The following is a 128,672-nucleotide window of genomic DNA, read 5'->3' on the forward strand; positions in this document are numbered from 1 at the left end:
AAAATAAAGGAAAATGGGTTGAAACTGACAAGGTTGTAATGGGGGTTCTGATCCTAAAAAGTATCATGCTGAGTTCTGCCAAAATAAAAAATAATAAATTGATAAAAAACTATGAAGATGTGGATTATTTTGACTGAAGGGAGAAGCTACTTTGATCTTTCATGCAATGAATAATTGTATAGAAAGATGATCATATTACTTTATTTAGGAGGTCATGCAACTGAAACTATTTCTCTCTACATTCATGAGGAAAAAGAAAAATGTCTAGATAGCAACCAGATGGTAAGGAAAATAGATTTAACAAGTTTCAGGTTTGCACTTAACTTAGAATATAGGTTCAGTTGTTCTGACAGACCTAAAAGAATATGCTTTCAATTATATAAATCAAGAGTCAGAAAACCATGGCCTTGGGGCCAAATCTGGCCCATTACCTGTCTTTATAAATAAAGTTTTATTAGAACATACCCACATTCATTTACTTATGAATCATCTATGGCTGCTTTTGTGCTATGACAGCAGCATTAGTAGAAATGACACCAATCATGTGGTTTGCAAAGCCAAAATATTTACTGCATGATCCTTTACAAAAAAACTTTACCAACACTGGGTATAGTCATTTTTTTGGTGTGTAAGCATATAAACAGTTTGTTGGCTCTGCTCTGTGAAGTTTTCTAGGGCTCAGACTCTTTCTATCTTGTCGCTTGAGCTTCACTAAGTTGTTGATCCTGCCCGGAACAGTACAAAATGACCGACCATGGGGTCTACCTCATAGCCATGGGGAGGCAGTCATGTGAGTTCTAGTCAACCTATACCTATGCATAAGTGAACTAGTCCTTCATTTATATAATAATCTTTTATTTTTTTAAAAAAGCTAATCTCCCTTCAGCATGTCCTGATTTTTAAGGTAGAAAAGCAATGTATTCTAGAATTATTTCCATTTAAGATTTTCTGTGCCTAAAGGGAAAACTTCAGTTATCTTGATACCTCTTTTCCCAAGCATGAGGGATAAATGAGCTATTTCAGTGTATAAGCTGTATGGTGAAGTGGATGTTCTTTGTCAGATAGATCAGACAGACTCTGTCCCTAACTAACTTGGCTAAGTTCTCTATCCCTCAGACTCTCAGTTTCTTCACTGCAAAACTAGTTTGTGAACAAGTAGTTGTGAAGAGTAAATAGATATATATACTATGCTGACAACTAGTAGGTGCTCTATAGCTGTTGGCTTTCTGTGGATTTTCCAGCTGTGTCAATAAAAGCTTGATTTTGAGAAGTGTTAAGGAGACTGGAAGCTCATCGGTTCCCTTCCTTAGAAATGTACCAGGCCCTACACCCATTATTTATCTCTTATAACAACTTTGTGAAGTTAAGTCCCATTTATGTTGAAATAATTTGTGAAGAGCCTAGTAGGAACCACATATTCTTTCTCCAGATACTGGTATTCAAGAGTCCTATGACCGTTCTTGGGTAGTGGGGTATTTGAAGAACATCCCTTATATAGTCTGCTTCTGAAGCCTACAGTTGAAGCCTTAAATTACAGTTCATAATTTAGCGTGACAGAATTCTTTTGTGTTAATAAGTTACTCAATAATTTCCTAGTTTTCTCATTGTAACTCATGATAAATGAATGCAGTTATAACGAGGCTGTAATATGTTTTTCCAAGAGAGTCCTGCAGTGTTTTAACCATGTACCAAGCTTTTAAGGCACCATTGTCTCAAGAGTGAGTGCAGCTCAACAACAAAAAAATGTCACTTTCAAGGTCCAGTGACAGGAAGTTCACCAAAACACTTTATCTATACAGTTGCGGTAGAATCTGGAGATTAAATTGATCAACACTTGGAACAAAACAAATCTGAGGTTCTGGCATGAGATGAAATAATAGATTGGTTCCCTTCCCTGAAAACTACCGTCCACTATGGACAAATTAAACAAAGAAAAAAGAATCAGTGATGCTTTCAGCACTAATGGTCTTAAATGCAGAAACTAACCCATTCCAGGTGTTTGATAATATTCATCTACTTTTTGAATTCCTTTGTTCATTTTAATGATTTTGTTTTGATGTTCATGGTCCTTTAACGTTTTGTTTAATCATACAAGATGCTTCATACATTTTTAGAAGGTGGGAGAGCATTAATTCTAAACAGAAAGCCAAATAAACAAATGCATAAGACTTGTTTTCTCTAGAAACATCTGAGAACTGTTGTGTATACTACTTAGACTTACCTTCCGGTGCTCTAGGTGTTACATTATAAAATTTAGCAACAAGGAAGATAAGTGACCACCAACACTGATTCAATTAAATAATCATTATTATGCATCTGCCTAGTCAATATAGAACAAGATGCAACACATTATGAGGGCATAAAGATGGATAAATGCTTCTAGGATCTCACAGTAAAGACAAATGTATACACAAATAACATTGATATATAGAATTGCTTGAAAAGCGTTATTAGGACTCTGGGAGTTGGTGATGGACAAGGAGGCCTGGCGTGCTGCAGTTCTTGGGGTCGCAAAGAGTCAGACACGACTGAGCGACTAAAATGAACTGATAACAACTTTAATTTGAATAATATTACCTCTTATAAAAGGCCTTTATGTACATTATTGTTCATTTGGATCTCGCAAAAATTCCATGAAGTATATGAATATTATTATCCCAGTTTTACAGATGAGGAAATTGTGGTTCAGAGTTGTTAACTAGCGCAAGTTCATATGGAAAACAGAAGAGGAATGAGGCTTCGAGTCCTTTACTTGATTTACAGCATTATTTTGCTTTTCTTATATAATATGAAAGGGCAGGACATCTTTAAATAATGTTAAGTCCAATAATATGTAACTTTGTCCTGTAGGTGAAGGCTGACCTGCCCACATCACAGGTAAATCCTTCATTGGAATCCTAAGCCCTGGATGAAGTCCAAGCTCTTGGATCTAGACAGGAGGCCTCCATCACTGGTGGTTCTTGCTGGAGTCCTCAGCCCATGGCTTGCCATTTTTGGCCTTGAACTCGAGCAACATCATCGCATGTATAGTTCTGCATGTACTCTCTGTTGTTTCTTACCTCTACCCAAATTGTCTCCTCTACCAGCAACGGACTTTCTCCCCATTTATCCAGACAATCTCCTCTCATCTTTATGACTTGGCTATTTCACTTCCACTGGAAGCGTTCCAAACTCTATCAGAATCAATTAGGTTTTCATTCTCTGTTTTTCTATAGTATTATAAATTGCATTTTCCTCATTTTATTATCATTATGTTTATAAGCTTGTCTCCTTTATTGAACTATGACCCCAGTGAGGACAGGGAACTAGGTCTTATTTTCCTCTGGTTCCTGACACATAAGAATGTGCTTAATCAAGGAGGGATGTGTGAAGATGGATTCATCTAAAATGTAACTATCCCTGACATAAGGTTCAGGACAATATATGGCACGACTATAAGCACCTTCTCTTATAGTTTACAGGATGAAATTGGTGGATGAGTGGAGAAGCCAGTCCCTGGTCAGCATCAGCCTATCCCCTCTACTTTTCAGCCTAGATTAGAGGCTGTATTAAAAGCAGAGTAGAGTAAATTTTTCCTGGTAAATAGAAAATAAGTAAAGACAATCCCCAAATAGTAACATAAAAAGTTTAATTCAAAGATGTCTAATTCTCATACATACAATACTATGTATAAAAGAGATAATTAATGAGAACCTACTGAAGAGCACAGGGAACTCTACTCAATTCTCTGTGGTGACCGAAACAGGAAGGAAATCCAATAATGAAGGGATGCTTGTACATATAGAGCTGATTCATTTTGCTGCACAGCAGAAACACAACACTGTAAAGCAACTATATTCCAATAAAAATTAGAAAACAACCAAAAAAAGATGTCTTATTCATAGATGCAGAGGTCCATGGAGCCCAAGAACATCTAGGCCAGTCCTAATGTGTGATGGACATACACACACACACGTAGCTGAACTTGGCTACTAAAACAAATAATGCATGTGACCAAGAGAGCTTTCCTACTACTACATTTCTCTTCTCCTGTTGCTCTTCCACTCTCCCAGATGGCAGTCATACTGACAGTATCTGGAGCCCTGAGCTTCTTCAAGGGGCACTGGGAACCACCCATCCCAGCTAGCTCATCACCAGGCAACTCAGAGGGAACTTCTGGGGGTCATCTGGCTGGCTGGCTTGTTAGTCTCTTCACAGACTCACCATGACCAAAACTAAACTCTCGATTTCCCACCAACCCCAAACCTGTTCCTCTGGCAATTGCCCCTATCTTAGGAAATGGCAATGATGTTCTGTTGTTCAGCCCCCTAATCCTGGGGGCATTCCTGATATACCTGGTTTTCTCATATCCTATATTCAAAGCATCAGCAAATCCTGTAAGCTCAACATTCAAAATTATCTGATCATTCTGCTTGCCTTCCCTGTTACTACCCTGGGCTAAGCTACCACCTCACTTCCCTTCAATTTTTGCATTGTCTCCTCACTCATCTCTTAGCCACAGCCCACCTTTGCCCCGCCTTGCCTGGACGGTCTATTCACCACCCAGGAGCCAGGGCAATCCTTTAAAATATGCCTTGCCTTGGCTTGAAACACTCCAAAGATTTTCTTTTCATTTGGAGTTAAAACCAAAGGCTTGTACATGACACCTCTCCACCCCCTCCCCGACCTGCTCACTTGAGTGCAGCCATAGCTCCTTTTCACTGCTCTCAAAGAGACCAGGTGGGCTCCTGTCCTAGGGCTTTTGGTAGCACTTTCTCTGCTCTGAACCAGGAAGATTCTTCCCTTAGCAAAGGCTTGACTCAGTCCCTTATTTCATTCAGATGTCTGCTCAAGTATCCCTGATGAACAGAGCTTCTCTGTGCACACTGTACTAAATTCTAACCCTCCTTCCCTCACTCCTTATTACCATCATAGTTATTTTTCTCCACAACACTTATTGCCACCTGACCTATCATATATCCAGTATATATTTGTTATTACATATATTACCCTTTCTATCTCTAAAATAGTTAATCTTTGTATGGACAGAGCCTCTGTGTTTTACACTGAAGTATCTCCAGGAACTAAAATTGCTTCTGTCACACATAGGCATTTGTGTTGATTGAATGAACGAAGAGTCAATGAACGAACACCTCGCTTATCACACTAGAAAAATTTAAAAGATTAGTAATACTTGGTGGTGGTGAGATTATGGGGGGAATCGTATTGTATTCTGTTGGTGGAATAATAAATTGAGACAAACACTTTAGAGAGCTATTCAACACTTGGAAATATCCATAAAAATAAAAGACAAATATTCCTTTTGATCCAGCAACTCAATTTCTAGGAATATCCCCCATAATAGTACTAGCTCAAAAAGATACATGGCCAACAATAGTTAAAGAAGTATTTTTTTTCACAGAATAAAATAAATCACAAAGCACAGTACTAACTGCAAATCTAAAAAGAAAAGATACAAATGAACTTATGTACAAAACAGAAACAGACTCACAGACATAGCAAACAAACTTATAGTTATTCAAGGGCAAGGGGGGATAAATCAGGAGTTTGGGATTAATATATACACTACTATTTATAAAATATATAATCAACAAGGATCTACTATATGGCTCAGAGGACTAAATATTTTATAAGAATCTATAAGGGAAAAGAATTTTAAAATATATATATATATCCATGTGTGTTTACATAACTGAATCACTGTGCTAAACATGAAACTAATATGATGTTGTAAATCAACTATACTTTAATAAAAAAGAATAAGGTAAATCAAAACAACTTAAATGCTCATTAATAAGGAATTGGTTAAATACGTTTCTGTGCCTTGGAAAATAAATTTGAAGGTCAGCAGGCTGATCTATATGTAAAACTCCCTGGGATGCATTGTTTAGGGGAAATACGGTAGGTTACAGAACTGTATGAATAGAAGGAGACTTACTTTCTCAAAGAAGACATGATGCAGATTTACATGTGCACATGCTTACCTGCACCAGACAGCGCCCAACAGGATGTTATCAAACTGGAGCAGTGATTTTCTCTGAGAGGAAGTGGGAAGGTAACTTTGCTTCCTGATTCAAGCACTTCTGTGCTGTTTGAGAGTTTCCATCAATACCTACTTTATTTAAAAATTACTTTCAAATGCCATTATTTCCCAGAAAGCTTAAAAGGGCAATGAAGATAGATATGAAGACTGGTTTGAATACTGACTCTGCAACTTACTAGCTTTGTGACCTTCAGCCATCAATGTGACATCTCCAGAAATCAAACCCATTTCTTGACAAGGAAGCAGGGGTGGTATGACTCCCACCTGGCTGTGGATGGGGGACCGTTTGGGACACTGAACCACAGTAAGAAGCAGTAGATAATGCAGTAGATGGGATTCGGGGAGAGGGTTAGCATAATGCTGCCTCATGTCATTGAATATGGCATTAATAGACTCCATAAAGCTCTTCTCCTTTTACCCAGGGTGCAAGCCAGAAGTCTTCAAGTTTGCAGCAGTTAATTTTATCCATCCGGGCTTCCAATCAATGCTTTTACTTGGAAGATATTTATGTTTAGGATGCTGAAAAGCTTCCCTGACCCTCAGTCACATCCCCAAGGCATTCTAATACCACTTTCTTGAGTTAAGTGCTGAGACCTTGGACCCTTGATGTGAGAAACAATAAATAATAATGACTGCAGCACTTGGCAAATATAAAGTTTTGTGTAAAGTTGTAGAAAAATGCTCAAACACTCAGAATAAACAGGAGAAACAGAATGTAATGCCCCTAGCTTTTGATCCTAGCAATTAGAAGTGAAAACAGCCACTGTGATTTTTGAATGTTGGACCATCCCCTTTCAAGCATTTTGTGCATCAACTCTCATTGCTTACTAGGGTGTGTCTCCTTTTCTTTTCAGCCCTTGTTTCCCTACTCTTCCTTTCCTCACCAAACTCATAGTACTTACGGTTCTGTTTATTCCTCAAATACTGTAGTTAGCTCTCTCCCCCTAGACCCGCAGTGGTGTTCATTTTCCATCTAATCCAGAATATTCAACTTTTCACAATGTAATTTTAACATGTCCATCTTCTGCTTGAATTCTTCCTACTATGGGCAGAATTAAGTCTTTCTTTTTTTAAATTAATTTTTATTGGAGTATAATTGATTTACAATGTTCTGTTAGTTTCTGCTATACAGCAAAGTAAATCAGTTATACCCACTCTTTTTTAGGTTCTATTTCCAGGTAGGCCATTACACAGTATTGAGTAGAGTTCCCTGTACTATATAGTAGGTTCTTATTAGTTGCTGCTGCTGCTGCTAAGTTGCGTCAGTCGTGTCCGACTCCGTGCAACCCCACAGACAGCAGCCCACCAGGCTCTGCTGTCCCTGGGATTCTCCAGGCAAAAACACTGGAGTGGGTTGCCATTTCCTTCTCCAGTGCATGAAAGTGAAAAGTAAAAGTGAAGTCGCTCAGTCGTGTCTGAATCTTCATGACCCCACGGACTGAAGCCTACCAGGCTCCTCCGTCCATGGGATTTTCCAGGCAAGAGTACTGTATAAATAGTAGTTTGTATATATCAGTCTCAATCTCCCAGTATATCCCTCCCCTCTTTTCTCCTTTGGTAACGGTTTGTTTCTACATCTGGGACTCTATTTTTCTTTTGTACATGGGTTCATTTGTACCATGTTTTTAGATTCCACATATAAGTGATATCATACAACATTTGTCTTTCTCTGTATGTCTAACTTTCTTAAATTAGCACTCAAGAACTGCTCTATAATCAGAATACCTTACTTTGGCCTAAGAATAGATTATGTGATATTAAGAGACTTGGGTTCAAGTTAAAGCCAAGTAGCTTGTTTAGATTTCCTGACCTCTTTTAGCTTCAATTTTCTCACTTGTAAAAAGGGATTAATAATAATATCTACCTCTCAAGATTGTTGTGAGGAGCAAATGAATTCGTGCCAGCGAAAGCGCTCTGTAAGCAGTAAACATTGTAAAATATAATAACATTTATGGAGTACTTGTATGAATGCTAGGTAGCATGCTGCTGCTACCGCTAAGTCACTTCAGTCGTGTCCGACTCTGTGCGACCCCATAGACGGCAGCCCACCAGGCTCCCCCGTCCCTGGGATTCTCCAGGCAAGAACACTGGAGTGGGTTGCCATTTCCCTCTCCAATGCATGAAAGTGAAAAGTGAAAAGTGAAAGTGAAGTCGCTCAGTCATGCCCGACTCTTAGCGACCCCATGGACTGTAGCCCACCAGGCTCCCCCGTCCATGGGATTTTCCAGGCAAGAGTACTGGAGCGGGGTGCCATTGCTGCTACCTATAGTTGTATGCTATGTACCTATGCTATAGTTGCTTAGTCATGGCTGATCTTTTGTGACCCCCATGGACTATAGCCCACCAAGCTCTTCTGTCCTTGAGATTTCCCAGACAAGGATACTGGAGTGGGTTGCCATTTCCTCCTCCAGGGGATCTTCCTGACTCAGGGATTGAACCTGTGTCTCCTGCATTGACAGGCAGATTCTTTACCACTGAGCTGGTAGGTAGCATGCTGCTGCTGATGCTAAGTTGGTTCAGTCATGTCCGACTCTGTGCGACCCCATAGAAGGCAGCCCACTAGGCTCCCCCGTCCCTGGGATTCTCCAGGCAAGAGTACTGGAGTGGGTTGCCATTTCCTTCTCCAATGCATGAGTTGTGCATGAGTTGATGCACAAAATGCTTGAAAGGGGATGGTCCAAAATTCAAAAATCACAGTGGCTGTTTTCACTTCTAATTGCTAGGATCAAAAGCTAGGGGCATTACATTCTGTTTCTCGTGTTTATTCTGAGTGAGCATTTTTTCTACAACTAAATTAATTTTTGCCTTTGCCTTCTCTGGGTAGGTAGCATACTTGCTCACTGAATGTCACTAATAGGTTACCTAATGCTATTTCCATTTTACAGTAAGATAACCGGGTACATGTGGGTTCTAGCATCTTAGGGACACAGCAGACAATTCAACACAGGCTCTAATCCTCGAGCCCATACTTTGACCATCCTTCGGTTCTCCTATTAAATATGATGACTGCCCGTTCCTGACAAAGAGGCAGCCATGCCAGTGCTCACCTCTCCAAGTTTCAGAACAAGCCACACTCACCCCATCTTTGTCCATCTGACATCTTCCTTCTTTTCTGTAGAACCAAATGCTTCACAGTCCAGTTCAACTCTCAACCTTTTCAACAAATCTCCTTTGACCACAGTCCTGTTAAAACCTCTGTTCACCCCTCACCCAGCCCTTCATTGCACCTCCCTTGTATTTGCCTTCTCTGTGGGCTTCGGCAGGCTGGAAGGATAGAATTCCTCCGTTTTCTTGGCATTCAGCACAATAGAAGGTGCTCAATGAGTAGTTCTTGAAGAAGGACGTATTAGCTAACTTGGTATTCTTCAAATTTACCTGTTTATATGAATTACTTGGAGTAGTTGTTAGAAACACGTATTTCTGTGCCCTGCACCAAGGGCTTCTGAATTAGCAATTCCGGAGGTGGGTGGAACCAGGGAATCTAAACCCAAGAAGCAATTCAGGTGATTCTCATGATCAGGTACTATTAGAAGGGCTGGTCTAATTCAGCGGCTCATAACCAGGGTACACACCTGAACGTCCTTGGGGAGCTTTTCACGCCAGGGAAGCCCATTTTCATCTCAGCCCATCTCAGAGATTCTGAGTCATGAAGGCTAGAATATGTTTTTGAAAAGTTTCTTACCTGCTTCCTATGTTTTCGTTTCCGGCTCCTGCCTCAGTTAACAATCCGTTTCTAACTGGGTTATGCACTGGATTGTGCAACCTTCGCCCTCCCACCCCCAAAGAGACTAAAATATTGATGGTAAGTTTCAAGACCTATAATTTTGAATCTAGCACAATACCAAGGACATAATGGTGTTCAATAGGAAATTGGTTAGTAGAATTAAAATTTCTATTCCATTTCCTTACCCATACTCCACTTTCCGCCTAACTAGCTTTTGACCCTACCATGCATCCAAACCTATTCCTGGTTTAATTTACTTGTGTTTTTTCACTTGCCTGCCTAGTTATCTCTTGACACTGGAATCCATAATGAGTAAGTGACTTAAAAATCTACCCTCGTTAGAATTCTACATCCTTTCAGTCGGTACATTCTGATTTTTTCAGGCCGTTGTCATTAACCCTGCATCACATTCAAAGCATGCCCTGGCTGCCAGTAAGCCTCTGCCTTGCCCTTAGTAATGACACATACACAACAAGATTGATTCTACTGTAAATGAATCCTAGGTCTCCCTGTGATAGGCCTGATTGGACACAGCTGAACTGTTCACAGCTAACTTCTCCCTAGCAGAACTGCCTGGGTGCCTAGAATTTCAATAGAACAATTATATTTTCTTTCCTTCAGAACAATGCAAACACAACATGGGGTATATTAACATCTATAAACGCTCCCTAGTTTCTCTGGTTATTTCAGGTACAGGCTTTGAGGACAGAGCATGGAGCTAGTAAGCGTGATAAATGGGAGAAGGGGAGGGTTAGTCTGTCTAGCAGTTGAGGGCAGGGACTTGAACAGGATGCCCTGCAACACTTGTCTTTGTGACCACCCACAACAGGTGTAGAAAAGGGTAGAGATATTTGATAAAGCTGGGAAAGGGAGGCCGAAACCATAGCTTACAGGTAGCACTTTTTCTGAGCACATAGGAATGAAGTAGGACACTTTCTAACCATTCAATTCACATAATGTCTAATTTCATGTTCTCCCTCAACCCAATAATTTTAATGTGCTGATACTTGTTACTCATTTGGTTTTTTCATCCTCTCCTTGGCCCTCTCAGACCCACTATCATTTCTATTCCTTGTCTCTAATATGCTTTAAACATGCTATTTTCCTTCGGGATTTATCACCCTTTCAGAAGACTCTTGAGAGTTCCTTGGACAACAAGGAGATCAAACCAGTCAATCCTAAAGGAGATCAACCCTGAATATTCATTGGAAGGACTGGTGCTGAAGCTGAAGCTTCAATACTTTGGTCACTTGAGACAAAGAGTTGCCTCATCAGAAAAGACCCTGATACTGGGAAAGACTGAAGTCAAGGCGGTGGCGGGGGGGGGGATGACAAAGGATGAGATGGTTGGATGGCATCACTGACTCAATAGACAAGAGTTTGAACAAACTCCGGGAGATGGTAAAGGAGAGGGAAGACTGACTTCCTGCAGACTGAAGTGCTGTAGTCCATGGGGTCACAAAGAGTCGGACATGAGTTAGTGACAGAACATCAACTCTCCTTGGATATGAGATGTGTTGCAAAGAAGAAGAAGAAAAGGGAAAAGGCATCAACTTAGAATTCATCATTTGTCCCTTTCATAGTTGATATGTGTATGAGAGAGAGAATAATTGATTCTATATTTTCCTTAAAGAGAATTGTGACTTCACTGTATTATGTAATTATATATGAGATTTGGACTTTTTTTTCTTTCACTTTCTTCTTTGTTTGCTTTCCTTCCCTCCCTTTGCCTTCAGTTGCTCTGGATCATAATAAATGCTAAACAATCTGCCATTGTATACAATTTGCACACAAGCTGCCAAGCTGACTGCCAGTTTTAAGTCCTGATGTGATCAAGAATGGTTGAGTTAAAAAGGCACTGAAAAACCGGTTTGCTACAGGAAATAGGAATTTATTAAAATCAGGCCTCCTCAAATGCCCTGGCTGTTAGGCTGGCGGCCTTCCAGATCAGCCCAGCTGGGAGAGGAGGAGGCGGCTGGCGGATTCGATCCCCCTGCCAGGCTGGGGCACTGCAGGGGCAGGAGAGGCAGCTGTCATTGTACAGATAAGAGAATCTCCCTGCAGCTTCTCCCAGGACAGCAGAACGATGGTTTCCTACTCTCTTTAATTCCCAGGTTTTCTAGGGAGTGCTGTTTGTGGATTCTGGATATCCATGGGCTCCCAACCTACATTTTAACTTATCTCTGATCTACCAATAGTTTTTCCCCAATAGACTAAAATGTTACTAAGAACCTCATGAAGTCTTGGGTTCTAATCCCAACAGGGTTCTTTAACTTCAAATACCCACCCCATGAATTGTGAGCTGAAATGAAATAACACCCAGTAACTGAGAAGTATTGCTGTGTCTATCATCCCAGCAGGGGGCACCCAGGACAACTGTCCTCTCTTATTACCCATTGGTTTGGACACCACTTCTGTTCAGGTGGCTCAGATAGTAAAGCGTCTTCCTGCAATGCGGGAGACCGGGGTTTGGTCCGTGGGTCAGCAATATCCCCTGGAGAAGGAAAAGGCAACCCACTCCAGTACTCTTGCCTGGAAAACTCCATGGATGGAGGAGCCTGGTGAGCTACAGTCCATGGGGTCGCAAAGAGCTGGACACAACTGAGCGACTTCACTTCACTTTCCTTTCAGGACCTAAAGAGCTTGAGAAGGCACCATCGTGGCTCACTATTCTTTCTGCTGATACTGTAATAATGGCTAACATTTTCTAAAAGTGTACTTGGACAAGCAATTGTTCTATCCGTTTTAAAAATACTGACTCATTGAATCCTCACTGACGCCTCTGAAATTGAGGTCACAACAGGATTAAGTCACTTGACCAAAACCAGTGGTCAGATGGGAATCTGGGAGGTTTGGTTTCAGAGCAGGCACCTAAGGGCAGTGCCATAGGGCCTGCACTCTTTCTTATTGAAGGAAGGAAGTTGTTAATATATATATGTTCAGAATGCAGTGCTGGGAATTTGAGAAACAGATGAAAAGACAAATACTGAGGAACAATTAGGGGCAGACAGAAGTAGGTCAGAATGTGTCTCTGGGGGCAGGGAGCAAATGCATCTCTGGCCAGCCTCTCACTGGGAAGAAGCATCTCAGGAGAGATGGGACAATGGTCTAGGGGCCCTAGCCTACTACATTGCCTCAGACCCTGTGTCTTCTCTACCTCCCTAAGCTCCTGTCTAGTTTTAACTCCTGAATGTTCTGAACAGCATCTGGGTCTAATGCGCTTCCTTTCTCTTTCCACCACTTTCAACACAGTAATTGTAGTTAGCATTTACTGAGTGCAACACTGTGTGAAGCACTTTATGTACAGTTTAGTATTTGACTCCAGCAGCAACTCTGTGAAATACGATGCGGGAGACGAGGCTCAAAGAGGTTAAGTGATTTTCCCAAGGTCACATCTCATAGCCCGTAGGTGGTAGAGCAGTTTTGAGTCAAGTCTGTCTACCTCTAGAACCCAGATTAATTCATTTGCGATCAAGTTAAAATGGATATTAAGTCTGCCACTAAAAACTGAGACAAACTGTGGGGGTTAGTAGCAACATACCATCCCAAATTTCTTACCCCTCACCTCAGTAAATGCCCCCGTATCCCTCAGGCCATCCAGACTCCGACCCCTCTCTCCTAAATGGGTGTAATTCATCATCCACTTGCATCAGTTCAGCCTCCTATGTAACCCTTGAATCCATCCAGATCTGTCTTCTCCGTTTTTGTCTGGCCGCTATCACTTCTCCCCTAGCCTGCAATTTTGTGATGGCCCAACCCCTGTCTCTTTCTCTTGCCTCACTTTTGTTGCCTCTTGCCCATCTACTCTAAGAAATAGTTATAATTAAGTACTTTGAGGTCTTCTCAGGTGTTGTGTCCTGTTACCTGTCTCATGCAGGTTACTAGACAAACTGTTCTATCTGCCCATGCCATTTCCTACAATTCTCCTCATTGCCTGGCTAACTCCACTAATTTTTCAGGGCTCAGCTTAGATGTTATTTCCTCTGAGAAGTTTTAGCTTAGTTCCCAAAGTCTCAGTTAAGGGTCCTTGTAACACCAACCCAGCTTGAACTTCACTCATCACACCATGTCCATTTATTCATTTATACTCTCAATTATAAGCTCAGTGAGGGTAGAGTTCATCACTATCCCCAGCACTTAACTCAATATATATTTGTTGAATGAATGAATATGCACATGAGTTTGAACATTTACATGTATTCGGGTTCTCTAGAGAAATAACCAATAGGATATACATAGAGAGAAATGCAGAGAAGGCAATGGCACCCCACTCCAGTACTCTTGCCTGGAAAATCCCATGGATGGAGGAGCCTGGAAAGCTGCAGTCCATGGGGTTGCTGAGGGTCGGGTCGGACACAACTGAGGGACTTCACTTTCACTTTTCACTTTCCTGCATTGGAGAAGGAAATGGCAACCCACTCCAGTGTTCTTGCCTGGAGAATCCCACGGACGGGGGAGCCTGGTGGGCTGCCGTCTATGGGGTCGCACAGAGTCAGACACGACTGAAGCGACAGCAGCAGCAGCAGCAGAGAGAAATGCATTTATTATGAGCAATTGACTCACATGATTATGGAGGCTGTCCTGTCCCAAGATCTACAGGGTGAGTGAGCAAGCAGAAAATCCAAGAGAGCTGATGGTTTTGTTCCAGTTGAAGGCCAACAGGCTCAAGACCCAGGAAGAGCTGATATCTCAATTCAAGTCCATATGTGTGGGAGCACTCAGTGGCTTCAGTTATGTCCAACTCTTTGCAGCCCCATGGACTATAGCCTGCCAGGGTCCTCTGTCCATGGAATTTTCCAGGCAAGAGTACTGGAGTGGGGTGCCATTTCCTTCTCCAGGGGATCTTCCCAACCCAGGGACCAAACCAGAGTCAGTTGCATCTCCTTCATTGGCAAGTGGATGCTTTACCATTAGCACCCCCTGGGAAGTCCATAAGCTAGGAATGATTCTCTTACTCATGGGGTGGTCAGCCCTTTTGACCTATTCAGGTCTTCAACTGGTTGGATAAGGCCCACCACACTGGGGCCCAAATGAATAATCAGACAGACCTCAACTAAGCTGGATGCTGTTGCAGGAACACATGACTGAGCCCCAGTGCTACCAGGAGAAATGAAAAGCTACGTTCAACTCAAACTGCTAAAATAAAGAATTGTGAACGGAGAAAAACGGCTGCTGGTTTAAACCACATCGTTCTAAGGTAGTTTCTCACATAGTACAAGCTAATACACTATTTGATTCCTTTCTTTTGTGAGCAACAAATCAACTGTCACACCCTTGCAGATGTCAGGATAGAAATAATGGGATACCATCTGTATGCAAAAGTAGATAACTCTGGTCCATAGAAAGATTGTACTGATGATTCAATTTTAGGACAAATGGAATTAATTTTGGCAAAATTACGAGCTGCTGTTTTAAAGTGCAGAAATTCTTATTTTTCTTTAAATTCACTTTTCTCTTTTTAAATTGGAATTGGGAGACAAATTGAATTTGAAAGACTGTATCTATTTTGATCTAAATTTCCTAAGATTTTCGATGAAATTCAAGCTTTTTTCCCATTCTCAAATCCTTTATTTTAAAAGTTGTTATGTTTATTTACTTATTTATTTTTGCCAGTGATAAGATAACTTTTAGATGCTCTGTCAAAACAAGACAGTACATCCCTTGAGTTTACTTCTGTGTAAGTAAAAGTTCACGTCCATTTAGCTGTCTTGAGAGTCTGAACATTCTTTAGATTTTCTATGATAAGATTCTCTTTTAATTTTTGGCCAAATTATATTCAATTCCAAATTAAAGATAAGAAGAATTCTTGAGCTCTTCTGGTTCTCCCTTGTACAAATCAGATTTTTTAAAAATACAGAACAATGGCATAGGACTTACTTGCTCACTGAAGCAATCAACTGAAGGCCTAAAGGCTGGAGAGGTTGGATACTGAAGTCTCAGGATGCTTTTATTTATAGAATGAAATCAGTTCTGCATGTCAAAGTCTTAAATGCTGAATCCTACCCTCCCCTACTCCTCCATCAATCCCCCATCCCCAGGACACTGTAGTTTATACTGTTATTAGAAAATTATCTAAGTTTCTCTTGATCTTGAGTACATTGTTCTCCCTGGGCGGATCAAAGTCTCTTCGACTCTAGACTGCAGTTTATACTGGATGCTGACATTAAGCTGTCTCTTTCTGGGGCCACGCTGGGTCTGCCCATCCCTGACTGCTGCTGTGTGTGTTGGAGTGCGCCAAGTTCTAAGTATACCCTAGTTTATGAGACTTTGGTGGACTGTCAACATCACTGAAGCCTACAAATTCTGAAATACAGAGTGGGCCTAATCATCCTATGATCCCTTCTTTCCAAGCTATTTGATGACTGAGAATAAATTACTTCAAGGAAGATCTAATATTAGGACTCTTTTTATATCCTTGCTTTTATATGAAATGTTAAAAGTCTTTGTCCTAGGCCACCCAGGATATTTGGTTACCTAACCAAGATATAAATGCCTAGAATTTCTGCAAGCTCAATTGCCTGTCTCTTATTTGCTTCAAAGGGAGTCAACGCTTTTGTAAGAACAAAAATATAAAAATAAAAAATACAACTTGAAATATAGAACCAACCATTTCCTTCCTTATCATTTTAAGCACTTTAAAATGTGGCAAAGGATATTATAAACTACCTACTGAACCAACCATGAATGAAAAAGTGAAGGCATGGATATATTGTATCACTAACAGAACTGATGTTAAATTTGCCAGCAGTTTTATTTTCTAGCATTGAAGACACTAAGTCATCTTGAGGTAGTCCTTTGCTCTGGAACAGAGGTAGCAGCCAGCATCACTCCTTCTTTCCCCCCTCCCTTCGTTCTCTGTTAAAGCCAGAGGAGAAGTCTGAGCTGCAGCAGCCATCTTCTAATCATGAAACAGAAAGTATGAAGACAAATTCCAAAACTGTAAAAACGACACTGTGGAAATATAGAAAAAGCTTGGTCTTAGATGGCATCATTTCACAACTAGCTGGACCACTGGCTTCAACTTTGAACCTTAGAATTCCTTGTTCTGTGAGAAAAGTGAGCTCTATTTCTTTAATTCTCTGTTATGTTTTCTGTTATTTGCATCTGAACAAAGGGAAACTTACTTCTGGTGGTAAAACAGTGTGAGAAATCAGTTATAATTTGAACATTTTTGGACATTAGAGTGGTACTGTCTTATTAATACCACTCGAGGTGCTTCCCTGGCAACTCAGACAGTAAAGTATCTGCTTGTAATGCAGGAGACATATTTTCGATCCCTGGGATGGGAAGATCCCCTGGAGGAGGAAATGGCAACCCACTCTAGTATTCTTGCCTGGAGAATTCCAGGAACAGAGGAGCCTGGAAGGCCACAGTCTATGGGGTCGCAAAAGAGTCGGACACGACTGAGTGATTAACACACACACACACACACACACACACACACACATCTTATTAATAGCTCTCAGTGATGACATAGACTAAGATTTTAGACATTAATTATTATACATACACGTAAGCAGAACAATACCTTAATTACGTAGTTTGACCTCAACATGTATAACAACTTGTGAACACATCTATTATATATGATTTTCTTCTCTACAGGAAACATTTTTCTCTATCAATAATGCATTGTTACTGAAGTTACTTAGCACCACAATGCATTGTTAACATGAGCTAGTTGTTGAGACATGCAAAAAAGTCTCAGGAGATCAGATTGGATGTTGTCATTATATTTGCTGAAACAGAATTCAACTCATAAATATTATCCTTGGTCATTAGAGCGAATACTTTTCATATGAATTCTGGTCTGCTCTCTAGAACTTAAGAGGGAAATGAGGGGTATGAGGCAGGATTTGGACATTCAGGTCATGACAAAAAACAAAAGGGGCTGGAGTTGGTTAGTACAGATAGTAGACGAGTATGGAGAATGGAACACTTAAAATTAGCCTTCACATCTATTAAAAGATATTGTTCAGAAAACGAGAGCCAGCTGTTTTCTAATTTTATGATGAAAACCCACTACAGAGTGGGCTTATATTTTTGCATCTGGAATTCAGAGAAGCCAAAAAGAACTCCCTTCTGAAAGGTGAATATTGACTATTTCTCTTGGAACTGAATATTTAGGTAAGATTTAGATCTTATTCTTTGGAGATAGTGGGTTAAATTTAATTGAGTCTCAAACAAACAAACAACTAAACGCTGAGTCTCCTTATCCTTTTTGTTAAGAAACAAAAAATGGAGATGCATAAGACAGGGTCTCCCATGACACCTCCACAGGCAAAGCTGCTGACCATTTATTCTTTAGGGACACCCAGGATCTATAAGTAAGAAACAAGGAGACAGAGCCCATCTAGATGGGGGATAGGCCCTGAACTCTCTGCCAGCCTTTAGAGAACTCCTCCTTCCCTCAGGTAGGAAGTAAAGCAGCTCTCAGTGAATGCACTGGTGTCTGGAAGTCATTACACAAAACCCTGAGCTTTCTAGTTCTCTTTGTACTCATTCTCATCTGTGTGGTACTGCCTGAAGGCATTGGTCAGAACTGACTGATTTCTCCAGGATGGTTCTATGATTTTATCAGTGTACATGATTTGTAAGCTCTGGATTTCTTTCTTCTTAGTAAACCCTTCCGAGTACTGAGTAAACATCTTTCTAGGGAGGAAAAGCAAAATATTCTCACTCTTAAATTATGTTTGCCTGCTTTCCATACCTTTGAAATGGGAAGAAGATTGTATACCTGGCTTCCGGAAAAATGTCAGTGCACCTTCACTCCAGTACATAAACTAGCAGCTAACTGGCGCCATCTGGAGGGCAAGAGGAGTCTGAACACTAAAGCAAATTTGAAAAACAATATGACATACAGGCATATTTCAGAGACATGGCAGGTTCCAGATCACTGCTATAAAGCAAATAATGCAATGCAGTGACTCATATGAATTTTTTGGTTTCTCAGTGCATATAAAAGTTATGTTTATACTGTGGTCTCTTAAGTGTGCAATGTTTTAAAACATTATTATGTTTTAAAAATCATTATACATAACTTATTTAAAAATATATTATCATGGTAACTGAACTTATGATAATTATTTTGAAATGTATAGAAATACTGAACCACTATATTGGGTACCAGGAACTAATACAGTGGTATAAATCAGTTATACTAAATAAACACTCTCAGAAGAGACCAGATTTGTGGCCACCAGAGAAAGGGCATGAGGGGAGGAGGAACTGGATGAAGACAGCCCAAAGGTACAAATTTCCAGTTATAAATAAATACTGAGGATGTAACGTACAACATGATAAAGATAACACTATGTTACGTATGCAAGTTGTTAAGAGAGTAAATCCTAAGAGTTCTCATCACAGGGAAAAGTTTTTACCTATTTCTTTAATTTTGTATCTGTATGATATGATGGATGTTCACTAAACTTATTATGTGAATCATTTCATGACCTATGTAAGTCAAGTCACTATGCTGTACACCTTAAACAATATGACAATTATAATAAAACTAGAATAAGAAAAATTTTAATAAAGAAAGAGTACCTAGAGATTAAAAAAATACTGTTACTAAAATATACTAACCCTGACAAAGCAGAGTTGCCACAAACCTTCAATTTGTTTAAAAAAAAAATTGCAAAGTGTAATAAAGCAAAGTACAATAAAATGAGGTATGCTTGGGCTTCCCTGGTGGCTCAGAGGTTAAAGCGTCTGCCTGCAATGCAGGAGACCTGGGTTCCATCCCTGGATCAGGAAGATCCCCTGGAGAAGGAAATGGCACCCCACTCCAGTATTCTTGCCTGGAAAATCCCATGGATGGAGGAACCTGGTGGGCTACAGTCTACAGGGTCGCAAAGAGTCGGGCATGACTGAGTGACTTCACTTTCACTTTATGAATCCAAACATTATAGAATTAATAGAATTTCTTGCTCATTTTCTCCTCCCTTTCCTGAATGTGCCTGGGCCATTCACAAGGGAGGCTGGGGGAATCCATTCAGTTCAGTTCAGTCACTCAGTCATGTCCGACTATTTGCGACCCCATGGACCGCAGCACGCCAGGCCGCCCTGCCTGTCATCAACTTCTGGAGTTTACTCAAACCCATGTCCATTGAGTTGGTGATGCCATCCAATCATCTCATCCTCTGTCGTTCCTTTCTCCTGCCCTCATTCTTTCCCAGCATCAGGGTCTTTTCAAATGAGTCAGCTCTTCAGGTGGCCAGAGTATTGGAATTTCAGCTTCAAAATCAGTCCTTCCAATGAACACTCAGGACTGATCTCCTTTAGGATGGACTGGTTGGGTTTTCTTGCAGTCCAAGGGACTCTCAAGAGTCTTCTCCAACACCACAGTTCAAAAGCATCAATTCTTCAGCACTCAGCTTTCTTCACAGTCCAACTCTCACATCCACACATGACTACTGGGAAAACCATAGCCTTGACTAGATGGACCTTTGTTGGCAAAGTAATGTCTCTCCTTTTTAATATGCTGTCTAGGTTGGCCATAACTTTCCTTCCAAGGAATAAGCGTCTTTAAATTTCGTGGCTGCAATCACCATCTGCATTGATTTTGGAGCCCCCCAAATAAAGTCAGCCACTGTTTCCACTGTTTCCTCATCTGCTGTGAAGTGAAGGGACTGGATGCCATGATCTTCGTTTTCTGAATGTTGAGCTTTAAGCCAACTTTTTCACTCTCAAGAGGACACCAGATTTCCCTCTCCACTTTATCACATACTGTGACATTACCAGCTGATACCACTTGTCATGCCCTGTTACTCATGTTTGAAATGAATCGTGGAATTATATGGTCTCAAGGTGTCATCCTGTGATCACTTCCATCAGAATCACCTGGAGTATTTAATATAACTACAGATTTATGGGCTTCAGTTTAGGCTTTCTGGATTTGATTTCTTTCATACTTTATTAGATGTCCCTGGTGGCTCAGACGGTAAAGCGTCTGTCTACAATGCGGGAGACCCGGGTTCGATCCCTGGGTTGGGAAGATCCCCCGGAGAAGGAAATGGCAATCCACTCCAGGACTATTGCCTGGAAAATCCCATGGACAGAGGAGCCTGGTAGGCTACAGTCCATGGGGTCACAAAGAGTCGGACACGACTGAGCGACTTCACTTTCACTTTCATACTTTATTAGAACAATCAGTGGAAGCAAGTAAAGTTTATGTTTTCTTATTTATATGGTGGTCTAGTCACTAAGTTGTGTTCAACTCTTTGTAAGCCCAGCTACAGCCCACCAGACTCCTCTGTGGGAGGAGATTTCCCAGGCAAGAATACTTCAGTGGGTTGCCAGAGCACTTATTATAGGTTGGCACTGTTCTGAGCACTCTACAAATATTAATGTATTAATGCATGAGGACTTCTCAACAACTGTAGGAACCTAGATGCCATTATTATCCATCCCTGGCTGATGAGAAAACCAAGATACTTGCCCACAGTCCCAAGGCTAGCTAGCACAGGATGATCCACCAGGCATTCTGGCTCCGGAATCTGAGCTCCTAAGTACTATCCCATGCTGCACTGTTTAGGTTAAATAATAGGAAATATTCTCCTTCAGATTTTTTAAAAACATTTCTACTTTGGCCTTGATATATTTTTAGTGTATTTTTCTATTTGTATCTAAAAGTAGAAAATATAAATAGAATTGTAGCTAAGTAATGAAAACATTCTGATATGTTAAGGAATGTTCTCACTGCCTTGGATATAGTGATAAGAAAGGCGGGGGTGGGGGGAAGAGTGGGGTCGGGATAATCTGGGCAATTGGGATCGACATATACACTATATATACTATGTGTAAAATAGGTAAATAATGAGAACATACTATATAGTGCAGGGAACTCTGTTCAATGCTCTGTGGTGACCTCAAGTGAAAGTGAAAGTGAAATTGAAGTCGCTCAGTCCTGTCCTCGACTCTCTGCGACCCCATGGATGGTAGCCTACCAGGCTTCTCTGTCCATTGGATTTTCCAGGTAAGAATACTGGAGTGGGTTGCCATTTCCTTAAGGGAAGGAAATTCAAAAACGATGGGACACATGTAAACATGTAACTGATTCACTCTGCTGAACAGCAGAAACTAACACAACATTGTAGAGAATCTACACTCCAATAAAAATGTTTTTAAAAAGAATTACCTTATGATCCAAAAAAAAGTTAGAAAATAGTAGGTACCATAATACCCTCTTACTAGAACTGCTGTGAAATAAAGTTATTTATTATTATGGATTATTATGAGATAATCCATGTAGCAAACTACTTAGCACCATTAAAAAAGAGAAGATATAAGTCATATAACCAGAGAATTTACAGATATTAAATGAGTCATGTCCGACTCTCTGCAACCCCATAGACGGCTGCCCACCAGGCTCCCCTGTCCCTGGGATTCTCCAGGCAAGAACACTGGAGTGGGTTGCCATTTTCTTCTCCAAAAGGAAAATAAGGAAATATTATTAATTACTTCATACTAAAAAATTAGGCCCCTTTGATGGAATGGATAAGCTACATGAAAGATGCAAACTAACAAAGGTCACTCAAAAAAATGGATAATCTAAATAGCCATAAAGCTATTTTTTAAAATTAATTGTAATTAATGACATCCCAGAAAGAAAACTCCAAGCCAAAATGGCTATGCTGGTGAATTATACAAAACATAAAGAAGAAATAACATGAATTCTGCAAAAACTCTTCTAGAAAATTAAAAAGAAGGGAATTCTTCCCAATTCATTCTATGAGACTAGCACTACTCTGATATCAAACCTAGACAAAGACATTTGAGGAAAACTATAGTTGATTTTCTTTGAGCCTCTCTTTTGCGGGGCAGAGGGGGAAGGCAAGAATACTGGAGTGGGTTGCCATTCCCTTCTCTAGGAGATCTTCCTGACCCAGGGATTGAACCCAGGTCTCCCTCATTGTAGGCAGATGCTTTACCATCTGAGCCACCAGGAATGCCACCAGGGACGTGAGGAGTAACCCCAGTCCAAGGAGTGGTGGCTGCATAGGTGTAGAAGGGCCGAGAGGAGCTACTCCACATTCAAGGTCAGGAGGGGCGGCTGTGAGGAGATACCCCTCATCCAAGGTAAGGAGGAGGGGCTGCGTTTTGCTGGCGCAGACGTGAAGAGATACCCCACGTCCAAGGTAAGAGAAACCCAAGTAAGACGGTAGGTGTTGCGAGAGGCGTCAGAGAGAGAGCAGACACACTGAAACCATAATTACAGAAAAATAGCCAATCTGATCACACTGACCACAGCCTTGTCTAACTCAATGAAACTAAGCCATGCCCTGTGGGGCCACCCAAGATGGGCAGGTCATGGTGGAGAGGTCTGACACAATGTGGTACACTGGAGAAGGGAATGGCAAACCACTTCAGTATTCTTACCTTGAGAACCCCATGAACAGTATGAAAAGGCAAAATGATAGGATACTGAAAGAGGAACTCCCCAGGTCAGTAGGTACCAAATATGCTACTGGAGATCAGTGGAGAAATAACTCCAGAAAGAATGAAGGGATGGAAAAAGGCAAAACAATACCCAGCTGTGAATGTGACTGGTGATAGAAGCAAGGTGCGATACTGTAAAGAGCAATATTGCATAGGAAAATGGAATGTTATGTCCATGAATCAAGGCAAATTGGAAGTAGTCAAACAGGAGCTGGCAAGAGTGAATGTCAACATTCTAGGAATCAGCGAACTGGACTGGAATGGGTGAATGTAACTCAGATGACCATTATATCTACTACTGTGGGCAGGAATCCCTTAGAAGAAATGGAATAGCCATCATGGTCAACAAGAGTCCGAAATGCAGTACTTGGATGCAATCTCAAAAATGACAGAATGATCTCTGTTCATTTCCAAGGCAAACCATTCAATATCGCAGTAATCAAAGCCTATGCCCCAACCAGTAATGCTGAAGAAGCTGAACTTGAATGGTTCTATGAAGATCTACAAGACCTTTTAGAACTAACACCCCCAAAAGATGTCCTTTTCATGATAGGGGGCTGGAATGCAAAAGCAGGAAGTCAAGAAACACCTGGAGTAACAGGCAAATTTGGCCTTGGTATACAGAATGAAGCAGGGCAAAGGCTAATAGAGTTTTTCCAAGAGAACACACTGGTCATTGCAAATATCCTCTTCCAACAACACAAGAGAAGACTCTACACATGGACATCACCAGATAGTCAACACTGAAATCAGATTGATTATATTCTTTGCAGCCAAAGATGGAGAAGCTCTATACAGTCAGCAAAAACAAGACCAGTAGCTGACTGTGGCTCAGATCATGAACTCCTTCTTGCCAAATTCAGACTGAAATTGAAGAAAGTAGGGAAAACCACTAGACCATTCAGGTATGACCTAAATCAAATTCCTTATGATTACACACTAGAAGTGAGAAATAGATTTAAGGGACTAGATCTGATAGATAGATAGATAGAGTGCCTGATGAACTATAGACAGAGGTTTGTGACATTGTACAGGAGACAGGGATCAAGACCATCCCCATTGAAAAGAAATGCAAAAAAGCAAAATGGCTGTCTGGGAGGCCTTATAAATAGCTGTGAAAAGAAGGGAAGCAAAAAGCAAAGGAGAAAAGGAAAGATATAAGCATCTGGATTCAGAGTTCCAAAGAATAGCAAGGAGAGATAAGAAAGCCTTCCTCAGCGATCAATGCAAAGAAATAGAGGAAAACAACAGAATGGGAAAGACTAGAGACAGAGTCGGACAGGACTGAAGCGACTTAACAGCAGCAGCAGCAGCAGAGATCTCTTTAAGAAAATTAGAGATACCAAGGGAACATTTCATGCAAAGATGGGCTCGATAAAGGACAGAAATGATATGGACCTAACAGAAGCACAAGATATTAAGAAGAGGCGCCAAGAGTACACAGAAGAACTGTACAAAAAAAAAAAAAGATCTTCACGACCAAGATAATAACGATGGTGTGTTCACTCACCTAGAGCCAAACATCCTGGAATGTGAAGTCAAATGGGCCTTAGGAAGCATCACTACGAACAAAGCTAGTGGAGGTGATGGAATATCAGTTGAGCTATTTCAAATCCTGGAAGATGATGTTGTGAAAGTGTTGCACTCAATATGCCAGCAAATCTGGAAAACTCAGCAGTAGCCACAGGACTGGAAAAGGTCAATTTCCATTCCAATCCGAAAGAAAAGCAATGCCAAAGAAAGCTCAAACTACCACACATTTCCACTCATCTCACACGCTAGTAAAGTGAAGTGAAGTGAAGTGAAGTTGCTCAGTCGTGTCTGACTCTTTGTGATCCCATGGACTGTAGCTTACCAGGCTTCTCCCTCCATGGGATTCTCCAGGCAAGATTACTGGAGTGGGTTGCCATTTCCTTCTCCAGGGGATCTTCCCAACCCAGGGATCGAACCCAAGTCTCCCACATTCCAGGCAGATGCTTTAACCTCTGAGCCACGCTAGTAAAGTAATGCTCAAAATTCTCCAAGCCAGCCTTCAGGAATACTTGAACCGTGAACTTCCAGATGTTCAAGCTGGTTATAGAAAAGGCAAAGGAACCAGAGATCAAATTGCCAACATTCGCTGGATCATGGAAAAAGCAAGAGAGTTCCAGAAAAACATCTATTTCTGCTTTATGGACTATGCCAAAGCCTTTGACTGTGTGGATCACAATAAACTGTGGAAAATTCTGAAAGAGATGGGAATACCAGACCACCTGCCTCTTGAGAAGCCTATGTGCAGGTCAGGAAGCAACAGTTAGAACTGGTCATGGAACAACAGACTGGTTCCAAATAGGAAAAGGAGTACGTCAAGGCTGTATACTGTCACTCTGCTTATTTAACTTATATGCAGAGGACATCATGAGAAATGCTGGGCTGGAAGAAGCACAAGCTGGAATCAAGATTGCCGGGAGAAATACCAATAACTTCAGATATGCAGATGACACCACCCTTATGGCAGAAAGTGAAGAGGAACTAAAAAGCCTCTTGATGAAAGTGAAAGTGGAGAGTGAAAAATTTGGCTTAAGGCTCAACATTCAGAAAACGAAGATCATGGCGTCTGGTCCCATCACTTCATGGGAAATAGATGGGGAAACAGTGGAAACAGTGTCAGACTTTATTTTTGGGGCTCCAAAATCACTGCAGATGGTGACTGCAGCCATGAAATTAAAAGACGCTTACTCCTTGGAAGGAAAGTTATGACCAACCTAGATAGCATATTCAAAAGTAGAGACATTACTTTGCCAACAAAGGCCTGTCTAGTCAAGGCTATGGTTTTTCCAGTGGTCATGTGTGGATTGAAAGTTAGACTGTGAAGAAGGCTGAGTGCTGAAGAATTGATGCTTTTGAACTGTGGTGTTGGAGAAGACTCTTGAGAGTCCCTTGGACTGCAAGGAGATCCAACCAATCCATCCTAAAGGAGATCAGTCCTGGGTGTTCATTGGAAGGACTGATGCTGAAGCTGAAACTCCAGTACTTTGGCCACCTCATGCGAAGTGTTGACTCATTGGAAAAGACTCTGATGCTGGGAGGGATTGGGGGCAGGAGGAGAAGGGGACGACAGAGGATGAGATGGCTGGATGGCATCACTGACTCGATGGACATGAGTCTGAGTGAACTCCAGGAGCTGATGATGGACAGGGAGGCCTGGCGTGCTGCAATTCATGGGGTCGCAAAGTGTCAGACATGACCGAGTGACTAAACTGAACTGATAGTTGATTTTCCTCATGAACATAGATATAAAAATTCTAAACAATATGATAGTAAATCAAATTAACAACATATAAAAGGATAACATACCATGATCAAGTGAAGTTTACCCTGGGAATGCAAAGTTGGTTTAATATTTTAAACAATAAGTCAATGTACTTTACCATGTTAATAATCTAAAAAAATCATATTTTTATCTCAATGCTAATGCTAAGTCACTCTTTGTGATGCTATATACTATAGCCTGCCACACTCCTCTTTCCATGGTATTCTCCAGGCTGGAATACTGGAGTGGGTTCCCCTGCTCTCCTCCAGGGGATCTTCCCAACCCAGGGATCAAACCCACATCTCTTTACATCTCCTACAGTGGCAAATGGGTTCTTAACACTAGTGCCACCTGGGAAGCCCAATAGACATAGGAATATCATCAGACAAAATCTAACTTCCATATTCTACACATGGACAACTGAAAATTAGAAAGAATTTTAAGAGATATTACAGAAGATCCAAATAAAGGGGAATTCACAAGTGAGAAGACTCAATATAGTTAATATGTCAATTCTTTCCAAATTGACCTATAGATTCACTGTAATCCCAATAGAAATCTTCACATGACTTTTTTTGTAGAAATTGATAGGCTTCTAAGATAATGTAGAAATTATTTCTGTATTTCTTATAGAGATATAAAGAATATAGAACAGCCAAAACAATTTTGAAATAAACTAACAAAACTAGAGGGCTAATATTAACTTATTTTAAAACAAGAAATTAAAATAATAGTATAATCAAGGCAATATGGTATTGATGTAGACACACAGGCCAGTGGATCACAGAGTCTAGAAATAGACCCATACATATATGGATAACTGCTTTCTGACAAAGAACCTACAATAATTCAGTCAAGAAAAGATAGTGTTTTGAACAAATGGAAAAAGAAAGGGAGGAATGAAGGAAGGAAGGAAAGGAGGTAGGGAGGGAAAGGAAGGAACACACACATAATTTTGATCCATTCCTTGTACCATATACAACTCAAAATGCATCATAGAACCTAAATGTAAAACCTAAAGATGTAAAATTTCTACAGGAAATAATAAGAGAAAATCTTGTTACCTTGGGTTAGGCAGAGTTTTTCAGATTCAATACACAATACAAAACATATGTAGGACTTTATCAAAATTAAAAACTTCTGCTCCTTGAAGATTCTGTTAAGATAATGAAAAATCAAGTGGCAGACTAGTTCAGTTCAGTTCAGTTCAGTCCAGTCGCTCAGTTGTGTCTGACTCTTTGTGACCCCATGATACTTTTTTGTAAATTATAAATCTGTAAATCATTTATCTGATAAAGGACTTGTATCCAGAAAAAATAAAGAACGCCCAAAACTTAATAACAGGGAAAAAACAATAAAAAGTGGATAAAATTTTTGAACAGACACTTCATCAGAGAAGATAAAAGGATGGCAAATAAGCACATGATGCTTATCATCACAGTCTTCAGGGAAACGTAAACATAAACAACAATGATATACCAATACACACCTTTTGGAATGACTGACATTTGAAAGACTGAACATACCAAGTGTTGGCCAGGAAGTAGAGGAACTAGAACTCTCATGCACTGCTGGTGGGAAAGTGAAATAGCAAAATCCTTTTGAAAACTAGTTGGCCATTTCTTAAAAATGTAAATACCATATGATCCAGCCATTTCAATTCTAGGTATTTACCCAAGAGAAAATAAAGCATGTGTCCATTCAAGAATGTTTACATAAGTGTTTCTATCAGCTGTTTTAATCTTCTATTTCTGCATGACAAATTTCCCCAAATTTTAGCAGCTGAAAAAACACATACACTCATTATCTCACAGTTTCCATGGGTCAGGAGTCCCGTCATGGATTAGTAGGATGCTTAGGATGCTTGGGCTTCCCTGGTGGCTCAGACGGTAAAATGTCTGTCTGCAATGCAGGAGACCCAGGTTCAATCCCTGGGTTGGGAAGATCCCCTGGAGAAGGAAATGGCAACCCACTCCAGTATTCTTGCCTGGAAAATCCCATGGGCAGAAGAGCCTGGTGGGCTACAGTCCACAGGGTTGCAAAGAGTCGGACACTACTGAGCGACTTCACTTTCACTTTCACTTTAGGATGCTTAGGATCTCTTAACTGCATCCAAGGAATTGGCCACACTACACTCCTTTCTGGAATTCAGGTTTTTTCCAGCTCACATAGTGACAGATTCAATTCCAAGGTCACTGTTTTATTGCTGGATGTCACCCAGGGGCTATTCTTAGCTCCTAGAAGCCATGAGCAGTTCCTGGCCATGTGAGCTTCTTATACCATGACAGCTTACTTCCTGAAAGCCAGCAGGAAAATCTCTCTCCAATCTGCTAAGATGGAGTCTTATATAACAAAACATAATTGGCAGAAGTGAGTATCCAATTACCTTTGTCATATTCTATTGGCTAGAAAAAGTTACAGGTTCTGTTTACGCTCAAGGAGAAGGGATTCTACAAGAGCATGACTCACTGTGTCATCTTAGGGTGAATCTACCACAGCAACTTTTATATTTGTAACAGTTTCCAGTTTAAAACAACTCAAATACCCATCAACAGGCGAATGGATAAACAAGCTGCAGTATTTCTGTAGATGGAATACTACTTAGTACTAAAGATGAATGATATACACAAAACATGACTCAATCTCAAAATAATTGTGCTGAGTGAAAGAAGCTAGACAAAACAAGTACTTACAGTATGATTCCATTTATATAAAACTCTGGAAAATTCACACTAATCTATAAGGACAGAAAGCAGATGAGGGATGGTCTGGGAATGAGAGTGAAGGGCAGGAAGTACTGAGGCAGGAGAGAGACATTACAAACAGGCAGGAGTAAAGTTTTAGGAGTGACAGATATGTTTACAATCTTAATGGCAGTGATGATTACATGGCTGTATCATAAACAAAATGTTTCAAGCTGCATACTTTAAATAGTTCAATTAATTGTATGTCAATCATACCTCACTGAAGCTGTTTTTGTTTTTTTAAACATCTATTTTCAGAATCAACTTTGTTTAGATATTCCTGCTTGTTAATGAAAGCTTCCCTTTTCATCACTTGAGTTTTCCAAATTTACTTTTTAGCAGATTCTAAGACAATGCATTGCAGGTAGATTCTTTACCAACTGAGCTATCAGGGAAGCCCCCAATGAAATAGTAGTTTTTTTTTTGTTTTTTTTTGAAAAGCCCCATTTACATATTTAGCTATTTGTTTTATATCCACTTGTTAAGATTCTGTTCCAGTATAGGTCATTACAGAGTACTGAGTAAAGTTCCCTGTGCTAAACAGTAGGCCCTGTTAGTTATCTATTTTATATATAGAGGTGTGCATATGTCAGTCCCAATCTCCCAAATTATCACTCTCCTCACTTTCCCCTTTTGGTAACCTTGTTTTCTACATCTGTGACTCTATTTCTGTTTTGTAAATAGGTTAATTTGTACCTTTTTTTTTTTTTTTAAGATTTCACCTATAAGTGCTATCATATGATATTTTTCTTTCTCTGAAACAGCAGCTTTTGTTTGGCAGCTGTTGGAATGTGGGTCCTACCTGATGAGATTTCCTAAAGTGGATTTCTGTCTGGTTAGCTTATTATACTTTGAAGATTTAGTGGGAGAGTCAGATGGGCAAACATACAACAATATAACTGCACACACCTACACACACTCTATGGAGAGTCTAGGCTGGGTATGCAGTGTGCAGAGAAGATTTTGTGGAGATGATACCTGAATGAGTTTCAAGGGATGAAGAGGAGTTGATCAAGTGAGGACGGGAAAAGGCATTATGGGAAGAGAAAATAGCATAAGCAGAGGCAGGGAAACAGGAAAGAGCATGTTACATGTGGGAAAGCAGGAGTTCAGGCACAAGGTGAGGAATTGCGGTGGATGAGGATGAAGAGGGTGGGTGAGGGTTGACATGATGCACATGTGATCTGGACCTTATCTTTCAGGCAGAGGTTCTCTGAAGAATTTTAGGTAGGTGAATGATGTCACCAAAAAAAAAGTATAATCTCATCTATGGATGAAAAGGGCTTCAAAATATACAGTGATGGTGAGGACAGGAATGAGAAGATGGGTTTAAGACATTGAACGGACAATATGCTAAGTCTTGGGGATCAACAAGCCATAAATGAAAGAGGGAAGTCCATAGTAATCCCCAAGTTTTTATCCTGTGGTTAGTACTTAACTGAAAAAGGAAGCATAAGAGGCAGGAGGTAGTCTGCTGGGGTGGGATGAAGAGGAGGAAATGAGTTTAAGTTGGGCTTGTTGAGTTTCAGGTACACTGGAGAGTTAAAGCAAAGGGATTTTAAGGCAGGTAGAAAAAAGTCAGAGAATAAGAATACACATGGGTGGTGAAACTCTCATAGTGGCAAGATGTTCAAGAAAAATGTGTAGAGAGCTGCACTGGGCTACAGCCCAAAAGAACCTCCCACCAAGACCTAGGAGTAGAAGGGAAATGCATTTTGAAGACCCAGAATGAATGGTCAGTGAAGGTAACTAAATTAACCATCCTGTTCTACTAACTAAAGTATCTATTACAAAAACTTGTTCTCTCCCCACTTGCCCCCACCACCCATTTTCAGCCCCAGGTCTCCTGGTTGCAGGAAAGGAAAGTAACAAATGCAACTACTTTGCCCTAAAGAAAAGATTAGAAATCGACAGGATAAAATACATTATGAGACAGCTGGTATCAAGAAAATATTTTTGATTGACTGCCCTGCCCAGGACTTCTTGGTGACTACTGTTTATCTGTTGACAATTCACATGTTTGTCCTCCTAGAGAACTACCAGAGAAGAGTCAGACACCCAGCCTCTGTTGTTGTGACCATCAGCAAAAATGCACCTTTGAGCTACATTCTGTAGTTTCACTGAGGTATGGGGTAGGCCATGCACTGTGGTTCTTTTTCTAGATGTAGAAAGAACTGTAATTGCTATGGAGCTGGATGGGGGTTGTGAATTTGGCACTGACTGTACTTTAGCACTGATAAAATGAGGAGAGATCTGAGACAGCTGCTGGAATTGTTTGGTTCTGGTTGGGGAGGATAACAAGATCCAGCACTACAACCTGTTGAGAACTTATTTTATGAACAGGTAGACTTGGAAATATCTACTAGCTAGGGAAGTGCCCAGACATCAAAGTACATAGACAAAGCTTTTGTCTTTTTTCATAGCAACTAAAATCAGTTTCTCTAGAAATAAGGGAGAGACCTATTTAATACCTAGATCCAAGGTAGGATAAATGGATGGATAGACATAGATAGGTGGGTAGATAGGAAGACACACAATTTGTGGTGTTTGGGAGAGAACTGTGTTGTGTAGGTAGGTAAGCTACAAACTCTCTTTTTTAAGCAAGGCTGAAACAAGGGTTTCACAGGTGGTGCTAGTGGTAAAGAACCTGCCTCTTAATGCAGGAGACATAAGAGACATAGGTTCAATTCCAGGGTCGGGAAGATCCCCTGGAGGAGGAAATGGCAACCTACTCCAGTATTTTTGCCTAGAAAATCCCAGGGACAGAGGGGCCTGGTGGGCTACAGTCCACAGAGTTGCAAAGAGTTGGACATGACTAAGAGTTGGACACGACTGAGCGACTGAACTGAACTGAACTGAAAGTAACTTAGCACTTAGCACATAAACATTAAAACACACATAGAGAGAAAAGTGATCAATAATATCCAATATAGCCTAGAGACCTGGTAAGATAAGGCATTGAATTTGGAAACTATGGAAGTTTTTGGTGATCATAGTGAATTTTAACCTAGCATAAGAAAGATTTTATTGTGCATTTCATGCAAACATAAAGAAATACAGTCTATGACAGATTACTATCAATAAATCTGAGAAAATATGAATGATACAGTATTGAGGGAGGTGAAATTGCAGGGTCAGAGGTGGAGATGTAGTTTAGAAGAGATTTCAGTGTATTTTCAGGTTGGGGTAACAGCATAAAAAAAAAAGAAGGGAAAGAATAAAGATGAGACTATAAGGGGATGGTTAGTTAAGGTCAAAGAGAAAATAGAGCATGTCCTCTAGGAGAAAATAGAACAGGAACACTGGCGAACTGGACAGATGACATCCTGTCCCTTGAATATGGAGGAAATAAGATGCTAAACCAGGCAGTTCAGTTCAGTTCAGTTGCTCAGTCGTGTCCGACTCTTTGCGACCCCATGAATCACAGCACGCCAGGTCTCCCTGTCCATCACCAACTCCCAGAGGTCACTCAGACTCACGTCCATCGACTCGGTGATGCCATCCAGCCATCTCATCCTCTGTCGTCCCCTTCTCCTCCTGCCCCCAATCCCTCCCAGCATCAGAGTCTTTTTCAGTGAGTCAACTCTTTGCTTGAGATGGCCAAAGTACTGGAGTTTCAGCTTTAGCATCATTCCCTCCAAAGAATCCCAGGACTGATCTTCAGAATGGACTGGTTGGAACTCCTTGCAGTCCAAGGGACCCTCAAGAGTCTTCTCCAACACCACAGTTCAAAAGCATCAATTCTTCAGCACTCAGCTTTCTTCACAGTCCAACTCTCACATCCATACATGACCACTGGAAAAACCATAGCCTTGACTAGACAGAACTTAGTCAGCAAAGTAATGTCTCTGCTTTTGAATATGCTATCTAGGTTGGTCATAACTTTCCTTCCAAGGAGTAAGCGTCTTTTAATTTCATGGCTGCAGTCACCATCTGCAGTGATTTTGGTGCCCAAAAAATAAACTCTGATACTGTTTCCACTGTTTCCACTGTTTCGCCATCTATTTCCCATGAAGTGATTGGACCAGATGCCATGATCTTCGTTTTCTGAATGTTGAGCTTTAAGCCAAATTTTTCACTCTCCACTTTCACTTTCATCAAGAGGCTTTTTAGTTCCTCTTCACTTTCTGCCATAAGGGTGGGGTCATCTGTATATCTGAGGTTATTGATATTTCTCCTGGCAATCTTGATTCCAGCTTGTGCTTCTTCCAGCCCAGCGTTTCTCATGATATACTCTGCATAGAAGTTAAATAAGCAGGGTGACAATATACAGCCTTGATGGACTCCTTTTCCTATTTGGAACCAGTCTGTTGTTCCAGTTCTAACTGTTGCTTCCTGACCTGCATACAAATTTCTCAAGAGGCAGGTCAGGTGGTCTGGTATTCCCATCTCTTTCAGAATTTTCCACAGTTTATTGTGATCCACACAGTCAAAGGCTTTGGCATAGTCAATAAAGCAGAAATAGATGTTTTTCTGGAATGCTCTTGCTTTTTCAATGATCCAGCAGATGTTGGCAATTTGATCTCTGGCTCCTCTGCCTTTTCTAAATCCAGTTGAACATCTGGAAGTTCATGGTTCACGTATTGCTGAAGGCTGGCTTGGAGAATTTTGAGCATTACTTTACTAGCATGTGAGATGAGTGCAATTGTGCAGTAGTTTGAGCATTCTTTGGCATTGCCTTTCTTTGGGATTGGAATGAAAACTGACCTTTTCCAGTCCTGTGTCCACTGCTGAGTTTTCCAAATTTGCTGGCATATTGAGTGCAGCACTTTCACAACATCATCTTTCAGGATTTGAAATAGTTCAACTGGAATTCCATCACTTCCACTAGCTTTGTTCGTAGTGATGCTTTCTAAGGCCCACTTGACTTCACATTCCAGGATGTCTGGCTCTAGGGGAGTGATCACACCATCATGATTATCTTGGTCATAAAGATCTTTTTTGTACAGTACAGTTCTTCTGTGTATTCTTGCCACCTCTTCTTAATATCTTCTGCTTCTGTTAGGTCCATACCATTTCTGTCCTTTATCGAGCCCATCTTTGCATGAAATGTTCCCTTGTTATCTCTAATTTTCTTGAAGAGATCTCTAGTCTTTCCCATTCTGTTGTTTTCCTCTATTTCTTTGCATTGATCGCTGAGGAAGGCTTTCTTATCTCTCCTTGCTATTCTTTGGAACTCTGCATTCTGATGCTTATATCTTTCCTTTTCTCCTTTGCTTTTCGCTTCTTTTTTCACAGCTATTTGTAAGGCCTCCTCAGACAGCCATTTTGCTTTTTTGCATTAATTTTCCATGGGGATGGTCTTGATCCCTGTCTCCTGTACAATGTCACGAACTTCCATCCATAGTTCATCAGATCTAGTTCATCAGATCTCTATCAGATCTAGTCCCTTAAATCTATTTCTCACTTCCACTGTATAATCATAAGGGATTTGATTTATGTCATACCTGAATGGTCTAGTGGTTTTCCCTACTTTCTTCAATTTCAGTCTGAATTTGGCAATAAGGAGTTCACGATCTGAGCCATAGTCAGCTACTGGTCTTGTTTTTGTTGACTGTATAGAGCTTCTCTATCTTTGGTTGCAAAGAATATAATCAATCTGATTTCAGTGTTGACCATTTGGTGATGACCATGTGTAGAGTCTTCTCTTGTGTTGTTGGAAGAGGGTGTTTGCTATGACCAGTGCGTTCTCTTGGCAAATTCTATTAGCCTTTGCCCTGCTTCATTCTGTATACCAAGGCCAAATTTGCCTGTTACTCCAGGTGTTTCTTGACTTCCTACTTTTGCATCCCAGTCCCCTATCATGAAAAGGACATCTTTTTGGGGTGTTAGTTCTAAAAGGTCTTGTAGGTCTTCATAGAACAGTTCAACTTCAGCTTCTTCAGTGTTTCTGGTTGGGGCATAGACTTGGATTACTGTGATATTGAATGATTTGTCTTGGAAACGAAGAGAGATCATTCTGTAGTTTTTGAGATTGCATCCAAGTACTGCATTTTGGACTCTTCTGTTGACCATGATGGCTAGTCCATTTCTTCTGAGGGATTCCTGCCCGCAGTAGTAGATATAATGGTCATCTGAGTTAAATTCACCCATTCCAGTCCATTTTAGTTTGCTGAGTACTAGAATGCCGATGTTCAATCTTGCCATCTCCTGTTTGACCACTTCCAATTTGCCTTGATTCATGGACCTGACATTCCAGGTTCCTATGCAATATTGCTCTTTACAGCATCGGACCTTGCTTTTATCACTAGTCATATCCACAACTGGGTATTGTTTTTGCTTTGGCTCCATCCCTTCATTCTTTCTGGAGTTCTTTCTCCACTGATCTCCAGTAGCATATTGGGCACCTACCAACCTGGGGAGTTCCTCTTTCAGTATCCTATCATTTTGCCTTTTCATACTGTTCATGGGGTTCTCAAGGCAAGGATACTGAAGTGGTTTGCCATTCCCTTCTCCAGTGGACCACAATGTGTCAGACCTCTCCACCATGACCTGCCCGTCTTGGGTGGCCCCACAGGGCATGACTTAGTTTCACTGAGTTAGACAAGGCTGTGGTCCTAAGTGTGATTAGATTGACTAGTTTTCTGAGATTATGGTTTCGGTGTGTCTGCCCTCTTGCAACACCTACCGTCTTACTTGGGTTTCTCTTACCTTGGATGTGGGGTATCTCTTCACGGCTGCTCCAGCAAAGCACAGCTGCTGCTCCTTACCTTGGACAAAGGATATCTCCTCACTGCTGCCCCTCCTGACCTTGAACATGGAATAGTTCCTCTAGGCCCTCCTACGCCCGCGCAGCCACCTCTCCTTGGACGTGGGGTTGCTCCTGCTGGCCACTACCCCTGGCCTCAAGCAAGGGTAGCTATTCCTGGCCGCTGCCCTTGGCCTCGGAAGTGGGCTAAATCAGGCAGATGGAGATAAATGTATAGATCCTGTATTTGTGTGTGTGTGTGCACGTGTGTATGTTACTCAGTCATGTCAGGCTCCTTGCAACCCCATGGACTCCTCTGTAGCTTATTAGGCTTCTCTGTCCATGGAATTCCCCAGGCAAGAATACTGAAGTGGGTAGCCATTCCCTTCTCCAGGGGATCTTCCCAACCCAGGGATTGGACCTAGGTCTCCAACATTGCAGGCAAAATCTTTACCATCTGAGCTCATGGATCGTCTACTTGGGTTAACGTCAAGCCTCTGAAGCTCCTGAGTGCTCCTCTCCAATACTAGCCTCTTCCCGATCCAAGTCCTGCCAGCAAAAATGTGTGTCTAACAACTCTGGATATAATACCACTAATTGGAAAACCATAATGAATACTGCTGCTTGGCTAACATGGGATCAAACAATGAAAGAGAGCTCAAAAAAAAATCCAAAACAACATATTCACTGATTCACACTTTTATTTCTAATTTGTTCTTGCAGTGAGAGGATGAGACAAATTTGAAAAGCTGTGAGAGTCTTCCAGAGTTGCTCCACGAAGCTGAGCTGTGGTTGAGGCTGTTCATTTTTCAAATCCTAGAGCTTAATCTTCCAAAGCATCTGTATCAAGGGAGTTGGTCCAGGCAACCAGATCATCCACTTCATCTTCCCATGGCTCCTTTACACTAACTTCACCCAGGTTTCTCTTCCACCACTCCTTTTTTTTGTCCTTCTCTGTGACAGTATCTGTTTTAGTCTGTGAATCAGGAGAAGTCTGAACTATAATGAGAAACACAAAAAACAGAAATTTAATAGACATGGCAGGAAAAACAGTAAGAGAAAGTGTCCCTGCATTTGTACCATAATGCCTAAGATCATCTAAGTGAATGCAAGTAACCTTTGAAAAGTTTCTAAATTTTACAGTTGCAATGAACTTATTTTTCGGAAATCATTCTTTTCATTTTGGTTGATCTTCTTATGCTCATATATTTGCTGCTGCTGCTGCTAAGTCGCTTCAGTCGTGTCCGACTCTGTGCAACCCCATAGGTGGCAGCCCACCAGGCTCCCCTGTCCCTGGTATTCTCCAGGCAAGAACACTGGAGTGGGTTGCCATTTCCTTCTCCAATGCATGAAAATGAAAAGTGAAAGTGAAGTCGCTCAGTCGTGTCCAACTGTTAGTGACCCCAGGGACTGCGGCCCACCAGGCTCCTCCATCCATGGGATTTTCCAGGCAAGAGTGGCAGAGTGGGGTGCCATTGTATATTTACTGAGCCCCTGCTAAATGCCAGTAGGTGTACAAGGGAAAGGTGTCCATGAGTGCTTCACATAGATGTGTGCACAAGTATGGAATCACAGGATCTAAGGGAAAACAGATGTGGGCTCTGAAAGACAAGAAGTTTGCTGAAGAGAGGGGGGCAAAGGAGGGAGATGGGACTGCTTTAGATGGAGGACACAGCATAGACCACGGCTCATAGGTATGAGAGGGAGAACTTGACGGGTTTGGAGGTAATCAGAGTTGATGTTCAGTATTTATGCTCTGCCAGGTGCTATGCTAAGCACGTGCTATGTGCAAAATAAAATTTAACTTATACACAATGCTTATGATGGACAGTTATCATTATCTTTACTTTAAGGATGAGACAATTGAGACTAAGTAGCCTGCGGTAACTTGTCCAAGGACATCCAGCTTATAATAGCTAATCATTGGTCCACTGGATCCCAAATCATGGTGTTACAGTGTGTGGACAGTTGAGTGGAGCTGGCTAGTTAGGCTGAGGCAAGGTTAGGAACACCTCATGTATCACGCAAAGAAGTCTCATCTTTCTTGTATCAGTCTCATAAACAGGGAAATAAATTGATTACATTTTAAAAGAATATAGATACAGTATCTTTATTTCTCAATATTTCTACTCAGTGAGGGGAACTTGCTTTCCAAGGATGAACCCAAGTTGGTGCTATTTATGTTCTGCTACCCCTACAATCCCACTGTATTCTCCTCTGTGTAACTGTTGCCACCTATTCATTGCTCAGCATGTGGTCTAGGACAAATTCTGTCTCATAATAGTTCTGTGTTTATTTCCCTAGTAACAAATCGAATGAACCTTGTCATTTTCATTGTCTTCTAGTTGTGCTATAGGCAAGGATTATGAATGAATTGTTCTCTTGATTTCTTTGGTTATTGCAAAGATTTGCAAAGGATTTGAGTTTAGACAGCTACCATTATTCTATAAGAAGCCTGATGTCACCAGTGATTGAGTTTTTATTTTTATATTTTAACATTAATCTCTAGATTTCATTAATTTAGAAATAAATTCTCTTTTCCTTGAGAAAATCTTCTTTAGGAACATATCATGGATGGATTAACTATACTTCTTTCTAGCCATGTTTGAGGTGTTCTGAGTTCATATGCTTTTGGTCACAAGAAATACTGTTCATACCAGTTTAAACAATAAAGAAGCGTCTCATCTCATAGAAGAGGAAGATCAGAGGAAGGGCAGGACTGAATGATACAGTGGCTCAATGATGTCATTTAGGACACTCTTTCCACAGCTTTGCTCTACCATCTCTGGTGTTGTCTTCATCTTCAGCATCACAGTGAAGAGAGGTGTGGTCATTCTAGTACTCCTATCAGACACAGCAATATCCAGAGGAAAAATGGAGGCTTTTCTCCAGGGTCTCATTTTTAAAAGCAGGAAAACTACCCCTGCAATCTCCTAGTATATTTCCTCTCAGGCTGGTTTGTGTCACACCTTGCTCCTAAGCTAGTCACTGGCAAGAAAATGAGATGACTAGATTGGCCAACAACAGTTGTTAAAGTGGAATGAATATTGGGAGTCAATGACCTTGATTATTTGCCCTCTTAGTTCCTACTCTGTTCTTTAAACACACACACACACACACACACACACACACACACACACACGCACTCCCAAGAAGCATAAAAAGAAATTCTGGCTAGATGAGCAGAGCCTAATGCAAAACAAACATAAAAATGTTTCCTCATGACCCAGAAAAAGTAAATATTATTTTGAATATTTTTCCTCCAGAAAATCTTAAGCATTATAAAGCCCTCTGAGAAACCTTGGATTTACTGGTTGGAATGAACCAATAACTTTGTTACTACATTAAAATAAGTCACAGAAGCACAAATTCTCATTGCCTTATGGTTTGTATGCCTTTCTTGGGATGGATACTGAAAACTCTGCTTCTTAAAATTTTCTCTAGTCTTAAAAATAATTTTGTCAGTGAAGAGACTAAATTTGTTCTGATTGGTGGGCTCTGGTTTATTGCCCAATGGTTAATTTCCATTCACTTCTGTATCAGCCTCAGTTTCGTTATAAAAGCAGAGCCCTTATAAGTAATACAAGAATGAAAGGTTTAAGACATGAAACAAGGATTACACATGTGTGGAAAGACCTGGAACAGTGAAGTCTGGCAGGCCATAGCTGGAGAACTATGGAAGGCCATAGCTGGAAGAACATCATACATGAGTGGAAACACCAGGCGTGCAAGGGGAGCACAAGATGCTGCACACAGCTAACCACTCTACCCAGGATAGACATTGTGAGCTCATGGAGGTTTCTATGAAGGCCTCACAACTGTAAAGTGAGAGTGTGTGAAGAGGTGCATGAAATTGCCGTGTCTGAGAAAACTACCATGTATGATACACACAGCTCCTCAAGAATTATGGCCTCTTCTTTACTCCCACCTCCAAAATTTGAGATAAATTTTTTTCACATTAGCAAATCATGATATGCTAACCCTTCTCTGCAAAAGGGAAGCACAGAGTTCATTTCTTCTCTAGCTGAATCATATTTCCCTTTGGTATCCTGGATAAGCTCACTCTTGCTACATTATAAACAATCACAAGATCCCAGTGGCATGTGACAGCAAGCATTTGTTTAGGTTACACATCTACAGGTCAGCTAGGAGTTGGCCTCTCTGGGTTGGGAATGGCTGGGAAGCTTGGTTGGGAAGTTTGGTGACCAGAGGGCTAGTCCAGGTACACTCTTGGGATGATGGCAGAGGGGAAAAAGAGCAAACCAAATTGCACAAACCCTTCCCAAACTCTGAGCACATCAGTTCAGTTGCTCAGCTGTGTCGGACTCTTTGCAACCCCATGAATCGCAGCACGCCAGGCCTCCCTGTCCATCATCAACTCCCAGAGTTTACCCAAACTCATGTCCATTGAGTTGGTGATGCCATCCAGGCATCTCATCCTCTGTCGTCCCCTTCTCCTCCTGCCCCCAATCCCTCCCAGCATCACTGTCTTTTCCAATGAGTCAACTCTTTGCATGAGGTGGCCAAAGTATTGGAGTTTCAGCTTCAGCATCAGTCCTTCCAATGAACACCCAGGACTGATCTCCTTTAGGATAGACTGGTTGGATCTCCTTGCAGTCCAAGGGACTCTCGAGAGTCTTCTCCAACACCATAGTTCAAAAGCATCAATTCTTTGGCATTCAGTTTTCTTCACAGTCCAACTCTCACATCCATACATGACTACTGGAAAAACCATAGCCTTGACTAGACAGACCTTTGTTGGCAAAGTAATGTCTCTGCTTTTTAATATGCCATCTAGGTTGGTCATAACTTTCCTTCCAAGGAATAAGTGAAAGTGAAGTCGCTCAGTCGTAACCGATTCTTTGCAACCTCACGGACTGAAGCCTACCAGGCTTCTCTGTTCGTGGGATTTTCCAGGCAAGAATACTGGAGTGGGTTGCCGTTTCCTTCTCCAAGGAGTAAGTGTCTTTTAATTTCATGGCTGCAATCACCATCTGCAGTGATTTTGGAGCCCCCAAAATATAAAGTCTGACACTCTTTCCACTGTTTCCCCTTCTATTCCCCATGAAGTGATGGGACCAGACCATGATCTTAGTTTTTCTGAATGCTGAGCTTTAAGACAAGTTTTTCACTCTCCTCTTTCACTTTCATCAAGAGGCTTTTTAGTTCCCCCTCACTTTCTGCCATAAGGGTGGTGTCATCTGCATATCTGAGGTTATTGATATTTCTCCTGGCAATCTTGATTCCAGCTTGTGCTTATTCCAGCCCACCGTTTTTCTGAGCACATCACGCACCACTAAAATACCATTGGTTAAAGCAAGTAGTATGGCAAAGCTCAAAGTCAAGGGTCAAGGGAGTATATTTTGCCTGTGGTGGTAGAACAAGATAGGAAGTGAAAATTTCTGAACAATAATCTAATTGGTTTCAACCTCTTAGGTATAGTATCTTAGCAGTAAGATTAGACACAAAGGAGAGTCTACCTCAATGTCAAAGCGGACATGGCTCAGCACTAGAAATTAAATGAGTTTCTGGACATTCTTTAAAACATTCTCCCAGCTCACATTTCTTACTTTTTCTCATTCACCATGAGTTTATCCCCCCTTTCTCCAAAATTTCATGCAACCATGAAATCTCTCCAAAGGGCTTCTGAAACCATGACAACTCTACTCCATTCTATCATTCATTTACTCATTTGTTTATGAGCACTGAATGACCACTACATGCCTATCACTGTACAGAGAGGTCAGCAGCCCCTTCCCTCAAGGAAGTCACTGTCTATTGAATGAGACTGGCAATAAAGAGACCATTATAACATGGCATGTGTGGTGGACAGACTCTAAAGTGACTTGTTATGATCTCCACATTCAGGTGTTAACACCTTTGTGTAATCCCCTCCGTTTTGAGTGTGGGTAGGATTTGCTACTTGCTTCTACTCAATGAAATATGCCAAAGGTAATGAAACCTCATCTCCATGATTATGTCACATTACCTAAGTTTCTACCTTGCTATGGGACTTGTTCTAGAGACTTTCCTTGCTGGGTGGATGAAGCAGGAGGCTGTGAATGGCAATGAACTGCAGGCAGCCTTAAAAACATAGGAAGGCCTCCAGCATACAGCCAGCAAGAAAATCCTCAGCAGTAAAGAAAAAAGGGAGAGAATTCTGTCAACAATTCTGTGTATTTACCTCAGTGAGCTTACAACAAGCAGATTCCCCATTCGAGCCTCCAGGTGAGAATGCAGCCCAGCTGACACCTGGATTACAGTCTAATGAGATCCCAACCAGAGGGTCCTGCTACACTATGAAATAAAAATATGTGTTGTTTTAAGCCATTAAGTGTGTGGCAATTTGTTACATAGCAATAGAAAACTAACAGAGCATGGTAAGGCATGATAGAAATGCTATGAGAGCCCACAGGGAAAGTTTCTTAGAGAAACCTGAGTTGAATCTCAAAGGATTAGGTACTAGAAAGGAAGGAAAAGGAAGCAATGGTCTTTGTGGCGGGTATAAGAAGATGATGCACCTCTCAAATGTTTTGAAATGAAGACAGGAATAAACAACCATGACCTACTAAGTCAGTGTGGTGTTTATGGTATAAGTAAAACATCAATAAATGATATCTGCTGGAAAGGCAGACAGATTAGAGTATTAAGGACTTTGCCTTATCAAAGGGTAGAAATTTTCTCCTGAAGGAATGATAAACAAGAGGTTTTAGATATGCTAAAAACATAAGCAGATTTGAGCTGTAGAAAGCAGTCTGACAAAGCATGAACAGAAATTATTGTAATCATCAACTTAACCAGATAGATATGGAGTCTGGGAACAGAAAGTTAGAGATAGGGGAGTAGGATCTTGAAAAATCACTGATTGAAGGTTACTGCCTGTGCCTGGGAATTAGATGTGGTTGTGTTTCAAGGACAGGCAACAGCAAAAGCAGTAACTAATAATTTATAAGACTTCCCAGTTCACAAAGAATTTTTACCTATGTGGAGTCATTTACTCATAAGAATCCTGTGAGGTAGGGAAGGATTTTGGAAACAAATACATATTGAACATTTTCCATGTACCCAGCACTAGCTGAGGATGAAGAAACTGAAGCCCAGAGGTTAAGAGGCTGTCCTAAATTACATAGACCTGCTGGCTCCACCCAAAATCTCTGACCCCAAACATTTTGCTTTCCTTTCTACAGTAGCTGATTTCCATTATAAATTACCAGCTCTCTCTTCTTGCTTAAGACCTGCCCCCAATCTGCTCCAAATGTTTCTTTGAAAAAACATTAATTCTTAACAAAAAATACCCAAAACATCTCAACTAACTTATTCCTTTCTTTTTAGCCATATTGCAGTTATCTCTAAATCTAAAATGAGCTCTAGGAGTCAGTTTAGTGTTTTGCTTATTTTTGCTACTTTTATACATTTTGAAATTTAGCCTTAGATTTTCAAATGATAAATATTCACCTATTAAAGGCTACAAAAGCTTGAGAGTAAAACTAATCCATTTTTCCCCCAAAGCTCCAATTCTTATGTAAGTAGTTTACTGAATTTATTTTGTTAGTCAGAAAGAGTTAATAAAGCAACTTCAAAAGGAGAATGAAAAATTAGACCTCACATATTTCAACTTATTTGAACTAAACAAAAATTTAAATGCATTAATGTGACTAGTATCTTAGTCCTAAAAACAAAGTAAAACAAATAGATTGAACTCAGTTTACTTGGAGGTATGCAGATATAACTTCTTTCAGTTTGATAACTGGCTTTCTGAGGCTTTATATTTTCTCTAGCAATCCGAGATATGGCAGCAATATACCTAGAATAACAAAAAGAAGAAGCTGTCACTTATGAATATAAATGGAAAGGCCAAACACAATTTCTAGAAAAATAATATTTAAAAAATCATTGTTAACTTTTGGTGTCAATGTGTTGAATAAGTTGGTGAGTTTTTTTCCCCCTCTGTTTTCTGGAAGACTACGTATAAGGTTTGAGTGACCTATTCTTGAAACTTAGGTTAAAAAAACCTATTAAAAACATTTGTACTTAGTTAAAAGAAGAAGAAGAAATTGTCTAATTTCTATGAATTTGGGGAAGTGTACGTTACTTTTGAAAAAAATAAGGCCAACAAATCCAATGAACCCAAGGAGCAGAGCAATGAGTTTTGACTATGGTGCCATTCTGAGTATTGACTAATGCAATGGTAAACTGAAATTACTCTATATGTGGGTTTTCCCATGGAAGAGTATCTAGAAAAGTAAACAAATATGGTGTTAGAGTAATATTTCAAGAGTAATAAAAACACCATTTGGTATACCAAGGTATGTTAATTTCTTAGAACAGCCATCACAAATTACTACAAACATGGTGACCTAAAATAACAGACATTTAATTTCTCATGGTTTTGGAGACTCAAATCTAGAAACAAGGGGTTGACAGGACCAGGCTTCCCCTAAAGGCTTCAGGGAAGAATCCTTCTTTACCTCTTCCTAGCTTCCACTGGTTCCCAGCAATCCTTGAAAGAGCTGACTCATTTGAAAAGACCTGAGGCTGGGAAAGATTGAAGGCGGGAGAAGAAGGGGACGACAGAGGATTAGATGGCTGGATGGCATCACCGACTCAATGGACATGAGTTTGAGCAAACTCTGGGAGCTGGTGATGGACAGGGAGGCCTGGTGTGCTGCAGTCCATGGGATTGGAAAGAGTCAGACATGACTTGAGCAACTGAACTGAACTGAGCAACTGAACTGAACTGATGAAACTCTAGGTTAACAATTTCTTTTAAACACTTTAAAACTGGCATCCATTATCTTTTGTCTTCTAAGTTTTCTGACAAGAAGTTATTGGTTGTTCTTATCTTTGTTCCTCTATATGCAGTGTGTATGTGTGTTTAACCTTCATTGCTTTTAAGATTTTCTCCTATCACTGAGTAATAGCAATCTGATTTTTATATGTCTTGGAATGGTTTCTTTATACTTCTGCTTCTTGGGATTTGTTGAGCTTCTTCATCTCTGAGTTTGTATCTTTCATCAAATTTGGAAAATTTTCTGCCGTAATTATTTCTTTGCACATTTTTTCTGTCAGTTTTTTGGGGGTACACCAATTATTTGTATCTTACACCACTAAATAATATCCCACAGTGCATTGGGACTTTAAATCTTTTTTTCTCACTATGCTTACTTTCAAGAGTGTTTATTGCTACATTTTCAAGTTCATCAGTCATTTCTTCTTCAGTATCTAATTTGCTTCTTTCCATATAGTTTGTATTTAAAAGTATTTTGTATTTCTTTTATCTCTGGATGTTCCATTAGTGTTTTGTATATCTTCCATTACTTTTTATTATATTCATGATTTTCTTCAGATCCTTGAGTATATTTTATAAGATGTATAAAAGCTGCATTAAGGTTCACACTTACTAATTCTATTATCTCTATCAGTTATGGATCTATTTATACTGATAGATTTTCTGCTGCTGGGAGGGACTGGGGGCAGGAGAAGGGGACGACCGAGGATGAGGTGGCTGGATGGCATCACTGACTCGATGGACATGAGTCTGAGTGAACCCCGGGAGTTGGTGATGGACAGGGAGGCCTGGCGTGCTGCGATTCATGGGGTCGCAAAGAGTCGGACACGACTGAGTGACTGAACTGAACTGAGCTGATGAATTATATTTTCCTGCTTTTTTGTACAACTGATCATTTTTGATGGGATGATAGACAATGTAAATTTCATGTTGCCGGGTGCTGAATTTTGTCATTTTCCTTTATATATAGTTGTCCATTGCTGTGGCATGAAGTTCAGTATCTTACAAATCAGTTTAGTACTTCAAGGTTTGTGTTTAGGCTTCCATAGGGGTCCAGAATTGCTAGGGTCCAGCCCCAGTGGATCCAGGGAATTCGAAGCAGGGATGGAGTCAGCGTCCTAAGAAAGAACTATTTAATTAGAAATATAAAGAGAGATTAGGAAAGAATAGTATAGTAGGAAAATTAGTGGAGAAAAGAGGCTGAATAACTTGGTTTATGAGGAAAACCAATAGAACTCCAAGACAAGGAGTTTGCACCACCTACGTAGGCCACAGGTGTCTTCCCAGTCTCCCGAAGGAGTGGGGACACAAAGTGCGCCCCGCCGGGCCCCGGGGGGGGGGGGGGCCCCCCCCCCGCCCACGTTCAGATCTTAGAAGCCCAGGCAAAATTAGTAGGCTTGGCGAGCCTCCGTGCTCCAGATGGGAATTCAGCCAGAAAAGAAGAGAACGAGAAAAGACCACATGGGGGAAACCAGTCTTTCCAGGTCCACTTTTATACTTTTAGTTGTACATCAAAAATATGTAAGAAACAGAGTCACGCAGGGTCAGCTACTCTGACTCTTATCAGCATATCTTTGTTCTTACAAGGGTCTTACATTTGTTCACAATATCTTCTGGTCTGGAGACCGATTAACATTTTATGGGCCCACCTTTCTTTCTATTGATAAAGGTTAATCATCAGAAAACTTGTTTCCCCTTAAGATCTACTTAGTCTTAAGATAGTGATAAAGTTACATTCTTACATAGCAAGGACACAATGATTTATAACAAAGAAAGAGGAGTACAGTGATTTATAACAAAGAGAAAATTCATTAACTCAAAAGTCTAGTATTGCTAACATCAAAACTACTATATTTCTTTTTCTACATTCCAATTACGTCGATTAACATACTCCCAGGTGCCTGAGGATATGGAGGTCTGGTGGCAATCATTAACTCAGCAATGAAACCCTTCACCAACATGATTTTTATCTTTAGAAAAACCCTATGCTAACTAAGACTTTCAAAGTACTCCAAACTCCCTGTGCTGTTTATGGTTGAGAGGTTGTAAACAATCATGTACATAGTAGCAAGAGTGTGGATAATCCTGTCACACAAGCTAGTCTGCCAGCAGAGAGGTTTTTGGACTGAAACACCCTTGTCCTGCCCAGGAGATTTATTAACTGGAGTCCTAAGTTAACTCCTTTCAGAGAGAGGTGGTGGGGGATAGCCCCCGTATAATGTCAGAAGAGTAGGCGAAAAGCACAATGCAGTAAGGCAGGCAGACTCTAGTTTTGGGGCAGATGCATGAGCAGATCCAGCGAGGCTCCTTTAAGGCCCGACTCGCCTTTGCCTGTCGGGCCCCTTAACCTCATGACCTTTGCCACAGGCAGGACTCCTCGTGCTGGCTCCCAGCACAGAATAGCCTTTACTTGGAGACAAGCTCAGTTGGTAAAGCATCTGCCTGCAATGCGGGAGACCTGGGTTCAATTTCTGGATCAGGAAGTTCCCCTGGAGAAGGAAATGGCAACCCACTCCAGTATTCTTGCCTGGAGAATCCCATGGACAGAGGAGCCTGGCAGGCTATAGTTCATGGGATCGCAAGAGTCGGACATGACTTAGCGCTATCTTTTTTATTTTTATAGCTCTATTCCTAATGTATGACCCTTCTGAAGCTTCCATCCAATGTCCTTTGAATTAAGAGTTCTAGCCACTCTAACTAGCAGGAATGCACACCAAGTCTTGTATGAATTCCCAAACAAACAAAATCATTATAATCTTATTTTCCTCAAAGCAAACATGAGTTCAGTTAGAAAACAGTATAACTTCATTTACACCTTTTCTCCCCCAGTGGTAAATCTTTGTCCTCAGAAAACTATATACTATTGATATTTCCTCTTTCATTTAAACATTTGCCTTTATCTAACTGAAAATATAAATTATAAAAAAATCTTGTCACAATTTTAAAATTAAAAATGCAATTAAAATGACTATAAGAGAAGTTGCAATAATCATTAAGTTAAAAATAACAAAAACCCGTAATGCTTGTTCTTATTAAATTCTTCTATCATTTTGTGGCTCTGTAAACTGATACACATTCTTGAGAAGTTGCTCTATGTACATAACAAGTGTCATAAAACTTATTACATCTTTCCATCTAGTAACCTGACTTTCAGTAACAACCTCTAAGAAACTTCTTGGCCTCCTTTTTATCCTTCCCTTCAGGTAAAATATACACTAATAAGCCTTTAGGCAACCACAGCTGTCTTCAGTCTAACCTTGCTTAGACCAAGGCATAAGCAAATTCATGCAACACATTTCTGTGGCCTTGGGGAGTGGGGTAGGTTGTTGTAGGGGTAGGCAATGGGGAGAGGAGAGAGAAAAAGAGAGAGAGATCATTCTCTCAGAAGTGTTCTCTGTGGGAGCAGAACCAAATAAATGATCCCCTTTTTGGCAGGAGGCAGCCTAGTATACTTCTGAACGGAAACCCCTCTTTTTGAAGAGAGACGAGAGACGAAGCAGCCTGAAGCCACACTGTCTATAGTACAGGAAGATCCATCAGATTCTGTGCTACAGCCAAAGATCCACGGTAAAATCTGGGGGCAACCTTCTGAGAGAAAAATTAACGAATCATATCCATAAGAGAGAAACAATAAAGAGTAAAAAAAATTCATTAAAAAAAAAACAGCTGAGAGAACTGGGTGTGTTTATTGTGAAAAAGAGAAAACTTAAGAGGAGGAAAGAGAAAGACATTATGACTATTTTGTGAGACTTAAAGGGCAAGTCCACAAAACAGAGCAGCCTTACCTGTGCTGCTTCGAAGGACGGTAGCAGTACTTTCTCATCTGCCACAACGTGGGTGCCTGCTAAATCTCTTCAGTCATGTCTGACTCTTTGCGATTCCATGGACTGTAGCCTGCCAGGCTCCTCTGTCCATGGGATTCTCCAGGCAAGAATGCTGGAGTGGGTAGCCACGCCCTCCTCCAGGGCATCTTTCTGACCCAGGGATCGAACCCACATCTCTTATGTTTCCTGACTTGGCAGGCAGGTTCTTTACCACTAGTGCCACCTGGGAAGCCCCTTCTGCCACAGCAGTCTCCCCTGAATCATGCTTTCTACCCACATCCAAAGCCAAGGTGCTTAGTGTCTGAGCTGATGCTCAATCTGATCAAATAAGGCATGCCCTGTAGCATCTGGTAGGTAGGCCTGGATTTGAATTTCGGCCCTGTTGTTCACTGAGTGTGTAACCTTAGCAAATTCTTTTTTCTTTTCTTTTTTTCTGATAAAATCTTCTTTATAAGATGGAGGCAATTTCTCATTTTCTGAATGGCTTTGCAGACTATGTAAAAGTACATAATAGGTTTTCAAGAAAAGTCTGTTAAATGAATGAAAGAAATTTGGAATAACTGAATATCACAAGAGGTTAGATTTAAGCTTGAAATAAGGAAGATTAGAGCTAGTTGAATGTTCCTGAAGTACTGAGCTTCCAGTCTCTAAAAATATCTAAGCAGACACTAAGTAAAATTATTTTTTTAAAGAATTTTTCTCCTCTAATTTTTTCCATGTCTTTATTTTAAAAAGGACATTTGAAATAATCATTCTAATGCCATTTCTCTTGTTAACCACAAGATGGCACTCAAGGTTTAATCTTTGGGGAATAAAGTATTTAATTCCTTAAAAATGCATTAAATATATAATTATGTAAACCTACAAAAACAATGTTTAACTTCAATAATCCTGAAAGGATGACAGAAGCATACATTAAGTTAATGTACCCAGAACAGATACTTACTATAACTGGAGAAACTGGAATCAAACATAGTTATGCTAAAGGATGATCACATATTTTTGTGAGTTAAAACACACAGTCAAAAAATCAGACACTAAAGGAACTTAGAAACAATGAATATTAACTCCTTTATTTAAAATACAGTACAACTAAGACTATATTTTACAAATATAGGAAAGTTTTATATTGGTATTTTGATATGACACATGATAATCCATTTTAAAATATGCTTCCTCCTTGGAAGGAAAGCTATGGCAAACCTAGAGAGCATATTAAAAAGCAGAGACATTATTTTGCCAACATAGGTCCATATAGTCAAACCTATGGTTTTTCCAATAGTCGTATATGGATGTGAGAGCTGGACCATAAAGAAGGCTGAGTGCCAAAGAATTGATGTCTTTGAATTGTGGTGCTGGAGAAAACTCTTGAGAGTCTCTTGGACCGCAAGGAGATCAAACCAATCAATCCTAAAGGAAATCAACTCTGAATATTCATTGGAAGGATTGATGCTAAAGCTGACACTCCAGTACTTTGGCCATCTGATGCAAAGAGCTGACTCATTGGAAAAGACCCTGATGCTGGGACAGATTGAAGCAGGATGAGAAGGAAGTGACAGAGGATGAGATGGTTGGATGGCATCACTGACAATGGACATGAGTTTGAGCAAACTCCAGGAGATGGTGAATGGCTGGAAGCCTGGTGTGCTGCAGTCCACCAGGTTGCAAGGAGTTGGACATGACTCAGCAACTGAACAACAGCAACAACAATTCATTTTTATTAAAGGGCTTCCCCTGGTGACTCAGTGGTAAAGAATCCACCTGCAATGCAGGGGATGCAGGTTCGATCCCTAGGTCGGAAAGATCCCCTGGAGTAGGAAATGGCAACCCACTCCAGTATTCTTGCTTGGAAAACTTCATGGATAGAGGAGCCTGGTGGACTACAGTCTAGGGGGTGGCAGAGTCGGACATGACTGAGCACACATGCACAACCCATTTTATACAGAAGAAAAAAGGAACTAACACTGTTTAATAATAGAATTAAAATCGATCCAAAACCACAAAACTTTTCCACAATAGTAGACTTGTGTTAGTAATGGGGTAGGTAGTATTTTTACATGTACCTGAAAAATTTAAGCTTTTAATAAGCACATATTCATAGGCAGATGGGAGATAAAGTTTCAGTTTTCAAAAACAGTATGTGTTTATCAATAACTTTGAGCAAGTTGGTTAATCTCTTTGTGCCTCATTTTTTCGCTCATTAGCAAACTGCAATACAGCTGCCTGTACATTTCCTCCACATTCCTGTCCAGAAGCCTAGGAGTAACAATCCAGTTGAAAAGGGAAGCTAGGAACCTTGTCATGAGGCTCTGTCTGTATGACAAGGGAAGTGGTCTGACTTGGAGTGTAGGCTGATTTGCTGTGGCTTTGAAGGTAGTTGGTGGATATTCTTATGGGTTACACTTACAGGCGTGTGCTTATGCTTGAAGGTGTAACTGTCCACACCCCACAGTGTGGCCAGTGTTACATTAGGGAATGAAGAGAGAATGCATGGCATACAGTAGGTGTATCACCATTTTAGTTCTGGTTTCCTTTGTACTTCAAAGTATGGGCAAGGGCAATATTCTCTCCCAAAGTCACACTGAATGTAAAACTTCTCCAGAACTGATAAATTTCATTTAGATAACTTGCTGGCTGACAAAGCTTAGATGACTGCCATAGTTCCTTCCATGACCAGATAAGCAATCACTAGGTGTAGAGTATGATGTAAAAGTCAAGTTACATGTGCTTAAGTAAAGATAGTCAAAAGAAAAGCTTGCACTGCTTTCCTAGTTTGTAGCTTTCCTTTTCTCTGGAGAAAATAAATATGAACTACTGATTAGATTCTAGGTTCATATTCTTTCCCATGTCTTGGTAGATATAAAGCCTTTTCATGAATAGCCAAAAGTTCAGCAAGAAAGAAAAAGACTTTAGAAATGAACACCAAATCAAAGGATTGGTTCATGAATATTTATGAGCTGTTTATAATGACAGTGAGTTCCTGTTAATACTAACTAAAAACATGTGTAAAACTTAATAATTTACATAAAATATTCATGATAGTAATTTATATTTCCAGTTTTCAATCACTACTCTATGATTATACCCTTCAGTTCATTCAGTCACTCAGTCGTGTCCAACTCTTTGTGACTCCATGAATCGCAGCACGCCAGGCCTCCCTGTCCATCACCAACTCCTGGAGTTCACTCAGACTCACGTCCATCAAGTCAGTGATGCCATCCAGCCATCTCATCCTCTGTTGTCCCCTTCTCCTCCTGCCCCCAATCCCTCCCAGCATCAGAGTCTTTTCCAATGAGTCAACTCTTCGCATAAGGTGGCCAAAGTACTGGAATTTCAGCTTTAGCATCATTCCTTCCAAAGAAATCCCAAGGCTGATCTCCTTCAGAATGGACTGGTTGGATCTCCTTGCAGTCCAAGGGACTCTCAAGAGTCTTCTCCAACACCACAGTTCAAAAGCATCAATTCTTCGGTGCTCAGCCTTCTTCACAGTCCAACTCTCACATCCACACATGACCACTGGAAAAACCATAGCCTTGACTAGATGGACCTTTGTTGGCAAAGTAATGTCTCTGCTTTTCAATATGCTATCTAGGTTGGTCATAACTTTTTTCCCAAGGAGTAAGCACCGCGCTGATCATGGAGAGGGCTGGCCCCGGCTCCGCACAGCCACAACAGCAATGGGACCAGGACTCGGTTGAAGCGTGGCTGGATGATCACTGGGACTTTACCTTCTCTTACTTTGTTAGGAAAGGCACCAGCTGGTCTTTAGAGGAGCTACCCCTGCCCGAGGCCAGGAGCAGCGGCCAGGAGGAGCGACCCCACGTCTAAGGAGCGGTGGCTGTGCGGGCGCAGGAGGGCCTAGAGGAGCTATTCCATGTTCAAGGTTGGGAGGGGCGGCGGTGAGGAGATACCCCTTGTCCAAGGTAAGGAGCAGCGGCTGTGCTTTGCTGAAGCAGCTGTGATGAGATACCCCATGTCCAAGGTAAGAGAAACCCAAGTAAGACGGTAGGTGTTGCAAGAGGGCAGACACACTGAAACCATAATCACAGAAAACTAGTCAATCTAATCACACTTAGGACCACAGCCTTGTCTAACTCAATAAAACTAAGCCATGCCCTGTGGGGCCACCCAAAATGGGCAGGTCATGGTGGAGAGGTCTGACACATTGTGGTCCACTGGAGAAGGGAATGACAAACCACTTAAGTATTCTTGCCTTGAGAACCCCATGAACAGTATGAAAAGGCAAAATGATAGGATACTGAAAGAGGAACTCCCCAGGTCAGTAGGTGCCCAATATGCTACTGGAGGTCAGTGGAGAAAGAACTCCAGAAAGAATGAAGGGATGGAGCCAAAGCAAAAACAATACCCAGTTGTGGATGTGACAGGTGATAGAAACAAGGTCCGATGCTGTAAAGAGCAATATTGCATAGGAACCTGGAATGTCAGGTCCATGAATCAAGGCAAATTGGAACTGGTCAAACAGGAGATGGCAAGAGTGAACGTTGACATTCTAGGACTCAGCAAACTAAAATGGACTGGGATGGGTGAATTTAACTCAGATGACCATATCTATTACTGTGGGCAGGAATCCCTCAGAAGAAATGGAGTAACCATCATGGTCAACAAAAGAGTCCGAAATGCAGTACTTGGATACAATCTCAAAAACGACAGAATGGTCTCTGTTCATTTCCAAGGCAAACCATTCATATCACAGTAATCCAAGTCTATGCCCCAACCAGTAACGCTGAAGAAGCTGAAGTTGAACAGTTCTATGAAGACCTACAAGACCTTTTAGAATTGACTATACCTTTAGAATACCCCAAATATAACCATAATCAGTATATTAGAATGGGCCCCAACATTTTACTTTTCCTAAAATTAACTGCCTTCACATTTAATCCTTTTATTAAGTGGGAAAACAGGGTAAGTATGTCTCATTCAACTTACATGAATCAAGTGCCTACTAGTTGCCAGGTACCAGGCTAAGTGCAGAGAATACAAAGCTACAAGAATGGTCCTGCCCCAATAATTCTGCATGAACAGATGAATTTCCCTACCACAGGCACTGAAAGAGACTAGGACAGAGTGCTACAGAAGGACAGGATCGGGGGACATGGGAGCCTGAAGCAGGGACCGTTCCACAAAACACACTTGAGTTGGATCTTCATGCCATCCTTGTGGAGCACTTTGTCAGGCTGAAGAGATAACAGGACAGAGAAGGGAAAAGAACCATGGGTAGAGTGGGATTGAAATAAATGTGGCCTTGATAGGTGTTGATTTTTGGTTTCTAGACTAAGAAGATTTCAACAATTTTACATGTTTCTATTTTTATTCTCTAAAAAGTTGGAGAACATGGGCTTTTGTCAGCCCCTCTCCTTGGGAACTAATATTTACTGAAGGTCCATATGCTAACACTATGTGGTTCTTATATATACGATCTCATTTGAGAGATCAAATGCAAAACCACTTTGCAAAGTAGGTAATGTCTCATATAACAGATAAGGAGATAAGCTCAGAGAGGGTAAGAATTTGTCCAAGATCTGTCTGACACTCCAGCCCACCCCCTTTCCCCACGCTGCCCAGAAAGAAAGAGTTTCCAAGTGACAACTGAACCAGGGCCACAGAAAGGAAAAGAAGAATAATAGTGAACCTCAAGTGGGGCGTACTTTACATGTACCAGATACTGTTTGAAGCGTTTTACATGCACATATCAGTATGTTTAATCCTCACAATCTCCTTGGGAGGTGGGTAGAGTTATTACTGCCATTTAATAGATAAGGAAACTGAGGGACAAAGCAGTCAGATAACATGCCCGAGGTCACAGAGTTGGTAACTGGCAGAGGCAGGATTCAGATGCAAGAAGTCTGGCTCCCACATCCTTGTATTTAAGTGCCCCCCCACCCCCGTCCCACCTTTTAACTCAGACCAAATCCTAACTTGAGACCCTGCTGGGAAAGATATCCCAGGCAGAAAGCACAAAGTGGTGAAAAGATCCTATGTTCCCAAACAATAAGGAGGGAAAAAAAAATTTAGGATAGCTTACGAATCAGTCTTGATTGATGAGGGGATGGGAAGACAGTAGGGAGAGGGCCATGAGGCAGAAGGGATAAGTCTTTTTCCTGAACTCTGTACATGAAAGACTCTCAATTTGCATTTTCTGGGTTTTTTCAAAGGGGAAATTTCCTTGTGAGGAAAGCATTTTCAAATATTAAAAACAGAGGGATGCATAAGGTATTATATTCCATGTACACATAGACCAACTACTCACTTGCATAGATTCCCAAAAATTTTACTTGAATTTCATGAATTGACCACTTTATTATACCTTATGTATTTTGATAAACAAGAGTTTTATTAATTATTTTAAAAAGTGGATTCCACCAGGCTTTATATTTTTGCATACAATAAAATTATGAAGATAAATATATCTTTTAAACACTTTAAATATTGTTTAAATCAATGTTTTGTTATCATCTGATCTAAATATATTCTCATCAACCACCAGATGGCATAAGGTGTGAGAGTTTTATTCTGACAGGGTTACCATGCACATGATAATCTGACCTATAACTTCAAAATAATGTATTTTGGAAAATGTTCTAGCACTCCAACAGCTCACAATTATTTGAGCCATATGAGAGAAGTGGGTGGATAAGGTGAAAATGACATTGTCCTACTCTTTCTACATTTTGAGTTCTGTGGGACTGGCCTTACATAATGAATCAATAATCAAACAAATAAAACAAAGTAGTTCTGTCAGAGGAAATCGAAAAGGAAGTCATGTCAAAGCAAAATTAACCTTATATTCTACATAGGTTTCTTTAAGTGAAACTTGAAACATGCCTTCCAGAAAAAAAACAAAAACCACGCTCATACTTCTTCAACTTCTGCTCCATAAAAACTTTTCTACTGCTTGCAGTTTACTCTGAAAGCAGAAAAGTATCTATCTAATGCAAAAGCTTTTCTCCATTTTGGCTCGAAGGAAAGTTGATGCAGAAATTAACTGAATAAAAGTCTCCAACTGAAAACCTCGATCTGACCTATGATATTAAAGGACAGGAAAGTCTATTTTAAGAGCCTTGGTTTCTACACAAATGCGTAATAAGCACACTATTTTTATTAATCCTGTATTTTCACCTAGTAAAGAGGTCACAATGCTAACAAGGAGCTAAAAAATGAAATAAATACAAAAAATAGGAAGTGTAATTCCCCTAGCTTTGTGGTAGCACATTCACTGCATGCTTTGTAATAAACACATCAGAATAAATGACCACTACTACACAGCCAGTGCCACAGAGCGGAGATGGAATCTGCTCTAACACGATGAAGCAAAACACCTGCCTTTAGAAGTCACAAGACCAAAGCTGAGATTAAGGTCCCTTCCTTACTGTGGTCTAAAAGTAACTACAAAAGATACTGTCACAATTTATCATTGTATTTAATTACATACTTCCTCATTAATTTAATATACTTGGTTCCTGAGTGAATAATCCTTCTGTGAAAGAGGAAAAGATATTTGAAACTATGAGAAAGATGAAATGCTAACTGGTGATCTATACAGATGGTGCGAGTTGGACCATAAAGAAGGCTGAGCACTAAAGAATTGATGTTTTTGAATTGTGATGCTGGAGAACTCTTCAGAGTCCCTTGGACTGCAAGGAGATCAAACCAATCGATTCTAAAGGAAATCAACGCTGAATATTCATTGGAAGGACTGATGCTGAAGCTGAAACTTCAATACTTTGGCCACTTGATGAGAAGAACGGACTCACTGGAAAAGATCCTGATGCTGGGAAAGACTGAAGGCAGAAGGAGAAGCGGGTGGCAGAGGATGACATGGTTAGATGGCATCACTGATTCAATGGACATGAATTTGTGTAAACTCTGGGAGATAGTGGTGGACAGAGGAGCATGCTGTGCCGCAATCCATGGAGTCACAAAGAGTTGGACACGACTTGGTGACTGAACAACAACGAGGATGGAAACAAGAAAATTAATAGGAAAAGTACTGTGAGATCCCTTCACAGTGGCTCAGGTCCTGTCTCCATCTTTGGAAGGCAGGTATTTCCCACCTGGGTTCATATGAAAGGACAAAATGATACTTAGTGTTGTTCAGGTTTTAAAGAAATTCAACGGGTTTCTTCTAATAGTTCAGTTAGTAGAAAGTGAATAATAGATATTTCAGGTGCACAGTAAAATATTCTAGACACTTAAAATTACTTACCTTAAACTCCTTTCTTTAGTATGTCTTAGATCATCTTTCCTCCAATTATAATACTGTTTAATGAAATTCGGATCTTTAAGAACTGAAATTAGAACAATTTAAAAAGGAGCTATGCATAGATTCTTTAACAACAGTTCAAAGTTTAAAATAATACATGTCTTAAGTTGGTATGTGGCAATAACACATACTATCATAGTTCAAGTCACATTACAATCCTCAGACACTTTCCAAATTCTTTTTACTTAAATTTCATGATATTTGATGTTGTTTGAATAATCAGATTGTAACTCTGTAACTTATACAAACTCTTATACAAAGACCATGTTGGATCACAACAAACTGGAAAATTCTTCAAGAGATGAGAATACCAGATCACCTTACCTGCCTCCTGCGAAACCTGTATGCAGGTCAAGAAGCAACAGTTAAAACTGGACATGGAACAGCAGACTGGATCCAAATTGGGAAAGGAGTATGTCAAGGCTGTATATTGTCATTCTGCTTATTTAACTTACATGCAGAGTACATTATGCGAAATGCCAGGCTGGATGAAGCACAAGCTGGAGTCAAGACTGACAGGAGAAATATCAATAACCTCAGATATGCAGATGACACCACCCTTATGGCAGAAAGTGAAGAGGAACTAAAGAACCTCTTGATGAAAGTGAAAGAGGAGAGTGAAAACTCAACATTCAAAAACTAAGATCACAGCATCCAGTCCCATCACTTCATGGCAAAAAGATGGGGAAACAATGGAAATAGTGACAGAATTTATTTTCTTGGGCTCCAAAATCACTGGAGATGGTGATTGCAGCCATGAAACTAAAAGACGCTTGCTCCTTGGAAAGAAAGCTATGACCAACGTAGATAGCATATTAAAAAGCGACATTACTTTGCCAACGAAGGTCCATCTAGTCAAGGCTATGGTTTTTCTAGTAGTCATGTATGGATGTGAGAGCTGGACCATAAAGAAAGCTGAGCACCAAAGAATTGATGCTTTTGAACTGTGGTGCTGGAGAAGATGCTTGAGAGTCCCTTGGACTGCAAGGAGATAAAACCAGTCAATCCTAAGGGAAATCAGTCCTGAATATTCATTGAAAGGACTAAAGCTGAAGCTGAAGCTCTAATACTTTGGCTAACGGATGCTAAGAACTGACTCACTGGAAAAGACCCTGATGCTGGGAAAGACTGAAGACAGAAGGAGAAGAGGAAGACAGAGGATGAGATGGTTGGATGGCATCACCCACTCGATGGATATGAGTCTGAGCAACCTCCGGGAGCTGGTGATGGACAAGGAAGCCTGGCGTGCTGTAGTCCATGGGGTCACAAAGAATTAGACATGACTGAGAGACTGAACTGAACTGACTGAATTTATCATTATACTGACAACTGTTTACATATCACTTACAGAAATGAAGACAGTGTTAAAATAGCTCATATAGAAACTGACATCATTGTTTAATAAAATTCTAATTCAGCACTTCAAGTGAAAACAATAAAACCTTGGAGTCTGATGTGACATTGCAGATCATGATTTTCTACAAAGCAAGAATCTACAACAAATGATCATCCAGCCTCTAAATCCCTTGCCAATGACAGAAAAGTCTCCCCTGTACTTTGAGACTGCCCATCCCATTGACAGTTATTTAGGCCACACGGTCCTTCCTTAATCTGAGGGCTTAATCTGAGTTTCCTCTGCTCATCCTTCTGACCCCCTCAGCAATATTGAGTAAATTTATCCCTCCCCCATGGGCAGGGTCCCTCTAATATTTGAAGATAGCTCTCAGGGCAGTCTCGGTTCCTTCAACTTTGTCTTAAGTCATGATTTTCTAGAGACCTAACCATTCTCAGCCCAGCGGTGAACTTTGTTGATATTCCTATTAGAATTTATCCAGAACTGGCTCAGAATCTTGACTTCATACCAATAGCAAGATGCAGGTGGGATTGCTGTCTCCCTCAAAACAGACAGATCAATTTCGTTCAGATCTGCCTCAGCATTCTGGAAATCACATTACACCACTGGCTCCTATGTCTGTGGTTAATTATAAGCCTTATGCCTTCAATCAGTTTCACATAAAGTTACTGAAAACCTACTAAGCTTAAGCACTGGTGGTTTTTACATGAAATACTATTAAGCCAGATCATTCACACACACACATATATGTCCTTCCTTATTCTCCCCCCGCCGGCTTTCTGCCTCTTCCTCCTCTCCTCCCCTTCCCTTCTCCCCTATCCCTCACCTCTTTTTCTCTCTCTTTCTTCTCATTGTCCTGGGTTTACAGCCCTGAACTATTTAACCAACCTGATGCTCCCTACCAGTCTTGTCCTTACCTGAAGCTTCCTTCTTAACAGTGATTAATTAACACCTTACAGCTTGATGAAATTTGTCACTGACACAAAAAACATTTAAACTTAGTCATTCTCCTTTCTTCTATTACTGTTACATGATTTTCACCAGCAATGTTCCTATCTATAATGTATTTAATTCAAACACACCTACATACATATTCTTATAGACTTTGTTGATATTCTTTTTATTGTTATTTGGAATATATTCCTTCCTTCCTTCAAGGAAGCAAACCTGCACTCCCCAGAGTCCTTAGCAGGATTCATTATTACTTTTAGATGATTATAATAATTAACATTAATAGAATTCTTACTGTGTATGAGGGTACTTGTAGATATGCAGTCTTACCATTATAATACCCACTTCACAGACAGACAGACACAGAAAAGTTGAGAAATGTCTTCTCAAAGGTACTATTCATTACTCATTCATTACTATTTGAATGATGTACTCTGCACATAGGTTAAATAAACAGAGTGACAATATACAGCCTTGACATACTCCTTTCTCAATTTGGAACCAGTCTATTGTTCCATGTCTGGTTCTAACTGTTGCTTCTTGATCTGCATACAGGTTTCACAGGAGGCAGGTAAGGTGACCTGGTATTCCCATCTCTTTAAGAATTTTTCACAGTTTGTTGTGATCCATACAGTCAAAGACTTGAAACACACAAAAAATTTTTTTGCCATACTAGTATGGCATCTGTGTTCCCTGTGGCATCTCAGTTCCCTGACCAGGGACTGAACCTGGACCTTAGCAGTGAAGCAGTAGATATTAAGAGAACAAAAGCAGAAGACATTAAAAAGAGGTAGCAAGAATAAACAGAAGAACTCTGCAAAAAAGATCTTAATGACATGGATAACCATGATGATGTGATTACTCACCTAGAGCCAGACATCCTGAATTATGAAGTCAAATGGGCATTAAGAAGCATCAGTATGAACAAAGCTAGTAGAGGTGATGGAATTCTAGCTGAGCTAATTCAAATCTTAAAATATGATGCTGTTTAAGTGCTGCATTCAATATGCCAGCATATTTGGAAAACTCAGCAATGGCCACAGGATTGGAAAAGATCAATTTTCATTCCAATCCCAAAGAAAGGCAATGCCAAAAAATGTTCAAACTACCGCACAATTGCACTCATTTCACATGCTAGCAAGGTCATGCTCAAAATCCTCCAAGCTAGGCTTCAATGGTACATGAACCAAGAACTTCCAGATGTACAAGCTGGATTTAGAAAAGGCAGAGGGACCAGAGCTCAAATCCACTAGGTTATAGAAAAAGCAAGAGAGTTCCAGAAAAAACATCTATTTCTGCTGCATTGACTACTCCAAAGCCTTTGACTGTGTGTATCACAACAAACTGGAAAATTCTTCAAGAGATCGGAACACCAGATCACCTTATCTGCTTCCTGTGAAACTTGTATGCAGGTCAAGAAGCAACAGTTAGAACTGGACATGGAACAGCAGACTGGTTCCAAATTGGGAAAGGAGTATGTCAAGGCTGTATATTGTCATTTTGCTTATTTAACTTAAATGCAGAGTACATCATGCGAAATGCCAGGCTGGATGAAGCACAAGCTGGAATCAAGATCACCAGGGGAGATATCAATAACCTCAGATATGCAGATGACACCACCCTTATGGCAAAAAGCAAAGAGGAACTAAAGAACCTCTTGATGAAAGTAAAAGAGGAGAGTGAAAAAACTGGCTTAAAATTCAACATTCAAAAAAATAAGATCACGGCATCCAGTCCCATCACTTCATGGCAAATAGATGGGGAAACAATGGAAACACTGACAGACTATTTTCTTGGGCTCCAAAATCACTGGAGATGGTGACTGCAGCCATGAAATTAAAAGATGCCTGCTCACTGGAAGGAAAGCTATGACCAACCTAGACAGCATATTAAAAAGCACAGACATTACTTTGCTGACAAGGGTCTGTCTAGTCAAAGCTATGATTTTTCCAGTGGTCATGTATGGATGTGAAAGTTGGACTATAAAGAAAGCTAAGTGCCAAAGAATTGATGCTTTTGAACTGTGGTGTTGGAGAAGATGCTTGAGAGTCCCTTGGACTGCCGGAGATCAAACCAGTCAATTCTAAAGGAAATCAGTCCTGAATATTCATTGGAAGGATAAAGCTGAAGCTCCAATATTTTGGCCACCTCATGCAAAGAGCTGACTCATGGGCAAAGACCCTGATGCTGGGAAAGATTGAAGGCAGGAGGAGAAAGGGACAACAGAGGATGAGATGGTTGAATGGCATCACCCATTTGAAGGACACGAGTTTGAGCAGTCTCTGGGAGTTGCTAATGGACAGGGAATCCTGGTGTGCTGCAGTCCACGGGGTTGCAAAGTGTTGCACACGAATGAGCAACTGAACTGAACTGAACCATCAGGCCACCAGGGAAAATTTGATGTTTCCATTTAAGGATAATTCATGTCTTTCCTTAATTTTTTGGAGTTGCCTTTCCTATGTTTTCTATTTGAGTATGTATGGCACTCTCTTCCTTATATGTTATGAAATCCCAAATGGCACGGTCATCTTTTCTGAATAATGCCATTATTCTTATATTACAGACTCATTTTCTCCATTGTTTTCTCTACTATCTGAGAGAGGACAGATGCCACCATATTTGTACAAACTTTTAACACAACATTGAAAAAACCAAGATAATGATATCCAGTCCCATCAATTCATAGCAATAAATGGGGAAAAAATGGAAACAGTGACAGATTTTATTTTCTTGGGCTCAAAAATCACTGTGGACAGTGACGGCAGCCATGAAATTAAAAGACGCTTGCCCCTTGGAAGAAAAGCTATGACAAACCTAGACACTGAGTTAAAAAGCAGAGACATCACTTTATAGACAAAGGTCTGTCTAGTCAAAGCTATGGTTTTTCCAGTAGTCATGTACAGATACGAGAGAGTTGAACAATTAAGAAGGCTGAGCACCAAAGAATTGATATTTTTGAACTGTGGTGCTAGAGGAGACTCTTGCGAGTCTGTTGGACAGCAAGGAGATCAACCTAGTCAATCCTAAAGGAAATCCGCCCTGAACATTCATTGGAAGAACTGCTGCTGAAGCTGAAGCTCCAATAGTTTGGCTACCTAATATGAAGAGCCGACACACTGGAAAAGACCCTGATGCTGGGAAAGATTCAAGTCAGGAGGAGAAGGAGGTGACAGAAGATGAGATGGTTGAATGGAATCACCAACTTGATAACATGAGTCTGAGCAAACTCCGGGAGATAGTGAAGGACAGGGAGGCCTGGCATGCTTGCAGTCCATGGGGTTGCAAAGAGTCACACATGACTGAGTGACTTAAAAAATTTTATTCTCATAGTTTTTTCACTCATCTGTCTCCTACCATCTAACATTAAATGCCTCAAAAAGCTTATCATAATGCTTATCTTTTTGTCTTCAATACAACCTGCTGTTTAGACAGAGGATATGGTCAGTGGATGATGTTCAGAGGGGAATAATGAAGAAATGAGAACTGGTGAGATTTTGTCAGAAATTCTTCGTTAAAATCTGTCATCGCTACCAGAACTTGACACTGTGGCAATTTGGTAATCTTTGGTAGAAAGCATCCTCTATTGCCTCCATAGTATAGTTCTTCCTGCCTTTACTTCTGAGGGTTACCGGACATCACTTCTACTGTTTTCTTCTATGATACAACTATTGTCCAATATCCGTATAGGCTGATCTGAAAAAATTTTTTCCACTCTGGGACTGTCATGTCCAAAGAAATATACAAGCACTAACTTACCTTAGTAAGTTCTATTTTCACCCATACTACCTTATGCTAACCATAGAGGAACAACTTAGGATAGAATATTTTTGTCAATGAATAAAAATGAAAAATGAGATACAAAGAGTTAAATGACTAACCTAAATTCACTTAACTAAGAGTCTCTAATTTCTGACATCAGGCTTTTCCCATAAGGGCCTTTCCATTGCTTGAATATTGTAACCACCTGGGGAGCTGTAAAAACTACTCTCCCAGGGTTCTGCTCCTGAGACCCTACTATAATTGGTCCGGGGGTGCACCTTTAACATGAGAATTTTCACAAGCTCCTCTGGGGATTCTAATGAGTGGTCAAGACTGAGACCACTGCACTGGAATTTGATGATACTGCTTCTTGCATCTAAATGTATTTTTGGAGATACCTGCCCTCATCGCTAGTTCAAAGGCTCTAGGAATGAAAGTATCCCAAGGTGAAAGCAAGCATTCCCACGATGCTTCAGGCTGTTTGGTCTGTCTTGTTGACAGCAAACAAATGCCAGGAAGCCTCCGCTCACTATTGCAGGGTACACTGGTCTGAAGGAATTCTTTTCCTGTAACATAAACATTTCCTTATGGGGATCGGATTTTGTCATTAAGGTGCTATTGCCCACAACCAGATGTACTGGTTTGTTCTCTGCCAAACCTTTTATTTGCCATTCTATAGTGATGGACAGAGAGCAGTGGGTCATCAGTACATCTTCCATGATTGTCTATGATTATGAATAAATAATTGTAATTACTGAAAATGTACCACACATACTTCAGAGTTTGAATTTAAATCTCAAGTTATAGAGAAAGAACAATTTTATATCATATTACAGAGGCAATGTAATATAAAACAAAGAACAATGAACGTGGAATCAGAGGATCTGGTTCAAGTCTTTGGGCCACAGCCTAACTGCACTAGAAATAGTAGCCACACTTCCTGAGCACTCATTGTGCTCTAGGCACTGTTAGAGAGTCTGGTGTTATGAGGTATGTTCTGTGATTATTCTCATCTTACAGATGAGAGAACTGGGACACAAAGGGGTTAAGAAACTTACCCAAGGTCACACTACTAGTAAATTGCAAGGTCTTGGCAATATACATTCAGAATTTACACTGTTACCAATATCTCATATTCCATGTGTGATTTTAGGTAAATTACTTAGCTTCCCTTGGTCTTGGTTTTCTCATGTGTAAAATAGAGTAATAACAATGCCCAGCTCATTGGGTTCATATACAACTATGGATGACAGAAATTTGGTGTTCAGTAAATATTGGTTGATAAGCGAAAAAAGAACAATAATATTGAAGTGATTAAAAAAATACAGATTAAGAGGTGCAAACAACTAAGCACAAAATAAACAAACTACAAATATATATTATACAACACAGGGAATTTAGCCAATAATTTATAATAACTATAAATAGAATATAACCTTTAAAAATTGTGAATCACTATCATTGTATGCTTGAAACTTACATAATATTGTACATCAACTATATCTCAATAAAAAATAAACAAAAAAACCAATAGGGCATTTACTTTGTAAACTGTATTATACAGTTATTTTGTATCATACAAGAATAAACTTACTATTTGTGGCACAAAGATATGCAATAGAGTTAAAACTTAAAATCATAATATAACCACTCATCACTACTCATAAAATAAAAAGCTTTTTAAAATATGCACAAGAGTTTAATAATCTTTGCAGTGATAAAAATATAACTGTAGAAATGAAGTTAATAGAAGTTTCTCTTTTAGTTCTGAGTAGTTGAAGGAGCATTCTATAATCTGAAAGCTTCATCTTTATTATTGCCAGGAAATTAAGCCATTAAAAAGATAGTATTGGATCTTAGCCAGCTGAACTATCCAAAGACAAAATGGCCAGCAGAACATGTAAGGGTTACATTTAATTTTTTAAAATTAAGTGCTGGTTATTATTGAAGGAAAGCTTCTGAAACATTCTTATACAAATCTCTGTAGGAAAAAGAGGCACAGTGATTGTGAAATCTTACACCAAGGGCTAGAATCAAAGTCGCAGAAATTCTTCTGGGCTAGAGGTAACCATTACCAGCTATTGCCTTCACAAAAAGGAATGAATTACATACTAGCTTAGTGACAGATGTAGAAACAAGAACCAAATTAAATATTTTGGTGTCAAACTCTTTTGAAGAAGAAATTTCAGCCAGGGATACTGCTTTATTTCTTCCATTTAAAAATTATTCTTTATTATAAGAAATCATTTCCAATTTTCTTTAATTGAGCATGTGCTTCTATTATTTCCTTAGCAGCTTGGAGTTTTCTAGAGCCTCTATATATTTACACATTATTCCATAAAGCACCATCCTATAACAATCTGTTTGTTTTCTAGTTGAAGGAATTGGACACTGAATTGTTCCCTGAAGCATGGCAACTGCCTCTCGACACGTCTGTTAAGGGTTATCACCTCCTGGAACCCATCTGAGCTCCTCAGGGCCTCTTACATAACAAATACTCAAGATGCATTTGCTGAACTGACTAAGAAGCAGTCAATCAAAATCTGAGAAATGAAGTAAATGCTCATGTATTCTGGTACCAAAATCAATAAAACTCTTTTATACTGATAGTGTTGCTAAAGACTATTTCTTAAAGTACCTTAAACAAATTATTTTTCTTAACCACTAATCCATGAATCAGTGAGGAGGATAATGTGTAATTACAAAATAACTAATAACCAACATCCCGAAAGAGCAAGTAATTTCTTAGAAATAATTTGATCCCACATTTTTATATTTATTACATTTAGTACTTCTTTTTGCTCTTGTGTGCTAAGTTGCTTCAGTCGTGTCCAGCTCTTTGTGACCCCCATGGACTGTAACCTGCCAGGCTCCTCTGTCCATAGGATTCTCCAGGCAAGAATACTGGAGTGGGTTGCCATTTTCTCCTCCAGGGGATTTTCCCAACCCAGGGAGCGAACCCACACCTCTTATGTCTCCTGCACTGGCAGGCAGGTTCTTTACCACTAGCACCACCTGGGAAGTTCTTTTTGCTCTTATTTGTGCCTTAAAACTAGATATGATTTTTTGAGGGGTGATATTTCGTTCTCTTAAAACCAGACTATCACAAGGATGAGATGAAACACGATGAGATCACAAATTAAGGCAGTGGTCATAGAGGTGGAGTAGAGGGAAAACATTTGTAATGCTGCAGGAGATAAAATCACTAAGGCTTAATGAGGGAGATAAAGAGGACTAGAAAATGTACATGATTCTGGCTGGGCAAGTAAATGCAAGAATGGTGGTGATCTACTACTAATCAAGGGAAATAATGAGGGAGGGAGAAGAGGTTTGGGGGCAACATAATGAGTTCATTTTGGGATATCTTAGATATGAGGTACCTTAGTGTCAGACTTTATTTTGGGGGGCTTCAAAATCACTGCAGATAGTGATTGCAGCCATGAAATTAAAAGATGCGTACTCTTTGGAAGGAAAGTTATGACCAACCTAGAGAAGGAAATGGCAACTCATTCCAGTGTTCTTCCCTGGAGAATCCCAGGGATGGCGGAGCCTGGTGGGCTGCCATCTCTGGGGTCACACAGGGTCGGACACGACTGCAGCAACTTAGCAGATGGCATATTAAAAAGCAGAGACATTACTTTTCCAACAAAGGTCCATCTAGTCAAGGCTAAGGTTTTTCCAGTAGTCATGTATGGATGTGAGAGTTGGACTGAAGAAAGCTGAGCACCGAAAAATTGACGTTTTTGAACTGTGGTGTTGGAGAAGACTCTTGAGAGTCCCTTGGACTGCAAGGAGATCCAACCAGTCCATCCTAAAGGAGATCAGTCCTGGGTATTCATTGGAAGGACTGATGCTAAAGCTGAAACTCCAATACTTTGGCCACCTCATGCGAAGAGTTGACTCATTGGAAAAGACTCTGATGCTGGGAGGGACGGGGCAGGAGGAAAAGGGGACGACAGAGGATGAGATGGCTGGATGGCATCACCAACTCGATGGACATGAGTTTGGGTGACCTCCGGGAGTTGGTGATGGACAGGGAGGCCTGGCATGCTGCGATTCATGGGGTCGCAAAGAGTCGGACACGACTGAGCGACTGAACTGAGCTGAACCTTATTACACAGCTGGAAATGTGCATTCGGAATTCAGAAGACAGTCTGGTTAGAGATGAGGCTTTAGGAATTATTGGCATGTGGGCTAATGAAAACCATAATAATGGATGATGTCTCCCAGAGAGAGCTGGGCAGCGAATACTGAATGAAGAAGTTATTGCTAAGGAAAGAGGCAGAGGAGCACTTGGAAAGGTAAGAGGAAAACCATGGAGTCATAAGGAGAGCATAGCCAATACAAGTTCAAGTAAGGGAAGGACTGAAAAAAGTAATCACTGAATCTGAGAATTTGGAAGTCGTTGATAACTTTAGAATGTAGCATTTCAGTTGGATAGCTGGAGCAAAGTCACATGTGCAGACTGGATAACCTACTTTGATACAGATCAGAAAATAGCACGCTAAAGATTAGATTAAAAGCGACCAGAAAATTGTCCAGCTCTCCCATTCCATCTTTTCAGCTCTTACTATATGATGGTAATAGATGATCTTTCACTAGACTGATATAATTGAGCAGCCCCAGGTTTTCTTGCTGTTCCTCTATTTAATAATATCTCTGGCTTTGGAGATAATTGTGTTTAGAATTAAAAAGTTTCCTCCTGCTCTGAAGGCTTCCTTCTGGGGTGAGGGGTAAAGTAAATCTGAAAGAACTGAGAACTTTATCTTTTATTATTCCAACTGTCTATCCTTCCTTCTGGCTTTTCATCAGACTTTAGTCCAGAACTCTATACAAAAGAGGGACTAACTGAACAGTTATTGAATGATTAGTATATGGAGCCAACAAAGAAGCTTATCACCCTCAAATTCCAAATATGTGTCAATTAGTCTTTGAGGGCAAGACAAGCTAAGAATGTTCAGAGATTAATATACCACCCCATTCCCCACAAAATAAGACAAGGCTGGATCACCTTACATGGAGTTCTGTAATATTCTGTGGCCTTTGATGTGGCTATTCCAGACCATGTCTTGTAGTAATCACTAAATGAGACTGATTTAATGGATCTGAAAATACAAAATAAAACCGGGCAGTGAGTAGCATGCAAATTTGCTTTTTAAAATTATTTTATCAGAGTGGACTCTTTCAGATATTTTGTTATAAGCCATTAGTGTGTGCGCGCGTGTGCTAAGTCACTGCAATTGCGTCCGACTCTTTGCACCTCTATGGACTGTAACCTGCCAGGCTCCTCTGTCCATGGGATTCTCCAGGCAAGAATACTGCAGTGGGCCATCACACCCTCCTCCATGGAATCTTCCCTATCCAGGAATTGAACCCATGCCTCTTTATGAGCACCACATGCCTGTACTGGCAGGTGGGTTCTTCACCACTAGGGCCACCTGGGAAGCTCCCACAAAACATTAGGCTGATCTGCAAATTCTAGCATGGGTATTTCTAACAAATGAATCTAACATAATTTTCTACTAATACATGCAAATCACAAAAAAGATCTGCCCACACCAGTTTTCAAGAGTAAGTATAAACGTGCATCCATGTGTATATTATAAAAAGAAAAAAATGTAGGTTTAAGATAACCGCCTTTCGTGACTAACAGTAAAAAGAACTTTAAATAAAGCATCACAGCTGTATATTTTATCTTTCTACAATAAACAACTTACATTTCTATGCCGAATTTTAGTAAAATCACCTTTATTTCTTTTTTTATTATGAGGAGAAAAGAAACACCAGAATTGAGATTAGTTTAATTTTTATACAGAAATCTGATCACTTCCAAAGAGGGAAAATAAACAACTCTTTTCTAATATTACTGCCAGCACATTTCCTTCCTCTGTGCTAATGTTACCAAATCCTAATGGAAGAGCAAAGACTGCTACAAAGGATTAAACAGGAATTATGAAACATCTCTTACTCTTAGATAACTGCATTTCTAATTTTTTTCCTACAAACATTTTGAATGCAGGGATTCTCAATACTCTATAAACAAAACACTACTTTCAGATAATTTTTAGATGTGTGAAATCATCAATTAACTGGCTTAAGTGGATGCTTAAACATCAAATGTAAAAGACCTTATGTCTGTTTTAAATTCCTAGCTCTGGAGGAAGAAGCAAATTTTCAGTTACAATAGGTTATTAACATTAATTTTTATAGGTAAATAATAGGTGCTTAAGTATTTGACTCAATTTTGAAAGTAATAGGGCAATACTTGAATGTGTTAATGCATTCATTTATTTAAATAATAATTATGGACATCTAAAATTTAAGGCTAACATTTTTCAAGGTTGCCATTGCATCTGTAATCACACTTAAGTAGAAACCTGAAACTTGGTGAAGATAAATTAATCACTACCATTATTGCTTCCAGAGCTACACTCAGTGCTTTATATTACTAAATGATATACTAAACTAACATTAATTTGCCAACAAAATGTTTCGGCATTTGGCAACGGAGGTAACAAAATGAAAGACTGCATTATATCTCCTGCATGAGAAAGCTTGTGATCAATCTGCTGTCACAGATCATTTAGCAGACAACAATGACCCAAGAGGAAGGAAACTGTCAACATACTGTCTAGTGAAAAAAAATATACCATCTTCAGGCACAATCGTCTCCATTGTTTTCTGTCTGTTTGACGACGACCCATGACCCTCTCCCTTCCCAATGGTGTCCTGTTCAATTTCAAGCTGTTAGCCTTCAGGGGCTTTCTCTTCTTCCCCTAGAATAATTTAAAATATTACCCTAAAAGGTATAACTTTAGTATAGTGTGAATATACAAAACAGAATGCCTAAAAAAAAAAAAAAAAAAAAAAAAAAAAAAACAGAATGCCTTCAACACTTGGGAATATCTGTACCTTCAACTCTATAAAGGAAATAACCCCTTAAAATAAGAGAACAATAATTATTTACTATTATTATTCAGATAAACTACTAATGGATAGATACAGCATAAAAATACCTGTGTTTATAGTTTCAAACAGTAACAGGAATTTATTGAGTATTATTTTTGGCACTAAGAATATGAAAAAGTAGAAGACATTATTTTAAACTGAACATCAGGATTTATTATCCTGTTGAGAAAATAAGATATATACCTGAACTATTAAGTAGAATAGCTTTATATATTAACATAATAAATGGTCACATCATTTAACAGACATTTGGAGTCTATAGTGAAAAACCTATCTTTGGCAGTGGCAATAGGAAGAAAGTTGGAGGAAGGAGCTGTAACTTTATTTTGGAGCCACTTGGGAAAGAGTCACTTGGATATAGACCTGGGACAAAGGAAGGAGGCATTTTAGGCCAGGGAAACAGTATTAACAATAGCTTAGATGGCAAGGAGCATGGTGTGTTCATGCCTACATGGAGAGGATGCCGGGGGAAGAGGTGATAGTAACAAGATAACTGACCAGAGGGAAAAGTTCCAATTTCAGAGGAATTGACATTTAATTAAAAGATAGGTGAAATGAGACAATGATAGGTCTTCAAATTTAGGTAGAGAGTGGATTAGAGTTGATTCAGTGATCTTGATTTATTAGGTGATAGAGAGTAATCAGAAGTTCTCAAATAAGGCAAGTAAACTAAGGAATCAGTGTTTGAGCAAGAGTTTTCTCTAGCACTAGCATGCAGAGTAGATTATATGAGAGATTAAATGCAAGGGGACCAGTTAGGAAATAAATTCAGTAACTTAGGCAAGAGATCCTGAGAGCCAATACCAGGGTGGGAGCAAAGATTACGAAGGGGAGGAGATGAATTTACGAGAATGCTAAAGAACTGACTGAATCAGCTGCCTGATAGAGTGTGAAAAGTAAAGGAATTTGAGGGTCACATATTCTCCTAAAACCCAGAAGGCCAGTTATTTTTGCTATTAATAGAAAGTGTCTAGAGAAACTGAAGTAAAATATGAGTTTAATTTTAAACATGGGTTGTAGGTGATGACCTCTAGGAGTGTGATTGAGAAATTGGGACTGGAAATAAGAGATTTAGGTCAAATCAACATAAAATTTGATAGATGACACCATCAGGGAAAACAAACTCCAAAAGAATAAGTGTTTAGAAAAGAAAGGGCAGAAACCAATTCACGGTTAAGGGCCAGGGGGTGGGGAGTGAAGGAAACCAAAAGGATCATTAAAGGAAGAGAATCATGGTAGCCCTATTTCATGCAAGCAACACCCCAGCCATTGCCAAAGCCTAATGACTAAATCCTTAAATATCTCTGGATAGAGAATGGAAAATGGTACAGCTTCTTTGTAAGACAGCATGGTGGTTTCTTACAAAACTAAACATACTCTTACCACACAATGCAGCAATAACACTCCTTGGTATTTACCCAAAGGAGCTGGAAACTTATGTGCACACAGAATCTTATACACAGATGTTTAGAGTAGCTTTATTCATAATTGCCAAAATGTAGAAGCAACCAAGATGCCGTCAATGGGTGAATGGCTAAGTGAAGTGGTGTATATTCGGACAATGGAATATCATTCAGCACTAAAAAGAAATTAGCTAATAAGCCATGAGGACTTCTTTGATGGCTCACTGCTTGCCGGTGTAGAAGATACTGGTTTGATCCCTGGGTCGGAAAGATCTCCTGGAGAAGGAAGTGGCAACCCACTCCTGCCTGGGAAATCCCATGGACAGAGGAGCCTGGCAGGCTACAGTCCATGGGGTCAAAAAAGAGTCAGACACAACTAGCAACTAAAACAACAACAACAACAAATAAATCATGAAGAGTCATGTAGTATCATCACTAAGAGCACAGGCTCTGGGATTAGCTGGCTTGGGTTAAAACATGGTGGCACCATTATTGATTAGCTGTATGACTCTGAACAAGTTACCTAATAACCTCTTCATGTCTTCAGAGACAGAATTTTCTCCAGTGGTGGTTGTGAGCATTCAATGAAAGGATGCATGAAAAGAGTCAAGGAGGGGTTTAGCACCCCTCAGCACTCAGTGTCAGCTGGGCTCCTCATTGCCCTGGATAAGTACCTCATCATTTTTCTCCTGCAAACTCCAAATAGCTTCCTAATTGTCATTCTGCCGTGCACACACGTGGTTAGTCACTCCAGTCATATCCCATTGCTCTACCTTGGTCTCTCCCTACTCCAGGTTATTATGTCTCTGCTTGAAAGCCACAGTAGGTTATCTGCTTCTATAGGATGACATCTAAAAACTTTTACATAGAATTCAAGGCGGTTCATCATATGGCCATTTTCAACCTTTTCTCGCATCATTCATCCTCACATCCACAGGCTCCATTCACATGGAACTGTTTCCTGACGATCCTAAGTGTACCACAATCTTACACATCCATGTCTGTACAAGCAGTTCCATTAGAGACTCTTGCCCCCTGTGCCTGTCAAAGTCATACTCATTAAGATTCAGCTCCAATAAAAATAATACATACACGAAGATTGTCACAGTGGATATTGTGGTTGCCTTCCCAATAGCTGTTCCATTCTTCTCCCGTTCTTCTCCCACATGCCCTGTGGTCTGATGTGGGGACTGGATCTTACCCCAGCTCTAAATCAGGACCTCAGTGATAACAGGAATCTGACCTAAATAGCTCCAATAATAGTACAATTTATTCTAGCTTACTAGTATGTCCTCATCTCTGAGACTGTTGATCCTCTTTGTTCTTCAAGACTGCCTTGTTATTTTAAACCTTTTGCATTTCTAGATACATTTTAGACCACCTTATCAACTGCCAGAAAAAAAATAAGGCTGCTGAGATTTTGACTGAGAGTGAACTGAATCTATAATTTGGGAAGAATTGATACTGTAAAAATATTGAGTCTTTTCTAAGTGGTAAACATTGTATATCTCTATTTCTTTAGGTCTTGAAAAAAATCCTCCCATATATATTTTGTGATTTTCAGTATAAATGTCTTACTCATCTTTTGTTACATTTTGATGCTGTTGTAATGGCATTTTTAAAGTTTCATTTCTATGTTGATTGCTCGTATATAAAAAGTTAATTTTTTAATATTCATCTTCTAGCTAAGATCTTTGCTAGATTTACTTACTAATTTTCAAACTTTCATGTTTGTATATTCTTTTGGATTTCAATATGTATGTAATTGTGTTATCTGTGAATACAAATGGTTTACTGTATTCTTTCCAAATTTTATAACTTTTGTTTTTCTTCCCTCATTGCATTGGCTAGGACTTCAGTACAGTGTTAGATAGAAACAGTGATAATATGGATACTTGCCTTGCTCCTAAACTCAGGAGAAAAGGATTAAACACTTCACATTTAAGTGTGAGGTTAGCTGTTAGATTTCTGTTCAATTCAGTTCACTCACTCAGTCACGTCCGACACTTTGTGACCCCATGGACTGCAGCACACCAGGCTTCCCTGTCCATCACCAACTCCTGGAGCTTACTCAAACTCATGTCCATCGAGTTGGCGATGCCATCCAACCACCTCATCCTCTGTCATCCCCTCCTCCTCCTGCCTTCAATCTTCAAAGCATCAGGGTCTTTTCCAATGAGTCAGTTCTTCGCATCAGGTGGCCAAAGTACTGGAGCTTCAGCTTCGGCATCAGTCCTTCCAATGAATATTCAGGACTGATTTCATTTAGGATTAACTGGTTTGATTTGTGTAGATTCCCTTTATTGAAATAAGGAAATTCTCTTCTATTCCTAGTTTGGTGAGAATTTTTATCATGAATGAGTATTAATGATTTTTCTAGATTAAGACAGATAATTCTATATTTTTATTTTTATTTTGTTTGGTTAACTGAGTTACATGCATTGATTTTCAAATTTTAAACCAATCTGGCTTTCCTGAAACAAAGCTTACTTAGTAATCATGTACTATCCCTTCTTTATATATCAGTGGGTTTAATTTGTAATATTTTGATTCAGTTCAGTTCAGTCGCTCAGTCGTGTCCAACTCTTTGTGACCCCATGAATTGCAGCACACCAGGCCTCCCTGTCCATCACCAACTCCCGGAGTTCACTCAGACTCACATCCATCGAGTCAGTGATGCCATCCAGCCATCTCATCCTCTGTTGTCCCCTTCTCCTTCTGCCCCCAATCCCTCCCAGCATCAGAGTCTTTTCCAGTGAGTCAACTCTTCACATGAGGTGGCCGAAGTACTAGAGTTTCAGCTTTATCATCATTCCTTCCAAAGAAATCCCAGGGTTGATCTCCTTCAGAATGGACTGGTTGGATCTCCTTGCAGTCCAAGGGACTTTCAAGAGTCTTCTCCAACACCACAGTTCAAAAGCATCAATTCTTCGGCGCTCAGCCTTCTTCACAGTCCAACTCTCACACCCATACATGACCACTGGAAAAACCATAGCCTTGACTAGATGGACCTTAGTCAGCAAAGTAATGTCTCTGCTTTTGAATATGCTATCTAGGTTGGTCATAACTTTTCTTCCAAGGAGTAAGCGTCTTTTAATTTTATGGCTACAGTCACCACCATCTGCAGTGATTTTGGAGCCCAAAAAAATAAAGTCTGACACTGTTTCTACTGTTTGCCCATCTATTTCCCATGAAGTGATAAGATTTATACATTTCATGTTTATGAGAATACTGACCTATAATTTTCCTTTCTTGTAATCAATTCTGATTTTAGAATCAGAGTTTCGAAGTTTGGTGACATATTCACTGTCTCTATTTACTAGAAGAGTTTGAATGCCTTTTTAAAAAAGATTTTATTTGAAGTAACTTTAGAAGAGTTGTAAAGTTAGTTGAATACCTTTAAAATTAGCTTTGTTAAAGTATAATTGACATTCAATAAAATGTACAAGGGTTAAGAGCACAGATTGATGAGTTTTGATAAAAGCATGCCCCTGCATAACCATAAGCCCAAACAAGTTACAGAATGTTTTCACTAGTCCTGAAAGTTCCCTACTGCCCCTTCCCAGTTAAGCTCCGTTGACACTTTGGGTTATCACTGATCCAGTTCTCTATCACCATAGATGAGTTTTGCCTGTCCTAGACTTCATACAAATTGAACTCTACAGCATGTACTCTTTTATTACTGAGTTTTTTTTCCCCCTCAACATAATGCCTGTATTCCTATTCCATGTTGTTGCATGTATCAACAATTTTATTGCTGAGAGTATTCAGTTTATAAATACAACACAATTTATATATTCAACTGCTGAATATATAATATTGACTGTTGAAGGAAATTTTAGTTGTTTTCAGTTTGGGATATTACAAATAATCTGCTATGAACATTTCTGTACAGTCCTTTTGTTAATATATATTTTTATTTCTTTTAGGTAAATACTTAGGAGTGGGTTAGAGGGCGGGTGAACCTTTGACATGACAAGAAACTGCTAATCTGTGTTCTGAACTGGCTGTGGGCAGTCAATAGGCATAGCAACATAAGAACGCTACAGTACAATCACAGCTTCATCAATAACTGGGATTGTTAGTTTAAGCCAGTAGTGTGATCTTCCAATCTCCCCCATCTTAGTAAGTCACTGTGGTACCCATCCAGTTCAAACCACAATCTATTAGTAATCCTTGATTCCACTTTTTCTCTTGCCCCAAAAAGGTCAAGCTAAAGCCTTGAATCCAACCATTTCATCCACTTATCTCCTACTCCATGTTTATGCCCTTAGTCCTAGCCCAAACCACGCATCTTTCCCCTGGTCTACTAAAGTAACCAAATAATTCTTTTTGTTTCCACCTTAGATCTTTCACAGTTGATCCCCCAGGAGGCAGTTAAAGTGATCCTTTTAAAATGTAAATCTGATTACACCTTTCTCTTCTTAAAAGCTGTCCAGCTGTGTCCCAATTCCCACTGCAAGATTAATAAAATGCACATTCCTTACCTAGTTTATGAAGCCCTATCTACATCTCTTACTCCACCCCTACCCATCTCTTCTTCCCTCTTGCTGTGTTCCAGCTGCAGTGGCCTTCTTTCTGATCCTCTAACACATTTGTGTGCACGCTCAGTCCCGACCAACTCTTGGCAACCCCATGGACTACAGCCCGCCAGGCTCCTCTGTCCACAGGATTCTTCAGGCAAGAATACTCGAATGGGTTGCCATTGCCTCCTCAGGGGATCCTGACCCAGAGACCAAACTGGTGCCTCCTGCACCTCCTGCATTGTCAGGCGGATTCTTTACCACTGGAGCCACCTAGGAAGCCCTCCAACACACCTTGCTCACACCCAGTACTCAGTTAGTCAATACCCTAGCTATTCCCTCTGCCTAGAATCTCACTGTACCTATAAGACATTATTCTCTCCCAACTTTTCACTTCTTTTTTTCCCTTTCAATGTCATGAATCTTGATTTTCCAAGAAAATACCAAATGCAAGTTAATCTCACCATGGTTCTTGAGTCACTTCTGAACACAGTTCTAGTGAACTCTTTCTTCCACGCTCCAGATTTTATAGTCCTGTGATCAGAGCTGGATCCTCATGGTGCTGTCTGGTTACCCTGCTGCCTGTCTGATAAGGGACTCAGCACCCCACAGAACCAAAGGGCCAAAGTTTCCTCCCTGTAACAGGGTCTCCCCTTCTTCCTGCTCCTGCCTGAGACAAATGCCACCATTACTACTGGCTGGGCTTCATCTTAGTGCTGGGGGACAGACAAGGTCAATGCTCTTGCTGTCATGTTCCAATTAACCATTTCATCAGTTGCTCTGGGTCTTCTCATTCTGAGGTTCTAACACTTCCAGGCACAGAGCCCCTTGGTATAACATTGTCTCACGTTCTGGGACAGAGTCCGGATGAGTGTTCCTTTTGATTTCAGTCTTTTGGGAACATTTTACTATTATTAATCCACTAAGAGGATCCTTGTTTTGGAGCATGAACAGTATAAAACCAAGATAGAATAAATATTATTTCAGCAGTAGTAAATTGGCTATTTTCTATGTAGAAACAGTCTGACTGACTATTAAAATAAGGCTGATGCAAATGTTAGAGAACCTAAAAGCTGCAGAACCTACACCTGTCCAAGTGTTCAAGGTCACACGGTCAGGTGGTCTCCCAAGAGTACAATGGCTTCAACCTAACTCTCAGCATTTTGCTCCAAGACTTTTTCTTTCCCTAAACTGCTTGGATTTTTGTGATATATAATGGTCGGGCTATAATGTAGACAATGGTCTTTTTTGTTCTTTTCAGAAATAAAAAATAAAAGACTAGGCAATTATAGAACAGTCTGCTGGACTCTGTGGGAGAGGGAGAGGGTGGGATGATTTGGGAGAATAGCATTGAAACATGTATAATATCATATATGAAACGAATCGCCAGCCCAGGTACAATGCACAATACAGGATGCTTGGGGCTGGTGCACTGGGATGACCCAGAGGGATGGTACGGGCTGGGAGGTGGGAGGGGGGTTCAGGATGGGGAACACGTGTACACCTGTGGTGGATTCATGTTGATGTATGGCAAAACCAATACAATATTGTAAAGTAATTAACCTCCAGTTAAAATAAATAAATTTATATTAAAAAAAGACTAGGCAACTAATATAGCTACATTCAATTTTAATTAAATAGTCTAGAAAGAACTCAAGATTTTCACATTCTTCTTGAAAAAAAAATCATTTTTAAAAGGTATTGGAAGGGAAGATATATTTAAATGAAATCATTTTTCTAAGTCAAAAAATGAAAATACAATTTAAGTCAATAGCTCTTTTAGTGTATAAATTGGCATAGAACTGTATAAAGGAAAACTTACCTGTTAAGTTCATCTTGCTCTTTTGGTGACTCAGAACCATCATCTTTTGCTACAAAGAAAAATATGAAAAGATTCTGGTTTACTTAAGGAAGACTGAATATATGGCCCTATGTGCATTCTTTCCAAAGCCCTAATAAGATGGTAAGAAAGGAATAAAAACAAGGTGTATGGAGAAGGAAATGGCAACCCACTCCAGTATTCTTGCCTGGAGTATAACCATGGATAGAGGAGCCTGGCGGGCTACAGTCCATGGGGTCGGGGGAAAAAAAAAAAGGTGTAAAACCTCAAGAAGAGCAAAAGGAAGATGGCAAGAAAAATGTTCAAGATAGAAAGCAGATGTCAAGTGGTAACCATCTTAACAGGTCATAGAAATTTGAAACCTAATGACATGATGAGAGAAAGCCAATAAAAAGCAAGCAGATTTACACTTCAGAACTTGAGAAACAACTTAGGAATTGGAGGTACTAGATACCCCTGAAAGGTGAAATGTATAGTGTGGATACCAAAGACATAGCCTTCATCCTATGCAACCAGATGACCACTGCTGCCTAGGCAGGAGGGAAGATACCTTATTCTGGAGAGACTGACCCAGAGAGATTCAGGGGACAGCAGAACAAGAATATAGTAAGGGACTGATGACAGAGAATAAATCAAATAGATCATATTGAATAAGCAATATTCCTTACTCTCTCTCCTTGTCCAGCTCCTAGAGTGTAAGTAGTTAACCTTTCTCTCTTCAGGCATATGACTGGAGGATTCATCTCAGAATAAACAGTTAAGCCTGGCTAATGGTAAGGTCAGATCCTCAGTGAATAATCCTATAATGAAACAAAACCATCAGCGAGTCTAGTCTGTATCCAAAATTTCCAGTCTTTTCAATGAATGATTGTCATTCATCATTTCATTCATCATTCAGTGAATGATTTTCATGCATCATACAGATGCACAGTTAAAGACGGGTATATAATCAAGTAAAGTCCTTATTATGAATGATAACAACGAGAACAAATAAACAGGAAGAAAACAGATACGAGAAACATACTTTTCTGGATGCCCCAAACTAAAGAATTAGAGTTCAAGATTCAAACAGCCTATGAAATGCTCTACATAATGAATGAGGAGGGAAAAAAGTGAAATTATATCAAGAAGTATTATCAAGAAATTTCAGACCACTGGGAATAAAGAGAAGATTTTAAAAGCTTCCACTGAAAATAAATCGCATGTGGAGAAGCAGACGTCTGAATGAAAGCAGACTTCTTAAGGGTAATACTGGAAACTAGTCTTTACAATTCTGAAAGAAAACTATTTTCAAACTAAAGTGCAACCAAATTATGAACATATGAGAGCAGAATGAATACACTGTTAGGCATGTAAAGTAATGAAAGCTTTAGTGCTCCTGTACTAGGAAGCTCCTGGCAGAAGTGTTTCAACAAAATGAAGGAGCAAACCAACCAGGAGGAAAAGGAGAGATCATGCAAGAGCTCCCATTCAATAGGTGGGCAGAAAGGTCTTCCCAGGATTCCTGTGAGAGAACCGCCAGTTCAGAACTGGGAGAGGAGGATGAATGAGCGCCTCAGCAAAGGTGTTTCCCAGGAGGAAAACCAAACTGAATACCAAAACTGTTCTTCGCAGTTTTGTCAGAAAGTCTGGGGGAAGAATAAATGGTAGATATTCTTCCAAAACACAAACTAAAATAAATCAAAAAAAACAAAACCAAGGGAATAAAAATACAGGTCATTTGTCCAAGAAAATAAAAGTCAGTCAGGGCTCATCTGTGAAAAATATTTACTAAGTCATATGAACATAAATGAATGATACTAGGAGAATGGGGGAGAGAAAATGTGAGTGGAAATGGCACCATAAAATTTCAATCTTTATCTTTCAGAAGAGGCCCATGAGTCATATCTAAACTGAAAATCCTAGAATTTTAGTATGGAATACACTTAGAAATACAGTGGTAATTCCAAAAGAAACAGCTAAATGTGTTGAAAGCTGTTGGTACCTTGTAGGGGGTGGGGGCACCTTTTAGTTATGGATGATGGGGCTTATAAATCCTTAAAAGCTGTATTTCCTTAAAAACTGATTTGGATTATTTGTCTTTTAAAGCTATGAACAAATACTTCTTTGATAGAAAATAGATACTTAAGATCTTTAGTAAAACTGCTTTAAAACTTAGCTTAAAAGTTATTAGACTATCTGGTGCAATGAAGTACAAACAGGAAAAACAAGGTTTGCAACCCCAGCAAACAGATCCACATACACTATCCCTGTTAATGTCAGAATGTTTACATTGCCTGACACCTGTAGATATCAGATCTATCTGTGATAATACTGTAATCATCAACAACAAAATTATGGTTGAACGATGGTACTAAAGCTCATGTTCCTTAATTAGTAAGTTATACTACTGGACTAAATTCCTTCTTCCTGATATTCAGAGAGAATATTTTTCCAGAGGAAATGGAATTCTTATAGGAATACTCAACAACCAATACTCCCTTTGAAGAAAAAAAACACCTAAAATTCTGAGACATCATCTGCTTCAGCTGTAGAAACAAGTTTCTTTAAAACCTGTTCTATTGTAATGAGGACTTTAAAAAGAACAGTGAACAAATTGAGAACTTAACTGAAGAAGAATCAAATGCTTATCACATCTTCCTCACTGTAAGCAGAATGGGATGTATTTGCACAATCATTTTTTTTTAAGTACTACATAGTGCTCGCTTTGGCAGCACATATACTAAAATTGGAATGATACAGAGATTGGCATGGCCCCTGCGCAAGGATGACATGCAATTTCGTGAAGCATTCCTTATTTTTGAGAACACCAGAGAACTCCTGACTCCAGGGTACATTAATCGACAGGAGCTCATCAAATGCCTCCATACCTACACTGAAACCAAGCACTGCCCAAGGGCCAACAAGTTCCAGAGGAAGACATACCATGCAAATTCTCCAGCAACACAGGAACACAGCCCTGAGCTTCAATATACAGGCTGCCCAAAGTCTTTCCAAATCCACTGACATCTCATAATTCATTACTGGACACGTCATTGCACTCCAGAGAGAAGAAATCCAGCTCCACCCACCAGAACACCAACACAAGCTTCCCTAACCAGGAAACCTTGACAAGCCACCCATACAACCCCACCCACAGTGAGGAAACTCCACAATAAAGAGAACTCCACAAACTACCAGAATACAGAAAGGCCACCCCAAACACAGCAATATAAACAGGATGAAGAGACAGAGGAATACTCAGCAGGTAAAGGAACAGGATAAATGCCCACCAAATCAAACAAAAGAGGAAGAGATAGGGAATCTACCTGATAAAGAATTCCAAATAATGATAGTGAAAATGATCCAAAATCTTGAAATCAAAATGGAATCACAGATAAATAGCCTGGAGACAAGGGTTGAGAAGATTCAAGAAAGGTTTAACAAGGACCTAGAAGAAATAATAAAGAGCCAGTATATAATGAATAATGCAATAAATGAGATCAAAAACACTCTGGAGGGAACAAATAGCAGAATAACAGAGGCAGAAGATAGGATTAGTGAAGTAGAAGATAGAATGGTAGAAATAAATGAATCAGAGAGGAAAAAAGAAAAACGAATTAAAAGAAATGAGGACAATCTCAGAGACCTCCAGGACAACGTTAAACACCCCAACATTCGAATTATAGGAGTCCCAGAAGAAGAAGACAAAAAGAAAGACCATGAGAAAATACTTGAGGAGATAATAGTTAAAACTTCCCTAAAATGGGGAAGGAAATAATCACCCAAGTACGAGAAACCCAGAGTCCCAAACAGGATAAACCCAAGGCGAAACACCCAAGACACATATTAATCAAATTAACAAAGGTCAAACACAAAGAACAAATATTAAAAGCAGCAAGAGAAAAACAACAAATAACACACAAGGGGATTCCCATAAGGATAATAGCTGATCTTTCAATAGAAACTCTTCAGGCCAGGAGGGAATGGCAGGACATACTTAAAGTGATGAAAGAAAATAACCTACAGCCCAGATTACTGTGCCCAGCAAGGAGTTCATTCAAATATGAAGGAGAAATCAAAAGCTTTACAGACAAGCAAAAGCTGAGAGAATTCAGCACCACCAAACCAGCTCTCCAACAAATGCTAAAGGATCTTCTCTAGACAGGAAACACAAAAAGGGTGTATAAACTCGAACCCAAAACAATAAAACAAATGGCAATGGAATCATACTTATCAATAATTACCTTAAATGTAAATAGGTTGAATGCCCCAACCAAAAGACAAAGACTGGCTGAATGGATACAAAAATATATATATATGTTGTCTACAAGAGACCCACCTCAAAACAAAGGACACATACAGACTGAAAGTGAAGGGCTGGGAAAAGATATTCCATGCAAATAGAGACCAAAAGAAAGCAGGAGTAGCAATACTCATATCCGATAAAATAGACTTTAAAACAAAGGCTGTGAAAAGAGACAAAGAAGGACACTACATAATGATCAAAGGATCAATCCAAGAAGAAGATATAACAACTATAAATATATATGCATCCAACGTAGGAGTACCACAATATGTAAGACAAATGCTAACAATATGAAAGGGAAAATTAACAATAACACAATAATAGTGGGAGACTTTAATACCCCATTCACACCTATGGATAGATCAACTAAACAGAAAATTAACAAGGAAACACAAACTTTAATTGATACAATAGACCAGTTATACCTAATTGATATCTATAAGGTTATTTCACACCAAAACAATGAATTTCACCTTTTTCTCAAGCGCACATGGAACCTTCTCCAGGATAGATCACATACTGGGCCATAAATCTAGCCTTGGTAAATACAAAAAAAATTGAAATCATTCCAAGCATCTTTTCTGACCACAATGCAGTAAGATTAGATCTCAATTACAGGAGAAAAACTATTAAAAATTCCAACATATGGAGGCTGAACAAGACGCTGCTGAATAACCAACAAATCACAGAAGAAATCAAAAAAGAAATCAAAATATGTGTAGAAACAAATGAAAATGAAAACATAACAACCCCAAACCTGTGGGACACTGTAAAAGCAGTGCTAAGGAGAAGGTTCATAGCAATACAGGCATACCTCAAATATAAGAAAAAAGTCAAATAAATAACCTAACTCTACATCTAAAGCAACTAGAAAAGGAAGAAATGAAGAACCCCAGGGTTAGTAGAAGAAAAGAAATCTTAAAAATTAGGGCAGAAATAAATGCAAAAAAAACACAAAAGAGACCATAGCAAAAATCAACAAAGCCAAAAGCTGGTTCTTTGAAAGGATAAATAAAATTGACAAACCATTAGCTAGACTCATCAAGAAACAAAGGGAGAAAAATCAAATCAATAAAGTTAGAAATGAAAATGGAGAGATCACAACAGACAACACAGAAATACAAAGGATCATAAGAGACTACTATCAGCAATTATATGCCAATAAAATGGACAATGTGGAAGAAATGGACAAATTCGTAGAAAAGTACAACTTTCCAAAACTGAACCAGGAAGAAATAGATAATCTTAACAGACCCATCACAAGCACAGAAATTGAAACTGTAATCAGAAATCTTCCAGCAAACAAAAGCCCAGGTCCAGATGGCTTCACAGCTGAATTCTACCAAAAATTTAGAGAAGAGCTAACACCTATCCTACTCAAACTCTTCCAGAAAATTGCAGAGGAAGGTAAACTTCCAAACTCATTCTACGAGGCCACCATCACCCTAATACCAAAACCTGACAAAGATGCCACAAAAAAAGAAAACTACAGGCCAATATCACTGATGAACTTAGATGCAAAAATCCTTAACAAAATTCTAGCAATCAGAATCCAACAACACATTAAAAAGATCATACACCATGACCAAGTGGGCTTTATCCCAGGGATGCAAGGATTCTTCAATATTTGCAAATCAATCAATGTAATACACCACATTAACAAACTGAAAAATAAAAGCCATATGATTATCTCAATAGATGCAGAGAAAGCCTTTGACAAAATTCAACATCCATTTATGATAAAAACTCTCCAGAAAGCAGGAATAGAAGGAACATACCTCAACATAATAAAAGCTATATATGACAAACCCACAGCAAACATTATCCTCAATGGTGAAAAATTGAAAGCATTTCCCTAAAAGTCAGGAACAAGACAAGGGTGCCTACTTTCACCACTACTATTCAACATAGTTTTGGAAGTTTTGGCCACAGCAATCAGAGCAGAAAAAGAAATAAAAGGAATCCAAGTTGGAAAAGAAGAAGTAAATCTCTCACTGTTTGCAGATGACATGATCCTCTACATAGAAAATCCTACAGACTCCACCAGAAAATTTCTAGAGCTAATCAATGAATATAGTAAAGTTGCAGGATATAAAATCAACACAAAGAAATCCCTTGCATTCCTATACACTAATAATGAGAAAATAGAACGAGAAATTAAGGAAACAATTCCATTCACCATTGCAACAAAAAGAATAAAATACTTAGGAATATATCTACCTACAAATTCAAAAGCAGAGACATTACTTTGCCGACTAAGGTCCGTCTAGTCAAGGCTATAGTTTTTCCTGTGGTCATGTATGGATGTGAGAGTTGGACTGTGAAGAAGGCTGAGCACCGAAGAATTGATGCTTTTGAACTGTGGTGTTGGAGAAGACTCTTGAGAGTCCCTTGGACTTCAAGGAGATCCAACCAGTCCATTCTGAAGGAGATCAGCCCTGGGGTTTCTTTGGAGGGAATGATGCTGAAGCTGAAACTCCAGCACTTTGGCCACCTCATGTGAAGAGTTGACTCATTGGAAAAGACTCTGATGCTGGGAGGGATTGGGGGCAGGAGGAGAAGGGGACGACGACAGAGGATGAGATGGCTGGATGGCATCACTGACTCGGATGATGGACAGGGAGGCCTGGCGTGCTGCGTTCATGGGGTCACAAAGAGTCGGACATGACTGAGCGACTAAACTGAACTGAAAGAAACTAGAGACCTATATATATATAGAAAATTATAAAACACTGGTGAAAGAAATCAAAGAGGGCACTAATAGAAGGAGAAATATACCATGTTCATGGATCAGAAGAATCAATATAGTGAAAATGAGTATACTACCAAAGCAATCTGTAGATTCAATGCAATCCCTATCAAGCTACCAACAATATTTTTCACAGAGCTAGAACAAATAATTTCACAATTTGTATGGAAATACAAAAAACCTCGAATAGCCAAAGCAATCTTGAGAAAGAAGAATGGAACTGGAGGAATCAACCTGCCTGACTTCAGGCTCTACTGCAAAGCCACAGTCATCAATACAGTATGGTACTGGCACAAAGACAGAAATATAGATCAATGGAACAATATAGAAAGCCCAGAGATAAATCCATGCACCTATGGACACCTTATCTTTCACAAAGGAGGCAAGAATATACAATGGAGTAAACACAATCTCTTTAACAAGTGGTGCTGGAAAAATTGGTCAACCACTTGTAAAAGAATGAAACTAGAACACTTTCTAACACCATACACAAAAATAAACTCAAAATGGATTAAAGATCTAAACGTAAGACCAGAAACTATAAAACTCCTAGAGAAAAACATAGGCAAAACACTCTCCAGCATAAATCACAGCAGGATCCTCTATGACCCACCTCCCAGAATATTGGAAATAAAAGCAAAAATAAACAAATGAGACCTAATTAAAATTAAAAGCTTCTGCACAACAAAGGAAACTATAAGCAAGGTGAAAAGACAGCCTTCAGAATGGGAGAAAATAATAGCAAATGAAGCAACTGACAAAGAACTAATCTCAAAAATATACAAGCAACTCCTGCAGCTCAGGTCCAGAAAAATAAATGACCCAATCAAAAAAGGGGTCAAAGAACTAAACAGACATTTCTCCAAAGAAGACATACAGATGGATAACAAACACATGAAAAGATGCCTAACATCACTCATTATCAGAGAAATGCAAATCAGAACCACAATTAGGTACCATTTCATGCCAGTCAGAATGGCTGCGATCCAAAAGTCTACAAGCAATAAATGCTGGAGAGGGTGTGGAGAAAAGGGAACCCTCTTACACTGTTGGTGGGAATGCAAACTAGTACAGCCACTATGGAGAACAGTGTGGAGATTCCTTCAAAAACTAGAAATAGAACTGCCTTATGACCCAGCCATTCCACTACTGGACATACACACCGAGGAAACCAGAATTGAAAGAGACACGTGTACCCCAATGTACATCGCAGCACTGTTTGTAATAGCTGGGACATGGAAGCAACCTAGCTGTCCATCAGAAAATGAATGGATAAGAAAGCTGTGGTACATATACACAATGGAGTATTACTCAGCCATTAAAAAGAATACATTTGAATCAGTTCTAATGAGGTGGATGAAACTGGAGCCTATTATACAGAGTGAAGTAAGCCAGAAAGAAAAATACCAATACAGTATGCTAACATATATATATGGAATTTAGAAAGATGGTAACGATAACCCTGTATGCAAGACAGCAAAAGAGACACAGATGTATAGAACAGTCTTTTGGACTCTGTGGGAGAGGGAGAGGGTGGGATGATTTGGGAGAATGGCATTGAAACATGTATAATATCATATACAAAATGAATCACCAGTCCAGGTTCAATGCATGATACAAGATGCTTGGGGTTGGTGCACTGGGATGTTCCAGAGGGATGGTACGGGGAGGGAGGTGGAAGGGGGGTTCAGGATGGGGAACACGTGTACACCTGTGGCAGATTCATGTTGATGTATGGCAAAACCAATACAATATTGTAAAGTAAATAGCCTCCAATTAAAGTAAACAAATTTATATTAAAAAATAAATAACGTTTCATTGAGAAAAAATAAAATAAAGTACTTCATAATGTGAATTAGTAGTATAATCTCCCTAATATTTCTATAATTCTTCTCTATTCTTGTATTTTGACTGTCAGTAATTATAGTTTATTCAGATAGAATCTGAAACTTAGTAGAATGACTCTCCTTTAACAAACGCTAAAGCAAAAGGATATGATGGCTGGATGGCATCACCGACTCCATGGACGTGAGTCTGAGTGAACTCTAGGAGTTGGTGATGAACAGGGAGGCCTGGAGTGCTGTGATTCATGGGATCGCAAAGAGTCAGACAAGACTGAGCGACTGAACTGAACTGAACTGAAAGGAGTATGCCTAGCTAAGAGAAAAATTATTACCTTAGGTTTAGCTACTATTATTTATTTTTATATTCTTATACATTTTATTTCAACCAAAGATTTTTTAAAATTATATGAACTCTACGCTTTGAATAGGGCTTCCCAGGTGGCTCAGTGGTAAAGAATCCACCTGCCAATGCAGGAGACACAGGAGATGCTGGTTTGATCCCTGGGTTGGGAAGATCCCCTCCCCTGGAGGAGCAAATAGCTACCCACTTCAGTATTCTTGCCTGGGAAATCTCATGAACAGAGAAGTCTGGTGGGTTATAGTCGACAGGATTGTAAAGAATAGGACACAACTGAGTGACTGAGTATGCATGCATGCATGCTTTAAATATCAAAATAAACATGCTAAACAAAAAACAATTTGACCATATTACCACACAGAAATAAAAATTCACTGGGACAAACTGAAATAAAAAGATAAGATATATGAGCTTACAGTAGTTCCTCATTATTGGCAGGAGATACCCTCCAAGCCTCCCAGTGGTGCTTAAAAACATGGACAGTATGAAACCCTGTATACATTATACTGTTTTTTTCCCCTATACATACATATGATGAAGTTTAATTTGTAACTTAGGCACAATAAGAGGTTAACAAGAATAATTAATAATAAGATGGAACAATTGTAACAACATACTACAAGAAAAGTTATGTGAATGTGGTCTCTTTCTCTCTCAAAATATCTTAGACAAATTTAATATCTTGTTTCCATCTTAACTAAGCACTATGCTTTGTGGCCATATCTTTTGCTCTTTGAGGTATGACAGCAAAATTAGTGTAGATTTCTTTCTCCTTCACAATTTCATGGATAGAAGATTTGTTCTTACTGTAAATTGTAGCAACCTCAGATATGAGATTTTCTTCTTACTAAGTCAAGAACTTTCACTTAAAGGAAGCACTTTATGGCTTCTCTTGACATGTGTGAATGGCCAGCAGCACTACTCTTGTGCTTTGGGGTCATGATTAAGTAAGGGTCACTTGATCAGAAGCACTAAGATACCTCAGATATCAGACAGTTCATTTGATAACACAGATGGCTACTAAGTGACTAACGGGTGAGAGATACTGAACAAAGAGATCATTCACATACTGGGCAGGATGAAGCTGGATGGCAAGAGATTTCATCATGCTACTCAGAATGATGCACAATTGAAAACTCATGAATCATTTATTTATGGAATTTTTCATTTAATACTTTTAGATGGCTAAAAACGGAAAGTGAAACGGTAGATAAGGGGGGACCACTATATATGAAATCCCTTTGTAACAAATTAGAAAGTCTCTAATTTACTCAGAATCTAGGAGGCAACACAGTTATTTTATACATTGTCTTCTTCCAGACCTCCAAGTTTTCATAAACAAACTGAAATATAACTTGGGAGGCACTTGAAAAATCCCCTTGTCCAACTCCTGACACTGAGCAAAATATTCTTTGACAACATCCCTTAAAATCAAGTCATTAAGCTCTGCCAAATGAACGAAAGCTATGAAAGCATAGCTTTGATGATAGGGAGATTACCACATGTCAACACTGTCTTGCCCATTCATAAGTGACTTGAATGATTAGAAAATCTTTCCCTGTGTTTGGTCGGCTGGGACCTGCTGGGTGGACTTTCCCCTGAGGGATGCTGCAAATGCAACATCTAGGAAGATCAGCTACCCCAACTGACTGTGACTGATTGCCCAAACTGGAATGAAGGGAGTGAAGGGAGAACTCAACATGATTACCCCAGGACTGCTCCAGGCAGTTTGGTATGTGTGAGCACCCAAACTATAAGTAAGGGGGTCAGAGTCCAGGCCACAAGAAGAGGCTGCTGAGACACGGGAAGGTCATTGGGATCTCCAAACGTTGGGTTTGAGCTCACAGCTTGTGCATTCTTGTCAATCTACCAAGGCAAAGACCTAGCTCTTCAGGCACACAGCAGATGGTAGGCAAACTTTGGGGAATGAGAGGCACTGGCATGTCTACATACCAAATGGGAGTCTTAGGCTTAGGATAATAAAATTAATTCCAGACCACTGATTATCAGAGAAAAAAAAAGTCCCTGGTGTATTCAAGGTATGTTCTGACACAAAATAGGGCGAAGCCTGTATATCGTGGACATCAGTGGCTACAACCTACCAGTTCTGGGGAAGATATGACTGACTTGTAGCTTCAATATTAGTCTGATATTAGTATCCTGGAACAATGGAGAAGAAATTTCCCTTTTCTATAGGAAACCCCTTCAGATATTTGAAAACGGATTTTACAACTGCCTTTTAGCTTTCCTTCTGTTAGCTAAGTGTACAGTTTCTTCAGCACAGGAAATGTGAGGCTCCAAGTTGAGCATGCTTGGAGGGCACAACAAACCAGAGTCAGGAAAGCTATCATCCTACACATGCTTGGTAACTTATTATTATTATTAATTAATTATTATTCACATTAGGCTTCTGTTCAAAGAGTTTTCTGATAGTTTTTCATAGACTAACGTTCTGCCATGAAGTCAGGTCTCTTCTCTTCTGTACTTGGAAATTTAATTCTTTGATCCCAAATGGATGACTTTATGCTCACTGCATTAAATTGGAGGTTTGCATTGTATTACCCCATTGGAGGGGCAATGGGAATATCCAGGTTGGCTCTCTGGCCTTGTAGCTTAGCTCCGTGTGGCCTTGGGCTAATCCTTTTATCTTGATCCTCAGCTTCCTCACTGAGGAAGAGGCTGAGGATCAGGCAGATAAATACATGTGAAAGCACTCTGTAAACTATGAAGTAAAATCAGGATCCAAGTTTATGTGTTTTTTATTCATTCAATCTACAAATGTTTATTCAATACCTATGGCCAGACACTGCTACTGGGCATTGACAATATTGTCGTGGCCTAAAATTAATGCCTACAGAGATGATACAGTTAGCTGCCTCTTGAGTTTCTCATGTATGTAACTAATTATCTACTCCAGTTCTGTGTTACCTGAGAATGGGATAATAATTTCTTCTATGTACTTTCTAGACCTCTTAATTAATACATTAAATGAATATGAGATCTGATTCTAGCAGTAATCAGATCTTTTTTTTCAAGTCATTAAAGTGAAAGTGGCTCAGTCGTGTCTGAATCTTTGCGACCCCACGGTCTATACAGTCCACTGAATTCTCCAGGCCAGAATACTTGAGTGGGTAGCTGTTCCCTTCTCCAGGGGATCTTCCCAACCCAGGGATCAAACCCAGGTCTCCTGCACTGCAGGCAGATTCTTTACCAGCCGAGCTACCAGGGAAGCCCAAGTCATTATAGGTAATTAATTCTCAGTGGATGTTGTTTTCCACAGAAATCCACATGGTACTATACGACCATCTAATTTAGAGTGAACATGGTTTTTTGCACTTTATTTTCCACCATAGCAGCTGCTTCTGCTTCATTACAGCAGTCTTTCCCTATGAAGCTACAGAAAATCATTTTCTTACTGGCACTAACGGTACTCCTCCAGTCCTGCTGTGAGGGCAGGAAAGCTGAAAACTATTCACTGTCTTGGATTTCCACATATTTCACCAACACACATAAAGCAAACAGTGAAAACCTGCCAAAGCACTATTTGTTTTGTCGCTCATTTGTTCGGTGATTTGGCAACCTGGACAGCTTTCCTGTCTGGGTTGATGGCAAAGCTGGAGGACTGAAAGGAATGAAGGGTGACATTGCCCTGAGAGAAAAGAAGAAAAGAAAGGGCCACCTTGTCTTCCAGTTTCTTCTCATCCTTCTCTTTCAGGATCTAAAACCAAAATCTAATGCACAGAATCATTTATCATGAAAATTCTCTACAACCGGTTCTTAAATTACCATTCACCAGAATATGGATATAGCTTTGTATAGAATATTCTTGTGCAAGGATAGTACTGTAGGGCTTGATGAAAGATTAAGGGATGCGTATTGTTCATTTGCTCATTCCACAAACATTTCCTGAGTGGAGAGGATACAGCAAGGGAATGCTACAGATTCTGGTTGGTCAGAAATATGATCAGCTTGAAGAAGTACCATTCCTCTGTGGACACACCAGCCTTAAAATTGTCAAGAGAATTCTGAAGAACTCTGTGACAATCATGACATATTTGAAGACACTGAAAAAGATGCCTGATCAATACTGCCCAGATTCAGATGCTCTGCGGAATAGCACTTGAACTTCATCGCAAACTGTACACATTTAATGGACTGGCAGGTCCCGAAGGGGAAAGAAGAGACCATGGACATCTAGTGAAGAAAAAAAACACAAGAGAGATCAGTTTGGAAGAGTGAGCCTGAGCAGCAAGGCCTGCTGATTGGGGAGGTAACAATGCCAGTTACTGTGTGATGCTGTTGGGTACCGCTGAAAGGAAGGGCAGACTGTAAAGGAAAACACTATGTCACCAGGGGCCCAACCCTCACCTCTGGCTAACCCCTCTGGGCAAGAGGAGCCAATAGCTTTACTATTCTCATTGTAGAGAAAGCAAAGGAGCTATGGAGGTGATGGAGTTAAGAGTTATGAAAGGGTTGTGGGTAAAAAGAGAGTGAAATGACCAAGGGTCTCAGAAAAACATTGGTCAACACAACAGAAAGACTGCAAAGCCTCAGTCAATGCCACATGGATTCTTTGAAGGAAAACCTAGAAGGGGACCTCTCTAGAAAAAAAAGTGCTGACAGTTTTCCTAACCAAGGGGAAAGGAGTCTCTGATTAGTAAGATCTGGTGGTTACTGAGGGTGAAGTCTGAGAAATAGCTACTATAGATCAGAGAGTTAAAAACTGATGCCATATCTTTATGACATGGGCACCATTTGTCCATATGACCATGAACATTTAAAGATACTAAGCTTACAACTTTTGATAATTTAAAAAAAAAGGATCACACTAAACCAAATGGAGAAAGACAAATATGATACTGCTTATATGTGGAATCTAAAAAAATGATGGAAATGAACCTATATACAATATAGCAATAGACCTACAGACATAGAAAACAAACTTGTGGTTACCAAAGAGGAAAGCAGGGGTAAATTAGGAGTTTGGAATTAACATATATACTCTACTATACATAAAATACATAATCAATAGGGAATTAAACTCAATATTTTATAATAACCTATAAGAGAAAAGAATCTGAAAAAACACATATATAAAATAGATAAATATGTATGTATAACTGAATCATTTTGCTGTACACCTGAAACCAATACAATGTTGTAAGTCAATTATACTTCAATTAGAAAAAGAAAGGGTTACACAGACGGATTTGACACAGGTACAACAGGAGAGATCTTAGTATGATTTCATTACTGAAAATGGATGCAGAAAATATTGTTGTATGCAAGTTACTTGCTACATCATTTACTTGCTATGAATCATTAATAATTGGCAAATAACAATAAGTAGTCACTTCTTACATGGTAACGGCTGGTGGAAAAGTCGTAGAATTATTAGTCTGTACAGAGTTTCATCTTTCATCAGTATATGGGCTGCTTCCAAATTCACTGGATTTTCTAGCACTGGATTAGAAAGCATAACCTATAGGAAAACATATAAAACACAGAATTTTTAAAGTGGCTTTTTTCTTAGGGTAAAAAGACAAACTAGTACATACAACATTCAAGAAGCATTTATAAATGCCTACAATGTGTCCACCTGGAGGCAAAGACAAATGAGACATGGTCCTTATTATCAAGACACTCATGATCTATCTTGGTTTTATACTGTACATTCATGAGCCAAACATTAGGATCAAAGCAAGTTACAAGTTCCTCCTTGTAAATTATTCCTTCCTATCACATAACTTTAAATTGATTTATGTTTAAAGGGAACTAAACATTAGGAAACACTGAAACATTTCATTAAAAAATAATTACATTTTAACATGAGATCATATTTAGATCATGAATAAACAAACACATGTATTAAAAGCTTGCATGCAATTCAATATCCCCACAAGTCACTGAATGCTTAATTTGATATCACTAGTAGTTTTCTCTACTGAGAAAGACTGAAGGGAGAAAGAGAAGAGGGTGACAGAAGATGAGATGTTTAGATGGCATCACCAACTCAATGGACATGAATTTAGGCAAACTCCAGGAGATAGTTAGAGACACAGAGGCCCGGCGTGCTACAGTCCATGGGGTTGGAAAGTGTCAGACATGACTTAGAGGCTGAACAACAAAAACAAGTAGTTTTCTCAACATCCAAAAAATTAAGATCATGGCATGTACAGAGTTTCATCTTTCATCAGTATATGGGCTGCTTTCAAATTCACTGGATTTTCTAGCACTGTATTAGAAAGCATAACTATAGGAAAACATATAGAACATAGAATTTTTAAAGCAGCTTTTTTCTTAAGGCAAAAAGACAAACCAGTACATACAACATTCAAGAAACATTTATTAAATGCCTACAATGTGTCCACCTGGAGACAAAGACAAATGAGACATTGTCCTTTTTCTCAAGACACTCATGGTCCCATCCTTCATGGCAAATAGAAGGGGAAAAAGTAGAATCAGTAACGGATTTTATTTTCCTGGACTTCCAAATCACTGCAGTGACTGTAGCCATGAAATTAAAAGATGCTTGCTCCTTGAAAGAAAAGCTATGACAAACCTAGGGAGCATATTAAAAAGCAAAGACATCACTTTGCCAACAAAGGTCTACATAGTCAAAGCTATGGTTTTTTCAGTAGTCATGTACAGATATGAGAGTCAGACCATAAAAAAGGCTGAGCACTGAATTGATGTTTTTGAAATGTGGTGCTAGAGAAGACTCTTGAGAGTCCTTTGGGCTGCAAGGAGATCAAACCAGTCAATCCTAAAAGAAATCAACTCTAAATATTCATTAGAAGGACTGATGCTGAAACTGAAGCTCTAATACTTTGGCCACCTGATGTGAAGAGCCGACTCATTGGAAAAGACCCTGATGCTGAGAAAGACTGAAGGCAAAAGGAGAAGAGGGTAGCAGAGGATAAGATGGTTGGATGACATCACTGACTCAGTCGACATGAGTTTGAGCAAACTCTTGGAGATAGTGAAGGTCACGGAAGTGTGAATGCTGCAATCCATGGGGTCACAAAGGGACATGACTTAGCAATTGAACAACCATAGTTTTCTAGCACTGCTATAACAAATTGCCAAAAATTTAGCATCTAAATCAACACAAATTTATTCTCTCATATTTCTACAGGTAGGAAGCTGGGGTTGTTTGTACTGGCTTCTCTTCTCAAGATTGCACAAGACTGAAATTAAGGTATCTGCTGGCTGGGCTCTTATCAGAGGTTCTGGGAAGAATGTGTCTCACAGTTCAGGTTTCTGTTCAGTTAGTTCAGTTCAGTCACTCAGTTGTATCCAGCTCTTTGCGACCCCATGGACTGCAGCACACCAGGTTTCCCTGTCCATCACCAACTCCCAGAATTTGCTCAAACTCATATCCATTGAGTCGGTGATGCCATCCAACCATCTCATCCTCTGTCGTCCCCTTCTCCTCCTGCCTTCAATCCTTCCCAGTATCAGGGTCTTTTCAAATAAGTCAGTTCTTCACATCACATGGCCAAAGTATTGGAGTTTCAGCTTCATCAGTCTTTCCAGTGAATATTCAGGACTGATTTCCTTTAGGATAGACTGGTTGGATCTCCTTGCAGTCCAAGGGACTCTCAAGAATCTTCTCTAACAACCACAGTTCAAAAGCATCAATTCTTCAGCATTCAGCTTTCTTTATAGTCCAACTCTCACATACATACATGACTACTGGAAAAGCCATAGCTTTGACTAGATGGACCTTTGTTGGCAAAGTAATGTCTGTGCTTTTTAATATGCTATCTAGGTTGGTCACAGCTTTTCTTCCAAGGAGCAAGCATCTTTTAATTTCATGGTTGCAGTCACCATCTTCAGTGATTTTGAAGTCCCCAAAAATAAAGTGTCACTGTTTCCACTGTTTCATCTGTTTGCCATGAAGCAATGGGACCGGATGCCATAATCTTAGTTTTCTGAATGTTGAGTTTTAAACCAGCTTTCTCATTCTCCTCTTTCACTTTCATCAAGAGGCTCTTTAGTTTCTCTTTGTTTTCTGCCATAAGGGTGGTGTCATCTGTATGAACTTATAGATCTTTCTCCCTGCAATCTTGATTACAGCTTGTGTTCATCTATCCATTCATTCATTCATTTGCTTCATTCATTCAGCATTTCACATGATATACTCTATATATTTAAATAAGCAGGGTGACAATATACAACCTTGTCATACTCCTTTCCCTATCTAGAACCAGTCTGTTGTTCCATGTCCAGTTCTAACTGTTGCTTCCTGACCTGAATACAGATTTCTCAGGAAGCAGGTAAGGTGATCTGGTATTCCCATCTCTTTAAGAATTTTCCACAGTTTGTTGTAATCCACACAGTCAAAGGCTTCGGCGTAGTCAATGAAGCAAAAGTGAAGGTTTTTCTGGAACTCTCTTGCTTTTTCGATGATCCAATGGATGTTGGCAATTTGATCTCTGGTTCTTCTGCCTTTTCTAATTCCAGCTTGAACATCTGGTAGTTCTAGGTTCATGTGCTTTTGAAGCCTGGCTTGGAGAATTTCGAGCATTACTTTGCTAGTGTTTGAGATGAGTGCAATTGTGTGGTAGTTTGAGCATTCTTTGGCATTGCCTTTCTTTGGGATTGGAATGAAAATTGACCTTTTCCACTCCTATGGTTGTCTGTTAGATGAGTTCAGTTCCTGAATTCACTGTTTGTAGAACTGTTTTCTGTTTCTTTGCTGATGGTTAACTGGGGGCTGCTCTCAACCCTGAGACAACCCTTGCTGGTACTTACACTTGGACCTCTATGTCTCAGAGGCAAAAGTGTGAAAAAAAACCTTCTTTTGCTTGGACCTCTCCTACCATTTCCTTTCCTCCATCTTTACTCCATTTCTTTGAAAGACTCTTGTCTTCCTCTTCTATTGGTAAGGGCTCATGTGATTATTTTGGTCATCCCCTTGCATAATTCAGGAAACCTTTCTATTTAAGGTGAGCTTATTAGTAATGGTAATTCCTTCTTCAAAATTCATTCACATCTAGATTAGAGTTTGACTGAATAACCAGACTGTGGAAGTCTTGGGGACAGTTTCAAAATTCTGCCTATAATAGTATCTGCACATCTGGATAACATAGGTGACCAGTAGGAACCAAAACATGGTAGTTCTGCTAGGCTATGATCTTATTTATCTGGAATCTCAAAATTAATATTAATACAAATTTGAAACATTTATTCAATAATTCAGTATGCTGAATGTTAGTTTACAACAAACAAACTAGATAATAAAATATAGCCAAGATAATTACAACCAGAATCTAGATAATAAAATATAGCCAAAATAATTACAACCAGAATGTCTAAATGTAGATACAGCTTGGAGTAGATTATTTTGGCTTAAGAGATGGAAATGATAGCAATTTTTCACTAATAAGACCAGCTGATATTTCAAAAGCAACAAGAATTTTCTTTTTTTTTCATATTTGGAAAACATACTGGGCTATATTTTCAAGAATATTGCAACTGCTTAAACAAGGATTTGATGTGGATTGCACTATATTTTTCAGAGTGGGTGGGAAGCAGATGAAACTTTTCTTCAAGAGTAACCTTTTGCTCTTTGGTTGGAGAGAGAGTCTTACTCAGAGAGACACATTTGGTAGAGTTTATTCAATGGTCTTTGCATTCACCACTATGCTTAAGAACTTGCATATAATATACACACAAGCTACGTTTAATGATTTTTTTAAGAATTGGAATGAAAGGAATAATTAATATATACAAATCAGATATCCTGCAGAAATAATAAAGGTCCAGCTTCTAAAGTAGCCTTGTGATAACATGAAATAAGATAAAAAGCTATCCAGAGGATAAATAAATTTGAAGGATCAATAAACAACTATACCAGTTCAGTTCAGTTGCTCGGTTGTGTCAAACTCTTTGAGACCCCATGAACTGCAGCATGCCAGGCCTCCCTATCCATCACCAATTCCCAGAGTCCACCCAAACACATGTCCATTGTGTTGATGATGCCATCAAACCATCTCATCCTCTGTTGTCCCCTTCTCCTCCTACCCTCAATCTTTCTCAGCATCAGGATATTTTCCAATGAGTCAGCCCTCTGCATCAGGTGGCCAAAGTATTGGAGTTTCACCTTTAACATCAGTCCCTCCAATGAATACCCAGGACCGATCTCCTTGCAGTCCAAGGGATTCTCATGAGTCTTCTCCAACACCACAGTTCAAAACCATCAATTCTTCAGTGCTCAGCTTTCTTTATAGTCCAAAAGAAAGTCTCACATCCAAACATGACAACTGGAAAAACCATAGCTTTGACTAGACTGACCTTTGTTGGCAAAGTAATGTCTCTACTTTTTAATATGCTGTCTAGGTTGGTCATAACTTTCCTTCCAAGGAGTGTCTTTTAATTTCATGGCTGCAATCACCATCTGCAGTGATTTTGGAGCCCCCAAAATAAAGTCAGCCACTGTTTCCCCATCTATTTGCCATGAAGTGATGGGACCAGATGCCATGATCTTCGTTTTCTGAAAGTTGAGCTTTAAGCCAACTTTTTCAATCTCTTCTTTCACTTTCATCAAGAGGCTTTTTAGTTCCTCTTCACTTTCTGCCCTAAGGGTGGTGCCATCTGCATATCTGAGGTTATATATATTTCTCCCAGCAATCTTGATTCCAGCTTGTGCTTCTTTCAGCCCAGCATTTCTCACGATGTACTCTGCATAGAAGTTAAATAAACAGGGTGACAATATACAGCCTTGACGTACTCCTTTTCCTATTTGGAACCAGTCTGTTGTTCCATGTCCAGTTCTAACTATTGCTTTCTGACCTGCATATAGGTTTCTCAAGAGGCAGGTCAGGTGGTCTGGTATTCCCATCTCTCTCAGAACTTTCCACAGTTTATTGTGATCCACACAGTCAAAGGCTTTTGGAACTCTCTTGCTTTTTTGATGATCCAGAGGATGTTGGCAATTTGATCTCTGGTTCCTCTGCCTTTTCTAAAACCAGATCAAACATCTGGAAGTTCACGGTTCATGTATTGCTGAAGCCTGGCTTGGAGAATTTTGAGTATTAGTTTACTAGCATGTGAGATTAGTGCAATTGTGTGGTAGTTTGAGCATTCTCTGGCATTGCCTTTCTTTGAGACTGGAATGAAAACTGACTTTTTCCAATCCTGTGGCCACTGCTGAGTTTTCCAAATTTGCTGGCATATTAAGTGCATTATCTTTTAGGATTTGAAATAGCTCAACTGGAATTCCATCACCTCCACTAGCTTTGTTCATAGTGATGCTTCCTAAGGCCCACCTGACTTCACATTCCAGGATGTCCGGCTCTAGGTGAGTGTGAGTGATCACACCTTTGTTATTATCTGGGTCGTGAAGATCTTTTTTTACAGTTCTTCTGTGTATTCTTGCCACCTCTGCTTAATATCTTCTGCTTGTTAGGTCCATACCATTTCTGTCCTTTATCGAGCCCATCTTTGCATGAAATGTTCCCTTGGTATCTCTCATTTTCTTGAAGAGATCTCTAGTCTTTGCCATTCTATTGTTTTCCTCTATTTCTTTGCAGTGATCGCTGAGGAAGGCTTTCTTATCTGTCCTTGCTCTTCTTCGGAACTCTGAATTCAAATGGGTATAGCTTTCCTTTTCTCCTTTGCTTTTCACCTCTCTTCTTTTCACAGCTATTTGTAAGGCCTCCTCAGAAAACCATTTTGCCTTTTTGCATTTCTTTTTCTTGGGGATGGTCTTGTTCCCTGTCTCCTGTACAATGTCATGAACCTCCATCCCTGGTTCTTCAGGCACTCTATCAGATCTAGTCCCTTAAATCTATTTCTCACTTCCACTGCATAAGGGATTTGATTTATGTCATACCTGAATGATCTAGTGGTTTTCCCCACTTTCTTCAATTTCAGTCTGAATTTGGCAATAAGGAGTTCATGATCTGAGCCACAATCAGCTCCCGGTATTGCTTTTGCTGACTGTATAGAGCTTCTCCATCTTTGGCTGCAAAGGGTATAATCAATCTGATTTTGGTGTTGACCATCTGGTGATGTCCAAGTGTAGAGTCTTCTCTTGTGTTGTTGGAAGAGGGTGTTTGCTATGACTAGTGCGTTCTCTTGGAAAAACTCTATTAGTCTTTGCCCTGTTTCATTCTGTACTCCAAGGCCAAATCTGTCTGTTACTCCAGGTGTTTCTTGACTTCCTACTTTTGCATTCCAGGCCCCTATCATGAAAAGGACATCTTTTTTGGGTGCTAGTTCTAGAAGGCCTTGTAGGTCTTCATAAAACTGTTCGACTTCAGTTTCTTCAGCATTAGTGGTCGGGCCATAGACTTGGATATTGAATGGTTTGCCTTGGAAACCAACAGAGATCATTCTGTTATTTTTGAGATTGCATCCAAGTACTGCATTTCAGACTCTTTTGTTGACTGTGATGGCTACTCCATTTCTTCTAAGGGACTCCTGCCCACAGTAGTAGATATAATTAATGGTCATCTGAGTTAAATTCACCCATTCCAGTCCATCTTAGTTTGCTGATTTCTAGAATGTCGATGTTCACTCTTGCCATCTCCTGGTGACCACTTCCAATTTGCCTTGATTCATGGACCTAACGTTCCAGGTTCCTATGCAATATTTAGTCTTTACAGCATCGAACCTTGCTTCTATCACCAGTCCCATCCACAACTGGGTGTTGTTTTTGATTTGGCTCCATCCCTCCATTCTTTCAGGAGTTACTGATCTCCAGTAGCATATTGAGCACCTACTGACCTAGGGAGTTCATCTTTCAGTGTCCAATCTTTTTGCCTTGTCATACTGTTCACTGTATCAGTGAGTATATTTTATACTGTCCGATTAGTTAAAGCTTATGAATTTGGAATTCCTTCTGTGGATGAGTGTTGATATTTACTTTTGTTTATATATGAAAGGACAAGTTTTCAAAGAAATCAAGATCATAGAAATTTAGGAGCATATGATTAGCATATTTAGACTTGAAAATATTTTTAACACCATTTCAAGTATTAACCCCATGGATAACAATGTGATAATTATAAATGTGTATCACCTGTTATTCAAAAGGTTGTAATCAGAAAGTAATCTAAATTTAAATTATTAGTACTTAAATAAAATGAAAAACTCAGTCCCTTAGTTATAGGAGCCATATTCCAAGTGCTCAGTAGAACTAGAGACTAGGGGTTACTATATTGAACAGCACAGATATTGAAAATTTCCATAAGTGCTTAAAGTTCTAGTGGGCAGCACTGAACTCCAAACTATTAAATAAGCCATTAAAATATTAATTGTAGCAGCCTGGAAATTACTTGAATGAAATGTTAAGTGATAAAGTAATAAGATATATAATTTGAACACATATACTATCATTGCAACTATGTAAAAATAGATTTGTTGCTTCAGTCATATTACTTAGTATCTACCACAGGAATTAGACTTGTTTCCTGACCTTCAGGGGCTTACAGTCTAATAGGGGAAGACAGATAAGGAAACAGTATTTGCATTATAGCATTATAGTTCTCTCACACAGATTTACTTAGGGCAACATTTCACAAAGAAAGCCCTCCTCCCCAAACCAAAGCCATTAATTTCACCTAGGAAAGGAAATCAGGAAAGGCATTTCAGAGGAGGCATCTTTTGACCTGACTCTTAAAATGTGAGCAGCTGCTTGCCAAAAGGACTGAGAAAGAGGGAATAAAATGGGATGCTAGTCAGATGCAGAACTGGACTGAGCACTTCTTAAGGTCCAAGATTGACTTGGTTTGTAACTTTAGAGTTTGGAACTCTATAAATGCTATTTAACCTGAATTGAACCAAGCACTGTGAGTAAAATAAATAAATAAATAATAAAGATATAAATAAGAGCAGGATGCCATGGTGTATTTCAGAGGGTTAAGGCCAAGGTGTGAGGAGTAGATCATTTGTCAGGCAATAGAATTTGGCCTTGACCTTGTAAGGAATTTGGAACTGAAGATTTAAAACTAAAACACAAGGGAAAAGATCAGAAGAAAATGTTAATAACAACAGGGAAGGAATTTCTTTATGATTACCAGTGATTTTTTTTTCCTTTCTACTATCTTAAAAATGTTTTCTAATGTGGGCATATTTGTTTTATAAAACTATTTGAAAAATAAAAGCAACTGTGTAATCTACTGGCTTTTCATGATATATTTGGGAACATTTTTTTGTCACTTTGTATTACTGGTTAAAATTGAGAACAGTAAAATATTAACCAGATTTTTATTGAATTCTTTTCTTAGATCACTCATGGTTCTAAGTACTTTATTTATACATTTAGTCCTCACAAGTTATATGAGTTAGCTACTAACAGCCCCATTTTACTGATGAAGAAATGGACGGAATGATAAGTGGAGAAACTTGTTCCCAAAGTGCAAAGGTATTAAGTGGCAGAACCAAGAAGTGAAGCCAAGCAATCTAAACTCACAGTCCCCAATTTACCTTGATTAAATTATTCTGCAATTCAAAATGTTCACCATTTCATTCTGGTTTGCCCTCACTCATTACATTTTTGAGAACATTCACTTTTACTGTTTTAAGGCTGTTTCTATGGTTTTTCCTGTGGTCATGTATGGATGTGACAGTTGGACTGTGAAGAAGGCTGAGCGCCGAAGAATTGATGCTTTTGAACTGTGGTGTTGGAGAAGACTCTTGAGAGTCCCTTGGACTGCAAGGAGATCCAACCAGTCCATTCTGAAGAGATCAGTCCTGGGATTTCTTTGGAAGGAATGATGCTGAAGCTGAAGCTCCAGTACTTTGGCCACCTCATGTGAAGAATTGACTCACTGGAAAAGACTCTGATGCTGGGAGGAATTGGGGGCAGGAGGAGAAGGGGACGACCGAGGATGAGATGGCTGGATGGCATCACCGACTCGATGGACGTGAGTCTGAGTGAACTCCGGGAGCTGGGGATGGACAGGGAGGCCTGGCGTGCTGTGATTCATGGGGTCGCAAAGAGTTGGACACGACTGAGCGACTGAACTGAACTGAACTGAAGGCTGTTTCTACTTAGGTGGAAGAGATAGGATGACTCAGTTTGAAAGAATCTGAAAGATCAACCACAATCTCTGCACATCATGCTCGCTTACTTCCTCAAAGTTTTTGCTCCAATCTCTCTTCCAGAGTATGGCCTGGCACTAGTACATATGCTCAATACACAGTTGTAGAATGAATGAATGATTAAATTCAACACTGAATTTTTAAAAATATTAAATTTTACTTAGCATACTAAGATGACTAGATAGAAAGTTAACGATAGTTTTATTTTTGAAAACAAGACATAGGAGAGATGCAATTTTTATTATAATCCTTTGTTACTGAGAAAATTCAATTCAGCCAGAATACTTTATTCTCCAGGTATTTCAGATAATCAAAATTTAATACTTTTCTCCAAATATTATTAATGATGAGTAGATAGAATTTTAAAATGGATAAAATCTGGTGGATAGAACTCACTGGGCCAGATGTAAGTGGTCAAAGCAAGTGACGCTCAAATCATTTAACATCTCAGGATGAGAAAGGAGGCTCTTTGAGGGTCAGGAATAACAGAACACACACACAACAGAGAAGCACGCTTCTAAATACCATAGCTTTAGGATGCAAAGGATACATTCTATAAACAGGGTTCTACTGAGTAGAGGAGGGAATTCCTGGCTTAACTGTTCACCGGGTTTGATATGAAAGCTTATCAAAGCAGGTCTCTAGTACTGTCATAAATAAAGGGTAAAGCTGACTATTCTACATTGTCGTCACTTGTTCACCTCTCTGAGGAAGGCAAAGTTCATGAATGAAGAAAGATCTAAAAGGCCTGTTCAGCATTACAAAGTGACATTAGGAGCCAAAAGCAAGCCTAAGAGTATCTTTCCAGAATTGAAACCATCCGAACAATTCTTTTCTTCTTTTATAAAATACATATTGTTTGGTTGGAAAGGGCATAAGCTATCAATTTCACTTTAAAAATAATAGTTTTTATAGTTCAAGTTCCATTTTACAGTTTTGATGTAGAAATATTATTGAGTCATATAAGCTTACTCAAATCCTTTAAATATTTAAATATACATTGTATATTTTATTCCTTTTACTTTGAATAATTGGGTAATTAAATGTATTAAAGACATCACTGGGCTTCCCTGGTGGCTCAGCGGTAAAGAATCCACCTGCCAATGCAGGAGACACAGGTTTGATCCCTCCATCGGGAATATCCCCTGGAGAAGGAAATGGCAACCCACTTCAGTATTCTTGCCTGGGAGATCCCATGGACAGAGGAGCCTGCCAGGCAACAGTCCATGGGTCCATGGGGGCACAAAAGAGTCTGCTACAGCCGGGCAACTAAACAACAACAAAGACAGCATTTTATGATTAATCTGTTCTTACCTGGAGGGTAAGTAAGATGCTGCTCAATGTATAGCTTCTATTCCATTTACGAGGGCTGTCCAAAAAATCTATACAGGGCTTGCCAGAATGTGGGTCTACTGTATTAAAATAACACATTAATATTTATACATAAAATTATCATTTAAAACTTATGAAGATCAACATATCATAGGCTAAGTTAGAAAGCAAGTGACAAACTTTGCAATGAATGTGACAGTTTATATACACCAGTTGTTAGAGCATGGACTTTGGTGTCAGATACACATAAATTTGACGGTTGACTCCTCCACTTATCAGCAATGGACACTGAGCAATGAACTACCTCTCTAGGTCTCATTTGCCTAGTATGTGAAATGGGGAATATGATTGAAGTACCTACTTTCACTGAAATGAGTTTAAAAAACAAAGTCCTTAATAGAGTACCTGGCATAGAGTGGATCCTCAAAAAATGATAGTTATCATTATTAAAAATACTTTATTAATGTATAAACAATTTTTATAAAAAAAATAAGAAAAATTATTTATATCCAATGGAAAGATCTTGCAATCTTTAGGAAAGATCTGGGAAGAAAATGTTGAAAAGGTGAAAAGAAAGGTCTTCAGTTTGGGACATTGTATTTTGAAACTACAATAATAGTTAACAGTGCAATGGACAAAAGATGTGAGTGAACAACGTGGTAAAAAAAAAAGTAGTTAGAAAAAATTCTAAACTGTGGTAAGTGAAAACTGAAATTATGACTCAGTGGTAAAAATGATCAAGAAACGATATGAAAAGTTTCAATTCTGGTTTCCTTGGTGTGTATGCCCAGCAGTGGGATTGCTGGGTCATAAGGCAGTTCTATTTCCAGTAAACAAGCAAAAGATGATGGTGATGATGGCAACAACAATCAGAAATGTTTGACTGAAAAAAAAAATCTGTTACAAACCCCCATTGAGTTGTTACCAATGTCCATATCAAGAAAAGTCCCTTTAACCTATGTTCCGGACATTTCCTAGAGATAAAGTTAAAGAATGAGAAATGGAGAGAGATTCTAAATGTGATGTCAGATTTGAGGATGCTCTCTAGCTTACATTAGATGGCTGGCAAGGACCCAGAGGGATGGTATGGGGAGGGAGGAGGGAGGGGGGTTCAGGATGGGGAACACGTGTATACCTGTGGTGGATTCATGTTGATGTGTGGCAAAACCAATACAATATTGTAAAGTAATTAACCTCCAATTAAAATAAATAAATTTATATGTATATAAAAGAAAAGTTTCAAGAACGTTACTCCTAGTCCTCCAGTGTTTGTTCTTCCTTTCCTCCATTTCTTCTCTCAAACATGCCTGCCTCCTCCCCATCCCCCTGTGTGGTTTTAGATGAATACATAGTTGCCCACATTTTCCCAGCCTTTCCTCTAACAAGATGTGGCCCTGTGAGTAAGTCTTAATGGTGGGACATCAGCAGAAGTAAAGTGTGCACCTTTTGGATCATATTTTCTTAATAAGGAAGCTGTTCTGCCTTCTTTTCTTTTTCTCTCCACTTCCCACTGGCTGGAAATAGTGACAGAATAAATGTCTTAGGTCCAGAAATGGAACCCACAAGTTAAGGATGGTAAAACCTTCCTGCCAGCTTTGTTCTGTTATATGTACATTGGAAAGTCATTTGAAAAGGTTAGCCTATGTTGTAATACAGCCAATTAACTAAATTATTAATACTTTTGTGTGTGTATTTTTTTCCCAAATACTGTTAATAATTTAGTGTGTGTGTGTAGTTATTGTGTTTTTAAAATTAAATTACATTTTATTCTTCAAAGTATTTTTCATTTAATAGTAAATTGTCAACATATTTTGGACAAGTTTATTCAAAAAAATATTTGAACACCAACTCTATGCCAGGCAGTGAAGATTCTAGGGACATAACAATGACCAAAGAGTAAAGTCTTCATATATCTTTCTTGTTATGTTTAAAAGCAATGTACATAGCTATAATACATTTTACTTAAAAATTCCTATATTTATGGACATTGTAGCTATTTATGGACATTTCCCTTTTCTGTATATCCAATAATGTTACTGGATACAAATCTTTATTAATTAAATATGAATAAGAATATTAAACATATTCTTTATATAGAACCCTAAAGTTTCCATCCCAAAGCTATTAGAATAAATGAATTTAGCAAGGCTGAAGGAAAAAAAATTAATATACAAAAATCTATTGTATTTCTATACACTAATGATGAAACAGTCAATCCTAAAGGAAATCAACCCTGAATAGTCAGTGGAAGGACTAATGCTGAAACTGAAGTACCAACACTTTGATAACCTGATACAAAGAGCCTACTCACTGAAAAAGATCTTGATGCTGGGAAAGAGTGAGGGCAGAAGTGTGTGGCAGAGTTTGAGATGGTTGGATGGCATCAGCAACTCAATGAATGTGAGTTTGAGCAAACTCCAGGAGATAGTGAAAGACAGGGAAGCCTGGTGTGCTAAAGTCCAAGGGGTTGCAAAGAGTCAGACACAACTTAACAACTGAACAACAATGATGAAATATCATAAAGAGAAAGTAAAAAAAAAAAAATTCCCATTTAAAATAGCATATAAAACCCTAGAAGTAAATTTAGCCAAGGAAGTGAAAGACCAATGCCCTGAAAACTATAAAACATTGATGAAGGAAACTGAAGATGATTCAAAGAAATGGAACAATATTCCATATTCTTGGATTGGAAGAATTACTATTGTTAAAATGGCCATACTATTCAAAGCAATCAACAGATTTTATGCAATCCCTATCAAAATATCCTGAATATTTTTCACAGAACTAGAACAAATAATCCTAAAATTTATATGGAGCCACAGAGAAATCTTGAGAAAAAAGAATGAAGCTAGAGGTATAACCCTCTGAGAGTTTAGACTATGCCACAAAACTGCAGTTATCAAAACAACATGGTATTCCATAAAAACAGACACGTATATCGATGGAACAGAACAGACAGCCCAGAAATAAGTCCATGCACTTGTGGTCAATTCAACCACAACAAAGGAGGCAAGAATATACCATGGAGAAAAAGACAGTTTCTTCAAGTGGTGATGGGAAAACTGGATACCCATATCAAGAAGCCAAAACAATGAGATTAGAACATTCCCTCACACGATATACAAATTAAATTCAAACCGGTTTAGAGACCTAAATGTAAGACCAGAAACCATAAAACTCCTAGAAGAAAACATACATGGAATACTCTGTGACATAAATTATAGCAATATTTTCTTGGTTCAGTCTCCCAGTTCAGTTCAGTTCAGTCACTCAGTTCTGTCCGACTCTTTGTGACCCCATGAATCGCAGCACGCCAGGCCTCCCTGTCCATCCCCAACTCCCGGAGTTCACTCAGACTCACATCCATCGAGTCCTTGATGTCATCCAGCCATCTCATCCTCTGTCGTCCCCTTCTCCTTCTGCCCCCAACCCCTCCCAGCATCACAGTCTTTTCCAATGAGTCAACTCTTCTAATGAGGTGGCCAAAGAACTGGAGTTTCAGCTTTAGCATCATTCCTTCCAAAGAACACCCAGGGCTGATCTCCTTTAGAATGGACTGGTTGGATCTCCTTGCAGTCCAAGGGACTCTCAAGAGTCTTCTCCAACACCACAGTTCAAAAGCATCAATTCTTTGGCGCTCAGCTTTCTTCACAGTCCAACTCTCACATCCATACATGGCCACAGGAAAAACCATAGCCTTGACTAGACGGACTTCAGCTGGCAAAGTAATGTCTCTGCTTTTGAATATACTGTCTAGGTTGGTCATAACTTTTCTTCCAAGGAGTAAGCGTCTTTTAGTTTCATGGCTGCACTCACCATCTGCAGTGATTCTGGAGCCCCCCCAAAATAAAGTCTGACACTGTTTCCACTGTTTCCCCATCTATTTCCCATGAAGTGATGGGACCGGATGCCATGATCTTAGTTTTCTGAATGCTGAGCTTTAAGCCAAATTTTTCGCTCTCCTCTTTCACTTTCATCAAGAGGCTTTTTAGCTCTTCTTCACTTTCTGCCATAAGGGTGGTGTCATCTGCATATCTGAGGTTATTGATATTTCTCCCAGCAATCTTGATTCCAGCTTGTGTTTCTTCCAGTCCAGCGTTTCTCATGATATACTCTGCATAGAAGTTAAATAAGCAGGGTGACAATAGATAGCCTTGACGTACTCCTTTTCCTATTTGGAACCAGTCTGTTGTTCCATGTCTAGTTCTAACTGTTGCTTCCTGACCCGCATACAGATTTCTCAAGAGGCAGGTCAGGTGGTGGGGTATTCCCATCTCTCTCAGAATTTTCCACAGTTTATTGTGATCCACACAGTCAAAGGCTTTGGCATAGTCCATAAAGCAGAAATAGATGTTTTTTCTGGAACTCTCTTGCTTTTTCCACGATCCAGCAGATGTTGGCAATTTGATCTCTGGTTCCTCTGTTCTAAACAGCTTGAACATCAGGGAGTTCACGGTTCACGTACTGCTGAAGCCCGCACTAAGCACGGCCGAGAGGAGCTACCCCAGGTCCAAGGTCAGGGGCAGTGGCTTAGAGTGCCAGGCTGCAACGGCGCAGGAATGGCCGAGAGGAGCTACCCTGTGTCCGAGGTCAGGGGCGGTGGCCGAGAGGAGCTACTCCACGTCCGAGGTCAGGGGCGGTGGCCGAGAGGAGCTACTCCACGTCTGAGGTCAGGGGCAGCCGGGAGGAGACACCTCGCACCTGAGGCCAGGGGCCGAGACCCTGAGGAGCCACCCCAAGCCCGAGGCCAGGGCCGGCAGCTGGGAGGAGCATCCCGAGGAGTGGTGGCTGAGGGCCTAGAGGAGCTATCCCACGCTGAAGGTCAGGAACGGTGGCGGTAAGGAGATACCCCTCGTCCAAGGTAAGGAGCAGCGGCTGTGCTTTGCTGGAGCAGCCATGAAGAGATACCCCACGCCCAAGGTAAGAGAAACCCAAGTAAGATGGTAGGTGTTGCAAGAGGGCATCAGAGGGAAAACACACTGAAACCATACTCACAGAAAACTAGTCAATCTAATCACACTAGGACCACATCCTTGTCTAACTCAATGAAACCAAGCCATGCCTGCGGGGCAACCCAAGATGGGCGGGTCATGGTGGAGAGGTCTAACACATTGTGGTCCACTGGAGAAGGGAATGGCAAGCCACTTCAGTATTCTTGTCTTGAGAACCCCATGAACAGTAGGAAAAGGCAAAATGATAGGATACCAAAAGAGGAACTCCCCAGGTCATTAGGTGCCCAATATGCTACTGGAGATCAGTGGAGAAATAACTCCAGAAAGAATGAAGGGATGGAGCCAAAGCAAAAAACAATACCCAGTTGTGGAAGTGACTGGTGATAGAAGCAAGATCCGATGCTATAAAAAGCAATATTGCATAGGAACCTGGAATGTCAGGCCCACGAATCAAGGCAAATTGGAAGTGGTCAAACAAGAGATGGCAAGGGTGAACGTCAACCTTCTAGGAATCAGTGAACTAAAATGGACTGGAATGGGTGAATGTAACTCAGATGACCATTATATCTACTACTGCGGGCAGGAATCCCTCAGAAGAAATGGAGTAGCCATCATAGTCAACAAGAGTCCGAAATGCAGTACTTGGATGCAATCTCAAAAACGACAGAATGATCTCTGTTCGTCTCCAAGGCAAACTATTCAATATCACCATAATCCAAGTTTATGCCCCAACCAGTAACGCTGAAGAAGCTGAAGTTGAACGGTTTTATGAAGACCTACAAGACCTTTTAGAACTAACACCCAAAAAAGATGTCCTTTTCATTACAGGGGACTGGAATGCAAAAGTAGGAAGTCAAGAGACACCTGGAGTAACAGGCAAATTGGGCCTTGGAATGCGGAATGAAGCAGGGCAAAGACTAATAGAGTTTTGCCAAGAAAATGCACTGGTCATAGCAAACACCCTCTTCCAACAACACAAGAAGACTCTACACATGGACATCACCAGATGGTCAACACCGAAATCAGATTGATTATATTCTATGCAGTCAAAGATGGAGAAGCTCTATACAGTCAACAAAAGCAAGACGAAGAGCTGACTATGGCTCACATCATGAACTCCTTGTTACCAAATTTAGACTGAAATTGAGGAAAGTAGGGAAAACTGCTAGACCTTTTAGGTATGACCTAAATCAAATCCCTTATGATTATACAGTGGAAGTGAGAAATAGATTTAAGGGCCTAGATCTGATAGATAGTGTGCGTGATGAACTATGGAATGAGGTTCGTGACATTGTACAGGAGACAGGGATCAAGACCATCCCCACGGAAAATTAATGCAAAAAAGCAAAATGGCTGTCTGAGGAGGACTTACAAATAGCTGTGAAAAGAAGAGAGGCGAAAAGCAAAGGAGAAAAGGAAAGATATAAGCATCAGAATGCAGAGTTCCAAACAATAGCAAGAAGAGATAAGAAAGCCTTCTTCAGCGATCAATGCAAAGAAATAGAGGAAAACAACAGAATGGGAAAGACTAGAGATCTCTTCAAGAAAATTAGAGACACCAAGGGAACATTTCATGCAAAGATGGGCTCGATAAAGGACAGAAATGGTATGGACCTAACAGAAGCAGAAGATATTAAGAAGAGGTGGCAAGAATACATGGAAGAACTGTACAAAAAAGGTCTTCACGACCCAGATAATCATGATGATGTGATCACTAATCTAGAGCCAGACATCTTGGAATGTGAAGTCAAGTGGGCCTTAGAAAGCATCACTATGAACAAAGCTAGTGGAGGTGATGGAATTCCAGTTGAGCTGTTTCAATTCCTGAAAGATGATGCTGTGAAAGTGCTGCACTCAATATGCCAGCACATTTGGAAAACTCAGCAGTGGCCACAGTACTGGAAAAGGTCAGTTTTCATTCCAATTCCAAAGAAAGGCAATGCCAAAGAATGCTCAAACTACCTCACAATTGCACTCATCTCAGTCTCCCAAGGCAAGCAAAAATAAACAAATGGGACCCAATTAAACTTAAAAGCTTTGCATAGCAAGGGAAACCATTGACAAAATGAAAAGACAACCTATAGAATTGGAGAAAATATTTGCAAATGATGTTACCAACAAGGGGTTAATATCTAAAATATACAAACAGTTCACACAATTCAATATTAAACCCCCAAATCAAGCAAAAGTGGGCAGAAGACCTGAAAAGACATCTTTCCAAAGATGACATACAAATATCATTCATGTTCAAAATTATATTTTGAAGAATGTTTAGCACTGCAGAAATAAATGTATTATGTCATTTTAAATAAAAATATATACATCTTTGTGTAATAACTCAAGTATGGAGATAAAATACATACATGGAAGAAAGGAAATAAATCTCATTAAATGTTAAGAATAGTATCTCTCTGAGTTAGGATTCAGATGATAATTTTTCCTGCTTTTTAATATTTTCCCCAATAAGTATGTTTACTTTATAATGTTAAAAATAAACATTATTAAACACTAATGAGGAATAACATTAATATGGACAGAATTTATGATAATAATTTTATTTGTTCCTTACCATTTGGATGAAAAGGAATTGTTCTGAATTTCACAACTGGAGGGACAAAATTATACTCTGATGTAAAATTTATTCTCAGTTGGAAGAATGCTCCTGTGATATAGAAATAAACATTTTTACTAAAGTGTCACATTAAAGATTAACGGTAACTTAATACTGATGTTTATGCCTTCAGTTTATCCTCCCCAATGTCCCTAGAGTTTTACTATATTAATAAGTAAATTGGATTAGAGGATGCCCAGACACCTCTAGATGGTATAATAAGACTCCTCACAATCTAACCTAGTGTTTTCAGCCACATTCTCACCAGTCCTTTTCAACCACTAATTCTGTCCCTCTAATACCAGCCTCTTCACTGGGTTTCTTATATTTATTCTCTGTTCCAGAATCCTCTCCTTCAGCTCTCGCTAGGCTGTTTAGCCTACCTGCACTTCCTTCTGATTCTAAACCTGGTGAATTCTCAGACATTCTTCAGGACCCAACTCAAGTGTCACTTCCTTGGGAAGCTGTTCCTGACTCTCCAAGGCAAAATTAACTAATCACTGCCTCCTCAGTATTCCATTCAAAATTCATAACAGGACGTGTTATATTTTATTGTAATTATCCACTTACATGCTTTTCTCCCCTGTCTCACTAAGCAAATGTATCTTGTTAATCTGCAACTCTAAGAGGGCATGGTCATTAAAGTTTATGGTTGCCTAGTCTTCTTGAGAACTTGACTTATGGACATCTGTGGGAAAATCATAGAGGAAAAAAAAAGGGACATAATTGTGGGATTTTTTTGTCAGTAGGCATTTTGTTGGTTATTCTCTGAATTCATGGAAGACTATTAGATGATATTCTCAGTTGATATGTTTTCCTATGTCTGCTTCTTAAAAACATGATAACATTAAGACTGGGCATAAAGAAAAATTCAAACCTGAAATATCCATCCATGTTGACAAATGGCAAAAAATTAAGCCATACAATGAAAAAATTAACATGTGAAAACTTTAGGAATTCTAGAAAATTTATACAGTGCAACCTGAAAGAAATTAGGCTAATAATATAAAGGCTTTTATAAAAAAGTAAACTGGTTTCCAAAGCACAAACCATGCCAAATTGTATTCTGTAGACCTTCAATGTCAACATCCCATTGCATCATATCTTCACTTATAGGAAAGGCAGTAATACCCTAAACATCAAGAAAAATTAAAGCAGAAAAAAAGATTAAATATTTATTGCAGTTTGGGAAGTCAGATATTAGGTTACAATGAATTTCAAAAGCTCTAAATTTTCTTTTATTGATAAAAATGTTTGATTTGAGAAGGTGTTATATACTGTCTTATTACGCAGAAGTTAAGGTAGATTCCAGAAAATATATGCAATAGTAAATTTTAAGTAAATCATTAGTATGAAAATCACAAATGGGACAGGAAGGTCAAGAATGGAATATGTGACTTATGTAATTCTATAGACAATTTAAGATTCAAATTCAAAAAGAAAGGAATAGTTGGAAAGCATGTATTTCCTCATAGCTTTTTTAAAAAAAAACCCTACAGATGCTATACTAGGCATGATGTAAGAAATTTTCATTAAGAAAAACACAACTCTAAAATTATGCTCATATATAAAAATAAAATTTTCCTACATTTGAGGCATTATTCCAATAGAGGGATAAGAATGTATTACTGTGCAAAACAATGAAGACCTAGCACAAACCAAAAATAATAATAAATACAATTTTTAAAATAAAATTATAAGGGAAAGACACTTATGTGTTATATGTCACAGCAATTGGCAAAAAGTGCACTAGACAGGAAGAAACAGAACTCAAGACTTAAGAGCAAGGGATTTTGGAGTCAAAAAACCCTGTGATGGAATCCCGAGCCCAAATATTTACTGAAAGCTTTCTGAGGCTTAGGTTTGTGGTAGGTAAAACAAAACACTACCTACTTATTTTACAATATTGTATTGATAATTGAGGGGCTTCCCAGGTGGTACTGAGGTAAAGAATCCACTTGCCAACGCAGGAGACCTCGGGTTTCATCCCTGGGTGGGAAAGACCCCCTGGAGAAGGAAATGGCAACCCACTCCAGTATTCTTGCCTGGAAAAATCTCATGGACAGAGAAGCCTGGTGGGCTGCAGTGCATGGGATTGCAAAGAGTGGGACACAACTTAGCCGCTGACCATGCAGGCACAATGGATAATTAGTGAATGCAACCCTGCACCTACTGGTTATTTACTACCTGATAGACTGTTACATTCAGGGATTAAAGTCCATAAATTACTCAGCACAGTGTGCTCAATACTGTTAACTATTATTATGAAATACTAATAATTATTATGAAACAGATTATTATACTGAAATAGGTTCATTAAAAAAGTCTGTAGTGCAAATTAGATTTAACTAAATTATGCTTTGTGGAATAAACACAGATTAAACTCCTTTTAAAAACTCGTACCCCAAAGAAACACAACCTCCACGTCTCCAATACTCACCTCATAATTGCTGTTCTTCAACTCTTGGAATTCTCTTTTTAGCAAGGTGTAAGCTCTGCTGTACATGATAAAGCAAAAAGTCCTCTGATCCTGTCCCCTCACTACTATGGTTCGCTCTAAGGCAAGTCTGAGGTTATGGGTCACTCTCCTATACCTAGTTAACTGACATAAATACTTGCTTTCTCGAGCTTCAGAATGCTGTATACTCCCAAGAGAGGTGGACATATGTTGAACACGTAGCAGTGACTTTCTTTTCTCCTCTGACTCTTCTAAAGGAGGACTTCAGAAGGACTTGAGCACTTTCTCCACTGCGGTGTGTCCTTGCGGCACCAGCCCACAGCCCAGCCTGAAGATAAACGTGGATGAAACCCTGAGACCACTCGTGCTGCTTGTGCGTGAAGTGGGCGTAAGAAGCGTAAGCTCAGGGTGTTCTTAACCAGTCACCGTCTCCGCTTCACAGGTGTAACTAACTGGGTGCCGGTTGGGCAAGAAGATGCAAATCTGTTGCCAAGCAACAGGACTAAACGGAACTGTAGAGGAGGTGGGCACTTGGCCGCTCCTCATCCAATCAGCGTTGTGGGGTGGCCTCTGGAAACCTCCGCAGCCAATCGTCCAAAAGGTTCAGTTTGAAAGGCCAATGAGAACCGTTGTTAAGACCTCCTTGCCCCTCTGTCCCCGCGCCCGGTGCGACTGCTAAATCCATCCATTTTGTTGGGGTAGGGGGAAAAGTCAGAGGGTCTAGCGTTTAAGTCTAAGTCAGAGAAGACTTCACTAGAAGTCTTCCGAAATAATCTTTTCTTTTTCTTTGAATATTATACTGGTCTGCTCTTGTTTATAATAACATATGGCACTTGTGGCTCAGCTGGTAAAGAATCCGCCTGCAGTTAGGGAGACCTGGGTTCGATCCCCAGGTTGGGAGAGACTACCTACTCCAGTATTCTGGCCTGGAGAATTCAATGGACTGTATAGTCCATGGGGTCACAAAGAGTTGGACACGACTCTGCGACTTTCACTTTCATATGGCACTTCAGCGGTCATGGTATCTTCGCATACATTATTATGTCATCAAATTCTTCAGTTACTCTGGAAGGATGTTCTGCAACAGGAACTACTTAAAAATTCTCATCTCTTGCTGAGTTTTGCCACTTTCTGTTCCTTCTGTCTAGATATTTACCACGTTCAGATTTACCTTTGCCTATGATTCTTTATGAAATCATCCAAGACAACTCCTTTCTTGTGATCCTAGAGGACCCTATATTTACCTCCTTGTTAGCATTTATTGGGCTTCCTCGGTGGCTCAACGATTAAAAAAAAACATCCACTTGCAGTGCAGCGGCTGCAGGAGACATGGGTTTGATTGTTGGGTTCAGAAGATCCCCTGGAGGAGAGCACGGAAATCCACTGGAATATTCTTGCCTGGAAAATCCCGTGGACAGAGGAACCTGGTGGGCTACAGTCCATAGGGTCACAGAGTCGGACAAGACTGAAGAGACTTTAGCAGGCAGGCATAGCATTTATCAGGCTGTATCACAATTGCCCATTGCTTTCTTCAGCCAGCTGTGAGCCTCTTAAAGGTGCTAATTTGCCCATGTCGACTACAGAAGCTGGCATCTTTTCTCAGAGTACTTTTTCTCACTGTTTACTAATTTGGTGGAAAACAGGACATCAGTTTAATTAGTTCATTCATTTCACAAATATTTATTTCGCACTTCTCATGTGCTGTGCAACAGTTCACGTGAAGTGACTACCTTTTTGGCTCCAGTATTCAATAAATAAATATACAAAACAAAAACAAGTGTACAAAGCAAAAATCATAATTTCAGATCACACATACTATAGACAATAAAACAGTAATGTAATAAACAGCATATTAAAAAGCACAGACATTACTTGGCCAACAAAAGTCTGTCTAGTCAAGGCTATGATTTTTCCTGTGGTCATGTATGGATGTGAGAGTTGGACTGTGAAGAAAGCTGAGTGCCAAAGAATTGATGCTTTTGAACTGTGGTGTTGGAGAAGACTCTTGAGAGTCCCTTGGACTGCAAGGAGATCCAACCAGTCCATTCTAAAGGAGATCAGCCCTGGGTGTTCTTTGGAAGGAAGGATGCTAAAGCTGAAACTCCAGTACTTTGGCCACCTTATGCGAAGAGTTGACTCATTGGAAAAGACTCTGATGCTGGGAGGGATTTGGGGCAGAAGGAGAAGGGGACGACAGAGGATGAGATGGCTGGATGGCATCACCGACTCGATGGATGTGAGTCTGAGTGAACTCCGGGAGATGGTGATGGACAGGGAGGCCTAGCGTTCTGCAATTCATGGGGTTGCAAAGAGTCAGACACGACTGAGCGACTGAACTGAACTGAAGGGTTAGAAATGGTCAGGGAAGTCCTCCGTCAGGAGTGGGCAGTGAAATGATACATGATAGGTTGGATGAGAAGAAGCCAGTTATTTGAAATACTGAGGGCAAAGAGTTTCAGGAAGAGGAAAAGACAATAGTTCTCAGTCAGGAGAAAGCTTGGCTTCAAATGGGAAGTGGCAGGGCCTGAGAGAATATGGTAGAGATGTGATTAGGTTGGAGCTCTGTGTGTAGGGAAGTTTGGGTTTTATTTGAATAGCAGTGGGAATCATTGAATGCCTTTAGGGATGAGAGTGTTATTCTCTACATTTACAAAATTACTCCAACTTCTTTGTGGAGAATGGATTGTAGGGGAGACCACTTAGCAGGCTCCCACAGTCATTTTCATGTCCAGGTAGGGTAGTTGAGAAACTTCCAATAATATCTTCACTTTACTAACATTTAGCACAATAAAATGATTTGATTTTGTTTAAAAAAACTGAATATTAAGGAATTTTTCCTATGAAAACATCAACTAGGACCTGAGATTGAATTTTGGTGGGGCTCTCCTTAAAGCCTGACAGATTTTCCCTTGCATTTATGGAACACTGGCAACATATGGTGGGAGCAAATAAAGAGCTGCTTCCATGAGAAAGGAGTGGGAACCAATTAGGGAATTTTAATGGTTTCTTCGATGATACTACAGTCTTTCATTCTGCTTTAACAGGAGAAATCTGTGATAGTAAATGCAGACTCTTTGTGTAAAATTTTGTTCTAGGAGAAATTCAGTTCAGTGGCTCAATCCTGTCTGATTCTTTGCAGCCCCATGGACTGCAGCACACCAGGCCTCCTTGTTCATCACCAACTCCTGGAGTTTACTCAGACTCATGTCCATCAAGTAAGTGATGCCGTCCAACCATCTCATCCTCTATCATCCCCTTCTCCTCTCACCTTCAATCTTTCCCAGCATCAGGGTCTTTTCAAATAAGTCAGTTCTTCGCATCCAGTGGCCAAAATATTGGAGTTTCAGCTTCAGCATCAGTCCTTGCAATGAATATTCAGGACTGATTTCCTTTAGGATGGACTGGTTAGATCTCCTTGCTGTCCAAAGGACTCTCAAGAGTCTTTTCCAACACCACAGACAAAAGCATCAATTCTTCAGCACTCAGCTTTCTTTACAGTCCAACATTCACATCCATCAGTTCAGTTCAGTTCAGTCGCTCAGTCATGTCTGACTCTTTGTGACCCCATGAATCACAGCACACCAGGCCTCCCGTCCATCACCAACTCCCAGAATTCACCCAAACTCATGTGCATTGAGTCGGAACACATCCATACATGACTACTAAAAACCATAGCTTGTTGGCAAAGTAATGTCTCTGCTTTTTAATATGCTATCTAGGTTGGCCATAACTTTTCTTCCAAAGAGCAAGTGCCTTTTAATTTCATGGGTGCAGTCACCATCTGCAGTGATTTTGGAGCTCCCAAAAATAAAGTAGGTCACTGTTTCCACTGTTTCCCCATCTATTTCCCATGAAGTGATAGGACCAGATGCCACAACCTTAGTTTTCTGAATGTTGAGTTTTAAGCCAACTTTTTCAGTCTCCTCTTTCACTTTCATCAAGAGGCTTTTTAGTTCTTCTTCATTTTCTACCATAAGTGTGGTGTCATCTGCATATCTGAGATTATTGATATTTCTCCCTGCAATCTTGATTCCAGCTTGTGCTTCGTCCAGTTCACCATTTCTCATGATGTACTCTGCATATAAGTTAAATAAGCAGAGTGGCAATATACAACCTTGTCATACTTCTTTCCCTATTTGGAACCAGTCTGTTGTTCCATGTCCAGTTCTAACTGCTGCTTTTTGATCTGCATACAGATTTCTCAGGAGGCACGTCAGGTGGTCTGGTATTCTCATCTCTTGAAGAATTTTCCAGTTTGTTGTAATCCACACAGTCAAGGGCTTTGGTGTAGTCAACAAAGCAGAAATAGATGTTTTTCTGGAACTCTCTTGCTTTTTCCATGATTCAACAGATGTTGGCAATTTGATCTCTGGTTCCTCTGCCTTTTCTAAATCCAGCTTGAACATCTGGATTGAATATCCAGATTCAATGAATGTTCAACATCCAGCTTGAACATCTGGATGTTCATGGTTCACGAACTGTTGAAGCCTGGCTTGGAGAATTTTAAGAATTACTTTGCTGGCGTGTGAGATGAGTGCAATTGTGCAGTAGCTTGAGCATCCTTTGGCATTGCCTTTCTTTGGGATTGGAATGAAAACTGACCTTTTCCAGTCCTGTGGCCACTGCTGAGTTTTCCAAATTAGCTGGCATACTGAGTGCAGCACTTTCACAGCATCATCTTTTAGGAATTGAAATAGCTCAACTGGAATTCCATCACCTCCACTAGCTTTGTTCAAAGTGATGCTTCATAAGACCCGCTTGACTTCACATTGACTTCACATGACTTCTAGCTGTGGGTGAGTGATCACACCATTGTGATTATTTGGTTCATGAAGATCCTTTTTGTATAGTTCTTCTGTGTATTCTTGCTACCTCTTCTTAATATCTTCTGCTTCTGTTAGGTCCATACCATTTCTGTCCTTTATTGAGCCCATCTTTGCATGGAATGTTCCTTGGTATCTCTCATTTTCTTGAAGAGATCTCCAGTCTCTCCCATTCTATTGTTTTCCTCTATTTCTTTGCACTGATCACTGAAGAAGGCTTTCTTATCTCTCCTTGCTATTCTTTGGAACTCTGCACTCAAATGGGTATATCTTTCCTTTTCTCCTTTGCCTTTCACTTCTCGTCTTTTCATAGCTATTTATAAGGCCTCCTCAGACAACCATTTTTCCTTTTTGCATTTTTCTTTTGCACTTTCTTTTTTACATTTTTCTTTTTCTGTACATCCCCAAAAAGGTCTGTACACTGCCTCCTGTACAATGTCATGAACCTCCGTCCAAAGTTCTTCAGGCACTCTGTCTATCAGATCTAATCCCTTGAATCTATTTCTCACTTCCATTGTAGAATCATAAGGGATTTGATTTAGGTCATACATGAATGGTCTAGTGGTTTTCCCTGCTTTCTTCAATTTAAGTCTGAATTTGAAATAAGGAGTTCATGATCTGAGCCACAGTCAGCTCCTGGTCTTATTTTTGCAGACTCTATAGAGCTTCTCCGTCTTTGGCTGCAAAGAATACAATCAATCTGATTTCAGTATTGACCATCTGGTGATATACATGTGTAGAGTCTCCTCTGGTGTTTTTGAAAGAGGGTAATTGCTATGACCAGTGCATTCTCTTAGCAAAACTCCATTAGCTTTTGCCCTGCTTCATTTTGTACTCCAAGGCCAAATTTGCCTGTTACTCCAGGTATTTCTTGACTTCCTACTTTGCATTCCAGTCCCCTGTCATGAAAATGACAGCTTTTTTGGGTGTTAGGTCTAGAAGGTTTTGTAGGTCTTCATAGAACCATTCAACTTCAGCTTCTTCAGCATTACTGGTTGGGGCATAGACTTGGATTACCGTGATATTGAATGGTTTGCCTTGGAAACCAACAGAGATCATTGTCATTTTTGAGATTGCATCCAAATACTACATTTCAGACTCTTTTGTTGACTATGATGGCTATTCCATTTCTTCTAAGGTGTTCTTGCTCACAGTAGTAGATATAATGATCTTCTGAGTTAAATTCACCCATTTCGGTCCATTTTAGTTTGCTGATTCCTAAAATGTCGATGTTCACTCTTACCATCTCCTGTTTGACCACTTTCAATTTGCCTTGACTTGTGGACCTAACATTCCAGGTTCCTATGCAATGTTGCTCTTTATAACAAGGACTTTACTTCTGTCACCAGTCACACCCACAACTGGGTGTTGTTTTTGCTTTGGCTCTGTCTCTTCAGTCTTTCTGAGTGATATCCTCACTGATATTCAGTAGCATATTGGGCACCTACTGACCTGGGGAGTTCATCTTTCAGTGTCCTATCTTTTCACCTTTTCATACTGTTCATGAAAGTTCTCAAGGAAAGAATACTGAAGTGGTTTGCCATTCCCTTCTCCAGTGGACCATGTTTTGTCCACCAGGAGAAATTATGATAAAGTAGAAGATAAATTAAAGCATTTTCTGTTCTGAATTTTTAGACATTGATATTTATATTGTACTTTAGTCTTGTGAGAATCAAATTTAGTATCTTCTCGTGTGCTAAGCTGCTTCAGTTGTGTCAGACTCTTTGAGACCCTATGGACTGTAGCCTGCCAGACTTCTCTGTCCATGGGGATTCTCCAGGCAAGAATACTGGAGTGAGTTGCATGCCCTCTTCCAGGGGATATTATGACCCAGTGATCAAACTCACATCTCCTGCATTGCAGAAGGATTCTTTACCACTGAACCTCCGGGAAGCCCCCTATATTCTCATACCTCAAATCTACTGCTATCCTTGCCCTCTCCTTGGGACCTCAGACTAGTGTCCCCAGCTGCCTAGTTCTCACCAAGGTGTCCCAAAGACATTTCAAAGTCAAAATGTCCAAAAATAAATTCATTACCTTCCATTCTTTTAACCAGCCTTCTGTTCCATTTGTTTTACCCAGTTTTCTAGCTGGAAACTTGAAGTTTGCTCTGACTCCACTTCCTCTTCATGACTCTAATTCAATCACTTACTAAAACCAGCTGCTTTTCTAGCTTCTTCTCAAACATATCACCAGTTCCTGAGCTCACAACCTTGCCATCGGTTGCCAAAGCACAGAACATCTTTATACTGCATTCTTTATCTCCAGACCTGCCTTTTATAAAACTTGACAGTAATTTATTTAAGCTTACATGTAATTATGTAATTCTCTGGTTAAAATACTTCAAGAATCCCCTTCATCACTCTAGTTTATTCTGCCTCCATCTACAGAGTTTTTATGTGGATCAGCTTCTTGGGGTGTGGGTAGAGTGGCTGAAATTGTGGACAATGTGTCTGTGTATCTATGTGTATAAATCTGTGCATATAGACTTTTGTTAGAACAGGGAGCATGGAATTCATTAATTTAATAATAGCTTCCTGTGATGTAAAAAACATAAGAAACCACACTATAGTATAAAGAATTGAAAAGAGAAATGTTGCACTGCATTTCTTATGGTAGGCAGAATTCTAAGATAACCTCCAGATCGCCACCCCCTGCATAATCCTCAGGACTGTGAATATGATGTGTTTTTCTTCTATGATTAAGTTGACTTTTGTGGCATAGTTGACTTTAAGAAAGGCAGATTATCCTTGGAGAGCCTGACCTAATTTGGTGAGCCCTTAAATGGGACTGGGCTCTTCCCAAAGTCATTGAAAGCATGAGAGGGACTCCATGTGAGAGAGATCCTCAGCTGACTCTTTTGAAAATGGAAGGTGCCATATGGCCAGAAATGTGGGCAGCTTCTAGGACCTGAGAGTGGCTGCTGGCTGATAGCTAGTGAGAGAATCAGGGCCTCAGTCCTACAACCATAAGCAACTCAACTGTGGGAAAAACACACAAGCGTGGTTGAAGACCTGAACTTCAAATCAGAACACAATCAATACTCATTAGACCCTGAGCAGACAATTTAGTCATGCTGTACCCAGATTTGACCAAAAGGGCTATGGGCTAATAAATGAGGATTGTTTTAAGATATTAAGTCTGTGGGCTTCCCAGGAGGCACTAGTGGTAAAGAACTCACCTGCCAGTGCATGAGATGCATAAGACATGGATTTATTCCCTGGGTCAAGAAGATCCTCTAGAATTGGAAAAGGCAACCCACTCAAGTATTCTTGCCTGGAAAATTCTATGGACAGAGGAGCCTGGCAGGCTACAGTTCATGGGGCTGCAAAGAGTTGGACACGACTGAGCAACTGAACACACATTAAGTCTGTAGTCTTTGTTTTGGAGCAACAGCTAATTTATACAGCTTATTACCCAAAATGTATCACTATCGACCAAAATGAGTTATAAGGCAAAAGGTCAGTCACTTATTGAACTAAGTTTATCTGATTTAGTGTGAAAAAAACCAACTGATAGACATTAACATATGGCTTTAGACAATGTTAGGGGATAACATGGGTATGGCACCCTGAAAAATGAAGTGAACCATGCCTCATGCACAAGTTTTCATAATCCTAGGTGAGCAAAGCAACTGAGAGTCTATTTTATTAAACATTTGCAGAGTTACTGAGGCCATCTCCAGTTTTAACAACCAAGAATTCCCCTCCTCCCTTTTAAAAAACAATTCTTTCCCTAAGGAGTGGAACAGATGTTTTCATTTTACTTAAACTAAAAGACTGTTTTCCTCATCCACCAGGAATATGTACCAGTACAAAGTGTTAACCTCATTTGGATTTGAACCCCCATCCTCAAGAGCAAAAGAAGGCTGAGGATTGCCAAATGTCAGCTCAGCTGTGAGAAGTGTTTTAAATCATATTTTGACGTACGTTACGCTGTTAACTAGAAAATGAAGTGCAGCACACATGCTTCTAGTAACTCTGGTTTCAAATCATATGATCCCTTCTTTGTCTTGAAGACCTTTTGATGTGCATTCCCAATATTGAGTTTCTCTGCTTTTAATAATCTTATATTCCTTCCTCAATATAAATGTCATGAAAAATACTGAATGCTAATCTTCAAAGATCAAACAGGAAGAAAGAGGTAGGCAGCATAGCTCAGCGACTTGAATTCCTGAAATTTCTCATTTAAACATTTTTATTTTAGCTTATAAAAGCCTAGGCTCAAAGAAATGCTTGGTTTTCTTTGTAAAGTTGAAGTTGCAGGCACTCCCAAATTTCAGAATTCTGTTAACTGTAAAATAATTAGGTCTCTCCTTGTCAAGAACCTGAGATGCAGGGATCTATTGCTCTCTATATCTGTGTCTACCTAACAGAAGGGGACTCAGAATCAATATATGCTGACCCTTATGTCATCTTCTTTGCTTTGGCTAGGGTGACTGAAAGTCCAGCTTTGCCTGGGTCTGAGGGAATTCCTGGGAAAAGGGACTTTCAAAGAGCTAAAACTGTCATAATCACTGGTAAGCTGGCACCATTGGTAATCCTATCTTGGGCATCAAGAACCTTTCCAGGGTGGGAGTTGTATAGACTGTTCCTTTTTGGAGGTTGGTGTTTAAAGGTTGGTGTCAGTTTGTTTTACATGCAGGCTGGTGCCCAAACCTTGTAATCAAAGTTCTGAAACATTTTAACTGACCCGGACCTTAAAGAGCCTTCCCTGGACAGGCCTCCCTCCATATCCTCCGTTTTTGTGGTAGTTTAGTTGCTAAGTCCTGTCTGACTTTTTGTGAACCCATGGACTGTAGCCTGCCAACCTCCTCTGTCCATGGGATTCTCCAGGCAAGAATACTGGAGTGGGTTGCTGTTTCCTTCTCCAATATCCCCTGTTTTAGCTCCTCTCAGAAGTACCTAGATGATAGTATTTGATGCAAATTTCCTGAGTTGTTTTGCAGATGTGAACACCCCACCCCCACCGCAAAGGAGAAACTACTTGATGCCTATAAGCTCATAGCCCCAGGCCTCCTGGAGCCTAAGGACTGATAAAGTTAACCCCCATGACCCAACCCTGTTGCCTCACCATCAGCCAATCAGAGAACTGTGCACAAACTGATCACTATCCTGCAACCCCCTCCCACCCCCCACCTGCCCTTTAAAAATGCTTTGCTGAAACCTTTTGGAGAGCTCCAGGCTTTTCAGGGCATGAGCCAGTTTGTCTCTTTGCATGGCCTTGCAATAAACCTTTCTCTGCTCCAAACACCGATGTTTCAGTTTGTTTGGTCTCTCTGTGTGTAGTCGGGTGCAGGAACTTGCGTTAACAGCATAATCCCCAGAATCACATCAGGAGAGGATTTTAGGGTTGCCTATGATGGGGCGTCCATGGTGGTTTACCAGTAAAGAATCTGCCTGCCAGTGTAGGAAACACAGGAGATGCCGGTTTGATCCCTGGGTTTGGAAGATTCTCTGGGGAAGGAAATGGCAACCCATTCCAGTCTTCTTGCCTGGGAAATCCCATGAACAGAGGAGCCTGGTGGGTACAGTCCATGGGATTGCAAAAAGTCAGACACAACTTAGCACCTAAACAACAACAATGATGATGAAGGAATGCAGTGTCTGCCTGGGTACTTTACTTGCACTGAATGTTTTAAGAGAATTATGTCTCCTTTTGTCACCCTTCTTATTTAACTTCTATGCAGAGTACATCATGAGAAACACTGGGCTGGAAAAAGCACAAGATGGAATCAAGACTGCCGGGAGAAATATCAATACCCTCAGATATGCAGATGACACCACCCTATGGCAGAAAGTGAGTTCAGTTCAGTTCAGTCGCTCAGTCGTGTCCAACTCTTTGCAACACCATGAATCGCAGCACGCCAGGCCTCCCTGTCCATCACCAACTCCCGGAGTTCACTCAGACTCACGTCCATCAAGTCCGTGATGCCACCCAGCAATCTCATCCTCTGTCGTCCCCTTCTCCTCCTGCCCCCAATCCCTCCCAGCATCAGAGTCTTTTCCAATGAGTCAACTCTTCTCATGAGGTGGCCAAAGTACTGGAGTTTCAGCTTCAGCATCATTCCTTCCAAAGAAATCCCAGGGCTGATCTCCTTCAGAATGGACTGGTTGGAACTCCTTGCAGTCCAAGGGACTCTCAAGAGTCTTCTCCAACACCACAGTTCAAAACCATCAATTCTTCAGTGCTCAGCCTTCTTCACAGTCCAACTCTCACATCCATACATGACCACTGGAAAAACCATAGCCTTGACTAGACAGACCTTTGTTGGCAAAGTAATGTCTCTGCTTTTCAATATGCTATCTAGGTTGGTCATAACTTTTCTTCCAAGGAGGAAGCGTCTTTTAATTTCATGGCTGCAGTCACCATCTGCAGTGATTTTGGAGCCCCAAAAAATAAAGTCTGACACTGTTTCCCCATCTATTTCCCATGAAGTGATGGGACCAGATGCCATGATCTTAGTTTTCTGAATGTTGAGCTTTAATCCCAATTTTTCAATCTCTTCTTTCACTTTCATCAAGAGGCTTTTTAGCTCCTCTTCACTTTCTACCATAAGGGTGGTGTCATCTGCATATCTGAGGTTATTGATATTTCTCCCGGCAATCCTGATTCCAGCTTGTGTTTCTTCCAGTCCAGCATTTCTCATGATGTCCTCTGCATATAAGTTAAATAAGCAGGGTGACAATATACAGCCTTGACGTACTCCTTTTCCTATTTGGAACCAGTCTGTTGTTCCATGTCCAGTTCTAACTGTTGCTTCCTGATCTGCATACAGATTTCTCAAGAGGCAGGTTAGGTGGTCTGGTATTCCCATCTCTCTGAGAATTTTCCACATTTTATTGTGATCCAGTCAAAGGCTTTGGCATAGTCCATAAAGCAGAAATAGATGTTTTTCCGGAACTCTCTTGCTTTTTCCATGATCCAGCGGATGTTGGCAATTTGATCTCTGGTTCCTCTGCCTTTTCTAAAACCAGCTTGAACAACAGGGAGTTCATGGTTCACATATTGCTGAGCCTGGCTTGGAGAATTTTGAGCATTACTTTACTAGCATGTGAGATGAGTGCAATTGTGCAGTAGTTTGAGCATTCTTTGGCATTGCCTTTCTTTGGAATTGGAATGAAAACTGACCTTTTCCAGTCCTGTGGCCACTGCTGAGTTTTCCAAATTTGCTGGCATATTGAGTGCAGCAATTTCACAGCATCATCTTTCAGGATTTGAAACAGCTCAACTGGAATTCCATCACCTCCACTAGCTTTGTTCATAGTGATGCTTTCTAAGGCCCACTTGACTTCACATTCCAAGATGTCTGGCTCTAGATTAGTGATCCCATCCTCATGATTATCTGGGTCGTGAAGATCTTTTTTGTACAGTTCTTCCGTGTATTCTTGCCACCTCTTCTTAATATCTTCTGCTTCTGTTAGGTCCATACCATTTCTGTCCTTTATTGAGCCCATCTTTGCATGAAATGTTCCCTTGGTATCTCTAATTTTCTTGAAGAGATCTCTAGTCTTTCCCATTCTGTTGTTTTCCTTTATTTCTTTGCATTGATCACTGAAGAAGGCTTTCTTATCTCTTCTTGCTATTCTTTGGAACTCTGCATTCAGATGCTTATATCTTTCCTTTTCTCCTTTGAAGAGGAACTAAAAAGCCTCTTGATGAAGGTGAAAGAGGAGAGTGAAAAAGTTGGCTTAAAGCTCAACATTCAGAAAACGAAGATCATGGCATCCGGTCCCATCACTTCATGGCAAATAGATGGGGAAAGAGTGGAAACAGTGTCAGACTTTATTTTTTGGGGCTCCAAAATCACTGCATGGTGATTGCAGCCATGAAATTAAGACTCTTACTCCTTGGAAGGAAAGTTATGACCAACCTAGATAGCATATTGAAAAGCAGAGACATTACTTTGCCAACAAAGGTCTGTCTAGTCAAGGCTATGGTTTTTCTAGTAGTCATGATGTGAGAGTTCTACTGGGAAGAAAGCTGAGTGCCAAAGAATTGATGCTTTTGAACTGTGGTGTTGGAGAAGACTCTTGAGAGTCCCTTGGACTGTAAGGAGATCCAACCAGTCCATTCTAAAGGAGATCAGTCCTGGGTGTTCTTTGGAAGGAATGATGCTAAAGCTGAAACTCCAGTACTTTGGCCACCTCCTGAGAAGAGTTGACTCATTGGAAAAGACTGTGATGCTGGGAGGGATTTGGGGCAGAAGGAGAAGGGGACGACAGAGGATGAGATGGCTGGATGGCATCACGGACTCGATGGACATGAGTTTGGGTGAACTCCGGGAGTTGGTGATGGACAGGGAGGCCTGGCATGCTGCGATTCATGGGGTCACAAAGAGTCAGACACGACTGAGCGACTGAACTGAACTCTTCCCAACATGGGAACACAAATCACTGAGAGATGATGCAGTTTATAATATCTAAGTATGACTATGACTATTATGTGTGAGTGTATGTGTGTGTGTAACGGGAGGGTACTGGTTAAAGGATATAATTATTCTAGGTTTCTTTCACGTATACATCTACAAAGAGGGATGAAGCATTTAATATACCTTCATATAGTCTCTCATTTGCCTCCAGGGTGTTCCAGAATTTCAACATGGAAGGACCTTTGAAGTGGCAATCGGCTTGGAGGGGGTGTAAGGGTTGACATATGGTTTAGGGATGGCTTAGGGATGTGTGTTTGTTAGGGATGGTTTGAAGGGAGATGATGAAGCTTATTCACAGGTTAAACCTACCCCTACTTCATTTGCACCAGCACAGAATGTTCTACATTATGGCATATGCATGAATAATTAAGTAGGATATTTGTGCTCTAAATATTTTGCCATATTAGAAAATAATGTATTCCTTTGTGAAAATTGTTTAACATACAATTATAGTGAATAGTGATAGCAACGTTGTTACTTCCTGAGCACCTCCTATGTGCCAGATACTTCTCATGTATGTGTATATGTTCTCATTAAATGCTTATATCAACTCTGAAAGACAGGTATTAGAGGAAAAAATATAAAATTGTATGGTGTGTGTGCTTAGCCGCTCAGTTGTGTCCAACCCTGTGTGACCCTGTGGACTATAGCCTGCCAGATTCCTCTGTCCATGGGGATTCTCCAGGCAAAAATACTGGATTGGGTTGCCATGCCCGCCTCCAGGGGATTTTTCCAAACCAGGGATCAAACCCAGGTCTCCCACAGCTGATTCTTTACCATTGGAGCCACCAGGAAAGCCCAAGAATACTGGAGTGGGCAGCCTATCCCTTCTCCAGAGATCTTCCCGACCCAGGAATCAAAGCAGGGTCTGCTGCGCTTCAGGTGAATTCTTTACCAACTGTGTCACAGGGGAAGCCATCGACTCTGTTTTTGAGAACTCCCGTGTCGGGTCCTCTTCTCTGCAACTCACGTTCCTCACCTTCAATTCTGTGAAGTGGATACTTTCCCAGATGAAGAAACGGCAGTTCAGTAACTTGTGTAAGTTCATGTGATTACCAAAGGGTGAAGGGGAGGTTTAAGCCCAGGCAGTCTGACATCAGAACCTTTATCTTAACCTCTATGCTACAGTTAGACCATTTTGTGAATAAGGAAGCAGAGAGTGCCTTCCGTATTCAAGGTCTTTCGGCTCATATGCAGGAGTAGTTGAAACGTACATGTGCCTGCTCTGTGAAGCGTGAAGTGGGGGTGGGTGGACATACAGGGTTGGATTCTATGTCTGAGGAATGAATTTATAGATTGTAAGGTCACTTTTATGGCACATTCGGGGGTGGTCTTGAGAATTTATGATTTTTAGAATCTCCCCAGACAGTTGTCATAATGACAGGGTTTGGCAGCTATTAGTCTATTGTGAGGCTGGCTGATGTTTCATTCCTGGTGCTATCTTTGGCTGATGAGTAAATTATTTAGGGCAGTATGTCGAACCTAAGGCTAAATCTGAGCTCAGCTGGGAAGAGCACCAATTAGTGATTAGCTGCAAACACAGGAGACTAGGGCCCTGGGTTTGCTATACTGACTCTACCCTCAGGGCTTCCACGGGCTGCGCTGGTATTAGTGTTCCTAACCAGGATTCGCCCCCTTCCCTGGAAGAAGATTCTCCATCCCTGCCCCTGACTGATGATGTGGCTAGCTGTTGCTCAGTAGGTCAGGATTCATCATCCATGTCCTCTGATCAGGTTTGGGCTCAGAGCTGGTGTTGACCAAGAGGATGTAAGATCGGCACATAATATACAGCATGTCTGAGTGCAAGTTTTCTGAGTGGTTGTGTTTCATTTCTGCCCCTTTCTCTTTTCCCTGTGCCATGACAACAGCACATAGTACACTATTCTAAATCTACATCACAGGACACAGCCTAAATCTACAGCCTACATCACAGGACACAGCCTAAATCTACAACCTACAGCACAGGACACAGCCTAAATCTACAACCTACATCACAGGACACAGCCTTTACAGTACACTATTCTAAATCTACATCACAGGACACAGCCTAAATCTACAACCTACATCACAGGACACAGCCTTTACAGTACACTGTTCTAAACCTACATCACAGGACACAGCCTAAATCTACAACCTACATCACAGG

General features: G+C 39.9%; 1 protein-coding gene and 1 non-coding gene across 6 annotated transcripts; one reads left to right on the plus strand and one right to left on the minus strand.

Annotated features, from left to right (window-relative positions):
• Positions 1–36,614: 36,614 nt before the first annotated feature.
• On the minus strand, positions 36,615–113,755 carry UBE2U (ubiquitin conjugating enzyme E2 U). 5 transcript variants are annotated; one of them, XM_040232673.1, is made up of 10 exons: positions 113,255–113,729; positions 111,865–111,946; positions 110,773–110,865; positions 103,234–103,331; positions 92,224–92,344; positions 77,606–77,654; positions 67,905–67,993; positions 56,768–56,849; positions 43,641–43,735; positions 36,615–36,930 (listed from the first exon to the last, which is right to left on the minus strand). In XM_040232673.1, exons 1-10 carry the CDS (start codon positions 113,477–113,479, stop codon positions 36,755–36,757), a joined length of 1,110 nt encoding a protein of 369 aa, XP_040088607.1. In that variant the 5' UTR covers positions 113,480–113,729; the 3' UTR covers positions 36,615–36,754. The 5 variants fall into 5 exon arrangements, 2 of the variants coding, with proteins under 2 accessions (XP_040088607.1, XP_040088608.1); XR_005719551.1 differs by lacking the exon at positions 111,865–111,946 and having other exon boundaries at positions 67,900–67,993; positions 113,255–113,755; XR_005719553.1 differs by lacking the exons at positions 36,615–36,930; positions 43,641–43,735; positions 111,865–111,946 and adding exons at positions 50,492–51,231; positions 111,385–111,502 and having other exon boundaries at positions 67,900–67,993.
• LOC120857181 lies at positions 80,322–80,425 on the plus strand. The gene has a single exon (XR_005719638.1). It is a non-coding gene; the product is annotated as a U6 spliceosomal RNA (small nuclear RNA).
• Positions 113,756–128,672: the final 14,917 nt, after the last annotated feature.

Source organism: Oryx dammah, unplaced genomic scaffold (genome assembly GCF_014754425.2).
Source record: "Oryx dammah isolate SB20612 unplaced genomic scaffold, SCBI_Odam_1.1 HiC_scaffold_28, whole genome shotgun sequence".
NCBI lineage: Eukaryota > Metazoa > Chordata > Mammalia > Artiodactyla > Bovidae > Oryx > Oryx dammah.

Coding starts and splice junctions, on each gene's coding strand:
- UBE2U (XM_040232673.1), bottom strand. CDS start 113,479: ATGTCCACCTCTCTTGGGAGTATACAGCATTCTGAAGCTCGAGAAAGC. Junction 110,866..111,864: donor ACAGAATACAATTTGGCATG/GTTTGTGCTTTG, acceptor TCTATATCACAG/GAGCATTCTTCCAACTGAGA. Junction 36,931..43,640: donor TTATATCTGCATACCTCCAA/GTAAACTGAGTT, acceptor TTCTCATTATAG/TTCAGACTTCTCCTGATTCA.